The sequence below is a fragment of the Podarcis cretensis genome (assembly GCF_951804945.1).
Source record: "Podarcis cretensis genome assembly, chromosome: 1".
Taxonomy (NCBI): Eukaryota; Metazoa; Chordata; class Lepidosauria; order Squamata; family Lacertidae; genus Podarcis; species Podarcis cretensis.
In genome coordinates this window covers 76848519-76991725 of record NC_137170.1, presented here as the reverse complement: position 1 = coordinate 76991725, position 143207 = coordinate 76848519, and the positions used below count along the sequence as shown (strand labels likewise).

The 143207-nt window shown below is 43.9% G+C and overlaps 5 protein-coding genes and 1 long non-coding RNA gene across 9 annotated transcripts in view; 4 read left to right on the top strand and 2 right to left on the bottom strand.

The window, feature by feature from the left end:
- Positions 1–14622, top strand: part of SYT8 (synaptotagmin 8) — a 20957-nt gene extending 6335 nt beyond the window's left edge. Inside the window, exons 3-9 of the mRNA XM_079987467.1 lie at positions 1352–1512; positions 1902–1997; positions 3102–3269; positions 4039–4206; positions 9855–9972; positions 10908–11041; positions 12573–14622. Of these exons, the coding sequence (XP_079843593.1) occupies positions 1352–1512; positions 1902–1997; positions 3102–3269; positions 4039–4206; positions 9855–9972; positions 10908–11041; positions 12573–12806 (1079 nt within the window). The 3' untranslated portion in view covers positions 12807–14622. The remainder of the gene's footprint in view (positions 1–1351; positions 1513–1901; positions 1998–3101; positions 3270–4038; positions 4207–9854; positions 9973–10907; positions 11042–12572) is intronic.
- A 1827-nt stretch (positions 14623–16449) lies between these two features.
- LOC307222346 (uncharacterized protein) lies at positions 16450–25255 on the top strand. Of its 3 annotated transcripts, none has more exons than XM_079987528.1 (5): positions 16450–16814; positions 18716–18868; positions 20490–20561; positions 22469–22650; positions 22776–25255. In XM_079987528.1, exons 2-5 carry the CDS (start codon positions 18808–18810, stop codon positions 23613–23615), a joined length of 1155 nt encoding a protein of 384 aa, XP_079843654.1. In that variant the 5' UTR covers positions 16450–16814; positions 18716–18807; the 3' UTR covers positions 23616–25255. The 3 variants fall into 3 exon arrangements, with proteins under 3 accessions (XP_079843654.1, XP_079843652.1, XP_079843653.1); XM_079987526.1 differs by having other exon boundaries at positions 16450–18166; positions 18258–18868; XM_079987527.1 differs by having other exon boundaries at positions 16451–16814; positions 18713–18868.
- A 9618-nt stretch (positions 25256–34873) lies between these two features.
- Positions 34874–41989, top strand: TNNI2 (troponin I2, fast skeletal type). Its single transcript, XM_079988020.1, has 5 exons — positions 34874–35032; positions 36538–36666; positions 38826–38915; positions 39681–39857; positions 41540–41989. The coding sequence occupies exons 2-5, from the start codon at positions 36544–36546 to the stop codon at positions 41633–41635; spliced, it is 486 nt and encodes a 161-aa protein (XP_079844146.1). The 5' UTR covers positions 34874–35032; positions 36538–36543; the 3' UTR covers positions 41636–41989.
- A 7191-nt stretch (positions 41990–49180) lies between these two features.
- On the top strand, positions 49181–127353 carry LSP1 (lymphocyte specific protein 1). 2 transcript variants are annotated; one of them, XM_079987422.1, is made up of 11 exons: positions 49181–49404; positions 98249–98401; positions 104148–104330; positions 107615–107936; positions 108614–108727; positions 109242–109285; positions 112525–112606; positions 113703–113840; positions 114560–114640; positions 115234–115357; positions 126312–127353. In XM_079987422.1, exons 1-10 carry the CDS (start codon positions 49328–49330, stop codon positions 115330–115332), a joined length of 1293 nt encoding a protein of 430 aa, XP_079843548.1. In that variant the 5' UTR covers positions 49181–49327; the 3' UTR covers positions 115333–115357; positions 126312–127353. The 2 variants fall into 2 exon arrangements, with proteins under 2 accessions (XP_079843548.1, XP_079843549.1); XM_079987423.1 differs by lacking the exon at positions 49181–49404 and adding an exon at positions 76150–76404.
- Positions 69019–72794, bottom strand: LOC307222692. Its single transcript, XR_013841848.1, has 3 exons — positions 72682–72794; positions 71623–71796; positions 69019–69450 (listed from the first exon to the last, which is right to left on the bottom strand). It is a non-coding gene; the product is annotated as an uncharacterized lncRNA (long non-coding RNA).
- PRR33 (proline rich 33) lies at positions 115372–141673 on the bottom strand. Its single transcript, XM_079987295.1, has 2 exons — positions 141293–141673; positions 115372–121488 (listed from the first exon to the last, which is right to left on the bottom strand). Exon 2 carries the CDS (start codon positions 121477–121479, stop codon positions 119893–119895), a length of 1587 nt encoding a protein of 528 aa, XP_079843421.1. The 5' UTR covers positions 121480–121488; positions 141293–141673; the 3' UTR covers positions 115372–119892.
- Positions 141674–143207: the final 1534 nt, after the last annotated feature.

Here is a 143207-nt window from a genome sequence, read left to right as displayed (position 1 = left end):
GCTTTAAAGTGTGGACCTTGCCTGGAAAGAGCAGAGGAAAGATAAGTGTGAATTAGCACACAGTCAAGTTGAGCATACAAATCACTGATAGTCATTTATAAGCTATGGCCACCACTGTGTTCCCATTGGTTGGTTTCTTTCCATTTCCTTTTCAGTCTATTATAAATTGACTTTGACAACATAAAGTGAGAGAATAAATTATTTGGCTGTTTTCGTGAGGGAGACTGCATTACACATTTTGCACAAATGAATTTCCTCTACTTCTTCCAGAACAGTTTCCTCTAAGGGGAACAAGCATGGGGAGTAACTATGCCATCTGGTGGTAATCATTACAAGAATTAAAAACAAAAGGGATTACCTCAGGAACTGTTTTTTCCCCCTTGAAGAAGAGCAGAAATTAAAAGGATATACAAAAGCACCATAAAAAATAGTTTCTATTTTCCTGATGGCTATATGGATAGGACTGTAAAAGCTTGGATTTCAACATTCCTGTCTGATCAATTTATAATTTGCCATTTTATATTGATTATTCTGATAAATTGTGTTAATTGAGTTGTTTGCTGCTTGCTGCTTTTTGCAGGACCTAAAAGCAGAAGGATATAAGCCAGTAAGTGAAATGAAACAAATGAAATAATTTGCCTGCTGATAGGAGGTGATACTAGAATTCCCAAAGATATTGACTGCATTTGGATGAGCATATCTTGGCTTAATAAACCAAGGTATGAAAAAGCCTGTTGTTTGTGCACAATTAAACCAGGAAGTCTCTTAATCATACTTTCCTATTTTGTCCTGATTTGGAAACCATGGTTATCAGTTTTGGAACAAGCTAACATATTAAGTCAACTTCAAACCATGATTCAACATCCTGATTTGTTCTGAATGAGGAAGCTATGGTTTCCAGCTACAGTAAAGGTAAAGGGACCCCTGACCGTTAGGTCCAGTCACGGATGCCTCTGGGGTTGCGGCGCTCATCTCGCTTTACTGGCCAAGGGAGCCGGCGTTTGTCCGCAGACAGCTTCCAGGTCGGGGATTTGAACCGCTGACCTTCTGATTGGCAAGCCCTAGGCTCTGTGGTTTAGACCACAGCACCATCTGCGTCCCAGATGAAACAGTAAACTATGGTTAATTTAAGACTTCCTGGCTTGTTTGCTCATGATGTGAAGGAAGGGGCAAAGAGGCTGCTTGCTAATCTAAGATGTGAATGCAAACATTGCTTTTGGGCAAGGATGCTTTATTAATGTGCACTACACAGAAAGTAAGAATGAGCACCTTTCTTTCTTTCTTTCTTTCTTTCTTTCTTTCTTTCTTTCTTTCTTTCTTTCTTTCTTTCTCCCTCCTAATGCTGGGACAGTACCCAGATGGGCTCTCATAGCTATTGCTGTCGCAGTGGGCCTGGTCCTCCTCCTCTTACTCATCTGCATCATCAAGTGCTGTTGTTGTAGGAAGAAACGCAAGAAGAAAGAGAAAGTCGCCTTTCCCAGCACCAATGGCTCACCCACCCAAGCCACTCTGGTAGGTCTTATTGCTGCCCCGTTGTGCTCTGGTGGGGTATGCTATGCACAAAGCAGAGGCAAATTGGTGTGGGGCAAATTAAGAAAACGTAAGCGATCTTCTCAGAGCTTGCTATTTGGGGAAAGCCAACTGGAAAGAGCAGTCTACTTGTTTGGTTTGTTTGCGTTTGCTATTGGCACTCTAGTTTTCACTACTTGGTTCCAAAATGGCTGTTCCTTAATGCTCACTCATAGCAACTATATTTTTGATTGCCATTAATGTACCAGCTATGGATTTTAAACTGATATTTTGCCTCCAAGTGAATATAGAGAAATACAATATGCTTAGCAAACTGCCTCTTCTGTCTTAAAATTGTCCATAAAGAGAGGGTGCTGCTGTCTTGACAATAGATCCAACCTGATATTGATGACCTGGAGGGTGGACTGCAGAATGAGAAACGAGGACAGCTGCAATATTCTCTGGAGTATGACTTCCGTAGCCAGGAGGTATGATTCTCAAATCCCAGGGTGAAATATTTGTGACCCTCTTTTATTATAAAGCTATATTATCACAACCTCTTCCTTTCCCCCTCCTTCCAGCGTTCAAAATCTTTCATTTTCACATAACCAGATTTATATCCACACACACCCCTACTCCACAACAGAGCAATCCTAAAATGGTGGTGGGGAGATTTCATGCCAGAGAAAACATCCTAATGGCACTGCTCCTCAGCTGCCTTTCCTGGGAGCTTACAATTGCTCCCTTAATGATCAGTCCCAGCCATTGTCAGTATAGCTGGCTTTTCCTTCATTCTCACCCAGCCCATATGTCTGAAGCTGGAGTCAGGAGGTCAGCAATAAAACAATAAGCACTCGATGTCAGTGAAGTTAACTCTTTAATTAAAGAAACAAAACAGCTCTGTCTTAGTGGTCACAGCAACCTTTCCGCAATGAAGCAGTTGTGAGGATTGAAGGTCCCCACCTGCCCACCGCGCTCTAAGTCTCTTCCTCCCCTGGTTCCTTCCGCAGCAGCCTAAGGCTCCATCATCTTGTCTCTCTTTGTTCCACCCTCTTCATACCTCTTCAGGTTCTGGGAATCCAGAAGGGAGGGGAGCTGGTCACACCGGGAGGGGGAGACTCCATGTCTTCTTTAGCAGCCTGCCTCATCTCTACCTCTTGGCCGCTTCTACTTCTGCCTCTGATTCTGGCCTGCCATCTGCCACAGCCTCTTCCTGCTCACTAAACCCTGTTTTCTTTTCAGCTTCTGACACTTCTTCCTGCTCCCTCTTCTCTCTCTGACCATGCATTGCCATCCCACCACCAATCTCCAGACTCTGAGCCTTCTTCCCCATGGGGTTCCCTTGGGGGTTCACCAGCTGGTGCCTCCCCCCACTGCTCTGCATCGAGCCAGTCATGACACCATAGCTTACATCAGTTATGCCATCCTAATTTTTTTCATCTGATTCCTTCCTATCCTCTGCTACTCTCTTGCTTTTCCATACCATATGTAGCCTTGGTTTCCCCACTTCAGCTGTAGCCTATTTCTGCAGTGTCTAAGGGTATGTAAGCCATTCTATGTTGTTAAATGCTTTGGTGTTGATTCTCTTTAAGATGAAGGTTGGAGTGAAGCAGGCGGCAGATCTTAAGGCTATGGACAGCGGAGGCACTTCTGATCCCTATGTGATTGCCTACTTGACGTCTGATATGAGGAAGAAGTATGAGACAAAGGTTTACCGTAAGACACTGAACCCTGTTTTCAATGAGAGCTTCATTTTTAAGGTAGGAGGTAGTCACCTCTATCAATCAGTTCATTGCTCCACTTATATCCATTTTAGCATTGCAGTGTGTAGATTTGTTTATATTATGCAGAAAATCAATTAAAAGACCTTGGGGAAAAGGAAAAGAAAAAATCAACATTACCAATCTGGTGTAGTTTAATTGATTTGACTGAGATTACACCCCCTTAAATGGCCAGCAAATTGTTTCGTTGAGACTAATATCCTGAGCTCACGTGATAGCAAGCATAGTGTCTTCCACCTGGCAATAGGCAGGGCAGGGTGGCATTGCTTACTTGGCTTCCCAACACTGAGGTCATGGCCACTTCAGGGGTGAAGTGGGAGGCAGGCTGGTGCCACGTTGGCACAGTGGCAAGAGCTGAGTACCAGTTGGTGTGGACAAATGGCATTGATAGTTATTTCCATCATACTCTGCTTATAAGCTTCCTTGGGTTATCTTTCTGTCCATTGTTGGAGACAGTGCTATACACTGTGGACTTTCATCCCAGTCTGTTATGCTGAAGTATGACATTCCTGTATCAAACACAATAATTCTTGCATTAAACCCATAAACTAGCTGTGGGGAACCTTTGGTCCTCAAAATGTTGCTGAACTACAACTTCCCTCAGCCCCAGCAAGCATGGCCAGAGGCTAGGGATTCAGCAGCATCTGTATGGCCACACCCACCATACAACTTTAGGCAGGCCTACAATTTGGGCCTACTGGAAAAAGCTGGAAATCAGTTTGCTTTCTCCCTCTTTCCTCCTTGCTAGATACCCCAGGCAGATATAGCAGAATCCACACTGGTGATGCAGGTGTACGATTTCAACCGCTTCTCCAAGCATGACATCATTGGTGAGATGCGGATCCCTCTTGGTGATGTTGATTTGCAGCACGTCATTGAGCAATGGCAGGAGCTCACTGAAGCCAGCAAGATGGAGGTTGGTATTATCAAGCAGTGTGGCAAATCCTCAGGGCATTGCAAGTGTCTCCCAGAGTGGGTTACAAAAAATTATAAAAACAAAATGTGAATACAAAAAACTAAAATAAGCTAAACGTCACTGTGGTAAAAGCAGCACAAAATGGTGTACGGTGTTAAAGTTGCATCTAAAAAACTTCTGCAAAATAATTTTAAGGAGTCTTTGCCAGGCACTGAAATGACAATAAAGCAAACAGCAGGTGAGTCTTTCTGGGAAGAGTGTTCCACAGGTAGGATGCTACCACTGAGAAGGCCCTTTCAGGTCCTCAGATGATAAGCAGCCACAGGAAGCCTTCTACTGAAGATCTGTATGTATGATTAGGTTCATGAGGAGATAGCACCCTTATCCTATACCATGAAGTGCTTTAAAGGTCAAAAGCAGCATTTTAAGTTGGGAAACAGGCTGGGAGCCTATGTAGTTGGCTTAGCATAGCATAGGTGCAATCCCACTTATTCTGCACTAATTGCTGTCTTCAAAGCACAAACAGTAGTCTAACTTGGTGGTTACCTGGGCATGGAGAACTGAGCAGATATGCTCAGACTGTGATTCTGAACATGGTATGGACAACACAACAGTGCTTTTTGATGTTGTGACTTAGTCCTATGCTGTGCAGCAACACCTGCCTTTGCCAAGGATGCCAACTTAGCTAGTTTAGCACAGGTTTTCACTTCTGCTGTGGCAGATGAAGCAACAACGTAGGGCCAGCGTGCACACTGTTCAGAGGGGAGTTATTTCTCATTCCCCCATGCCCTTGCAAAACCTGCTGGGGCAAGCCCACAGATCAATGTACAGGATAAAGAAACTTCTTCCATCAAAATATCACATCACAAAAAGGGTATGTTGTTAGCTTGAAATTCTGTGAAAAGAAAATGCCAAATGGATCCATTTAATCACAATATCAACTGATTTGACCAATGACGTCCAATCAAAAAATGCTCTAATTATACACGCTTCATTATATAAGTTGATTACATAAGGAGTTTGCCATACTGGAAGTTATATAATTTCTGCCACTTGCAGGGTGGCGTATGTTGCAAATTGTGCTAATTTTTTTGTAGGTTGGAATGCAAATCCTTTGCAGTCTGAGAACAGTGTGCCAAAACATCAATTCTAATTTTGGTTCTGATAAAACCAAAGTCTTTTTTCCATTCTGTTTTGTAGAGGTTTTGAAAAACAAAGTATGACATAGCGTGTTTGCTGCATATTCACCTTTTATGAGGCAGCAAAATAGGATGCAAAGCCAGGGGTGAAGGAGAGGCTATGGTCAGAAACAAAACAGCATAGGCTATAACTGAAACAAAATAAAAAAGAAATTCCTTCCAGTAGTACCTTAAGGTAAAGGTAAAGGTACCCCTGCCCGTACGGGCCAGTCTTGACAGACTCTGGGGTTGTGCGCCCATCTCACTTAAGAGGCCAGGGGCCAGCGCTGTCCGGAGACACTTCCGGGTCATGTGGCCAGCGTGACATCGCTGCTCTGGCGAGCCAGAGCCGCACACGGAAACGCCGTTTACCTTCCCGCTGGTAAGCGGTCCCTATTTATCTACTTGCACCTGGAGGTGCTTTCGAACTGCTAGGTTGGCAGGCGCTGGGACCGAGCAGCGGGAGCGCACCCCGCCGCAGGGATTCGAACCGCCGACCTTTCGATCGGCAAGCCCTAGGCGCTGAGGCTTTAACCCACAGCGCCACCTGCCTTAGAGACCAACTAAGTTTGTCTAAGGTGCTACTGGAAGGATTTTTTTTATTTTGTTTCAACTACGGCAGACCAACACGGCTACCTACCTGTAAATAGGCTATAACTGTTAAACACTTTCTAAAATACCTTGTCTGAGGAATACTATCAATAAGGGGTGTGGTCAGCATGCAATTTCCAAAAAGATAAGTTCCAAGACTGAAATTGTATGGAAACCCCTATACAATGAAGCCTTGTCCATCAGTTTTAAGTATATGAGGACAAACAGAAGTTGCTCAGTGACTGTACATACTTGTATGTATTTTTCTGTATTATATAATATTTCAAATCTGTTTCTTTAAATACAAGGCTTTGCCAAGCATGGAAAGGGATGTAATGAATGGATGTTGTTAAAAGGAATGTCTGCATGGCTGCAGGATTGCCAACAGCAGCAAGAGATTTCTTTTACTTATGCCGCTGGGATAAAGCCAAGCTCTAACTTTATATCCGACTACTTATTGTCATAAGGGTTTGGGAACAGGCACACACTATATAGTTATTATTTAAATCAAGATATTTTTTACAAAACTTGTTTCTGCTTTCATTCTCTTATAGAACTAACTAATCAAGAAGTGCCCAGATTGACAACTGGATCACTTCTAGCTCAGACAAGTAGCTAGAGAGCCATTTTCAGTTGTAACAGCACTGCTAATATTGGTCATATCTCGTATACCTGGATAATAAAGTCTGGAAGGAAGGCCTGTTCATTAATTCTAAGTATGTACAGACAAGCTGAAGTTGTCCAGAATGCACACAGCCTCCTTGACACAAACCTGTGGCTGCCACAGGCTGAGCTGGCCATATAAAGTCAATCTGAGGTCCCTTTGAGTCACAGGAGCAAAGTGCCTCCTAGGAACTGACACTTTCTAGAGGGAACTGTCTCATCAATAGTTCGCTGCCTAGAGGCTATATAGAGGAACAAGGAAGGGCTGGATCAGGGATGGTGCACTGGGGCTCTCCAGAAGTTGTTTGGCTCCTGCTTCTGTCAGTCACAGCCAGCGCATGGCCAATGGTAGGAGATGATGCAACATCTGGAGAGCCACCATCCTTGGGCTAAATAAGGGCATACCAACAACAAGGGAGGGAATGTGTCAGCAAGTAGCCCACTGAATGCAGAGGCAGATGTAAGCAGGATGTGTGAATCAACCTGGAGTAGCTACTTCCCTCTGGGTCCATATGCCTCACCTCTCCCATGATCATGTATCCTGCATTCATACTATTTCGGACTATGAAATGTAGTTTAATTGTATTTAACACATAACTAATCCATAGTAAGTGAACATGAACAGGTGTATCCCAAACAGGGAACATTAGGTACTCTGAAGGGTTGTAAGAAGCAGTGCCCACAGGCGTTTCATTAACATTTACCATTTTGTCCAAAGAGTAGTAGTCATGTCATCTATTGCTCATGACATTCCTTCAGACAACTGAGTTTCAATGATTAATCCCTATTGTTTGGTGATAGCAAATGCCAATGTGCCTCAGGATAAAACTGGCTTTCTCAATCAATCAATCAAACAATTTATTGTGTATAGCCAAAGGCATTTACAATGAACAGCAGAGGGCAAAAGCAAGGCTGAAATCACACTGGCTTTCTGAAGCACATCTTTATTATCCCGAACCGTTGAGGAAAGGCTAAGGAAGCTTTAACTGAAAAAAAATGATCATGCGCTGCTTGTGAATTCCCCATGGTTCCTGGCTGGTAGTTACTGTAGGCAGAGAAATGAGTTTGATAGTATCTTGGCCCTAGCAAGGCAATTCTTATTTTCTGATTACTGCTGTGGAACTTGTATATTTCTCTTGAGCAGAATGTTGGGAATGTTATTCAGCCCAAGGGCTACATTCCCTTCTGAACAACCTTCTGGGATCCAACGGTGGCTGGGGCCAGAGGCAAAAGTGGGCGGTGCAATAAACATGAATGCTATCTTTGCGCAGTAGCCTCATTTCCACGCGCACACACACAGACACACACACACACATAATTCTCCATCATGCAGAGCAAGCAGGGCCATCAGAGTTGAAGGACACTTTCCAGCCAACCCAAAGCACTCAAAGAGCGGTGCTCTGGGGAGAGTCTTGAGGGCTAGATAAAGCAGACAAGAGGGTCACATTTGACCCCAGACCTGGGGTTCCCCATCCCTGGTCTAGAGAGCCCTATGTAGCAATGAATATAGCAGATAGGATACAACAGCTTAGGTTGTGCAAAGACCTAACATAATTAGAAAGCTGAGGCCAATGTACTCTTTTCACAAACCATTGTGTTTTTTTGGGTGGGTGTATTCTGCAACATGACCTTGATGTAATAATAGTGCACTAGGGGCGGGTTTATACTGGGCCATACACATGCCAATCCGGTTTATCAGTTGTTCCATTATACTTCCCCAATGTTATTACAGTACAGTTGTACCTTGGTTTTCGAACAGCTTAGTTCATGAACAACTTGGAACTTGAACGCCGCAAACCCGGAAGTAGGTGTTCTGGTTTGCAAACTTTGCCTCAGAAGCCAAATGTCCAGTGCAGCTTTCGAGGCTTTTGAGGCTTCTGATTGGCTGCAGGACACTCCTACAGCCAATCGGAAGCTGCACCTTGGTTTCCAAATGTTTTGGAAGTCGGACGGACTTTCAGAACACATTCTGTTCAAAAACCAAGGTACGACTGTATTGCCATCTGGAGGGGCACTGTAAACTATATCACAACAATAATGGGACACCCCCATCCTTAAATGGAATTTTTCTGCTGTGAAAAGCTACTTGTATGTCAACAGAAAGCTATGCTACATGCTCAAAAATGAAGCAAAACTTTTGCAGGAGCAAACAGCTTTAAAAGCAGAATCACACATGGCCACACTGATACCGCATCTCATTCATAATACACAATGAAAAGGATGTCTGGAGGGGTCCTTGTTTCCTCTAGAATCAAATTCTGATAACACTGATTCTCTTGGTCTGTAGCAGAAGCTGCTTGTGCACAGTGGTGATTGATTGATTCCCATGACATCGCAAACCCATATTCCCAAGAAAGTGTTTCAACTTAAAAATATATATTGTGGTTTGTTTAAATAAATAAAAATCAAAGCGATGAAAGAACATTCCATCAAATAAACTAGCAGGTGGTACAATATTGATATAATAGGAAGGAAGGCTTCTTGCCTGGGGGTGGGGAATGACAAGACAGATGGTTGAATCAGCATTCAAATTGCTCTGAAGTACAGGAGAAAAATCATTTTCATTTTGTGGAAGAAAACTATATGGCAACCCCTTTCCCCCCTACCCCTTAAAGGTATGCTTGTACATGCCCTTAGAACAGAAGCAGTATTATTCTCTAAATGGCCACATGGAATAATGTTTCCAGCCAATACAGATGTCATGTGGGCGATCCCTCCCAACTTTTAAATAGCCATGGGCTGCTTCAGTTTTGATCAGAGTTACGGGTACTGCCAAAGGGGAATTCATGACATTTTCTAGAACTAAATCACCCCCTTAGCCAAAACTGCTATCAGCCCTGCCTGAGGTAGTGGATAGAGACAAGTACATGGTTAGTTCCTTCCTGTAATTTTCCCCTTAGTGTGGCTAATAACAGCTTCATAGGAGGGTCCATTTAGATTGGAGGGAAATGGCGTGGAATCAGTTTGATTTGAGAGGAGAACATCTCTGTGCATAGTTGGAGAGCCCTTCTTTCATCTCCGTCTCATCGCAACTGTCCTATCTTCTTCTGAGGTCAGGGAAAGGACTTTGAAGAACAGTGATCATGCCTTCCAGGCAGCTTGAGACCTGGACACTCCACAATTGGGCCTTCAGTTTCTGCTCTTAGTTTGTCAGTGGGCTGTAAAATGTTATATTTAACCTTTCTCCTTCCTCCTGCCTTTTTCTTCTTGTAACAGCAAGAGCGCCTTGGGGAGATTTGCTTCTCACTCCGATATGTTCCCAGCACCAGCAAATTAACTGTGGTCATCGTGGAAGCCAAAAAGCTCAAGCGGATGGATGCACATGGCCTGTCAGGTAATGGGAAAGGATAGCTGGAGCTCACTGTTCAAAGTGAAGGGATGTGAAATAGATGTAGGGGCCCCTCACATGAAGTCTGGAAGGCTAGGATCATCTTTGACCTACTGCAACCTGGAGGACACCATGCCAGCTATCTTGCCCTGACTTCCCACTGCCCTTGAAAATAGGAAAGATGCCTTGATCATAAGAGCTGCACACCTATCTCTTGTGCCATGACAGAGAATGTGCTTGTCTTCTGCTGCTGCTGATATTCAGAACACGCTGCTGGAACAATACTTTAGGGCAAAGATTTACATCTTAAGATAAGGGAACTGTGTCAAATCCGAGTGAGTCTTATTTTTTAGAAGCTAGCAAGGAATTATCCCTGCCTTCTCCAAAAGATATCTGAACAGCAGTTTAGTCTCAGGATGACCCTTTAAGGAAGGACAGGCTACATCCAAAGCTCAACAAGACGACTCAACACGTTTCACGAGCAAGAGATTTGAACCTGGGTTCCCACTCCAAACCCAACACCGAGTCCTAGACACTGTACCACTAGCTGCTGGCAAAGCTAAGTGGTGATAAAGGAGCTAGGAGAGGGGTAGGGAACTTGTATCCCCCCAGATGTTGCTGGATTACAACTCCCATCATCTCTTGCTGCGTTGCTGGGGCTGATGGGCATTGGAGTCCAGCAACATCTGGAGAGCCACAGGTTCCCTGCTCCTGAGTTAGGATGTGTGATGAAAGTCCAAAAGCCTGGGATGTGGTGCTAAGAAACCCTTTGTAAGGTTGGGGTCTTGTGGAAAATGGTCCCATTTGGAATTAACTTGATTTATAAAGACCTCAGAAAGAGACCTTATTCAGTACACCCCCCTTATATTGTAGGAATATATAGATTCCTTCTTCAGACTGTCAACAGTTTCTGACTTTCCCCTCTCCCTCCTTCATCCCAGATCCCTATGTCAAAGTGCAGCTTATTCTGAATAAAAAGAGATGGAAGAAGAAGAAGACAAGTGTGAAGAAAAACACATTACATCCCTACTTCAATGAGGCATTTGTTTTTGAAGTGCCCCTCAACTTGATCCAGGTATGTTTCCTCTGTCCAGAGGACACCATTTCATGGCAGACACATGTTTCTAGGGAATTAGCATTAACCAAGATATCTTTGCTTGTTGCCTGTGCAGAGGATCTTCTACAAGCACTTCTCTTGTTACACTGAAATAAGCTTTGATGGCTACAGCTGTTCTTGCTGTTGCATATCTGTTACTGAGCCTCTCCTTCTCTACCAAAGGCTAATAGTTGTTTTGCACATAAGAAAACTTACACAAAACTTACAAATAAAAGAATGTCAACACCATATTCATATCTAGCCCCACAACACCTTCATTAATGGTGCGAAGCTGTAGCTCAGTGGTGGAGCATCTGCTTTGCGTGCAGGCTAGGATAGACCCATCTGAAACTCTGAAGAGCTGCCGCCAATCAGCGTACTGAGCTAGGTGGACCAAGGGCCCGACCAATGGCAAGACAGCTTTCTATGATTTCTGCAGCATCATGGGGGCTGCTTTTCCATGGATTCAACCCATGGCGTTGGTGCAAAGTTTAAAGGCCTACTACCATGGGGACATGGCCAATGGCACAGGTCCTTATGACGCAGTTGTTTCCTGTTTGGGGTTGGCGCTGACAGTTGGATGGTAACTGGTATGTCCAACGTCCTGGAACAGTTGGGTGATAACTGGTACTGATGACGTGATGGTGGCCTTTAAACATTTCCCGCAGTGCAAACAGATAAATTCCATGCCACTACTATAACATCTAAAGCAGGGGCGGGGTGTTAGAATTCCTGCTCCATGATTATAGTCATGGGATTGTTGTCTATTACATGACGGTATATGTTTTGACTCCACAGAGTGGGACGTGACAGAGACAGGATATTTGTGTTGCTGTGTTCCGTGAAGTGGGACTATTGTCCTTTGTTCTCTCTCTTTGCTGTCTGATGCTAGAGAGAGAGGGAGCCATGTTGCAGTGCTCCATGTGTGTTTATGTGTAAATAAAGTAGATTAGCCAAAATGCTGAGTTTCTGAGGTCTGTTACACAAGCTGCAAAGACTCTGCAGATCCCTAAGTATGCCAATGTCTGTTGGCATTGGTCGCTGTGATGTTCGGGCAGAAGAAAGCTTATGGAGCTCCTGAACGATCAACCAGGAGGGAGAGAACATGCCAGTTGGGCATGTGTCTCTGACAGGGTCCTACTCGAGACTAGGACAAGCTCCTGACATGGGGAACCTGTGGCCCTCCAGATGTTGCTGGAGTACAACTCCTACTGTCCCCCTGGCCATACTGGCTGGAATTGTTGGGCATTAGAGGGCTACAGGTTCCTGATCCCTGATCTAGAGAGCATAACAGCACAAAGGCAACCTTATGGGAAGAGGAGGATATGCGGTACATCGTGTCTGCAATGTGATGAAGCTTTCCCCATTCATTGTTAAAACTACTTTAATGTACCTGGAGGTCCACACTGGGCATATGCTTCCTGAAAAGAGTACATATTCCTCAAAGCTTCCATACTGCCCCCTGCTTCTTTCTATCCTCTCATCTCATTGCTTTGTGTCTTCTTTCCAGAATGTAGACCTGGTGATTTCTGTCTGGGATCGTGACAAAGTGTCCAAAGATGACCAGATTGGGAAGCTGTTTCTCAGCTGCCGAGCAACAGGCAACCAGCTACGTCACTGGTCGGATATGCTGGCCAATCCTCGCAGGCCTGTGGCACAGTGGCACAGCTTGCAGCCCGTGGAAGACGTTGACAAAACCCTGGGACTGAAGACTCGCTTCAAGCTGCCACTACCGAACAGCTAAGAACAAAACAGTCCTCTCCACTGGAGAAGATAACCCCAATGCGCTTGGCTAGTAGGAAAAGTTTGCAAAGGAGCAGCTGGTAGCAGAAATCACAGTGTAGCATCATGATCACTTAGTCAAAAGTGTTCTGAAGGAGAATATTGATCGCTCTTTGCTTGAACTCAGACTCTAAAGGATATTTATCTTGGATGAGTGGGAATCCAAATGTGTGTACGTGTCTACAACCCATCACTATGGAATCCAGAAGTCACTGTTTCATCATGATGAAGAGACGCAAACAAAATTCACAAGGCTGTACTAGCTTGAATTTAAAGAGGTGCTACTAACAGGATGTGCGGAAGGCCATGTGCGGACATGTGTGGAGCAGGAATTTCCACTGGGCCTATAAACATATTTGCAATCAATGCTCATTGCCCATGTTAAAAATCTTAAAAATGAGGGAACACACCCACACATGCCCACACATGCGCATATATATATATATATATATATATATACACATACAGTGGTACCTCAGGTTACATACGCTTCAGGTTACATACGCTTCAGGTTACAGACTCCGCCAACCCAGGTTACAGACTCTGCCAACCTCGGGTTAAGAACTTTGCTTCAGGATGAGAACAGAAATCGTGCTCCGGCAGCGTGGCAGCAGCAGGAGGTCCCATTAGCTAAAGTGGTGCTTCAGGTTAAGAACAGACCTCCAGAACGAATTTAGTTCTTAACCCAAGGTACCACTCTGTGTGTGTGTGTGTATATATATATATACTAACAGCTTGCTAAATAAAAAGAGACAGGTTAAATTGAAAGAATCAAATAAATTCTCCTTTCAACATTGCTGCTAGGTATTTTAGACAGGTTTCAGAGGACATAAGAGCCTGCTGGATCAGGCCAATGGCCCATCTAGTCCAGCATCCTGTTCTCACAGTGGCCAACCACATGCTTAAGGGAAACCCACAAGAAAGTCCCAAGCACAAGAGCACTCTTCCTTCCCTGTGGTTTCCAGCAACTGGTATCCAGAGGCATTATTGCCTCTGCCTGTGGAGGCAGAGCATAGCCGTTATGGTTAGTAGCCACTGATAGTCCTCTCCTCCACGATTTGTCTAATCTTTTAAAACCATCCAGGTTGGTGGTCATCACTGCCTCCTGTGGGAGCGAGTTCACAGTTTAATGATGAGCTGCATGGAGTACTTTCTTTTTCTGTAATAACCAGGTGTATGTGTGCCTGCTCTTTAGAGTATACCAAGAAAAAAGCACACCAAGAACTCTGGCCAATATAAGTTTCAATAGTGGGAGTGGTCCCTACTCGCAAATCAAAAGTAAATTGTAACAAAAACTAATTGACTATTGATTTACAATTGACTATTGATTTGCGAGTTATGGGGATCTGAAACAAGATCTGTGTGTGAATTCTCAGCAACAAAAGAAAGCAAGCAGGGAGGGACAAATAAATCTTTATGGTTTCAATTTATTATGTTTGGGGCCAACAAAGAATAAATATGCTCAGTGTGACACAAAGGAGCATGCTATATCATTATTTTGTTCCAGCTGGGTACATTTGCCGCTTACGTTGCCAGAGACATGTATGGATTGCAATTGCCACCTGCCACTACTATCAAGTGTGTCAATAAATGCTGCAATAACTAGGAGAAGATCCTGATTCCTTCTGCTACTAACCTCTTTGGAAGTCAAGTGTAGCTCAGCATTATGCCACTCTGTCTTGTTCCTACCCCTGGTACTTCTTCTTCGCTATCCCTGCAGGGTTTATTGTCCACAAATGGATTTGTGAGATGATATTAAAAACAGGTTCTTCCTCTTATTTGTGGAACAAGCAAGCAAAGACATTCCGTTTCTGGATCTCAGGCAGTGACGTCTGCCATCATATAGAGAGCAGTATCTTGGATACCCAAAATGAGCAGTGGTCCACCAATCGCAATTGGCTCTGTGGAGGAGTAGACCCTTCATAAATGACTGGGGCTGCTCGGCTGTTTGATTTACTCAAGCAGCCCCAGCAGGAGCTGCAAACTGGCAAGTTTTTAGCAACAAGGAAGCAAAAATAAAAACCAGTTCATCAGTCTCGGACACTCCTGCTTTTAAAGCTAGGTAAGTGCCATTATGTATATTTTCTTTTAGCAATTCTCAGCTGGAGTCTTGAAGAAGAATGAGGAAACTGATCTGCATCATTGTAATGCTGCCTCCTACTTGTTTAGCCGACCTTGAAATATGGCCAAGGATCAAACTGAATGTTTTTGCTCGGCCACCAAACTGAACTGCAGGATTCCTGTGTATTTTAGAGCATCATCCTGTACTTAGAAGTATTCCCAGGTCAGTGGGTCTAGGACTGCAGCATAAGGCTAGTAGCTGAATTAAGCCTACAAAACTATAAACACAATTAGAGACCTTGAACTCAACAAGGCTTACTTTTGATGCAAAACAGCGGTAACAGAGACTATTTACCATGAAGGACAGTTATCTATGTAAAATAAATGTGGTACCAAATAAATCATTCTAAAAATACATTTCCCTGCAACTCAGAAAGCATACTTTTACATTTATATGGAATGAATGCACATATTTTATGTAATGAATGCACATATTTTATAACACAATAAGACAGAATAACATTCAGAATTTCCACATGGAGAAAGAAGTAAGATTGAGCTTTCAAATGTGATAGCAATCTTTTGTTGCTCAGATTGATACCATGGCCAAATATACCTTGATAAAAAAATGGCATGCTCTTTATTTGCAATCTGTATATGTAGGAAGAAACAAGATCCTTTATCTAATAAACAGCCCTACTAAATAGCCCATTTGGCTATTTAACCATGCTATATGGATACCCAAGCTTTTCACTCAACTAGTGAAAATCAGTAAAACATTAACGATTTTGTTGCAGTTATATGTACTGTAAGTAAGAGTATCTGGCCCCGATACTTTAATTATCTACAATACACAGAACATCACCAGCAACCTGCTCGTTGTCAGAGTGGCTATAACTCTGTTATCTTTCCACCAAAGAATCCTTAAGGCTAGTACTGTAGCATCTTAAAGACTAACAAATTTGTTATGGAAAAAGTTTTCATGGACCAGCTGCATAAATATTATTCTCAATTGGTGAGAATAGCATCAGATGCATGACATGTTATTCTCAGCTGGCAAATGTGTGCGTGCGCACACACAGCATATATGTGTGAAAAAATGGAGATAGAGTCAAATGGCAATGATATGCAAAAATTACAGGATGAAAATACAATTAAAGTTTAAATACATGTGCAATAAGCACAGTGACTATTCACAGGAGCCATACTTAGTGAGGGGGTGGAAATCCCCATCCCTATCCGCACAAACACATACACCACCTAAAGGCAGTACTGTCAATCTTAGTCGAACAGCCATCTGCTCTCAGGAGATTGATACAGCAGCATTTTTTTTCATCACCTCAGAGTTACAAGAGACAAACCAATAAGATCCACCCACAGGACGCTTTGCAAATGCACAGTGTGTTCTTTGGATTTATTTAAATACGAGCGACCCGACAGATGATTCCGAGATGATCTCTCCCCTCCCCCGCCCCCAACTACAGCCTTGTCTCTGAGCTAGAGAAAAGATCTGCCTGCCAAGCACTTCGTGGCACGCGCTGAAAGCGATACAGACGCGGGACACGACCACGGGGGCGGGCCAAGTTCACCGCCCACCGCGGGCAGGCGAGGGGCGTTCCTGGGAAGGCGGAGGCGTCCCGCTTGCGCCTCGCAGACTACATTTCCCATCCTGCCCTTGCACGGTCCTCGTGGCCCCCCTTCTTTCCCTCGCCAAGAGATGGCTCGGAAGCGCCGAGAGTCCGTCGTGGATTTCGGGGCGCGGAGCTCCTTCCTGGCAGGTGCAGCGCAGGGCGATCCTCGAGAGCTGCGTCTGGAAGCGCAGCCAGAACTTTAGCCCGAAGTTCTGCTGCAGAGCGCGGCGCCACTTCCCGTCGAGGCGGAGAAAGGAAGCTGCGAGCCCCGGCTCCGCGTATGTGGGGCTGCCCGACGGGCGGAGAGGGGCGCGCTGGGGACCCGGCGGGCCAAACTTGTAGCGTGGCCTCTGCCACGGAAGTGGGCTATGGGGTCAGGGAGGGGGAGCTGCCCACCCCAGGAGACCCCGGAGTCTTTTATTGCTAGTTTTGCTTTGTTTGTTTTACGTCTGGTGTCTCAGAATAGTTTATATCTTTCTCTTTCCTTTCCCTTGGTGAGCTTTATTGTGTGCGCTCGTAAACTTCCTCCTTTGTGGTGCTCTGGGAAAGGACCGGGGCACCAACGTTGCCATTTTTCCTGTAAGACCCCAGTGCCTCTGAATACCAGTCGCGGGGGGTGAACTGGGGGCGGGGGACAACCATGATAGCCAGGGTACTATTGCCCTCATATCCTGCTTCCCAGGAGGTATCTGGTTGGCCACTGTGGCCAATAGGAAGCTGGAGGAGATTGGTCCTTTGTCTGATCCATTAGGGCTTTTTTATGCTCTTGTCTTCTGGATGAGACCAAGATGTGGGTAGCCCAGCCCCAAGGGTCAAGTGGGGTGGTCTCAAGCAAGCGGTGACCTTCTGTCCTTCTCTTGCGTATGTGCCAATATCAAGTAATCGGAGATTGCCTCCGAACGTGTTCCGGTTTGTGTGGGAATGTATAAACATCATTTACAACACGGTGCCAGTTTGCACATTTGATGTGGGGTGATTAATCTCAATGTGGAACATTTATAACATCATGCCGGATGGTGGTTAAATATACAAGACAGAGAAGCCGACATTGTGTAATGAAAGCTGGAGCATGGGGGGCAGGGGAGATAACTCGGGAAAAAAGACATTATATTGATTCTGGATCATTGCTTGATATTCTCCTGCCCGCCTACACAACATCCACTTCTGTGCTGTCAGAGTTCCTCTTTCTAATGCTATGGAGCAACATGCTTTCAGGCTGGCTCTTAGAAGGCAGCTACAGCTGCACCATGAACTGATGGGGACTCTCTACAGCCAGATATACACCTTTGTCTACAAGTGGTGTTAGGGATTAAAATTATTGAATAATTATTCAAGAACTCCAAAGGTGCTACATCTCACAAACAACTTTGTCTTTTTCCATGGATGAGACCTTCCTCTTGCAAGCACTTAAAGCTACTTTTAATAATCAGACAGCTCCCCTGAATATTTCAATTAATTATGCCACATTTTCCCTTCATTGTGACTTTCCCCAGGCATAAGGTATATAATGCTTTCTCGTGCCTATATGATCTTACTGCTCATACAGTATATGGATATATACTTTGGCATGTTTTCACAACATGAGAAACTTTAGAACTCTAACAAGCAACTTGCTGCTTTCTTCATTGCAGTTGAGGACCAACCTGTTTACGGTTTCTACTTGAATTCTTATTCTGAATCTGCAACCTGATTTTTTTTTTTTTAAAAAAAAGTTCTACAAGTTCAGTAGTGAGTTTCAAATACAGTGGTACCTCTAGTTATGAACTTAATTCGTTCTGGAGGTCTGTTCTTAACCTGAAACTGTTCTTAACTAGAGGCGTGCTTTTGCTAATGGGGCCTCTTGCTGCCGCTGCGCTGCCGGCACACGATTTCTGTTCTCATCCTGGGGCAAAGTTGTCAACTCGTGGTAACTCTTCCAGGTTAGTGGAGTTTGTAACCTGAAGCGTTTGTAACCTGAGGCGTTTGTAACTTGAGGTGCCACTGTAATAGATTACTTACTCTCTTCTAATTTTGGTAAGAATAACAATTTGATCCAGTTTTCCATTCAGATTTGGTTTGACACCTCTGGAGCATGCAAGCTTGCTTCTGTTCAACATGCACACTTGAATGTTTCATTACCACCCTTCAAAGGATTTTGCATATGAACTTGCCGTTCTACCTTTTTTTCTTCTGCCAGTAGCCTAGATCTTCTATGCCCTGCTGTAAATCTGAGCTGTCCTGCTGCAGGTTTAGAGTCTAGAGCCCATCTGTTCTTCCATATTTCGGATTTGGATGCCAACGGCAGGCATAATGATGAACAAAGGACCAGATTCTAGGAAAAGTGGGATTACAGGTAAGTAAGAGAAGAGTGACAGACCCAGTTCTAAAGGTACCCTCAAAGGGCTTCTATTGCACAAAGGCATGCTGAAACACACCAGCACACCCAATCTGCATCCTATTGTTCAGATAACTTGCCTAGATCTGTGGCAATAGCTTGTTTCCCTGTGTGAGTCCATTTCTTGTTCTCCCTTTCTCTGTCCCTGCCCCATGGAGGGCCATGGACACGTGGGTCTTCAGGATGAAGCCTCCTAATACTAAGTAAGGTCACTGGTCCACAGAGCCAAGAGGAAGGCCATAACGCATTGACATGCAAAGATTCAATCCCTGGCATCTCTAGGTCAGATGGAGAATGACACTCGTCTGGAATCTGAAAGAGGTACTGCCAGTCAGTGCAGACAGTTTCAACCAATGGTCTGACTCAGCTTCATATGTCTCATGTGTAGCTCACTGTTTTCTCCTATGAATGGCAGTGGCTCTCTAGGGTCTCAGGTGGAGGTCTTCCTTGGGCTGAGATCCTACCAAGGACTGAATCTGGAGCCTTCTTCTCTGAGTTCATTGGATGCTTCCCACATCATGCCCCACTTGTAGACTTCCTGGAAGCATCTCATTGACCTCTGTTGTTGTGTGTGCCCTGGATAGGGAACCTGTGGCCCTCCTTGTGTTGTTGGACTCCAGCTTCCATCAACCTCAGCCTTTTGGCCAATAGTCAAGGATGACAGGAGCTGCCATCCAGTTTGTAGAACCAAAGCTTCCACATCTTTGTAGCATCATTATATGCCTGTCCATGGTACTGGGGAGTTGTTTGGACTATGAGCCTTTACTCTTGCTCTAAACGTTTTGAGTTGATCATCTGTGGTTGATACAACACATAAGTGCCATTTTAGGCAATCTTTGTTCACGTCAACGTGGAAAGTCTTGTGCTTATTGTATCAACCCTCTTACAAAGGCTCTGCCTTGTGCAAAGTATTTCATTTCATTTCATTTATTAAATTATTATACCACCCTATACCCGGAGGTCTCAGGGTGGTTCACAAAAAAAGATCACAATATATAAAATAAAAATAAAAACAACAATCCAGTAACACCCCCCCCCAAAAAAAGAGCCACATTTTAAATGGTATAGGATGTTGATTAGGTCAGCCAAAGGTTTGGTTAAAAAGAAACTTTTTTGCCTGGCACCTAAAGGTGTATAATGAAGGCGCCAGGCGAACTTTCCTAGAGAGGGCATTCCACAGATGGGGAGCCACTGCAGAGAAGGCCCATTCTCGTGTTGCCACCATCCGGACCTCTCAAGGAGGAGACACCTGAAGGAGTGTCTCACAGTGCAGTCTCTGGAATACCTTCCCTGGTGCAACATCCCAAGTGTTTTGCTGCATTAATGAAACACAGCACTACGTTGCTGTGGCGAAATGTCCCTTGCACAGCAGACATAGGACTCATTTGCACAGCTCTTAGATTTTTTAGGTGCTTCAATATGTGCTAAATGGTAATAGTATTGTCAACCATAAGCATTGCACTGGTTTGGGGTGGTGGTGGCAGCTCGTATGTTGCATGCATCAACTTTAACATGTGCTTTTTTGATGTTATCTGATAAGCCATTCCTTGCTAACATGCATTTTTCTCTCAATTTCCAGGCTTGCTTACAAAGCACCTTTGGAAGGCCTTGCACCTGTCTTCCCCCGTGGCACTTTCCCAACACTGTACAGGTAGGTGAAGCGTGCAGCGCATTCCAATATACTATCTGCTTTTGTATTCTGCTCCTGTGGACCGAATACTGAAACTGAATCTGGACAGTAAGAAAGAATTTGAACATTTGAACGATGGTGACACCATTTGTTGTGACTGTGAGAACAAATCATGCTCATCAAGGAAATATAGGCACAATTCTATACTTTGCATGAATGAGACAGGTTGGACAGATATACCTTTTCAGGGTACAGAATTTGTTCACAACTCTTAGTGCAGAATCCAATGAATAGGGCAAAAGTAGCTATTGTCTTTGATGGAGAGATGCTGGCCACACAGCAAAACACTGGATTCTTACTGGGAGGAAAGGTGGTAGCCTGTGCATGTTCAGCAGCTAGAATTTGTTGTTATGGGTTGGATCCCCTTGTGGCTTTCTCCTTGGGCTTTTGATTCAGCAGACCAGTGAAAGGTGAAGGAGATTTTTGTGGATTCCTCGTTTCTAACCCCTGCCACCTTCCATGTTCTGGAGGATCCAGATTTTTCAAGGACTGCAGGATGGATTGGTGAGAATTGCTTCTTTCCCACCTTCTCTTAGTGGAAGCGTCTGCTGGATCGAAAGCCTTTCTGCAAGCAGTGGAAGAGCACAATTGGACTCAACCCTATTTACTTCATTTATTTCCTGCTTTTCTGCAACAGATTTCACTCAAAGTAGAAATCTTATAATATAAGTGCTGCTTTACCTGGAATAATCTCTGTTGTATAAGAGCACCTTCCAAATTAACATCAAATTACTTGATTTGAAGCACAGAATACGTAGCCTAACTGTGCATGTTTGGCTGTGGATTTTTGTAACTGGATTGCAATGGATTAGCAGCCTAGCAGGATGGATTTGTGTTACTGGGAAAAGCTTTGGGTGCTGCAGGAGTTGCTTTGGCATAAGCCATTTTGTCCTCTGTCACAGCCACGCTCATTTGTAGGATCAAGGTATTCTTGGGCTTTCAGTATGAACAGATACTGCTATTTACTAATTAATTTTAATGTATGAACAAGTTAAGGCCTAGAGCCTCTAATAACTGTCACCCATGTTAACAACACTCAGTGGTGGTTCTTTTTCCATGTTGCCTCTGGAAGGCAAGGGGCACATCATACAGTTATTAACTGCATGCTCTTTGTGAAGGCACAGGCAATGTGCATTTAAACCAGCCTTGCAAATAAGCCCACGAAAGTTACTAGCCTGCAAGCAAACCTACCAGCTTGCAGAGGATGTCAAAGAGCTCAGTCTCTCCTATGGCAGCTTGCTGCACTTCTATGCTGGGTACAGAGGAGGGGAGCTTCCCTCTTCCAGCAGCCAGCCTGGGTTCTGTTCTGGTTGTAGTGGAGCAATGGAGCGCTCCATCTTTCTGCCAGTTTGCTTACTCACCTAAATGGAATTCCTGATCACCTGTGACTGCCAGGCTAGTGCTTAAATATCAGGCTGATTCAAAACACACAGGGTTGTTAGTCCTACTCAGAATGGGCCCATTGAAATTAATGGACATGGCCCACTAAAATCCACTAAGTTCAGCGGCTGTACTGTAAATAGAACATACAAAGGATACAGCTCACACATTTTAAGGAGTAGATGAATCATTTTAATTTGTTTTCGTTAGTGGTCTATTAGCATATTTTACGTTTATACGCTGAGACAGAGGGAATGCTTATAGAAACGGATGTGACAGCTACCTTCCAGTGAAAGGCTCTGCTTAAAGCTGTGTGTGTGCTCATGGCAAAATATAATCTAAAAGCAATGGCAATGGGAGTTGCGTGAAAGGAATTGCCTCTTCCCAGAGGCACAATTCATTAGCATTCATGGTACGTTGTAGATCTGTGCAAAGGGGAGCTATTTCATGAGCATCTGTTCTTGGGGGGAACCATCCTGTTCTTGCAGGTTCTTGCCCAGACTTGATAATGAGCAGGAATGAAGTGCCGGAACAAAAGATAGTCCACAGAGAAGCTTCATCTAGGCCTCGGTCACCCATGAAGACTCACCAGACACTCTGCTTATCCCTCTCATCAGACAATGCCAGGCAATACAGTGGCTTGGTCTCTCTGGAGAACCTTGATACTCAGGTGAGTGATGATCTAAGAGACCTTTGTTGGGGAATACACAGTTTGTTGTCTGTCACGCGGCTGCATCAGTTTGTGAATCTAGTAGCAGGAACTTAACTGATACCTTTCTCCTTTTTTTCAAATAGATGAAACAAGCCCACAGTGGTGGGGCAGCCAGCAGCACTGGTTCCCTGGAACGGGCATCCTTGTTTTGTGCCTCTGTACCCAGTTCCTCATCCAAATCCATCCCCTCCAAGCCAACGGGATCTCCATCCAAGCCCAAGTCTTCCAACTCGTTGTTTTCTCCGTTGTTGCCAAAAGGCAGCTTTGAATTCAATCCCAATCCGTCATCTGTTTCTAGCTCCAAGAAGCGCCGCAATGGGAGTCTCAAATCCAGGGAGGCCAGTGATCCAAAGCCAAGGGAGCTGCAGGCGGGCTTCGGTTTCTTGGAACCGGTCATCGCCAGGGTAACGGACTTCATCTACGTGGGGAACCTCCGTGCGGCTTACAGTGGGCAGGCGCTGTGCAAGAACCAGATTGACAGCATCATTGATGTGAGCAGCTTGCCTAGCGACTGCAGGCTGAGCTTCATCCCTTGCACCTGCAGCCGAGGGCCCCAGCATAGCTGGTCCCGCCTCAAGGTACACGTCCAGGGGCCTTTGGAGGAGGAGCGCCTTTCTCTGCAGCAGCCGTGCTTCTGGGACATCAACCGGTGCCTTGAGGCCTCGCTGGAGAAAAGGAAGCGGGTTCTGATTCACTGCAGGGATGGCTACTCCCTGGCTCCTACCTGCGTCATTCAGTACCTGATGGTCAAACACCACATGAGGCTGCTGGCTGCTTATGAGTTTGTCAGAGCAAGGTACCCAGTGAACATCCGGGAGTGTCACCAAGACCTGCTGGTGGACCTAGAGAGGTCTCTGTGGCCTGGAGAGGTGGACATGGAGTGCTCTAAACAAGCCATGTCGAGGAAGATGGCATGGACATAGGGTCAAGCTAGATGGCAGCAGTTTCATCTCACACATGTAGAAAGGTGGGGAGGAATGTGGTTCATGGTGACTGAAGCTTCTCTCCTTGCCTGTCCCTCCTCTCCCTGCACCTTCCCAGTATCTAGGAGAGGGAGCAGGTTTTTCATTGTACACACTCTCTTCACCCACCTCCTTTTTCTACAGCAGGGATGGCTCAACTTTTCCCGCTGCATTCACTCTTGGCTAGCCTTTCAGGGGCCATGCCCTGGTGGAGGGCTTGAGGAAAGCAGAAATGGGTGTCTCCAAAGTGAGCACGATCATCCTGGGCCCACTGTTTCCTACCCTTTCTCAGTTCTTTCACACCTTTTCTTCCACGTACACAGCCACACACACACACACACACACACTACACATCCCTGTCACAGTGTTGAACTTCCCCAGGGAGATTTAAATCTCTCCACCACGTCCAGTGCTGCAGTGTTGAGGGCTATTGCTGTCTCTCCTACAAAGGGCCCAACCTCTGAAGACCATAGGCAGTGGTTTTCCTCCCCCTTGCAGCATTGCACTGGGGGAGGAAAGCAACCACTTGAAAGGGCGTGATTTGGCCCATGGGTTTACCACCCTTGTTCTACAGCAAGTTCCTGGTTTCAGCACATGGGACTGCAGCAGCCATGCCTACTTTGGATCTTAGGATACAGTAAATAACCAAATACCATAAGAAAGCATGTGAGTGCTCAAAGCCAGTCAGAAGGCCTAAGGATGCCATTACAACGTTTCTGTTATGAAGAAGCTGCCTTATATTGAGCTGCCTTAAACCATCCTACCCCAGTAGATCCTTTTGCAGCCCATCTAACTCCTTCATTGGAAGATGCCAAGGACTAAGTTTATGTATGCAAGTATCTGCTTTGTCACTGAGCTGTGGACCAGGGCTATGTTTGCTCTAAAAATACTTTGCAGGGTGTGGGTGTGTGTCTTCTTTTAAACTTGATTTGGCCAGTAATGAAAAGAACTGAAAGGGGACTGAAAATATTCAGAGGACTGTCACCACTGGAAATCTTAGTTTGCAATTCTTCTGCTTTCTGAAGTTGACCAGGGCATTGGCCAGACACATTCAAGCAAATACTGGTAATCACCATAAGACTAAAAAAATTGCTTTTTTAAAAAGTGAAAACTGAGTTTCCTAGGAAACGAAATTATGCATCTAGTACCACAATCTGTGGTTTGGGAGGGGGTTTTTTAATGCTCCTTTGAAATTACAGTTTGCATACATCCCTGATCCTTGCTTTTGTGCTGAGATACACCAACAAGCTCTTTAAATTACCCAATTTGATGAGGCAAATGGCTCTCCACAGCAGCTATGCCTATTTCCATAACTCTGTAAATGTGATAATTCAGCCCTTTCTTAGCAGAGCCACCGTAGGCCTCTTTTATTGTCAGGGAAATTATAACACTGGAGCAGAACGTTCGAAGTGGAGATTGTCTTGACAGCACTTTCCAGCTCCTACAAGATGAGAGTTTGTAACATTTGCATAAAAGACTCTTAAATCAGGGATGGATGCGGCATTAGAGAGCAGGTGGGTTGTCAGCAGTGGAATTTAAATCTGGTGCTTAAAATCCTAGATTCTGTGATTGGAATAAAGTAGGTATTTATTCTTTTTTCATATATTCTGGTTGTATTTTTTCCCCTTGTTCTTTCAGATTTTGAACTGTGGTTGTAGATTTTGAACATTTTTATGCAAAAACACTGGCTGGTTTCATCCCTAGCAAACTGAAGCAGATGGGCAGTGGGTGTGTGTGTGTGTGTGTGTGTGTGTGTGTACAGACTGGGGTGGTTGGGATGTGAGCAGGCCCTTGATCCTTATCTGTTGCACCTGTAAAATGCTATGAATGCATTGACTCTACCAGTCAGTAGCCTTGAGGAATTCTAACGCAACAAGCACAACAGGCAGCAAGAAAACATGGGAGTTCCTATGGTTCCTCCAACTCTGTTTCAGCATCCTGAGCAGCAATGAAAAGAGAATCCTTCCTTTGCTCTACCTTCCCCACCCTGAGCATTACCCAGGTCACATGCACCCCCTTTTAAAAATCCAATACAAAATGTGGCTCAGAAAATTATGGTAGTTTTGCACCTCCCCTTCAGGTAGCTTGGCCAATATTCAAGGTGCTGGAGGAGCAAACCAGCCCTGCTGTGCTCTACCTCTCATTTAAATCAGAAGCAGTGAAGGTAGTGAATGTCCTGTGTGAGTGTCTGGAGGCTGTTGGAGGATGGATGGCAGCTAATGGATTGAAGTTCAATCCTGACAAGACAGAAATATTGTTTCTGGCAGATGGGGCAGGCAGGTGTGGGGGACTCCCTGGTCCTGAATGGGTTAACTGTGCCCCTGAAGGACCAGGTGTGCAGCCTGGGACTCATTTTGGACTCAAAGCTGTCCATGGAGGCGCAGGTCAATTCTGTGTTCAGGGCAGCTGTTTACCAGCTCCACCTGTTACGCCAGCTGAGAACCTACCTGCCTGCACACTATCTCACCAGAGTGGTACATGCACTGGTTATCTCGTGCTTGGACAACTGCAGTGTAGTCTGTGTGGAGCTACCTTTGAAGGTTACTCAGAAACTACAATTAATCCAGAATGGGGATGCTAGACTGGTGACTGGGAGCAGCCACCGAGACCATAAAATACTGGTCCTGAAAGACCTACACTGGCTCCCAATACATTTCCGAGCACAATATAAAGTGTTGGTGCTGACCTTTAAATCCCTAAATGGCCTCAGCCCAGTATACCTGAAGGAGCGTCTCCACCCCCATCGTTCAGCCTGGACACTGAAGTCCAGTGCTGAGGGCCTTCTGGCGCTTCCCTCCCTGCGGCAAGTAAAGCTACAGGGAACCAGGCAGAGGGTCTTCTTGGTAGTGGAACCCGCCCTGTGGAATGAGTAATTATATAACATTTATATAATCTGATTGAAGTTTGGCTTCAAATGTGTCATATGTGAGTAGCATTTCTATAATATGAGAAATTATATTAAATAAAGAACATTGTGACCCTATGTAGACCTGGCATTAATAGAGATGTATTTAAGAGGTGTCTGATTGAGACTACCCAACTGAAAAGTATAGCAGAGAAGTATAGGCATATCCTTGATGCACATACAGTCTGACTCAGAAAACACACAGGGGCTGCCAGCATTCAGGAATCAAGAGCCCTATGCATTTTGAGCTCTTCGGTAGGGTCAGGGGATTTATAGCCTTTTTTCCTATTCTAACTGACTCTATATGATAGCTGATCTTTGTGTAAAGTCCTGTTAGCATTCTTTCTCTCTACAAGGACAGCCCTTTGGGTTTTCTGGGTTTTTGTGCTACCCAGAAGTTTCATAAATGATTCTATGAAATTAAAAGTGTCTTACCCTCTAGATATTCCAGCCCCAGCCCTACTGCAATAAGTTAGTTGTTTGGTTCAGCCCTGTCCTGTTACTTTCAGCAAGGCTATGTTGCAATGGACTTGCTGCATTTTACCTTTTGAATGTTGCTTTGGCTGTGCTTCTACCAGCAGGTGGCAGAAGGAAGCTGTATTCCGAAGCAAGAGGGGCAATATGAAAGCTGGACACTTGAGGTTAATAAAATGAAGTCCGATTCCACCTTGATCATGCCCATGTGACACAAGCTTTTCTCACCAGGCTATGCCAGAGCGCATTCATTACTAAGACGAGTTGTTCTCCCTTCTCTGGCACTGCAATGACAGTGCAGGCAGCCCTTTCCTGAGTTGCCCAGGTGCCAGAACAGGAAGTCAGAGCTGTAGTGCTTTCTGACTGTTTGCAGCTAGCAGGGTGGTTACTGATTAACAGAGAGGCTTGAGATGGCATTGCATTTGCTTTTATAATCTAGCTGAATCAGAGCGGACATTTTATGCCAGAATCAAATGTGAAAGTGGACTTAGAGCAGCCTGGATTCAAAACATGAAGTTGGATTTCAGGCTCCTGATTTATTCCAGAGTACTGTGCAGGGCTATCTTGTGGCCCTCAAAATGTTGGACTACAACTCCCATTAGCCCCAGTAGGTAGGGATGATGGGAGTTGTAGTTCAGCAACATCTGAAGGTTCAAAGGTCTGCCCTCCCCCACTCTGTAGCAGGGAGTGCCTTCTATCAGTGGACTACAATCCCCATCATCTCTGACCACTGGTCCTGCTAGCTAAGGATGATGAGAGTTGTAGTACAAAATCACTCTATACTCCAGGTTTGTGTAGGGTTTACTCCTTCGCCTTTTCTTTTCCCCAAGATATCCCACAATGCAGCAGAGGCTTAGAATAAGTGTTTTCCTTCTAGACGGGTTCCCTTCCCAGGTTGATGAGCCCCATCTGCCCCTCACTTCCCTCATGGAGAAACTGCCTTCTGCACTTCAGGTTATTTCTATATAAATTGCCCTGATTAATGTCACATTTATAATTAGCAGCAAACTATCTTCCTGTGTGATGTCTTGATAATGCAACCAACCCAGTTTTTGTACATAATTATCTCTATGATCAATACATGGCAAACCCATTGCTTGCATTTAGAATTAGCATGTATTTGGGGGCTCTTGTACTTATTTCTGCCTGTCCTAGGTAGCCCAAGAGGACCCTGTGGGAAAAGAGGCTATCATATCAAAAAGGCAGGTTTGGGCTTCATCATCATCAACAACATCATATTAGCCATTCAGCACCTTTAAGGATCAGCATTCCAGTGCTATACTAGCCCTGCTTGCTGCTATCAGGGGAATGAGATTTGCTGGAAGCTGTGAGGAGAATTTATACTGCAGTATTGCCTTGGGTGCTGTAATCCTTCTTTAGTATCTCTTTGAACTTAAGATCTGTACCTGCACAGCGTGTCAAACGTGGATGTATTGAGTCTGCGGGAAGCATTGAAAAAGGAGAGGAGGAGCAGGAGGGAAGAGAACATCCGAAATCCACCAAACTACTGAGAAGCCTTAAAATCCATCTTCCTTGGATATAAACTTGAAAAGCCAGTTTTCATGGACCGTGCAGCTTAAAGCTGCAGCTGATAAATGTGATTATTTCCTCAGTATTGACTTCTTAAATGATACCCAATGAGAGTCTGTGGTACAGTGGGAAAGTGGTGGATTTGGGCTGTAGGATGCTGGCCCTTCTCTTAGCCAGTGGTGGCCAAACTTGACCCTCCAGCTGTTTTTGGACTACAACTCCCATCATCCCTAGCTAACAGGACCAGTGGTCAAGGATGATGGGAATTGTAGTCCCAAAACAGTTGGAGGGCCAAGTTTGGCCACCACTGTCTTAGATAGAGTGGGGGGGGCATGGTGGCAACAGATTTGGAGGCAGCAAATAGGGAGTTGTGGTGAGGCTCTGTGTGCTGCCTGCTTCCCTCAGGTGTGGTGGAGGTTGATGGCCCAGTGCAATTTATGAAGTAAAATTCAACTGTAAGTTCAGTCAGCTTCTGTATGTGAAATGGGGCCAGTAGGGAGGACCTTTGCTTCATGCTGCAAAATGTATTGGACTAGCCCTTATGCAAAAAGTTTGCTTCAAATTCCTGCTTGGTTGAGAAATTTGCTGAGTAGCCTCAGGCAATTTGTTCAGTTGCACAGTGGCAACGAAACTGAGCTTTGAATCAGGAAGTCCCACCTTCAAATTCTGCTTCTGCAATGAATTTGCTAGGTGGTGTTAGACAAGCTACTCTTTCTGAACCATGACTCCCCCCCCCCCACTCCCCATCATGAACTGCCGGCATTTACTTTACCTTGCCTTCTGGATTACTACGTATGCAGCACTTTGAACACACTAACATGCTATATAGATTATTATCACTTCACCTAGCCTACCTCATAGGGTTGTTGTAAGGGTATAATAGGAGAATCTGATGTGTCCTTGGAGAAAAGGTGTGGTATAAATACAAAAAGATCAATAAGGTAGTATGTACCTGAATTGGGTGCACATGGAAATTAGGGTGGACCCTGTAAATGTTGTCTATGTTAAAAATTAACTGAAGTTCTGATCATGTGTATATGTATATTTTTATATGTGTCTTACACTGGATTCATTTTACGTGTTTACCATGTAAAATATATGACTGTGCTCCCAACACTCTGCAAAATACACTTTCTCTTCTGTTATTCTCCCTGCTGCCTGACTTCTCCAAGACTTCTTGACTGCTTCCCAAATTGATTGCTTTAGCCGAGGGGGGTGGTTTGTATTTCTGGACCCTTACACACCATTGGTCTAAGGAAGACTCCATGCCCTTAAAGAGAGAATTGGTTTTTTTGCTGAGCTGTTTAAGAAACACATTTATACCTCCTCAGTAAGCCAGCTGCCCGTGGCTTGCCAGTTGATCCAGTCCTCCCACCAGCGCTGTGTGTTTTTCTTCTTGGGACTTAGGTGAGCCCTTTGCATGTCTCTTATTGACCCCCCCCCCACTTGCTGTTCTAAGAGGCTGAAAGAAAAAGTAGAAACTTTGTGGTTCCTAGATTAATGATTCTTGACGGGGGGAAAGGATCTAAACCCCAGTGTTGGAGTCAAAGTCTGCGCTCTGAGCACCCATCTGTCTTTTTTCTCTTTAGCCTGTTACAGCAATCAATTTCATCGGACTTTGTTGCTGGTCCCACTCCATAAAAGTGGCTTTGGCTCTCAGGATTCAAGAGCTGGAAAGCTCAGATTTACTCCGCCCTCATATTTAATTCCCACAATGTTAAGGAATCTGCAGTGTAAATTTGCACTGCGAAACCTGAGCTTGAGAATGCAGTCAAATCTCCCTGCTGAAAACATGGCCCGTTTCTACATTAAAACTTGCTCGGTAGAGAAAGCCTAACCAGAAAAAGAAAAAGAAGGAAGCATACGATTTTGCCTTTCAGGAAAGAAAAGCATAACTAATTTGAGTAAGCTTGCTCTGTGTTCAGTAAGCAATTTTGGGGCGGTAGGGAGCAGATGGAAAAGCCACTTGTTGAAGAAGAAAGGGGAAGATGTAATGCTTGACCGCGTGACCTTTTTCGCACTTGCTGCTAAGAAAATGATTAAAATAGGGTGCTTTGTTTTCAGTGAGTCTGAGTGGCGCTGGTTTCACAAGTAGCATGCTGACATTTCTGCAAAAAAGGCAACTGACAAGTTGGGATATACTGTAGAAAGTACGGAAAGGATACAAAACTGCAAATTACACAAACGTCTATTTTGATGAGTGGCATGATTTCCCTCTGTTGTTCCTTATTTGTATTTTGTTTTATTTCTAGTATATGTCACGCCCACTGTCATTTGCACCTTTGCCACCTGCGGTTACCACAATGACACCCCTCATTGGCCCTCCTGAGTCACTAGGAAAGGCAGGCCACAACCCAAGGAGACAGCTGCAGCTCCTTTGCAAGCCATTTTTAGAAGCACTTTCTTCTCCATTCTGTGATAGGCCCTACACATTTTTCAGGATAAGGTTTCTTTCGGGAGGTCAGCCATGGCCTTCGGGGGTGTCCTTTCTGGCCATCTTTTAACTCTTCCTTGTCTCATTCTGAGTATAATGGCCATCCAAAGATAGCAAAGTAGTTCACACACTGGTGGGGGGTGGGGGGGTGGTCGAGGCACATACCTTTTAAATAATCGATTTGAAACAATACAAAAATACAGGGAAACCTTAAAGTTTAATGCAACTTGTTCCCGAGAAGCTGCTGAAATGGAAGCAAATTCCTAAATGTATAGCTGTGTGCTTCTCTGGTTACCACCATTATGGCAGTCAGTAGAATGCATACATGTACTGATAAGAATCACTTGCAATAAAATGTAAGCTATTGACTAAGTAGCAAAGCATGCTTTGTCTCCTCACACGGGCTGCAATATGAGTTTATTGCAGAGGTTTCAGCACACAGTGTTTCTACAAGGGTTAAAACTTGCAAGTTTTCTGGAAGGCTTGGTATAGATAGGCTTTTCTCATTGCGACTGACCAAAGAATATATTTGTTTGTTATTGTAAGGTTGGATTTGTTGTGTTATAAAAGGAAACAATTAATACAAATTATATGGGGGGGGGAGGAGGAGAGAAAATGTATTTGGCAGCCTTCCATAAATTTGGCAACTACTTCCTCACTCAGCAGATGGGGAGCAGTTGGGCAATAAGTACAAACCAATTTCTATTTTCTAGTAGTGACCAAACAATACACTTGTATTAAATATATATATGCCTTTGGTTTGTTGCAGGTGCTCATCAACAAAACCAAGATGTCTGAGTAAGTTACTGTTGTGTTTATCTTGTGGAAAACATTTTTAAAAACATAATTCTAGAACTTCAATTTTTCTTTCAGTCCCGTCAACAAGAAGTAATACCTTTCTGCACTCCCATCTGTCTAGCGCATGTGCCACATCGGCTTCTCTATGCATTTTGTCAGCTGGATGGAGAGACGCACATGCAAATAGATCGTGTGCACTGGGCCGTCCCCCATGCCACCCAGAGGCTGGAGCTGTGCGCAAAGAGCTCTTTCAAAAAGTTACAATTCTTCTGGTTATCTGGCTTCTCTTTCCCCTTCCTTCTCTGCCAAACAATAGATGGGTGGGATTTTAACATTTCCAAAAATGCTTCGCCCACTATTGCCCTGATTGCTCCATGCTCAGTCTTTTGGATCATAGAATCTGTCTTTTTATTCTCGAAACTAACCATCTGTTTTTCCTTCCCTGCTTTCTGCTTGTGTCTATTTCATTCTCCCAAACCAGTGAAGAAGTAAGTTTCCCTTTCTATTTTGGCTGGGGTGGATGGGGTGAGGTTCATGGGTAGAACTTTGGATCAGAAGAGCATTGGCATGGTCATGCTATCAGTCTGGGATAAACTCTGCCCTCTTGGAGAAGATCTTGTAGGGCAGTGAAGATTACTCATCAACCAAAATGCATTGTCTTTCCTCCTCCTCTATAAGCAAATTTCAAACATTCCATTCCACCCTCCCAACATTCCATCACAAGATGGAATCTAGAATGGTGCTATGGAAATGAAGAGACAGCTGTGTGTGTGTGTGTGTGTGTGTGTGTGTGTGTGTGTGTGCGCGCGCGCCTACGTCTACCTATGTACATGCAAATTTAGGCTCTCCTCAGTGGCACCCTTTAGTGCAACCGTTTCATTTTTCTTGCATAAATGAAAGGTTCTAACTAGAAGAAAGTGAAATACTGTCCCACTTGGGAATGATGCCATAGGAAAGCTTGCACCCCCATCTCTGATACTGGGTTGCCTTGCCCCGCCCCCGTCAAAGAACTTCCAAGGTGTGCAATTATAACAATAGTATAATAATAATTATTACTTATACCCTGCCCATCTGGCCAGGCCTCCCCAACCACTCTGGGCAGCTTCCAACAATGATCCTCCATGCAAAGCTCACAACGATGTTTCACTCAAAGCCACCCCCCTAGTACACTACTTCTACTATAATAATAGGTGGTTCAATAGTGGTATTTTTTAAAATCCAACAAGAGGATGATGTGCTCTTTGGGGGCTCTTTTTTCCTGTTTGCCATTGCTGACACTGCAATAAGGAAATGTGGACACCTATTTGCCAGGCTGACTTAGAAATTGTGTTAGCAGCTTCTGTGGGTATTAATAGATTACTCACAGAACAGCTATTAGAGGGAAGCTCTAGGGACTGGCATTGACCAGAAGGCTGATCCCTGCTTCTTTAAGCTGCCAATATGTTTGTCCACATTTATCATCTAATCTCATCCTGATGGAAGGCAGTGAAAGCAGAGACACTAGAAGTTGAGATTAGTAACAATGGTCTAGGACTCTAGGACATTAAAGAGTACCTTATGTACCTTCAGGAAGTTTTAGCAGGGCAAGGCATGTGTTACTTCTGCTCTGCCCAAACTCTAGAGAAGATTGTGGAGTCTGGAATGCCCTCTGGGCATCTGCAGAGAGGCCTAATGCAGCCTGGTTATGTGTGCAGGTGAAGCTGAGCATTGCTGTGCATTTTCTGAAGTCTATGACATAGCAAGGGGTCAAGGGCACCACTGACCCTTCTTGACTGGATGCTTCTGTGCATGTGAAGTAGCATGTTCAGGCTACAGTAGGCCTTTCCTCACAAGCATAGAGGCCTTTGGCAAGATGCAGTCAGTGATCTCACTGCCCCCTTCCCATGCCAGAGGCCTGCAGGCATACAAGATTATGCCATGTTAGATCTTGGATGCCATACCAGAAGCTGCCGAAATGGAGTAGGTGAGGTTCCTGTTCTGCTCCAAAAATCTTACTGTTGTAACTGGAACATTTGCTAGCCCAAATTTTGGTTGTAGCAGAATATGTCACACTTGGTCTGCCTCTGTGATGGTTTTGGACTGTTCAGTGTTAGGTTGTTGTGGTGGTGGTTGTGGTGGTGGTTGTTGACAGCATGTATGCCTTTATTTATTTATTTATTCATTCATTCGTTTGTTTGTTTCCCATCCCTCCTATTTATCTAAAAGGATCCCTAAAGTAGCTTACACATAACATAGCAAACTGCAGTCAGAACTGTTTAAAACCATTAAAGCCATCCAATTAAGACCACTAATCAAAATTAAGCAACTAATACAAGAGAACAAACAGACATTAGTTTTACAGTCTTAACAATTAGGTAACCCCCCTCAAGGGCTTTATCTTTATTTTACCAGATCCCTAACAGTCAGAAGAGAGGTGTCTTGGTGGACTTCCTTGGATGGATAGTTTCATAGTGCAGGGGAAACCACTAAAAAGGCCCTGAGTTTTGTAATCACCTTCTAGGCCTCAGAAATCTAGAGCAGCTGAAGAAGGGCCCATCGAAACATATATGACTTACCATATGGGTTCCTTTTCTTACAGGTGTATTTGGTTTCTTTTCTTTTCACTTGGGAACAAACTTTCCCTCTCTTTTGCTTAGTCCCCACCACATGTATTAAAACGGATTTTCCCATAGGGATAAATTGCACAAGAAAGAGTTACAAAATGGGCTTCTGGAAGAAGCTTCTCATAGCATACGTAGGCACACTAATGATAGATTTTGACCAAAGCCTACTGCAGTAGAGCCAAGTCTTTCCATTGCCTTTAAAAGTCACATTTTAAAGGCCAAATTCTGGTCTGGCTGCCCCCATACTGTGGTGACCTTATCAGATTTCTTAAACATTCATGACTTGGATGGGATGCCCTCAAATGAAAGTACAGCAAGCAGGTCAGGGAGCTATTCAAAACATGAATGGCTATTCCCTCTGCCCCAAAGCACCAGAGATAGAATGTGCTGTTGTTATGAGGAGCCAGCTTGCAGAAGCAAAGGGTCCAATTAGCATCATTTGAGGGCAAATCTTGACATCTATACCCAATTGCCTCTTGAAGCAATGTCAAAAGACATGCCTGGGGGAGGGGGAGAAATCGGCTGTGACTGTGAGAAGGACAAAACACTTAAGTAATCCACTTCTTTCTCATTTTGCTTCTTGCCATTTCAGAAAAGGAAGAGGGCAATCACTGCCCGCCGGCAGCATCTCAAGGTACCTTTTCTCTCTGGTCATTCCTAACAAAACGACTTCTGTTTCTTTCTTACTTTTCCCCTTGGGTAAGAGATGTGGATGGTAAAAAGCTCTAAGCCTCACAGCACTGAACTCTGCCTGAGTGGCCCCTTTTCCAAAGGGCTTCTTGACATCTACAGAAAATTGGCCTGACTATTCCACACTAAGACCCTTTTCTATTGTTGCTATTCATCTACAAGAGCACTTTTAAAATGTCAGACGCTTGACGGCATGGATAGGGAACTGGTGGCCTTCCAGATATTGCTTAATTACAGCTCCCACCATTCCTGACCACTGGCAATGCTGGAGGGGAGCTGTAGCTCAACAACATCAGTGGGGCACAGGGTCCCCACCCCTGCTTCACAGCGTCTGCCATGTTTAACTTTTCAAGTACAACAGCCCCACGCTTGCCATGGCGGTGGCAGCAATGATGGCAGTTTAGACACAGAGCTGCCACAATCATGTGGCACCCATCAGCCATATGTCAACAGGGAAGGGGGCAGATGGATGGATGGTGTTGAGACTTCTCCACCACACCTCCCCCCCCCAAGTGTTTTTTTGCCAAGCTGAGGCAACTTGTGATACTGGAGCTGATCTGAGGAGAAAGGCACTCAGGGAGAGAAACTGCATGGACATAATCCAGAAGTGTGTGTGTTGAGGGCAGGTATGGTTTTGAACCTCTCACATATGGATCCTTTTCATTGTTAAAATCAGTGCCTACCCTCTCTTTCTACATGACTGGCGCAGCTGCATGTTTAAGCAAACAGAACATCTGCTGTTACAACCAGCTTGACTCTGTATCCAAACATTATAGTATTCGTTTTACACAGGATACTGAAGCTAAGGGGCAGTGGCTTTCCCAAGACCACCCAATGAAGTCATGGCAGAGCCTGGCCATGAGCATAAGCCCTGGCCCTACACCAGAAATGGGGGACCTGTGAACCTCTAGATCAGGGGTAGGCAACCTAAGGCCCAGGGGCCAGATGCAGCCCAATCGCCTTCTCAATGTGGCCCGCGGATGGTCCGGGAATCAGTGTGTTTTTACATGAGTAGAATGTGTCCTTTTATTTAAAATGCATCTCTGGGTTATTTGTGGGGCATAGGAATTCATTTATCCCCCCCCCCAAAAAAAAATAGTCCGGCCCACCACATGGTCTGAGGGATGTTGGACCAGCCCACAGCCAAAAAAGGTTGCTGACCCCTGCTCTAGATATTATTGGCCTACAGCTCTAAGCAACCCTGACAGTTGGCTATTCCGATTGGGGTTAATAGGAGTTGGGAGTTCAATAAAATCTGGAGGGCCACAGCTTCCAAACCCCATCCTACCCTGTTCCCATTAGGCCCATGCTGGCTCTGCCCAGTCCATTTCTCTATGCCCAGCACTTCACCCTGGTGGGTGTTTGTGTATCATTGTGTATGATGACGATTGCCTTGAGAAGTCGTTCTGTTCCTCCAGTCATTGTGCTTGTCCCAACTTTATCCTCCAGAGTGTTATGCTCCAGATTGCTGCTGGTGAACTTGAAAAAGAAGCTGTAGCCAAAGAACAAGAAAAGGCCAACTACCTTGCAGAGCACTGTCCACCTCTGTCACTCCCAGGTTCCATGCAAGAATTGCAGGTAATAATTTAATCTCCTCCATTCACTGCTGCACAAGAACTGCAACATAGGATGTCGGTTCTAAGGTATAGTTCTAAGGTGTAGTGACAATAAAGGTTTATTATTATTATTATTATTATTATTATTATTATTATTATTGCTATTATTTAATTTCATTCACCTCTAGTTTGGTCTCAATCCATTGCCTGCTCCAAACAATCTTCAAACCCAGAGGTCTGGACATGCCTGTGTTAATGATAAATCTCCTTTCACACTAGGTCTTCAAAGAGCATATGAGTGAATGCATATTGGTCCAGACAGTAATTTTTATTTTATTTTTTAGAACACATCTGTGCTTAACAACTTTGCCTGATCATACATGATGCAACAGCATTGGTAGAAACAGCTACATAGAACAAGGGTGGGGAAGTGTAGCCCTCCATATGTTGTTGGACTCCAACTCCCATCAGCCCCAGCCAGTTTAGCCAATGTTTTGGAATAAAGGGAGCTAGAGATCATCAACAGCTGGAGGGCACCAGGTTCCTTTCAAACCTGACATAGGATATTTTATCAAAATCCATGCTGTTGTTTAGTGATCAAGGTTGACATATTGAGTTGCAACATTTGTTATTGCGTTTTTTATGGATTATTTGCTCCTATGTTGCTTTTGAAGCAAAGACATCATTTAAGTAAGGTTGGACTGTATTTCTAGGGCTGCACACACACACACACACACCCCGTCATGTTCAGCTCCCATGTGATTTTTTTCACTCAGAATCACCTATATATCTGACCTGGTTATTGCTTCTGCACATTGAGCGACTGTTGTTGTAAACAACGGTCTACCCCTGTGCGTGCTTATTAAAAAGTAAGGCCTATAGTGTTCAGTAGGGCTTACTACTAGGAATATTGGTTTAGGATTGCTGCTTAAGGGAGCCTCCTATATCAGATACCCATTTCAAAGGCATAGAACCCTTTGCTTTTTTAAAAAAAAGTGTTTATGTGTGTCACTGACCTGTGTTAACATGAGGTATGAAGAAGCAACTACAATGTGTTTTCCAGAAATATGCTGCTTTTCTGCAGTTTATGGTTGGATACACCAAGAGTCTTTAAGTTTTCCTGAAAGTTTTGCACCCACATTTCTTACATCTCTTCCTGTCCCATAGTCCCCTGGTCACTGAGCTATGAAGCAGTGTCCCTGACTGAGGGGAAAGCAGACACAACCATGTCAAGAAAAATGCCTCCACCACCTTTCATGACTTGCTCAATAATCTAGTGATTAAATAATTCACATCCCTCAGCAGGGCCTATTGAAGTAGCCATTATTGCATCTAATGACATAGCAGGTTTCTTGTACTGCAGTGGAATCTAGTCCAGTGAAGGAGGTGGCTGAGAGTGCAATCCTAGGGACACATCTATGAACTAAGGACAGTATTCAGCTAAGTGGTTGTAATAGGGCAAGGATTAGCACTAGTGCAATGGGATGCCCCCCATCCCTGTTCATGCCCACAATATCCCCAAATCTGCTCTGGAGGGTTAGGGGAACCCATAGAACAGATTTAAGGGGCATTTGGGGCAGACAGAGAGGGGGTGAGTATTCCATCATGCAATGGCAAATTTTGTGGTCATGGAACTTTCTCCTCAGCTCTACTTTGACAACAAACCCAAGTCCCACAGAAGTAAGTAAAGAAAAAGAATTAAGCTGTAAAATACATCAGGTGTGAATCAGGATTCCTTGGTATGAAGGACACACTTTAATGCAAAATTAGCAATTCAGTGACACACACACACCATCCTAAAGAAAGGATGAAGTGGCATAAGAGAATCCCACTTATTTATTATATTTATATTCTGCAATCCTATGCATACATTTGCCAGGGAAGTAGGTAAAGGTAAAGGACCCCTGGATGGGTAAGTCCCGCTGAATTCATTGAGACTTACTTCTGAGCAGACAGGCACAGGATTGGATTGTCAAAATGCTCTCCACTTGATGTAGGTTCTCAGATTTTCAAAAAAGCAGCTGGACTGAAGAACTCACTATGACCACTGAAACTGTGTAGCCAGATCTCTGTACTGAAGACACATAAAATATAGATTTCCCCACAGAAAGACTGGGGGGGGGGAAATGCCCTATGGGTTTCAGCAACCCTCTTTAATAATCTCTCCTTGTTTCTCAACAGGAATTTTGCAAAAAACTTCATGCTAAGATAGAGGAGGTTGATGAGGAAAGATATGACACAGAGGTTAAGTTACAGAAAACTACTAAGGAGGTAATCCAGCTCTGTGCTGTATTGAGTGTGTGTTTCAATTTCTGGGCTTCATTGTCCTGCTTTTGTTTCCAAAGAGTGGGTTGGGTCCAGAAGGATACAATAACTTCTTGTATATAGCTCTTGGACAAAGGCAAAATTCCACAAATGGATTCAAAATTACATTTCTAGACTGTCGGAGGTCTCACTTTCTGTGCTAAGGGTGTGCATAAAGGGTATACCTGAAATATATGATGTGTGTTCAGTAGGATAAGAAACCACCAAGAAACTATGGAAGACTGGCATCTGCCACCTAGAAGAAAGTGTTTACTTGTTACTAGGGGTAGTTGCATTGGTACATTGACACCAATTTTCTAAAAAGTGTAAAAAGGAGGAAGAAGTCATGGAACAAATTACATTTTGTAATGTTCAAATTAGCTGTGGGAGGGTTAGTTCCTCTTTTGTGAGAACAGAAGCAGAGCTATAGGAGACAACTCTTGGGATTAAATGCAGTCTTTGCCATATATTTGTAGTACATCTTTGTAGTATATTTGTGGGCTATCACACAGAAAAGAGTAGGTACAGACATACCTTCAGTGTAACTCCTAGAACTACTTTCCCTTTGTATCCTTCCCTCAAGTGCCTGCTTCTGTCCTGTAATTTCTGTATACTTTACTTTGTCAGGCTGTGTCCTATAATTGAGTAGTGATTTGTGCTGTGTCCCCCTAATCTAATTTCAGTCACCTTTCCCACCCTTGCACCTTTTTCTTTCTCTGCCTCTCCCTCTAGCTTGAAGATTTGAGCCAGAAACTGTTTGACCTGAGGGGCAAGTTCAAGAGGCCACCTCTGAAGAGAGTCCGCATGTCTGCAGACGCTATGCTACGTGCCCTTCTGGGCTCCAAACACAAGGTCTGCATGGATCTTAGAGCTAACCTGAAGCAAGTCAAGAAGGAAGACACTGAAAAGGTATCTTAAGGGGTTAAAAGAAGCATCTGCTATGCAGTGGCGTAGCGTGGGAGGTGCAGGGGGGGCCGGCCGCACCAGGCGCAACATCTGGGGGTTAGGGAAATCCACGGGTTAGGGGGCGCAAATCCACGGGTTAGGGGGTGCAAATCCATGGGTTAGGGGGCGCAAATTACTTGCCTTGCCCCGGGTGCTGATAACCCACGCTACGCCACTGCTGCTATGACTTTGCTGTGTAATTTAGCAAAGCTGTCTACTCAAATCCTGATTTGCAATGAAACTGCATGTCAAATACATGGACACATTGTGTTCAGGTCTGGTATCTTTCTCCCCTTAGTGCCCAGTTACTCAGTTTAGCATTTAACAATGTTCCCTTACTTCTTTGTTGCATTCATTTCCTTGTCACTAGCAACTAGCCTCAGGTTCTTTCTTTGTTTCACCTGGTAATTGTCTAAAGTAGCTCAGTTGGGCAAAAGCCTGGGATGCTGTTTATTCCCCCCCCTTTTTTGGTACTACATTCAATGTCAATCATATTTGGTTGTACTTAAGAAAATTATGTCAGGTTTTTTTCATTTTACCTCTTGGAGGTATGTAGCTACTAGTACTGTAATTGCAGATGCACAAATGCAGGCAATGACCTTTCAGTCCAATCTAGACTGCAGTCCTGTGTAAACATATTTGGGAGTAAGTCTGATTGAACATAATGGGGCTTGCTTCTGAGCAGATGTTCATAGGGTTGTGCATTAATTTAAAGCCACAGATCACAAGTAAAATAACATAAATTCATTCTTTTGTTTTACCTTCCCCCCCTCCAAATAGAGTCTCAAGGCAACTTACAGCATTGATTTTTTTTAAAAAAAACCATTAAAGCCAGAATAAAATACGAAGCTTTAAGACAAGCAGTGCACAGTAAAAGGAAAAACTGTCAACTATTCATAGCCCTGCAATTTTTTTCTGCGTACCTCACCACTCCCACCAAAACCTGTCAGAGTGAAAACCTACCAGTTTGCTTCCTATGAATCAGCAAGAAACATGCTGTGTGGGTTTCTTAAAGGAGAACATCTCCAAGAAGCACACTGATAACAATGGTAATAAAGAACCATTACTGAGATAATGGTGAATTTAAAAAGGCCACAATTAGACAACAGTGAGTTTTTAAAAATTGCATTTTAAATCAGCTGGAAGATGACAGGAACCAGGAAGGGCATGCAGCTTAACCAAGCAGTAGGTGACTGCAAAAGCAGTACAGTTAGTTGACTTCCAGGGTTTTCTGATTATTAGGTTGTACCCAACTCTGTTCTACTTAGAGCAGACACATAAAAATTAATGGGCTCAAGTTAGTCATGTCTATTAATTTTGGTGGGTCTGCTCACAGTATGACCAACATTGGGTGTGACCCTTGTGTGTCCAAGACTCTGAATTGTGTCTGGAAGAATAATCATTTTCACTTCTTGCTGTGTTTCATGTTGAGTTTTACGCTGTTTTGGGATTCATAGATACCAACGCTCACCTTTCTGGCTGGGAGCTTGTGAACCAGCCCTATATAACTGACACTCTTTGCTCATACACAAGTGCTTGTAGCATTCTCTCTGTCAAGCAAGGCTGTGTAAGGAAAAGCAAATGGATGTGGCCCTTCATTCAAGGACATTGACCAAGCTTGAATGTTTCTCCCCTTCCTCCCATAGGAGAAAGATCTTCGTGACGTGGGTGACTGGAGGAAGAACATTGAGGAGAAGTCTGGCATGGAGGGCAGGAAGAAGATGTTTGAAGGCGGCGAGTAATAGGAACCATGCAGCTGTTCAGTCCAATCCTCATCCCCCATCCAAGTCCCACTGCTCCTTTTCCACCTATCCTGCCACCTCATTTTCTGCCAATCCTTTACAGCGCTGTTTTTGGGATGACTGTCCTCCGGCCACAGTTGCATTTCATAGAGCAGTCCACCTTACAGACCCTACCCGCAGCCTGACCCCATGTTATTGCTGGAAAGACAATTGTCTTGAGCTGTGAAATGTCTTAAAACCCATTTTGCAACAATGGTAGCAGCATGACCTGAAACAATCCAGTCATTAAATCCTGTAATTTGGTAGGACCTGTTGTTACAACTAAACTGATGTAAATAAAGCTTTGGAAGTGTGGCTGAATTTGTAAGCCTTGGGAGGCTGAGGTACAAAATGACTTTGTGCCGTGACTGCGTCGTATTTTCCTGACATGGAAACTGCAGATAGATCTCTCTCAGATACAAATTGCAGTTGCTGTTTTGCAATGCATACATAGAGGACTTCCTTGTGGTGCTTTTGTATTATGTGTGCCATGGAATTAACTCTTGCCTTTGAGAAGAGTTCCCAGAGTTTGAATGTAAGCAAGTTTGCAGCTGCACTCCAAATTATTTTTTGCCTCATAGCCACCTGTTTCTGGAGCACTAGGGACAGTTTTAGGAGGCACTTGTATGATCACAAAACAGCAATAGCTATTACTGGATGGGTGAACAAGCTACTCAGCTGCAGATCAAATGTCCATAAAAGCCCTTGTCTTCAGGACCTTGCTCTGTCCACAGGCCAAAAGGAAGAGAAGCTTTTTGGGTGCTGCCGCTGAATAGAGCAAAATGCTTCTGGTGCCAGTTGAAGAGAGTAGCTTGTTTTTAAGGTATTAGCAGGCAAAGGATTAAGCAGGATTATCCATCTTCCTCTATCTCAGTGTTCTCACTGCAAGGACATTTTCTTTTAGCATAGTCATCATTATTGACACCAGGGTTACTCGGAAAAACTACTCTGCCTGCCTCACACCTAAAAAATCTGAGCAGCTGCATGTGACTTCTTCTCAGTGTGTCTGCTGGGCAGGCTAATGAGGTGCTCCATCCCAACTATGGCAGTGAGAGACCTTATTAGATGCTGAACATAGTGATTGACTGGCCTTCCAGTCACCTGTGAGACTCAATCTATTATTATTATTTATTAAATTTGTATAGCCCTTCATCTGAAGATCACAGGGCAGTTCACAACAATCTGCTGCTTCAGTTACATGTGGGATCGACAACAAAATGTTGCAGTGTGGAGTGTCATTCATTCCATTCCAGGCCGCCTTAGTTTTTCATTGCACACCACTGCCTCACTCAATACTCAGTCAGCATTCGATGGTCACAGAGCATGCTCAGTCCTCAATGTTCTCTTCTGTGCTCCTCCCTTCCTTAGGCTTTTTACTGTTTTGGCTTCATAAGCAATAGCACTCACAACCTGAACTTTGAAACCAAGAGAATGATACATCCTTAATGTTGAACAGGCCTCACTTCATCCATGGGACTGGGCAGTCAAAGGTTGATAACAGGCATAGTGGATCAGAACCTTTATTGCATTGCCACTATGATGGCCAGTTCTCCATTTCCAAATGGACTGCAAACCCCAATCAGATATTTATTATTAAAATAAAATCCAAATTAAATTACAATCTATAAAAACCAAATAGAATTACAAATTTAGTGAAGGGCTTCATAGTAAAACATGCACAAATGTAAATACCACAAGAGAACAAGAGAGCACAAATAAATACGAAAGATTCACTGTGATTTGCAAGTCATCTCCTAGGAACGAATAAAATACAAAAATATGTATCTTAAAATTATAGCTATGCACTCTGACAAAACAATAAAGCATCTATTAGCAGAACCTCTCATGCTTTATGAACCCATTAATCTAACTCAGCTACCATTAACCTCAATTAGCTAATGTACTACTTTTTGGAATGCAGCTATTATTTGGGCTGTTATCAGCAAATTGACTATAATTTTAGTTTCATTCCAAAGGATTAGAGAATGATGGTTTTGAATGGTATATCTCAATATTTGACTGAGCATGCTGAGAACTCCTGCTGCGGGAGCTAGAAGTACTTGTTCTTCATCATCGCTTTGCAAGTAAGCTGGGGAAACTGCTGACTGTTGAAACAACATGGCAGTAAGCTACATCACTATGTCCAAAGGAAAGAATGAATGTACCTGTATTTCCAGAAGTGAAACATGTGCAAAAAGGAGTGTGGAGGCCAGCTGAGCTAGATCCTGAAGTGAGACGTGAAAGGAAGGAAACCCAAGACTAAGCAGGAGCTTGAATGGAGAGAAAGAGATGTAAGAAAAACGCCCTAGATGTGAGACATAGGGGGCCACTTAGCCTGGAGACTTAGGGAAGGTTCAGGGGTGAGCAGTGACTCTGCAGGGAGAGCATGGCAAGAACTTCAAAGGCAGCATACTGTCAACCATCAACATGGCCTTGAAGCTGGAAACAATAAAAGGAGCTGGAAACAACATTTAGGTATAATCTTGATCTTTACAACAGGCCTATGGAGGATTATGACACCTCTTGTGATGCTGAGTGGCTCACTGTCCATGGTAAACACTGCAGGGGCAATTTATAGAAAACTCAAGTGCCCACCTGCAGGCTCCAACTCTTAAAACGCATGCATGCAGGCAGGCACGTGGAGAGGGGAGTTGGAGGGGAAGGGGAAGTGGGGGCTTGCATGAAACAGATGGCAGAGGCTTTGGAGCAGTGGTGGTAGTCCTTCCCCCGGCTGCAGCTTCTGAGTCCCTTGCTATAACCTTCTACTGGAGGACAGAACAATGTGTGCAACATGGCCTGATCAGAACCTCCCTAACTAGCCAGCTGCATTCAGGTGCTGTGGAGAACATCATTGTCAGGATTGAAAAAAGATTCAGCTGATGGTCCAGTCAGCTTCTGTACACAGAACAAGGTTGGATGGTGGGAGACCATTTTGTCCTTTGGTCTTGGGCTGGCCTATGGGAGAAATAGTGCTTAATGAGCTGTGGAGTCTAGAAATGTGCATAGCTTCAGCATGTATGGGTCTTCTCCATTCTACATGGGTGAGAACTGTGTCAGGTGAAATACGATATACGATATCTTTATTGTCATTGTCCCATGCAGAACAATGAAATTGAAAAACTACATAAAACTACCACAAAACTACATAAAAACTACATAAAACTACATAAAAACTACATAAAACATTCAAAAACCCCTAAAAACTCTAAAACCCCATTTTAAAATACACTATACTATAGAGACCCCTTATGCTGCGTTTAGAACCAGAATTGCATTTGCGTAGAAACTGTTTCTCAGGCGGCTAGTCCTGGCCTTTATAACCCTATACCTTCTTCCAGAAGGCAGAAGCTGAAAGAGATCATTTCCGGGGTGCGTACTATCCTGTGCTGTCTCTGCCGCTTTTAAAATATGTTTCCATGAGCGTTGATGGTGGAACAGCCAGGTGGAAGCATAAAGGAAGTACTGCATTAAAGAGTCACTTCCTGTTCACAGAGGAGTAGAGCAACTGTTGTTCCATTCACCCAATAGTGTCGCTTGCTGGTTCTGACAACCCTTTATCTTTAAATTTTGTTTAAGGTTTAAAATTTGTTTGGAAGGGCCCCAACTTCCTTCTTCTCAGAGCCCAAGGATTTTTCTTTACGTACAAACCATGGCTTACCTATCAAAGCCAATATGGCCTAGCTCTGAGCTGTGTCTGAGGTATGAGCTAGTAGCGCCCAAGAAGTATGACACTCCTTAGATGCAGAAAGGGAGGAAAAGGGAGAGATGGACACCCCTTAAACTGCAATCAACCTGGGCCAATGGGATAAGTTTTCTGGGAGGTTGACATTTCTTGATTAGGGAATGGGGAGGCAGACTGCAGGTTTATGCCTGGTATTATTTTGACAGAGCCAAATGCCCCCACCCTTAATAACAGGCAATTTCCTGCTTGGTGTTACAATATTTTCTGTATCATGAAGTATGTCGCAAATAGGGGTGGAAGAAGCTGTCAGTTTCAGTTTTCTCAGCTTCTCATTTTACCAGTCTTAAATTCAGTTCTCTGCATCTCTGCAGCAAACTGTGATTTTTTAATAAAAGCACACTTTCCCCTATTATATGCATTTTCGTGAACAGTGGTTGAGGAACGGCATCGTGAAATTTGGTTAACTGTGAATTTCGAAGGATGGCTGTGCTTAGGTTCTCATATTGTTTTGGGGGAAGCGTACATTTGATAAATTTGGTTTTAAAGGCAACGTGGATTGACTTTCTTCCCTATCCCTCACTGTGGAAGCTGTTCTGTTCGGCCAGACCTGTGATATACAGTGGTACCTCGGGTTAAGAACTTAATTCATTCCAGACGTCCATTCTTAACCTGAAACTGTTCTTAACCTGAGGTACCACTTTAGCTAATGGGGCCTCCCGCTGCCGCCGTGCGATTTCTGTTCTCATCCTGAAGCAAAGTTCTTAACCCGAGGTACTATTTCTGGGTTAGCAGAGTCTGTAACCTGAAGCGTCTGTAACCTGAAGTGTCTGTAACCTGAGGTACCACTGTACTGCACAATGGGAAGCACAAAGTAAATGAAGGTTAGGAGAAGTGACTTGATTATTAAGTCCTGGAGGAACTTTCTCCACAGAAAGATAATTTACTGCCCTATGAAACAAACATCTTCACAGCTGAGTTCCTCCCAACAGCATCTCTGACAGCATCATCTGGGGGGAAATATCCAAACGCATAACAATGAGGCAAAAGCTCTCTTGTTCAGAGATCTGGCAGATCTGCAAATCGTGAGGCAGAAAAGCAAAGCAGGCCACCTGTGCTAGCCCCCTAAGGCGAAAGAATTCTTTTCAAGCATCTTAGGCTGTGGGGAGGTATAAGTAGATTTGTTGGCATGGAGATGGAAACAGGTGTCCCCAACAGAGGATGGAGCACACATCAGGTGAGGGGTTGCCCAGAATTAGAAATACTATAAATTGACTGGAAACATTTCCCCAAAATTGAAAATAGATTGGGGCAAATGCACAAGCGGTAAATGTCATGCATCTGTTTCACAATGCTTCCATGGAGAGCATATCCCTTTTAGAAATACTTGCCCCAATCAGCATGGGCAATCCACACATGGAAACAAGTGTTGGTGCGTGCTGACTGTTCTCACAGCAATCATTGCCTGTGTGAGGTGTGGGTGATTGACTCCAGAGGCTCACTTCCCCCCCTCCTTTCCTAACAAGGTGAGCAACACTGGCAGGACTTGAGAGTGCTGATCCCCTGTGCAGCGGGGGAACTCCTGGCTCACAGCGGCAGCTGTATAATATCCTGGTGTGCGGGAGGCTCGCTGGATGAAGGCATTGTCTTTGAATTAAAGACTGCCTTTTCTTTAAAAATCAAGAGAATAGCTACAAAGTCTATGTAACGAAAAATATATTTATTTCTCCAGCATAAATATTCTGATTTATTAATTTAGCAGAATATTAACACAGTAAATAATTTAAGTGTGCGAGTGTGTATGTGTGTGTATGTAAACAGGCTTTTAACACGGCACTTAAATATGGTAGAACTGCTAGAGGAAATGCTACGGTTTTGAAATATTTTAATAAATGTGAAAAAATATTGAAAGTCCCATTAAATTCAACAGGACTTGCTTCTTAGGAGACATGCAGAGCTTTGCACTAAGTCTTCAAAGCACTGCACATACATTATCTCAGTCATCAGGGAGCCTAAATGCTCTAAATGTAACTCCTGTCTCTCCTTTCATCACCTTTATTCAGCTCTTGGGCAAGGGATTTGAGAACCTTGTGCTCTCGCCTATCTAAGGGGCCCTCAGAACTGTGTCCTCTTGTCCAAGCCATTTCGGAGGAGTTGCTTCATCCATGAGCACACGGAAAATGTAGCAACACAGAGGAAAAGAAGGCACAGGAAGGAAGTGGTGGACTACTTGGTGAGGTTACCCCACCATCTCTCATTTCATCTGCCACAGTAGAGACCAATCTATGTACAAATCGTTCTAAGGCCTTTCATTAACTCCCCCACCCCACCCAGATGTTTCAGTTTGTTGTCCTCTGAGCTGTCTGGATAGATAACTTGTTAGAAGCCTTGGACCTGCAGATTAAGATATTCACTGATACTCAACAAATGTGTTTTGCTTAAGCTGGGAGAATGATCTGATTCCTCACAACAATTCAAATGCCAATTATGAACCAATTATATATGGTGATTTTGAAGTACAGTTGCCTCTGTGGAGGGTACTAACAACCTCATCTTAAATGCATCTTCTAATCCATGTAATGTGATCAAAGGGACCTTCCAAATTAAAATATATGTGCTATTTAATCAAAATAAATTGTTACTTTTATTAAAGATATTGAAAAATTACCTGCAATTGAAATGCAACATATACATATTTAATTGATTCATTAACTGAAAGACTCAAACCAGTTAATAAAAAGGCAGGATTTAAAAGATAAACCATCAGCTCTTCAAGTTTATTTTGATATATACATGTACATACACTAGAGATTTACTGAAGAGAATAGCTTTAAACTGTTAATACTACTTGAGATCGTTCTTTTTTATCACAAATTCCAGTTGTGGGTTGGCTGATCTACAAGCTAAGCCAAGAGTATTAAGCAGGTTTTATCATATTGCTTTTAAATCAGCTTAAATTGGAGTATGTGCACATCAATCTTGAATACATTTACTTGGAAGTAAATCCATTGTTCATAGTCAAAGAGCTCAGTATAAAACATCCACTTTACTTGCTATGGCACAGCTGCATATTGGGGCCATCAGCAGCCCCCTCTTTTTGTATTAAGGCCATGTTTGGAAGGCAATACAGAACAACACAATTACTAAGGTAGTTAGCAATAGAGTATGTGTGGCATAGTGGTTAGAGTGTTGGACTAGGACCCAGGAGACCAGGGTTCAATCCCCACTTGGCCATCTGACTTGGGCCAGTCATTGCCACTTAGCCTAACCTACCTCACAGGGTTGTTGTGGGAATTAAATATGATGGAGGAGTGACATGGAGAAATGCATGAAACAAGTCAATAACTTTTGGGGTGTCATGGCGGCTGCTAGACTGCTATGAGGCATTTTACAAACAACCCTCCAACTGACTTAGGCGCTCTCTCCGCTCTTCCTTCTGGGGTGTTCCTTTGGCTCCATATTTGCCAGGCGGTGGACTTTGGCCCTCATTCCATCCCTTCAAATATGCTGCTTGTAGATACTTGCTGAAGCAGTGTTGCAACTGCCCAATCTCCCAGCCCTGCTATTTGCTCTAAGGATCCTAACATAGACAAAACATAGATAAGACTAAGAGAGAGAGAGAGAGAGAATACGAGTTATCCATACATGTAGGGACAGAGGCTGCTGATGCAACATTTGTGAGGTTCAGCTTGATTTAAGGACAAAGACTCTTCTTCAAACTGCTATCATTCTTTCTTCCCCTTTGCGGCCTGCATCTTAGGGTGGGTGGGGAAATTTGTTCCTCTTTTTTTTTTGTTGCTGCTCTTTCTGAGTGAAAAACAAACTCGCACCTTCAGCCTTACATGATATCCGGTGCTGCTGGCTTTAGAGTCAATACAGGAAGAGTGGGGAGAGCTCAACTGCTTGCTCGGTGTTCTTACAAAACCATCTACAGAGCCAGTTGACTCAATTGCACTCTTCGCTTTGCAAAGAAAATGGCTGATGCGGAATGTCTGAGGGACGTCGAGTGCGAGATTGAGGTAGAAGAAGGGGCTGAAGGCGAGACACAAAGGTAAGGAAGGGCCTTGATGCATGTCTCGGCTTCAACAGGACACATTTCGGCTTCTCGTTCTCCTCATGTCTTGTGACAGTTTCAAGGTTAGCAAAGTGAAAAAAGGAAGATAGGAAAGGGGAGGTGCTTATCTAAAAAGAGATCAGTCGGTGGGAGATCTGGAGACCAGGTTTGCTGACTACTTTGGGGGAACTTGTTCATGCTTCACACGGATGAGTTTCTGAGTCATTGCTGTTCTTGTAAAAACAATGATTTTAGCATAGAAGTGGTGAGAAGTGTGAGCTGGGATGCTCTTCTTGAACTATGGCTTCGCCATATGAACGTGCTTGGGTGTGGTAGGATGATTAAGTGCTTTGAACGCACTTAAGGTGCTATATAAATGCTGAGTATTAGGGCTAAGATTGATGTGATGAGAGTAGATATTAAATCTTGACCTGCCTCAGCCATGTGAAAAGGTGCGAAGTCTAGCTTAAGGAGCAAAATGGGACAAGTGGGCGAGGAGTGTAGAACCCTCCCCTCATCCATGGCTTACCTCAGCATAATCTATAGTGGCAACTCAAGGGATTTTGTTGCCTTAAGTATAGCCCCAATGGAAATCACCCTCTGCTGCCAAGGCTTTGTTGTGCCATTCAGGTTTTGTTGTTGTGCCATTCAGGCACCAAATGCCTGCCCCCCCAAAAGCAGGCCACTTCACCCCACTGCATGGCAGGACCCACCCCAAAAATCTGTTCCCTCTTGATGCTGCATCCCCCCGCCCCAAGCAGGACTCTTAATACTGGGAAGCATGAAATACTTGTGGAAAAGTAGCTGGGGGGGGGGAGGAGCTGCTGAGACATTAAGTTGTTGGAAGGGGAAGGGTTCTGTACTCCCCCCCCCCAGCACTGATGGAGCTGCTGCCATCAGGTCTAGTTTGGCTCTAATAATAATGGGGATGAGAAGATGGAAATCTGTGCATGTCAGAGCACATCTCAAGTGTCAAAGTGATGTGGCCATGCATCTCCACTCTTCTAAATGCTTCATATCAGCTACGGAGTTCAGACTCCAGGACTTCAGAGATGCCCCTGATATTACCTGCACATTTGGGGAGACTAGGCTGCGTCTTTCTTTCTTTCTTTCTTTCTTTCTTTCTTTCTTTCTTTCTTTCCCTCCCTCCCTCCCTTCCTTCCTTCTACAAAAAAACAGTATTGTTCAGCATTATTAACCTGAATAAAAAAGGTTGTATCTTCTCAGCATCAAAAAAGGGAGCCATGTGGTTGTGGCGGGGTGGTGGAGGAAGTAAAATAACAAACAGGTAGGGGGAGCAGATCAGGATTGAGACTGTGGCATGCAGTGGGGGATTTTTATTTTACAATTTCCCCTTGCACTGTGGTCTTGATGAAAGCTGCTCCTCTCCTTCCACACTGCAAGCCAGAATTTGCCCTGGAAGCAATGCTGCTGTTGGCGCCAACAGCGCTGAGGGATAAAAAGGCTATGCTTGATTCATGTTTTGCAAGGGTTAAGGGGAATTGCTTATTTCCCTTCATCATAAAAGTGAAAATCACTGCATATCAATGGAAGTCTGTTCACATGATCCGTGGGCATGCAGCCAGTTTATTCTTTAACCATGTTGGCACTTCTTCTAAGTTGGCAGTTTTGACTTGGGATTGCTTTTGGTGACATGCTAATGACATAGGCACAGACCTATGGCTCACTGCAAACACATGTAAGGTGACGTTTTTGGACAGACAGTTAGTGGAGACAGCCCTGTGCCCATAGCTGCTGTAACCTTGCTGTAAAACTTTGCATGAAGTTAGACCTCTTAGAAAATTTGGAATAAGGGACAAAAATCAGTACAGAATTGTAAGCACACTCCTATAAGCCTCAGTGCAAATAGTAGAATGTGGTCTTCCCCTTTGATTGATGTTTTAAATTGATGGATTTGAGTGAACAAAATAGTAGTTGAGGCCTGTTAAAGATGAATGGGTCCATGTAAGCTTGAGAACATTTGCCAAAATGAAAAGTGACAACCATAATCTATTTTAGAGGTGGTGAGTAGCTCAAGGAATGAGTTATTTTAACTGCCTTTGACTTCTGCTTCTTATGTTGCATTTCGCCTCTGCATCCACACCCACCCCTTGCATTTTGAAAATGTGATGTAGGGAATTGGTCACAGAGCCTCATTTTTGCAATCCACTTAGGAATTATCGCTGAGGAAGTCTTTGCAGGACTCAGACATGCATCTAGCCACTCCCTTGATTGCAAGACTCAAGGCTCTTTTCTAGTCACTCACTTCCCTTCTGCATAAAATGCCAAGAAAGGATCTGCAAGGATGAAAATGGCTCTTCGTTACAACCTCCTCCTCCTCTTCTTTCTTGAAACTGATTCTGTGAACAGCGTATTTCCTCTTAGGGTAACCACAGGGTTTGCTTAGTGCAGTTCCTCTTTCCCCTTGAATTGTTGCTATAAAGTTTTGTTGAAGCAAGTAACTGCTCTTCAGCATTCTTGTATTTTGTCACAGGCAGCTTTACAGGAATAGGCAAGGATAATTTATGGAAACTCATATGTTATATCCTTAACTCCCCCTCCCCTGGCACTATATGGGGTCATTCCTGCATGTTGATATCTCACCATAAAAAACACCAAGAACCCTTCACATTTCTCTCAGAATTTGCCTTTCCATTAGTTCCTTGAGATCACCAATTAAAAACTTTAGGGTGATGCTGCAGGAGCTTATATGATGCTGGCTACATATGGAGTATTCAATCTGATTTGTTTTCTGGGGGAATATACGATGGTTGCATCACACAATTTTATGCCATGCTTTCCTGTGCATTTCCCCATGCATTTGGCCAACACAAAACACTGCAAGGAAGGTGCCAGCTAGACTTCTCCAGGGACGACATTCTATAAGCAGGGCACCACCACCTAGGGCTTGCCCATCAGAAGGTCGGCGGTTCGACTCTCTGCAACGGGGTGAGCTCCTGTTGCTCGGTCCCTGCTCCTGCCCACCTTTCAGTTCAAAAGCACGTCAAAGTGCAAGTAGATAAATAGGTACCGCTCCGGTGGGAAGGTAAATGGCATTTCCGTGTGCTGCTCTAAGTTTGCCAGAAGCGGCTTAGTCATGCTGGCCACATGACCCGGAAGCTGTCTGCGGTCAAACACCAGCTCCCTCGACCTATAGAGTGAGATGAGCATGCAACCCCAGAGTCATCCACGACTGGACCTAATGGTCAGGGGTACCTTTACTTTTACCACCCTAAAAACCCTCACTGAAGTCACCCAGAAAAGGAGGTCTGACAAGGAACTTAAAGCTCAGACACATTTGTAAGGTAGCCAGTCCTTTGGACAACACACTCCTAAGCAACAAATGACTTCAAAGCTTAAATTCAGCACTCTGGGTTCTTCCTGAAACCAGTGGCAAGATGCATTTCCTGCAGTTGTACCAACCTATAACCAGCCACTTCATCTTGCACCCACTAAAGCTGGTACAATAAAAGAACAAGCACATTGTATTGACGTAAGTACAGGCCAATATCTTACGAGGCAGGCTAGCACCTCTCTTGTTGTGAAGCTGGGAGGTACATCACTAGAAAATAGCTTCTTACAGACACAATCAACTATCCTTGCACAACCTTCAAGGTTGCCTTCCTACTCAGGCTTCTCGTTTCCAATGCGCTACAAAGCTCAGAGGCTGCCCATGTATGGTCATCGATTAAGGCAAGCTTTGCTGTGCCAGCAGGCTCCATCCCTTCCTTTGCCACGTTCATCCTCAGCTGTCCTGAATTCTCTAGATCCCTTAGAGGAGACTTGGAGAGTCCTAAGTAAGATTACAGCAATTGCTAAGAATATCCAGCACTGGAAGGAGATTGTCTGGGAAAGCTGATATCTAGTGAGGTATCTCTGGACCCCTGGAACTGCATTCCAGAGGGTGGGGCAGAGGAGTTGCAGCTCTATGTATAACTCAAGCGTGCGTGGCTGTACTAAAAACCTGGTGAAAATTCGGTGAAAAATATCGTGCACTTGAGTGAACAAAAGGAAAAGCTGAAATACAGCTTGACTGTTGCAGTGAGACACAATGTATGATGACAGCTTACAAGGAAATCGGTTATCAGTCCATTTAAAGTATGCAGTTTCCCACTCTTTATTTGCTTTAGATTCTCGCTTCATTTTTAAAAAAAATCTTTTCTTTGTGCAGTCAAAATTCCAGTCATGTCTCGGTTAACAATTAGCATGATAGTGATTTTCTAAGTGCCCGACAAGGGGATGTGGGCGCTCCTGAGAATCAGTCTAACACTCTCTGTAAAAACTATTTAGTTACAGTCACAAAAACTTTTGATCACTTTGATCAATCTTCTGGAGCTTTCCCCTGAAACCAAAGAGAAAAGAATTCTCATTATCAAGCTTCTGAAAAATGTCTGACTTATGTAGTTCAGGTCTTTTGAGAAACACACTGAGATAAGTGTTGCTTTGTTAAGCCTGAAGTATTTCCTGGAAACTGCAACAGCACTAGACTAACAAAGGCAGGGAGATAGTAGCAACTAATGAGAATGTGAATTTTGATTCATTTCTCTTGATTCGTTCAGACTTTGATGTGAAAGATACCTACCAAATCCAAACCTTTGTTGTTGTTGCTTTAGCAAAGGCCATCATAACTCATACAACAGTACAACGAAGAAGTGGGACACAGCTCAAAGCACCATAAAATATAAAATAATAGCATAACCCACTGTGATATTCAATATATGTCCAATATCTTTTACAATTAAAAAGAAAAAATACTCATTACAAAAAGAAATCTGGAACAGGATTCTACCAACTTAGGATACAATACAACATTTTTAACAATAGACTTGATAGTCCCCTACAATCTGGCATTCTTTGTCCTTCTTAATAAGCAAACCTACCAGAAACGTAAGGTTCAGTGGACTGATTTTTGAGTAAACGTGCATAAGCTGGTGCTGCATGTAATTTTGCATGCCCTGCTGATCTTCAAGAGAGTTTCACATGGAGATATGCAGAACATGCATGTAAATCACACAGATAACCTCTTCAGTGTTAAAATGAACCATGCACGGGTATTTGTCCAAGCAACGCACTGGGTGGATTGCTTCCCAGATGACAGTTATGAAGACAACTGAAGTTCAGGAGGAACAGTATTCTTCCATGGCTTCAGGAAAGGAGTGTGTTTTCATGAGACCTTTGTTGAAATAATCAAACAATTGAAATAGAGGAGATCGAGAGGAGATATGATAGCCATCTTCAGATATCTAAAGGACCATTACATGAAAGATGGAGCAAACTTGTTTTCTCCTGCTCTGGAGGGTAGGACCCAAACCAATGGATTCAAGTTACAAGAAAGGAGATTCTAACTAAACATCAGGAAGAACTTTCTGATGGTAAGAGCTGTTCGACAGTGCAATGGACTCTCTTGAAAGGTTGTGGACTCTCCTTCCTTGGAGGTTTTCAAACCGAGGTTGGATGGCCATCTGCCGTGGATGCTTTAGTTGAGATTTCTGCATTGTAGGGGGTTGAACTAGGCGACCCTTGGTGTCCCATCCAACTCTACAATTCTTTAAAATGAAGTGGTGTTGTGAAAACACATACCTTACCAAGGAAATGACAGACACAAGTATACCAAGGACCATGGCACCTATGTTATACCAACATATCTAGAGGCAAATGGGAGAGATACCACTGGAGAGTGAGAGAGCAAAAAGAAAAGGAAAATTCATTGAGCATAATCACAAGAAAACCTGCAGAAGAACACAGGAACATCAACACTGAACTCATTACTATTATCATTATCATTTATATGGTTTCACTGATGTACAATCTAAATTCAAAAAAGGAGCATCCACCAGGGAGTGGAAGGAAGAAGAGGCAGGGCATGCAGGAAGAGGATATGAGATTGTTTCAAACCACGATCTTGTCTAAAACAACTGCAAGCACTTTCCTGTTTGATGTGATTGCAGAATAGTTTTGTTCAGCATATCGTCTGAGTGATCTAAATTAGGTACCTATTCCCTGTTCTTCAAAGCAAAAACATTTTCACTAAGTAGCTTACAGTATCACACTGCTACAATAAAATTCAAACACAATTTTAAAACTGGGCTACATTAAGACAAAACAGTTAAGTAGGTCTTCTGAGCACACTTGAAAGCCATAGGAAGGGGGCTTGGCTAATGTCCCTGGGCAGTGAGTTGTGCAGTGTCAGGGTCACCACTGAAAAGGTCCTGCTTCTGGACTCTGACAATTGTTGGCATCGTAAGCCTCACCTCTCCCACATACTTGTGGCCATATATGAAACAATCCTATGCTGAATGGCTCAGGTAAAATCCTAGCCACTTTCTAAACAGGAAATGACTGCTTAGTATTGAGTAGTAGAATTCTAACCGCTGGGGAGCCATAGCAGGAAAGTGGTTGCAGTTTTTGCTGTGAGTACTCATACATTTGCATATTCATGCTTACCCATGGTTTGACTGAGCACAAGGGTGGGGAATTTTTGGCGCTCAAAATGTAGCCGGACTCCAACTTCCATCATCCCTAGCCAGCATGGCCAATGGTCAGGGCTGATGGGAGTTGTTCAGCAACATCTGGAGGCCAAATGTTCTCCACTCATGGCTTAGTGTTTTATTGCAGTAGCACAAGGGAGTGCAGATCATGAACATGCACACTGTAGAACAGAACTCTTTTCTGGAACAGATTGTTCCTGCTTTGATTAAACTAGACAGTCATAGCAACTACTTATTTACTTTTTTAAAAATCTAGTGTGTTGGCTTTAGAAAAGTTAATAAACAGCACAGGAGATCAGCCATATGCAGTCATATTATGAATGTGATTTTAAACACTCTTCCCTGAGAGAAAGCTCCATTGCACTCAGTGGAACAAACTTCTCAATTATGCATAGGATTTTGCTAGCTCTTGCACCCCAGTCTGATTTCATGTTTTGCTTCTCAACATACATCAAATGGCCATGTGCACAACTATGGTTATGCCAAAATATGTATATTTAGAGAAATCTGTGCCATGGCTATAAATCTTTGAGACTGTTCTGTTTCACACATGGGGGAAAACCATTTATTCTGCCTGAGGGACATGTACATTTTAAGCAGTCAGAAATCATACGTATTTTCTTGCTTGCCCTCAAGGGGGCAGGCTCTGCTTTGCCATTTTCTACCTCTTCACAAGACTGCTAAAATGTTTTATTTTCTGGAGACAGTTTAGATAGGGTTGCCATATTTCAAACAGTGAAAATCTGGACAGAAAAGTTGTTGAGCTATGCCAGTTTTGAACTATTTTTATGGGAAAGAGGCAAAAATGGCACTGCTGCCGTGGGCTGCCATATGTCCAGATTTTCCTGGACATTTAATCCTGATTTCCACCTGGACACTGCTGCTGACTGCAGTATTCTGGATATGTCCAGGAAAATCTGGACGTATGGCAGCCCTAGAGAGCTGCTCATAGAATGCCAAGAGAACATTAAGTCCATAGAATATGAAGGCTCCTTGTCTAGCTTGATATTAAAACATAGTGGGTTTCATACTGTTTTAACACCCCTATGGGAACCATACCAAGGCCTATTTGCTTGTTACAAAATGTGTGGAATATTGCCATCCTCTGGCATGTATATGGCTGAACCTTTCTGCACACTGCCCATAGTATTTAAGGTACAAATATGGCACATCCAGAGATAGACAAGGGGCAATGTTGGCCACATTCTAAATTCTGAAGAAGATAACTGTTTAGTATTGTGAATTCTGAAATGAACACAGATTCATTTTGCTGGGGGGGGGGGCGGCGGGCTGAGTATCTAGCTTATAGAAAGCTACAGCTGGGCTCTGATTCACATATCCCTCCCCCATCCCAGTGTGGTCAACATTAACTGACAACTTCTGACAATTTTCGGCATGATGAAAGAGCTTTCTAAATGCACCCTTATGTGGCAGGCGACATCCTTCCATGTTGTTATTTGTAATGTTCATGCAGTACTTTCCAATGTACTCGAAGATGTACACTGAGTATATTTGATTGTCAGTGACACTGCATGGTTGTTGCTAGGTAGAGGGTTAATGATTTGCAATGGATTTACACAGACCTGAGAAGGGGCTTTCCATATGCACATCCACACCCAATTCTTAGGACTGCTTTACACATTATGCTGCCGCAAACCTGGGGCTGCTATCTTCTGCTCTCAACAGGGAGCCACAGTCAATCCCAGCTTACTGAGGAGCATCCCGGATGTAGATGCATGTAATTTTTTTTATATACCATTATGTATGACTTTAGATTTTAAGATGTGCACTTTTTAAAAAAAGGCATAATAGGTGAATGATTTTCTCTGTACGTGCTGGTAAATTCCTGGAAAACATTCCAAGGCTGCTTTGAGTGGAACCAGCAGCAATCTCATCACATGCCAGAGAAATTACTAAAATGAATAATGGCATCAAAATTAAAGGGAAAGTCGAGTTATGGTGGCCTTGCGAGCTTCTAAAATAGTAGCACAAATTAGCCTCCTGAAACTACCTTGTTGTATTGGTTAGAGTGTTAGGCCACGAAGATCTAAATTCAAAGCCACACTTATCTGTGAAGCTCACTGCATGACCTTGGGGCCAGGCACCATTTCTTGGCCTAGCCTACCTGACAGGGTTGTTGTAAGGCAGCGATGGGATACCTAATCCTGTCAGCCCCTCCCAGCGCGGCCAGTCACCAGGGGTTATAGGAAGTGCAGTCCAACAGCACTGGGAAAGCCACTGGTTCTCCATCGCTGTTGTAAGGATAAAAACAGGAGAGAACCATATAAATCACACTGAACTCCTTAGAAGAAGGGTAGGATTTAAACGTAATAAAATGAAGAGTTGCCATCTCACCCAGATGGAGGCGGCGGTGGGGGAATCTCTGCAATGCGTGAAGCCACTGACAGCGAGTTCAGATAACTAGAAGTTTTGAGACCGAGGTTTGATACATTCAGCAAAATCAATTCAGTGTTGGGGGGAACAGCTAGAAGCTGAGGGGAGGCTTCCCCATTCCCAGCTCATTGCCTTCACCATAAGGCTAGGATTGTTCCCTCTGACATGCCATTCTCAGCCCCGAACGGAAGGGGTTAACCCCATTCTTGCTTCAGATTGGAGTATATTTTCTTTGTCAATGTATCCATCTTAATGCACACCAGATGTGCAAGGCAGTTCCTTGAGCATCTTAATCCTGGGCTTCAGTAGTTGGAGTTGTCTTTCTTACAACGGGTAGGGCTGGTGGGGGCTCTCTGGAGATTTGAAAGAGGGGGGGGGAGAGTCATAAGGAGCAAAAGTCCCGTCCCCCACCTGGTCCCCTCTTCCCACACAGGAAAAAGCTGCCCCCAGCTACTAAAAGGAAAGTATCAGTAAACAAACTAAAAGTCAAATCTGTTTTGTTGTCTACTGACTGCATTAGGCAGTGACAAGAACCTGCCTTCACCATGCCATCATTTCTCATTTTAAAAGTAGCCACATCAGGGCCAAGAGGCCTTAATTGCACCTAATCAGCACAACGGGCATTTCATCATCGTGTCAGATTGTGAAGACTGAGCATGCAGAGATCTATGGCAAGGCTGTGGTGCTATCACTCCTCATTAATTGCATCACAAATAATATTCAAGAGATGGCCGGTGCAAATTGCACAACCGCACTCCACACAGCTGAACCCATAATAGCGACAATTGCACTATCTGGAGAGAGGGCTGCATTTTCCCAGCGTTGAGATCTTGAAAATATGTTATCTTTGTAATAGAAGTACAACCTTGAGGGGAGACGTGAGGACACAGCAAAATGAGAAACAAAATGTGCATTTCTTGCACAATAAACAGAGAGTGCTGCGGATTTGCAGTTGCTGCTAATCCTTTTTTACTATTCTTTGGATGAATGAAGGCAAAATGCTTTAGGCACTTCAGTAGGGATTCATGAGGAGCAGCTGCCTTATTTCTGAAGTATTTGCACACATTTTACATAAAGTTGTATTTTATTCTGCTGTCACTGTCCCCTACACACACACACACACACACACACACACACACACACACACTTCAGAACCAAGGCAGTTACATGAGGATAGCCCAGCGGTGCACCTTAGTTCTTGCATCTTTAAAACATAAATCTGGTTCATTGTGTATCTGTGTTTATGCCCATTTGTGCAAGCAGACACAGGAACAGGTTGCAAGTTTGCCTTGGATTTGCACCCCTCAGTATCACAGAAGTCATGTGCAATGGTGCATGTATCTCCTGCATGCACAGTCTTTCAAAGGAAGGGTGGGCCAAGGGTAGATATCACATGTGATGTCCTGCATTCAGGGTGTGGGGCTGTTTGCAAGCCTGAAATTCAGTCCCATGCTTCACTGTGTTAGAGCTCGCATGTTGAGGAACTGTGCAGATCTAAACCGCAACAAGCATTAAAGTGCATTAAGGAGCTAAAGGATTGTTGTGGGTTGGGGTGGGTAGGCTATAAGCCAGAGTCCCTTCTAATTCCTGGATCTGTAGCACCCTGCTTGTGGTTAACGCTTAGCTGGAATGAAATATTCAACGCAGCAATAGAGAAATTAAAATAGTAATTTATTTGTCAGACAAATAAATATGAGGCACAGTGGTATATGGTTACCAAGCTCTGGCCTGGCCTCTTGCCATTCTGGCCAGCACTTATATTTCCTTAATCCAGCCCCCTTGCTCCTCCTGTGGCTGCCTCTGTCCAATCAGCCTGGTTGAAATTCCTATTGGCTGTTTGCTAGAACCAATCACAAAAGATACACCCATTTCCTCTTGCCTTTTATGGAAAATAAAAAGCTATATATTCTTCTATCTATAAATGACAAATAAGTAGTAATATATCTTACATGTGTCTCAACAAGGAATCTTAATTACCAGCTCACCTCTTGCCCTCCTTGCCCTATTGCCTTCCAAAACAGATAATTAATCTTGAATTTTTATCTTATGCATATGTCAAAGATTGAGTTCACATCAACATTGAGAGATCTCCTTCATTTGAAGGTTTCTAAACAAAAGGCCTGACAACCATATATCAGGAGCGCTCGATTGGCGTCTTCTGTCTGGCAAGGGGCTTGGCTGGTGCCTGACTTAATTTCAGGATAGTTACAACTCTTACAACTATATGAAATAAGAATCTAGCATTTCTTAAATCCTTTGCATAATTATATTTAAACTAATATATTTAATACATAAACAACATTTTAAAAGGAAAAGAAATCTTAAAAGGATCTTAGTTTAAGAAAGAAACAGCTTTAGAAAAAGTCTTCCCAGAAAATGTTCTCTTTCTACCAGCTAGATGCTTTTTCACTGCTCTTGACCTTCTTAACCTTAGGAAGAAGATATGGCTCATTTTACTATTTATCCACCCTTAATTTGTAGGGTCAGTGTAACCTTGGCTGTCAGCCTGTAATTCCCTTTTTACGACTTTGAGAATTGTTTTCTGCTATAAATCAGGGGGGCCCCTTGTCTAGGAGTAAAAATATCTTGCCAAGGTTTTTAGGCAACTGGTCTTCTGCCTGGCATGAAACAGAACATTTTTAAACTCATTCTTAAAATACAAGCCCTGATTAAACATATAAGCTTTAATAAAAATGCAAGCTTATGATTAGATGCCTCAGATCCAGCAAGGGTTAAAATCTCATGAAGGATTCAGTTACTGGAACAGCTAGGTCAGCTTCTACTTACCCCCTAAGTATGAGCCGTTAAGGTAACAAAGGATGTGGCTCTGTGCTAGGGAGGAAGTGAGTGGGCCCCCATCCTTCAACTTTCTGGTAGTTAGGAGGACAAAGACCAGAGTGGTGTGAGCTAGAAGTTAGAAGCAGGCTGCAGGCTGGACAGCTGAGAGACAAAGCCATGCCTGATTCCTGCTGGAATCCAAGGCTGTGGCTAGGGAAGAAGCAAGACCTTCTTGGGGTGTTAATAATGTGAGCCTGTCCAACTTAGGCTCAGGTTATATATATGTGTGTAAATAAGCCATATATCCTAAAGACACTGCAGTCTCTGCTGCCCCTCATTCCAGGGAAACTAAAACCTGGGTAAGCACCAGTAACTCCTAGAATCTTGCACTGCTCAGAGATTGGGGTGGCATTTAACAGTAAAATAAGGTGGGGGCGGGGAGGAGGGCAGAATCTGTCAGCAGTTGATCACTGCACATCCAGAGAAATGATGGGACAGATTCCAGTTTCCCAATGAAACACTTTGTTATTGTTGTTGGTAGCTTATGGTTTTATTGATCAGAAAGCAAGAAACAAGAGTCCCTCCCTACAAATAACAACAATAATTTCCTTATCCAGCTTCTCACTTTCATTTTGGTTCACTTCATGTAAGAATGAATGGAAGGAAGGAAGGAAGAAAAATTGTTCTGAGAAAATTAGCATACTAACATATACTGTCCACTTTCACAACATATGGTCACTGGCACCAGATTCCATCACTTTGGTCCCGCCACGGGGGAAAACATCTCTTAGGGCAGGGGTCCAAAACTGTTCTCAGCCCAAGGGTCAAATTTCCCCATGGACAACTTTCCATGGGCTGCATGCCAGTGGTGGATGGAACCAGAGTCAAAACTGGGTGCAGCAACAGCTGTGACTCTTACTCTCACTCTTCCCTCAGCCCCCCTGCTCACCTGGGTTAAGCCATTGTTTGGCTTAGCAGTATTTCTGAACCTAGACTCACAGTTCATTTGAAGTGAGACAAACCCTGAGGCCAGGCTCAGACATGATGCTAAGCCAAACCATGGCTTAGCCCCAGTTAGTGTAGTAGCAGGCGGACTGGGGAAAGAGTGAAGCTGCCATGATCTTTGTTCCAACAACCTGCATGTTTGTTCATTTGTGGTTTGTGTCAGTATCTAGATACAACAATCCGTGTGTATAAATGCTAATATCACAGGAATTTTCTGTGATCCACAAGCTTCCAGTATGTTTTTCTGGTCTGTTTCTAAACACCCATATGTGTGATTCATTTTATAACACTCCTGACCAGGCTTCCTCAACCTCGGCTCTCCAGATGTTTTTGGCCTACAACTCCCATGATCCCTAGCTAGCAGGACCAGTAGTCAGGGATGATGGGAACTGTAATCTCAAAACATCTGGAGGGCCGTAGTTGAGGAAGCCTGCTCCAGACTGTGTGGAAAATATGTTCTTTCCCGTTTTCATACATGGGATGATGAGAGGAAGAGAGAAAGGCAGGTCTTGTCCTGCAGACGGGAGTTTTCATTAAAGACAGTGCATGTGGTGGCTGCTCTGGATCTCTGGAGAAAAATTATAGCTTGTTGGCAAACTCTCCATAGGCCTAATTTCTGACTCACTTCCAAAGGGGAATCTTAATTTCAGAAAGCACAGTTTGTGGCTGTGCTGTTATATCTGCCATCAAGTGATTCCTGTTTTCCCAAAGAAAGAAAGAAAACTGTTTCCTATCTCCTGCATTGTACTCTTGAGGTCTTGTTGACAAGATCACTTAATGTGGATTAGATAACCTTTAGCACTTTTCAAGTTCTTTGCTGTTTAGCTACAATGGCTGAAACTTGGTAAAAGGGGGTGGATCTTCCCTCTACTTTTTCAGGGCATATGAATAAAATCATTCTTAAAAACGGATGGATTCCTTACCCCCCCTCCTACTTTTTCAGAGCACATTCATGGAATTATTCAGTAACAAGGTATTCTACTCCTTCCTTGGAATATTTTAGGAAAGACACATGGAAAGAGTAGGCAGTCTGCCCTGTCCCACACCTCAATCACCCACAAGGAATTAACAAGGATGGATTAGGATGGGGTAGGTTGTTTAACCATCCCACGAGCCACCCCCGAACCGAGCCGCCCACTCGGCACGTCCCCGCACGCTGTGCTAAACCAGTGCAGTGCAGGGACTCGCTCCCGCAGTGCCAGAAATTGTGTCTGCGAATGCTGAGATGCCAAAAATCGCGTCTGCGCAGATGCCGACACCGGAAATCGCAACCACAGGTGCGATCCGGCCCATGGAGGGATCTCCGCTGGAGTGAATCGGCCCAGGTGAGGTAAACCTTGCCGACCCCTGGATTAGGTCATTAAGGAGGCTTGCAGCAGCTGCTTAAGAATTTACCTTGTGTTATTTGCTGTGCCAAGGTAGTGGCTGCATCTAGCTGTCAGCAACGTGATTAAGCTGAGTGTTGCAGAAGTTTGGACTAGATGATCCTCAGGATCTCTTCCAACTTTATGATTCTATGCTGCTCCTGTACTTTTGCCCCAATAGCAGTGGTAATGCTTGGGCTGAATGAAAGTTTGGAAGCTCCTGGGGGACACTGTCCTCACTAAAGTTACAGCAACTCCCTGCTAACCTTATGCCACCTTAATCTTACCTAACTTTGAAAAAAAATGGGGTCCAAAGGAGTGTCTCATCTACAGGATGATCTTTCGAAACTAAATCAACAGAATGACTTTTGAGGTTCAAGGACGATGTGGCCCTCCAAGTAAACAGAAGGGTTTCCTCACTCCAGCATGATAAAGATCAAGCTGTGAGCCTAATTTGCTTTGCAAACTCTTCATGAGATCTCTTTCTGAACATGTTCAGTACATCATATACATGATATTGCTACCATTACCATTTATCATATAATTAGTAAAAGCATGCTCTGTGCTGCACAGAACACAGAGCTGAACAGAACCCATGCCTCAAAAGTGTGCACTCTAAAACAGGGTTAGACAAGCATTTTTTCTGCTGGTGGCCACATTTCCTCAGGGGGTCATTGGTCTGGGGGTGCATGTTGGCAGTGGGCGGAGCCTGACCTGATGATGAGCACTGCCAGAGACAGAAATGCTCTGGATTAATTTATCCAGAATAAAGGCCACTGCTTCAATTTTCACTTTGATGACCTCACGTTAAAAATCCCAATTCTGCATAGAAGAAAGTCTATTGGTTTTGATAGGGTTACTCAGAAATGACTATAAAGAGGATTATTATGTTCATTTTTTGAGTGCAAAAGATCTGTACTGTCCCTGTTCTGGAAAGCAAGTGATAGCAATTCTTTTCTGACTTTCATGTATCACATACACATAACATAGATGGCAGAAGCATACCAATTATCTTTCAAACTTCTGAAAAGAAAGCTTCTTCTCTCTAAAAACCATGCAACCAGAAAAAACACTATAAACATCTGTTTATTTTTTTATCAACTAAAATGCTACCCCTTCCAACTGTTCTGAAAATACAAATAAAGAGAGGAAAACACAAAACACTTTCAAACACTTTCAAAAGCATAGTAAAATGAAAAGGGGAAGCAAACAGGAAGGAACTCTGACCATCCCTGACCATTGACCAGTTAAAGTTCACAGCATCTGATGGGTCCATATTGGCCAACTCTGATTTAGGGGATCCAAATATTACAGAACTTTATGCCTGCATAAGATAGAAAATCTTACAAGGGACACTTAACATTTCATTTAAATGAAAACAATATATTTCTAGATAAATTAAGTGTTGTGCAGATGGCAAAGCAAGGAGAGTGAATTCATGCACCACACCAAATGGCCCCAACCCTGACTGATGTTGCTTATTTGAGCTTTTGTACAGACCCTAATAAGTACAGTCTCTTAATTCCCAGCCATTGGTCTCACGCTGGCTGGGGCTGATGGCAATTGTAGTCCAAAAACTCCTGCCACATGTTAGCCGCCCCTGATCTTGATGAAAGATGGTGAGGGAAAGAATGAGGAGAAGCCTACAAAGAGAGAATATTGAGGTGATGATTACTTGACTGTGAAGCAAAGAAATGAAATGTGTTTTTTTATATGTGATATGAAAATTGAATATTTTGGAAATTTGAATACCCTCTCCAAATATTAACAGGACAGGTAGGAAAAACCATCAGCGAGGCAATGAGTACTGTAATAAAAACTTTAAACCATAGTGGATAGAGATTATTTTCAGTTCAACGCTGTTTGTCTTATACAGTGGTACCTCGGGTTAAGTACTTCATTCGTTCTGGAGGTCCGTACTTAACCTGAAACTGTTCTTAACCTGAAGCACCACTTTAGCTAATGGGGCCTCCTGCTTCTGCCGCGCCGCCAGAGCACAATTTCTGTTCTCATCCTGAAGCAAAGTTCTTAACCTGAAGCACTATTTCTGGGTTAGCGGAGTCTGTAACCTGAAGCGTATGTAACCTGAAGCGTATGTAATCTGGGGTACCACTGTATAAGTTGACTATATCACACTCTTTCAAGAGTCCTTCTTTATAGCGTCTTTCCTCCCACCACCTGTTCTTCAAAGTCAACATCTCTCTTGTGAGGATTTTTAACATTTCATAAGGAAGAAAGGGCCTGTCAGAAATTAAACGTAACATGTTGCTTCATCACAAGTTGGACGAGGTACCAGGAGCTTTATTCCAGAATTCCAAAATGGATGTTGGGCTAGGGATGGGCATGGCAGGCAAAGTTTGATGTAGTAGAGGTTGTGGAAAGAGGAAGGAAATGTCTGAGGGGGTGAGAAATATATGCCTTGAAATCCTAATTCTCCACCTCTCATGCCTCTCTCCCAGTTCTATAGGAGAGCTCAAGGACAAACTGATTCTCATCTCGCAGGCCGCACAAAGCTGTTCAGACTTGCTATGAAAATATTTACATTGAGTTTTCCTGACTGCCTGGGCAGTGGCCACAAGTATGCATTTTTTCCCTATACCTCAATTTGTCACAGACCCAAACTAAAGTCACTTGCAGCAATTTAGCGAATGTGAACTCTCAAACGGGGTTCGTTTTTTAAAAAATCTCCACATTAGCAAGCCGCAGTGGCACCAAGGCTCTTTGATAAACCTTTCCTTATCTTTCCTCCTCTCCCTGCTCCTGTTTCTCTTCACATTCTCCGGGCTTTTCCAGAACTAAGGCCTAATGTGGCTGCTGAATGCATAACTTTTTGTAGGAGGCAAGCATCTGAGCTGGGCACAGGAACACCTTGCTCCCAGCAATTGTCCTGCCTACTGCTCCATATCTGTACCCCAACAATGGCTAATTAATCAATTAAGAAATATTTTTATCCCACTATATCATAAAAATATGAAAATTGTTCACCAAGTGAAAATTTCAAATCAGAGACAACCAGCTAGCTTCTATGGGAGATTTTTTTTTTTTAATTGCTTGCGTAAGTTTGGTGCCATAGAAAAATTTTCACCAGGCATTCAGAGATTAAAGCAGAAGTTGCGCACTGGATATCATATTAATAAATACAGAGGCTTTTAAGGGCACATCCATATTTTGTACACATGGGGACTGTTATGGCATACACACGAGGATTACATTCACAACGGCAGTGGCAAAACAAAAGGCGCTGGAATACTAAGTAGCATTTGGAGGAGGTCATACCCAAATCATTCCAGTAGTTTGTGTCTTTTTATCATCTGGGACTAACATAACACACCTGTGTATACCTGGTCATTGCAAGATGACACAGGGACTGCGGTGGGCTTATTTCATTACCACAGTCAAAGGGGAATTCCTGAACCTTCTGGACAGGCTCTTCACACTTTCTTGACAGTTATTGGTTCTTCGCAATTAGAGATCAGCTTCAACCTAATGATCTCTCGGTGGTTTGCAAACACTGCTGTTCTTCCTCCATCTTACACATTGAAACACGTGTGGGCAAGGAGTCTTCCATTGTCCAAAGGAGCTGAGTCACTGAGTCCTCCCGGGACAACACTATGCATCCAAGTGTGAAACAAAAATCAGATTCAGGAGGACCCCACAGCGTCTGCTTGAGCTACAAACCCACATTTCTATGCTGATACAAACATATCATATGCGTACTGCAGTGTTGAGGTAGGATTCAGCTGGTGGTCTAGCCCACTTTTATACGTGGAATGAAGCGGGGAAGGAGGCACCATTTTGCATCAGGCAGAAAACTCTTGTGCCAATCCTGCTTGGAGTCCGAAGTGGTACAATGTGTGATACCTGCACATTCAAATTTACTCCTAGATCATGTGTTTGAGGCATATATCGCTGGCACATCTGTCTTGCTATACCTCACTCATACCTGCTGTCTTCTTCTCCCCTTTGCTATGAACTGACTAGCAGGACTTTATTTTATTTGTTCTTTTTATTTGTTCTTTTATTTGTTCTCTCTGTTTTATTTGTTACTTTATTTGTTCAGGGAAGTTTTTAATATGTAATGCTGTACTGTTTTTAACACTGATTGGGAGCCGCCCAGAGTGGCTGGGGAAACTCAGCCAGATGGGCGGGGTATAAATAATAAATTATTATTATTATTATTATTATATTTATTAAGCTTTTTCCTTGCAAAGCATGATGTCCCTGTGTCTTTTGCGAGGAACACAATAGCTTTGTAGATACAGAGTAATCTGCTGGGATTATTGGGTATCGAGAAACGCATGTCAGTGTAATGAGCTGAGATACTTTCCACTTTTGCAATCCTATGGCTATGTGAATTTGTTCATGTGATTGTTCCCTTGGTTAGTAACAGTTTGTTTGAAACTTGCCCCCAGTACCAAGCTGTTCTGCCTGGGAATTGCAACAGTATTTGCAAACAAGTGCTGTTGAAAGAATGAGGATGGGATACAGCTCTTAAAGCTCTAGTTTCATGGGGATTATCATTTGAAGCGCTCAGCCCTTTAACCTAATGCCCTAGTTAAATGAAAGGGATTGTGTTTAATGGGATCCTACCCCCTGACGATAGACACATGTAATTAGCAAATCTTTACAGCACAGCCAATCTTTAGGAAAAGATATAATTTCCAAACCCCAGTTTCTGCAAAACTTCCATAAGGGGATGTAGATTTCAAAAGCTGAATATTCCAATCTATTCGTGGAGAGAGAAAATAAAAGTTGTCCACCGTGCCAAAGGCTCTGCTGCTCTCAGTGATACAGATATTTTGAGCATCCAAATCTTGTACGGCAGCCTTAGTTGACGTGCAATTGACCTCTTGCAAAGTATGTCTTCATCTTAACTTGCTTGCAGTGGGATTCTGCTCTAGCAAGGTGCCATAGGTTTCTTTAGTTTTAAGAAATCTTAATTTACCAATAACAAGGCAGTCTGGTATACATGTAACAGTATTGGTTTGTTTAAGCCAAGAATGGGGAACCTCAGGTCTGAGAGTGGCAGGGAGTCACATGTGGCCCTTTAGGCCTTTCTCATTTGGCCCTCAGAACTCTCCTCAGGCCACATTCCTCATCAGCCCTTCTTGCACCATTCTTTGATGCTTTTTGCCTGGATGGAGGGTAGGAGCGCTTGTATAGAAACTAGTACAAAGGTAAAATTCATATTCCTTATTATGCCCACTTTTGCCTCTGGCCACACCCAACATAGTCAAGTGGCCCCTGAAAGGTTGCTTAGGATGGAATGTGGCACTTGGGCTTAAAAAGTTTCCCCAGCTGTGGTTCAAGACATGTGTCACACAAGAGCAATCCTACAGGTGATCAGACAAACCTTGGTTTATTTCTCCAGAGTTTGGTTTGCTTTCCAGCTGCTCTTGGCTCAAGCCTAGTTGAATGATCATTTGGTGTCTGTCTGGCAAAGCAAACCATGGTTAAGAAAGTGTGCTAGCTTTACATTTGACACTAAGTCATAGTTAAGACAAACTAAGGTTTGTAAGCCAAAAACAAATCATGGTTTCATGTGATTTTTTGGCAGTAAACAAATCACAGCTAAGGTACTGAGCAGCATTTTTGCACAACACTAATTTGGCTTATTAAGCCATGGTACATCTTTGTGTGGGATGTGGGTGGCGCTGTGGGTTAAACCACAGAGCCTAGGACTTGCCGATCAGAAGGTCGGTGGTTCAAATCCCCATGATGGGGTGAGTTCCCGTTGCTCGGTCCCTGCTCCTCCAACCTAGCAGTTCGAAAGCACGTCCAAGTGCAAGTAGATAAATAGGTACTGCTCCAGCAGGAAGGTAAACGGCGTTTCCGTGTGCTGCTCTGGTTCGCCAGAAGCGGCTTAGTCATGCTGGCCACACGACCCGGAAGCTGTACGCTGGCTCCCTCGGCCAATGAAGCGAGATGTTGTTGTTCTGCAAATCACAGTGTACAGTGGTGGATCCATCTACAGTAGCACCACTTTCACTTTTGCTTCACGAACTGTGCAGAGCCTGCAGATATATTGGTAGAATTATAAACAGAGAACAGATTAGCAAATTAAATAGAAGAGAAAATGTCCTTGAAAAAGAATAGATATCAACTGGTATGGAAAACACAGAAAAGTTAAATATTAGCCAGAAGAATGTGATGGCTCCTATGTGTATCTGAAAAGGACCGCCATACACGTTGAGGAAATACCTAGCACTTTGCTCAGCAAGAGGAAGCTGAAAATCCCCTCTTTTCCCCTGGAGTAATTTGTCAGCTCCGTTCAGAGCAGGTTTGGGCAATGTGTAGTCCTCCTCCCATCATCCCTGGCATGCTGGCAGAGGGTGATGGGAACTGGATTCCAACATCTGGAGGAGCCACACACTCCCCATTACTGCCAAGCTAACCAAATCACCACACGCTCACACATGGCACATATACATCTGTTACATTATTCCAGAACAATTACTCTTTCTAGTCCCACACTCACAACACTTAATATGGATTAGAATTGACACTCCACCTGTAACCACTCACTGAAATGGGGGATGGGGGGGGGACTCGCTATTTTAGCCATTTGTTAGCCACTCAATGTCAAAACTATTTTCCCAGCCCCATGTGGAGGCCATTGCAAATAACATCCTTGCTGTGTTGTTGTCATTTTTATGGCACCATCACTGTGTGTTGCAATTTACTGAGCACAGGAGAAGAGGTCCCTACCCCATGGAGCTTACAATCTAAAAATTAGCACAAGGGAATGAATTGATGTATGGGAAGGGTAAATGTGTGGAAACTAACTTGCACACAGAAAAAATATATATGAACAACCTGTTTGCAATAGAACAAAATTTGCTTCCCCCAGAAGCACCCTAAATGTATTTGTTTCCTTTCCAGGTGACAGATGTACTACTACCAGGCTGCTTTGCTATCCGTTTATACTGGGGTCTTATATACTGTGCATGCATATATGTGTGTGTGTGTGTGTGTGTGTGTGTGTGTGTGTGTGTATATATATATATATATATATATATATATATATATATATATATATGCAGGCCCATCCTGCTCTGTAAGGAGGCCTAGCCAGAACTGATTTTTGCTAGAACTTTTTCCTCTCTTCTTGCCAAACATGTTTTAGCTTTCTGATGATTTTGCAACCAGCCCCACATAGCAAAAGGATTGTGTAATTAATGAAGGCTGGTGTCCTTTTCCCTCTCTGGGGCTCTCTCCCTCCCACCCACCACAAAGACTGATTCACTTCCTCCCTTGAAATTTCTCTTACCTTTAAACCCTTCCTCTTTTGCTGTGAGCTGATAACTGCCCCCCTTCTCAGTTCGGCTGTGTTTGCACTGCATGGTTTACTGTGCAACATACCCCTGCTTTGGAGTTCATTCTTATTGTACCCCTGTTTTGGAGTAAGCTCATGTGGGGTACACTTAAACAGTGTAATTTCAATGGGTCTACTTCAAGTAAACATTAGCTGAATACAAGCCTAAATCTACCACTGCTTCTTGTCCTAATCCTGAAATCTGTAGCATGGTGCCTGTGTGTGTATCATAGCCCCATCACCACTCACATGAAGTTTTTTAGCTTTTTCACAGGGTTGTTTAGTTGTGGGGGTTGCCTGATTATTATAAGGTTTCCCCCTGTCATTTGTTTTGAGGTGTGTTTTGGCTGTTTGAGGGGCTTCTGTGCATTACTAGTTTGGGACATTTTTGTGGTGATCATGACAGTTGTTTAGATTCCTAACTAATACATGACTGGGCCTAGACAGAGGACAATGGGATGTTTCAGCAGGAGATGGTAGCTCAATGTATGAGAAGGATATTATTTTATTTTGTATTATTTGAAGTTATTTCTAAGCAGCTTAATACAGTGGTACCTTGGGTTACGTACGCTTCAGGTTACATACGCTTCAGGTTACAGACTCCACTAACCCAGAAATAATACCTCGGGTTAAGAACTTTGGTTCAGGATGAGAACAGAAATCGTGCTCCGGCGGCGCGGCAGCAGCAAGAGGCCCCATTAGCTAAAGTGGTGCTTCAGGTTAAGAACAGTTTCAGGTTAAGAACGGACCTCCGGAACGAATTAAGTATTTAACCAGAGGTACCACTGTATGTGAAATCTCTAAGCGGTACATAAACATGCGAGCAGTAAAATGTATCGCCTTATGGGTCAGGGAAAGCTAAGGTGAATACCTGGCTAGCCTTGTGGGATGGAGGGTAACAACAGAGAGACATTCATGGCAATGTCAGCAGAGTCCAATCCTTCATCACAACCCTTCTTGGCTACTGGGAGAATGCAGTCTTGATTCCCTTCTGCATGTCACAAGATTGTGATGGTAGTCTTCTCTTAGTGGGCAGCAAGAAGGACTTTTTAAAAATAGCAGCCAGACCCAAAGTAGGTAGTTACAAGGGAAAAAGGGCAATTTAAAAATCCCGATCATGCAAACATTTCATTATGCTAGGCGATGTAAAAAGTGACTGATAACAATGTGAAATGTACTTTAGTCCAGGCTTCCTTAGAGCCCCAGAACATGATCAGATGGACCAGTTTCTCCCTCCCCCCCCCCCCCGACCAAAGACACTCCCTGAAGACTCCTCTGCAGAGTATTCATCAATGTTTCTAACATGAAAGTAACACAACACTCTTCCTCATTAGTGCTGTCAAATTTCCAGCTCTGAAGATTTTCTCCCATTCCTTGGCTTCTAAATGTCATGCATTTTCCTCGTGTGTGTAACACGAGGAAAATGCACGGGTGTGTGGTAGTGGCACATGATGTGAGCACAAATTATAACCCCATATCACTGGGCAGTTCTAAATTTTAAGAAGCCCTGTTGGGAGGGCAGAGAATGAGGATAAAGTAGGGTCTCTTTGTTCCATCTCCTTCTTTTGTATGTAACAATAGTTTCTGCCAGCTGTACCATAGCATAGGACAGGCAAGTCCAAAGTCCGTTTCGGGGGGCCCAACTTCCTGGGGGGGGCCCAAACTTCCTTTGGACGGCCCTCCCACATGTTCATTTCATCAAATCTGGCCCTCTTTGAAAAAAGTTTAGACACTCCTAGCACAGGAAGTCACAGTGGTACTACTGCAAGAGTAACACTCTTCATCTCTTGTGGCAAATCTAGGCATACCCTTGGAACCAGCAAGCCATTGTCTATTGGCTATGACAATGAATTATTTGCTGCTCCGGCCAGGGCATCTTTCACCCAATGTTTGGACTAAAACAACTCCATTTGTTGCAGCATCTACTCACCTAAATGGCTGACTCATTCCTCAAAAATTCCAGAAGAACTTATCTTTTCTCTCCTTCCATCTGCTTTCACCATTGCCCACCCCTCCCTACTGCCATTCAGACTGATCCTTCTCCTTGATCCTAACTGTCCTATTGGCTTTGGAAACTCATCTGCTAGCATACAAGTGTTCACCTATCATATCATTGCGGACTGAGACTTACATGATGCCTGAGGAATGAGGGTGGGGGCAGAGGAAAGAGAAGTTGTGAGGTGTTGGAGGGGGCAGTCACAGAGAAAGGCATGTGCAGTGCTCCTGCAGGGAGCTGATTTTCCTTTATAAACATCCAGTCGCGGCAATCCATGTAAATCAGGGGTTTGAACACGCAGTCTTCCCTTGCATCAGCACATGTCCCCACCATTGTGGACAATGGTGGTACCCAGATGGACTGCCTGTGCAATCATTTTGGTAAAGGCCACTGAGCTGAGTGGCCTTGTCCTGCTCCATGCTTACCCTGTCCCCTATGACAACCATGCTCCCAGCCTCCCTCTTGTCACCAAAGTCAGCTTTTCACATTCCTCTCTGCCCCTCCTCAGTTTGCTATGAATTGTGCTGCATACCAGGCTATAATAAGAGCATGGTGACCAACCACTGGACCATTTTTTTTTTCCATTTAGCTCCAGTCCCGGCTGGTGATGCTATGACTCCTTGCCCTCAGCCTTTAAATTGCTCACTCCAGATTAACTCATTTAAAGCCCTTGGGAATGCTTTCCTTTAGGGACCAGAGGACTTCAGATATATCTACAAACAAACAAACTTTCTGCCCAAATAACTGTCCTGGCTTCTCTAAAGGATTGTTGGAGTTCAGTTCAATGAGGGTGCTGAGAATTTGTTTCAAGATGTCTGGCCTCTCCTCACAGAACTACGGTTCTAATGATTCACATGGGGAGAAGATGGGTAAAGCGTTTTACAATCTAGAACCACTCATCTCACATGATGGATCCTAAAGTATCTGAACACAGAGGACCTACGTAACACTTCTTCACTGATGTCAGTGCATAGTTGGCTTGATTGGCCAGTATAATCTAGCTGAAGACTTCCTTGTAATAGAAATCAGCAAGAGATTATTCTTATTGAAATGCTGTTTTCCTTCTTTGCAACTTCACCATGGCACCTATCAACACAGAGCCACCATTGTCTTAGCCTGGCTAAGTCTTCCTCTTGCTTTTGCCCAATCTTCATCTGAGTCAAGACAAGAGTCCAGACAGGTCTTTTTCTTTATGCAGCAGGTGAAGTACATGGGAAATAATGGATACTCCCAGCTCTTCCGTTCCCAGTAGCACAATTTCTCTGCACTGAGAAAGCGCACTGCTTCTTGCAGTGACCAGTTGGGGGCCTCCAGGAAGCTTATAAGCAGGGTATAAATGTGATGGTCCTCCCCTGTTGGATGCTCCACGGTCTCATCATGGTTGGGCAACAAAAGGGTACCAGATTTGGTGCAGTGCCTCCACTATTGTGGGGACAGGCCCTTGATGTATGTCTGGCTCACTGTAATATAGAAAAGGTGCCCAGTCTAAGTTCACAGTCCCTGAATGAGCTACTGTGACTCTGCTATCTATGCCTGCAAATTTGTTCTTGGAGGTGCTTGCCTTTCCACTCTAAAGTTCTCTGACGACCCTGTCTTATTTTCACCGTCCCTATCAAATTGATTGCACTGGAAAGATTTGGTTTGTGGGGAGAGGGTATTTTATAATTTCCTATAGCTTTTCCATTACGCAATAATGCAAATTGCCCCATCTCACAAGTTAGGGCAACTTCCCTGTAGCTGATGTGCACACTTGGTTTTTTCCACTTTGTGAGCAGACTCTGGGGAACCATGAGTAGCAGTGGCTTCTCATCACACATGCACTAGATGAACATATAGCAGAGCTCTCTCCTATGTTGTCACCTCAAAAAAAGGTATGGAAAAGAGTAAGAAAGGGGTCAAGGGGATAGAGCAAATCCCTTCTGAGGAAAGAAAAATATAACATCTGGGGCTTTTAAGTTCAGAGAAAAAGCAAGTAGGAGGAGACATGATAGAGACTTACAAAATTATGCATGGTGGAGAAAGTTAATCCGTCTCTCATAACACTCAGAACTTGGGGATATCCAAGTAAATTCAGTGTTGGACAAATTAAGGGCATATCAGAGAAAGAACTTCTTAGTACAACTCCTAGTTAATCTATGCAACTTGTTCCCAGTGGTGGCCATCAACTTGGATGGCTTTAAAAAGATGATGAGACAAATTCCAGAAGGATAAGGGTATCAACAGCTACTTTGCCACAAGGGCTGTGTTTCACCTCAACTGCTGGAGGCAAGATGCCTCTGAATAGCCATTGGGAGAGTACTGTGTGATTTGGCTGCTATGGATTGTTCAACAAGATGGGCCACTGGCTTAATCCAGAAGAAGAAGAGGAGTTTGGATTTGATATCCCGCTTTATCACTACCCGAAGGAGTCTCAAAGCGGCTAACATTCTCCTTTCCCTTCCTCCCCCACAACAAACACTCTGTGAGGTGAGTGAGGCTGAGAGACTTCAAATAAGTGTGACTAGCCCAAGGTCACCCAGCAGCTGCATGTGGAGGAGCGGAGACGTGAACCCAGTTCACCAGATTATGAGTGCACCACTCTTAACCACTACACCACACTGGCTCTTATCATCAGCAACAATTTACACACCAGTTGCACACTAAATCCTACATGTTTGTGCCTTCTGTGGGGTATTTGATAACCCTGATTCCATGGGGGTTTACTGGACTACAGTGGACCAGCAGACTTGGCCCATAGCTTCACTGTTTTTTTCAACAGAGCTCAATTGGATTGCCTCTTAAGTGTTTTAGCAGCCACATAAATTTATCTTCAGCCACTTGCTCAGCTCTTATTAAGAAATGCCTTCAGCCTGCCTTCATACTATTGATTTGCAAACATTTGCTTTGTGATTACATAATAGGGAAACAGCTAGGGGTCGTTGAATGGACCAGAAAGGGAAGGGAAGACAAATGGGAAGTGGAAGCGAAAGAGAAAGACCAAAAGATGAATGAGAGCCAGTGTGGTGTAGTGGTTAGAGTGTTGGACTAGGAGCTGGGAGGCCAGGGTTCCAATCCCTACTTGGCCATGAAGCTGATTGGGTGACCTTGGTCCAGGGAATGCATCTCAGCCTAACCTACCTCACAGGGTTGTTGTGGGGATTAAATACGGAGTGGAGAGGACCATACACCTTGAGCTCCTTGGAGGAAACGGTGGGCTAGAAATGCAGTGAATTATTAACGAAGCAGGGAAGTGTCCCAGGCAGTTTAAACTCCCCCCTGAGTTTATTCTGCAATCAGATGGGAGAAAGGGAGGGGATTCACCTCTGCTAGCTAGCTGAAAGCTTTCCTTCTCCCTGACATTTCCAGTAGTCTGAGAAGGAGAACGTGGAGGTGGAAGAGACCAGGGCTGGGGGGGGGGGGGAGACGCGGATAGGGGGGCTTAGAGAAACAAAAGGAAACCAGCTGCAGAACTTCCTGGACAGGGAAAGAGAGAGGGAGAGCGCGCACACTATCTAACGAGATTATTAAAAAGCAGGGAGAGAAGGGAGGAGGAGGAGGAGGAGGCGGCTTTCCGCGCAGGCAGGAGTTCAGCGCCTGCCCCGGGTTCATTTCCCCAACCATGACCAGCGCGATCCTGAGGCGGAATTCCAGCAAGCAAGGCTTGCAGAACCTCATAAGGTAAGCCTCTCTTTACCTGCCCACGGGCGAGATGGGGATACCGAGATGGAGCTCTTCCTTTGTTTACACGGTGCTAGCGCCACGGACGGGGCTGATTCCTCACTTCGAGGGCTCTTCCCCCTAACCTCGCCCGCCCCCCAAGTGGCCGAGATTTTTGTGGGAAGACGCCAGTTCTTGATCCTACGTGAGTCCGCACGGCGTTGGCTTTTTCTGTTGCGAAGGCAGCGACACCCGTTTGGTGGCTGGGGATTTCAGACAGCGAAAAAGCCTTTTCCGTTCAGGGAGTGATGGAATTTGGAGCGGGGGGAGCCCCGGATCTATGGATCGCTTTCCCAGATAATCGCACCCTACCGAAGGTTGCACCTTAGGGCTTTACCTGAGCCTACTGGGCTCTGGCATTTTGGGGGCGGGGGCGGGGAGAGCGACTTGGCACTGAAGGCAGTTGCCTCTGGGGATCTGCTTTTTGGGGGTGTGAGAGAGAGATGGGATTGGCAGCTAATGTAATTTGCAGGGTAATTAACTTGAATAAGGAGAAATTTAAACGGTGAGGTCCTTTAAAGAGACAGGGTATTAATTAACTAGTAAAAATGACCGAACTTCTGACCAAGATGCTAGAATCTTTCTTTACTGTGAGCAGTGTGGTGGGAAAGCGATTGTTTTCTTTTTGTCAGTGAAAAGGAAAATGTGCACTGAAATCTCGTTTGGAGAGCTAAGGCGGCGATCCCACGCACACTTATGACAAAGTACATCCTATTGACTGTTATGGGGGTTACTTCTGAGTAAGCATGCACAGGATCGCATTGTTAAGGCTGCAGTGTTAGACAGTGGGAGTAAGTCTCAATGAACGCAGTAGGACTTACTCCTGAGTAGACATGTATAGGCTCACACTGTAAACATCTTTGGAAAAGAGAGCAATGGAGCTCTGAGAAAGGCATTGACTAATTCCCTTTAAAAATAAAAATAATACCATCTCCAGGCTGTAGAATAATGAGGTTAATGAAATTGTTACCAACCGAGAGGCAAGTTGGGCATTAAACTTGACCCTTCAAAGAAGACAGATGTCACTGGCAAGTTATTCCTGGATAGTTTGCCAATGTTAGTTTGTGGGTGTCTATGCAATTTTTGAAACATTCCATTGTCTAAAACTGAGAATGGGTAAAGGTGGCAGGCTGATTGGGCAGATGGAGATGTCTTTTGACAGAGTTCATAGGGGAGTTTCCATGGGATCTCTGCCTACTCTGCCTGTTCAGGCATTGCTCTATGCCCTTGATCTTCAACTGGTGGGTCAGGACCCACTGCTGGGTCATAGCCTGGTCTAAGGTGGGTTGCAGCAGCAGCAGCACTACAACCATACCGATATATAGTTATGAAATAAATTAGAAATGGGTCCCCAAATGCATGTTAAAGGTGGGTCCTGGGTCTAAAAAAGTTGGAAGACTGCTGCTCTGTGCTATGGCTGGCCAATGCTATTAATTAATGCTGATCCAGCAGCAACTAAATACCACAGGGGAAAATTAAATCTATGTATTGGTTAGAATAGTTCCAGTTCAGAGAACATCTTCTATCACAAAGCAAGAAACATGGTTAGGGAGGATGTAAGTCAAATATGGGGAAAACAGATGATCATATATTCTGTGGTCACTGCTTAAAAATGTTCCATGTGGCAGCTGTAATCCCAGGTGGGACAGAGCCCATTGTCTGCAAACTTTGGCCGTATACTGTAGTAAAACTTGTTACACGCCCCAATTCCACATGTTTCTAGGGGAGTGGTATAACTCCTAATTCTGACAGGTGATCAGTTCCTCTTTGCATTAGAACTGTTAGGTGCCAGGCAAAAACATTGCTCCTCTCCCAGGCTTTTGATTAATCTACGGCCTTTGAAACTGTGTGATGTGTGTCTGCGCACGTGCACAATTGCTTGCTTTGTTACTACATTATGTATTTTTGCGCTTTTATATTGTAAAATGTCCCGTGTTCCTCGGATGAAGGGTGGTTCAGAAATTTAATAAATAATAAATCATCACCCTCAAGTTGGATTCTCCCCCCCACCCCCCAAAAATGTAGTGACCATAAAGTAAATGGCTATATGCTTTAACATATAGACCCTCACACATGTGAGCCTATACTGTTAATAAACCGCCGCAGAATATTGATTTTTATTAGTTACCAGTGTGAAGGTTAGAGAGATAACATTGCATTGCAAAGGTTATTGAGCAAGTAGCATCACATCTGTGCAAATCAGAAGAAATAGCTCTGAAATTATGTGGTAACCCCCACAAAAGTTACTACAGGAGAAATGTTATTCCTGGTATTGTGGTTCCTTGTATTTCTTACAAGTGGTTCTTGTACTTTCAAATATACAGTCTCTTGAAACCCTTACTCTATAGAGTCACAATGAAATCAATGGAGCCACTTTCAGAGAATAGGACTGGAGGGTTTCAGCCCTTTGGGCTATAGATTTCTAGGATGTTGATAACATTCATTCACTATGTTCAGTTTAGATTTCCCTTCCTACCTTAAGGGGTGCCTCTCTTCTATAGATAACTTCTCTCTTAAGTGCAAATAAAGGTTGTCTCCCTTGTCCAGTCTATGCAAGGTCTGCCTTGTACAACTCTTGACTTGAAGATCAGGGAGGGACCAATTGCAGTGGTAATTCTCAAGCTGACTTCAGCCATATATTCAATGGATACTTGGCTTGGTGACTTGTCCCCACCCCCACCCCGCTAAAATGGATTCTTAATCTTGTTTGAGTTAATGAGTTTTAACAAAGTAGAGTGGGTATGTAAAAAAAAGTTGAGAATCCCACAGAAATCAATGAGCCTGACAGCACTTCTTACTCAGAAGTAAACCCCAGTGAGTTCAATGAGACTTAACTCATATAAAGCCCAAATTTGCAATCCTATTCTCACCCAGGAGTAAGTCCGTTGAACTCAGTGGGGCTTACTGCTGAAAAGACATGCACAGAATTGTATTGTTTAAGCACCTACCTATATGTTAACAGCACAATAAAAGCATTTTCCATTGTGTTTATTCTGATAGACATGTGTATTGGATTGCAGACTACATTTCAGTGATTTCACTGGAATACTGGCACACCCTTTTCTTTGGATTGCTCCCAAATGTTATGTTTTTTAAAGAGCTTTTCTTTTAATCTGCCTTATGGGGTTAAAAGAATCTAAACTGAGAAAGAGAAGCCTCCTCCTCAGCATGGGGCACAATAAGTTGTTATATTGCATGGAATCTCATTTTGGAATAATTCCACTTGCAGTTGGCTTGGGATATGTAAATAATTTCACGTGTAATGGAGCTGTCAAATACAATTCCAACAATCTTAAAAATCTGGGGTTCCACACTTGGGAAACTAAACAAGATTGGGTGGTGGCAATATAAGACCAGTGAAGATAATGACACACTGTCCCATTTTTACCATAATACAAAGCTGAAGATAAATGTCTTGCTACGTGGGGAGAGCAGCAAAGTCTTCCAAAATAAATGATGAATTGTGGGGGTGGAGAGGGTAAACCAGCTACAAACACTGAATCCTCCAAGCACCCATAACAGGTTTGCAAATACTACCTAGTTCATAGTAGGAGAAATAAAGTTGTAGCATATTTGATGGTCATTCATTGTCAGATGTGGCAAACCCTGATAGCTCAGGCAACACCTTCAGAAACATCACATCTGGGTTTTATTAACTGTTGGGAAAGAGAACTTCAAGCAGAACCACCATAATAATAATAATAATAATAATAATAATAATAATAATAAATCCTTCCCCAAACAAGAGTGCCCTTGCTTGCACCTGTGATGCTTCCTTTATCCCTTCCTCTGGATCTTCTGAATACCTGAGATGGTGGAGCAGGCATCACACCAGAGCTAGGATTCCACATGGTGAAACATTCAGAACCCACCAGTTCAGTATTTTTTTAGTTTAAGCAGTAGCCATGCTTCTCAGGTTTCACCTGGGTAAAAATTCTTCTTGAATGTTCCTCATTACCAGTTCATACACATTCCAGAGCCAGTGTGATCTGGAGGTTAAGAGTGTTGGACTAGTATCTGTGAGGACAACAAAAATGAAACCTGCCTGTCCCAGAGTCATAAAGCTACCATAGACAAAGAAGACTTAAAAGGTTCAGTAGTTAACTGAGCAGCTAAAGTTAATGGGATCAAAACCATTATTTCCCCCAGTAGAGTTCTGACTACATATCAAATTTTCACCTACCCAGCTTCCAGTAAAACAGATAGAGGGACTGAATAACATACAGTTTATCTTGAGGTGTTCGTTTTACAACTAATACTTAAATCTTCTTTTGACTTTTCCAACATCTAAATTGTTTCTTGTATAGTTTACATTGGTCAGAATTTACATTTGGTTTTAAAAACTGCCCCCTTTCCATTTTGATCCCACGTTAGTGTGAGCCTTCAAAAGTGGCATATTTCAACTACTAGGCTCTCCTTGCCTGTGAAGTCAATGAGGCCAACTCAAGAGTCCTTACATGTCAATGAAGGTTAGGAAGCCAATGAATGTGTCCCCGAAGTCAGGGGAAGCCGCAAGTCTGGTAAACAAAACTGAAAGAAAGGGTGGGGGGGATAATGTTGGGGAGAAAGTGATGGGATGGGGAGAAAAGGATAAACAGAATAATTTTGTTTTGTGAAACCTTACGTGCATAAAACTTGAGTGAGCTAATGTCAGTGTACAAGCCTGAGATCTGAGTAAATGTAAAGGCAGGCTTGGACGGTACTGTAGTGGCAGACATCCTCTCAGAAGTGCAGGCATTGTTGTCATTGTTTACTTATTATAATCTGGGATAAAGCAACTTGAAGCAATGCTGCATCTAACAAAGGCTCTGTTTAACAACCCTGGCAGGCACTGGAAGGGAAGGCGAGAGTTAGATAAGATGGTAATTGTCCATTCTTTCCCAATGTCATTCCTAGTTAATTACACAGTCCCTGGCAATAAGGTCTCCCAGCAATCACCCTGGGCTCCCTCAGCTTGATGGGCACTTCCCAAATGCCAGGCTTTTCAGATGCAAATGGGGTACTCCTGGCAAGTGTTTTCATGCAAAGCTCTGCTTGTTATCTCTTTTCATAGGTCAGGGAAGAGGCAAAGGAGACAAAGCTCACCTTTTTAAGGCTATGTTTGGGACACTTTTATGGGTTCTCCACAGCTACACAGGATTTTGTTACGAGGGGGGAGGGACCTTTTCCAGGCCAGGGGCCGTGTTCCCATCTGAAATATTCTCCTGGGGCCAAATACCTGTGGTGGGTGGGGCAGGAGGCAACAGTAGGTGGAGCAATGAGTGTCATTTTTTTACATTTGTACTATAAGCTAGTTTCTAGAAAGACTCGGAATAGTGTGGCCTGGCAAGAATTCTGAGGCTAAATAGAGATGAGCAGAGGGCCGCTTTTGCCCCCCAGGCCTGAGATTCCCCACCACTGAGCCACAGTAAAATGTGTCGGGGAGACACGTCTCCAAACACCTGCTGGTGTGCACCAAACAACAGTGGGCAATGATGACTCCGTCAGGCATCTCCACCATGGGCTTGGAAGCGAGTGCCTCTCTTCCACACCTCATATGTTTCCTGCAGAAAACATCAAACCGACCACAGCGAACAAAACTGCTGGCTGTCATTCTTGATGCTAAACAGAATGCAGCTAAAAGTTCACTCCTAACCATGACTACTCAGAAGGATGATCTATTGAATTCAATGGGGCAGGCATTCAGTTATGTAGGGTCAGAACTGCAGCCTCAGTTCTAGAAGCATGGGACAGGAGTGCATTATACTGTAAGAACTAGCTCCTGTCAAGTTGTGGGAGGAGGCTAGGCAAAACAGGTATAGGCAAAAGTTAAGTCATAGCCAGTGTGGGAATAGCACGGGTGGAGGCCAGTTCATTAGGGTAAATGGGGAACTGCCCACCAACCTCAGCCCGTCCCCACCAATCTTTCTTCTTACTGACAACCATGTATGGGGTGGAACTGGCTGTCAGTTTCCTCCTCCTCCTTCGTCCCAAAGTTGACTTTGTAGAACTCGACAGGGAAGAGCGTGGCAGTGAAACTAGAACTAGTTGGCACCACCAGTCATTGGTTCTGACTCCCAGCTACTTTTGACCTCCCTCCTTTCTGTCCCAATGAGCACCAGCCACCATTGGTGGAGTATCTGAGTTGTTCCAGGGAATATGAATACGTGAAAATAGGAAGCTGCTTGGCACTGAGCTTGACCAATTGTACCTCCAGCTCAGTATTGTCTACACTGACTGGCAGCAGCTCTCCAGGGTTTCAAGGAGGGTCTTTCTCAGCCCTACCAAGAGATGCTGGGGACCTTCTGCACACAGAATTCATCTGGTCCAATTCTTTTGTTAGTTGTGAACATCCTTTCAGACCGCAGATGGGAAAATGGTCTCTAGCCTCCTGCATAAAAGGGTGCTTGTTAAATATATGAATGACAGTAATCACAGATAGTTATCAATTAGCAACATTTGGTCAAGTAATGGGTTAGATGTATAAATTAAAACATTTTGATTAAAAATATTTGTGCCCCAGTTAATTGGACAACACATTTTTTGGCAGGGGGGCGGAGATTACTATATTGCCTCGAATATAAGCCGCACCCGAATATAAGCCGCTCCCTTAAAATTCTGCAGGCACTCACACCTGCTCTGTTTTACTGTATGTCTGTTTCAGCAGCGATATCGTAAAAGCCCATTTTTGTAAGGTTGTGAATTTAAGCCGCATGTTAACTTTTCACAGTCAGAATTTGGGGCAAACGTGAGCCTTATATTCAGGCCAATATGGTATTATTTTTACTATAATAACATTGACAAGGACAGGGGCCCATTGTATTTCCCGTTCTGTCTCAAATTGAAGGCTGCTTGGTGATCATGCCTGCTGTGACACAGACTAGTATCATCAAAAAGCAAATAACTTGTGCTTTTGCACTTAAAGCATAACTATTGCTTTGTTCATGTGCAAAGTTATGCAGATGCAATCCATTACCTAGTGAAAGAATAATATGATTTATCAACTAAGATGCTGAAATGAGGCGGTGGGGAATCCTAATAGTTATCCATACAGTAGCATCCTTTTGGCTACAATCCTCTTCACACTTACCTGGGATTAATGAGACTTCTGGTACTTCTGGAATGTAGATATGCACTAGACTGCACTGTGTATTAGTGATCATAGCAAGCTCAGTGGCTTTCACCTTCTTCCATTTACAGAGGGCAATACTGAGGCACAGTGGAAGCTTTGTAGTTTGGGGAAGATGCTGAACATTCTCTGCTTGAGAACCCTGACCCTCTCCCAGAACTGCAGTTCCCAGGTTTTCCTGGGGAGAGGGAATAGCCATTTAAACCAGTTAAAATCTTTGACCTGTAACTTCCAATACCATGCACCAAATCATAAGCAAAGCCAGGAACAGAACAAGGAGCCCTGACACTCATGCACAAAGCACTCTTTTACATCTGAACAAGTTAGCAAATGACAGGGAAAAAAACAGTTTGGTGCTGATACAAAAATTGAGTGGTGAGTACGCAGTGCTGGAGACATCTAAGGCTGGTGTGCTGCCTGCCTCTGGGGTTGCAAGATGGAAAGTACCCTGAGCCGAGCTTAGCTCAAGCTGCTATTTAAATGGCTGGATTCCTCTTTAGCTGGGCATTCATGAGATACCCCCATTCCACTCCTGATGCCCACCTGTCCCTTGGAAGCCTGATAGCTAAGTCCCCTCTTGTCAGTGTAAGAATATGAGCTGTCCCCCTCTCTGAATACTGTATGCATTCATTCCCAGAATTTCCAAACACTGTGGGTTGCTGTATCCCTAGTGCTGCAGCTGCCTTCTACCCAGCCCTTAGCTGTGTGTCACACCTCTAACTATGTGCAAGGACTCCTCGTGGCATGTCTGGTGTCAATGGACTGCAGTATCACTATGTCAGTAACCTCCTGAATCAGAGGGATCTCCAATGGACACAAGCTATCTTGGACTCAAGTGGGACTTCTTGACAGAGAACTCAATGAAATCCAGCCTGGGTACTGGAAAGATGCTTGAGTGATGGCTCTGGAAGAGTGAGGCTGGTCTACACATGTAGTTCAGAGAGTGGGCAGAATGGACTGTACCATTTCATATTGCAGGGGGGGGGATGCCAATTTTTGAATGTTTCACTTTTAAAGGATCTCATGGGGTGGGGGTGAGGAATCCAGCACATCAAGGGGAAAGGGTTTATCCTGCTTGGTGGGGGATAACCTTGAGCTCCTTGAAGGAAAGGCAGGATATAAATGCAATAAAAAAGAAGAAGTGTGGCAAGAGATGCAATGGGGGCATCTCCCTTCATTGCATCTGTATGATTGAGGGTATGTGGGTAGATTATCCAGGCTGGCAACACTACCCCTCTGAAAACCCTGATAAATTTTCAATCTCTGAGTCAGCATACAAATCTAGACTTGTAAAGCTGTGTCCGAGGCATTAATGCACACATTCTTAAGCGTTGCCTTCAGCCATTCTAGACTCTTTGTGTGGCAGAAGAAGTTGATTCACTGCAGTCCACTCTGAACTGCATGGTGCCACAGTGGCTATAATCAGTGACCTACTAAGTTGTTCAGTGTCTGCAGCCCCCTTGCTCACCGAAGAACTATGGAATCTGGGCATGCTGCCAGCTGGACAAGTTTAACATCTGATCCCCAAGTGATAGGGATTTTTCCAACCTTGTGGTCTTTGCATGAGGGCTACCAATATCTTTAGAAATGCATCCAATGCTAGACAGCTTCAGAGTGCAAGTACCAAATGAAGCACAACTTCATTTTAAATATCCTTTGAACTGGCTCTTGGTTTCCCTGTAGTACGTACACTAACCAGGGACTTAGCTTTAATCCTCAGTGTCCCACTAAGCAGCTTGTGCCCTATTATATCAGGAAGCCTGCTAGTCTGGGAAGGCTCTCCAGGGGTCTTTCCTCTGAGCCTCCTTTCATCATTCATATTTTGCATTCTGTAATATGTCTCATCTTGCCTTGCAGGCTTGTGGAACGTGTAAATCAACTGTTTCAGGCTGTCACTGCCCATCACTTTGCCAATTGACAGCTTCTCTTGTTAGAAGAATCTAACGTCGTGGCTGGCAGGATGTCTTTAATTGTTGAGGGTTTTGTTCTTTCTTTTTAAAAAAAGCAAATCAAATATTTAGCATGGCATATGTTATTCCTTGCATTTCAATTTTCTAGCTAGCTTGTACTGCGATTTCACATTGCTCCTCTTACGCAGACCCTGCATTCCTTGCGCGAGACTTATGCTCAGTTATCTTCCACTCACTAGCCAGTGGGGAAAATGAATAAATCTGGATGCCACAATTCCCAAGTTGGGAGCCTACAATGTATGCAGGCACGAGCTGAATCATGTATGAGAAGGATTCTGATATCTGTGGAGAACAAACACTGTTTGGCAAACGCAACTGCGGGACAGGCAAATGATTGATGAGAGACCATTATAGCGGCTAAGGAGAGAATGGAGATAAACACTGGGAAAAAAATGGAGTAAAAAATACTGTCTTCACAACTGGCTTGTTAAAATGGCTGTCAACCACCTTCTACCTGACAAATATGTTAACTGTCCCATTAAGGGAGTCATCGGGCAAAAAACTGCCACCTTTTTCTTTGTGCCCTTGATATCAAAGAAGCCATCCCAGATATTGTATTCCATTTGGAAATTGAGCTAGTGCTGCAACCCACATAGGGATGCCAACACCTTGTTGCCTTTTACACTATGAAGCAGGGGTGGGATGGGGCTTTTCCATTCTAAGAGCTACTTTCCCTTCTGAGGGCCACATGCCAGTTCAGGGCTGGGCAAAAGTAGGTAGCAAAAGAGGTAACCAATCTTTGTCCTCAGAAGAGTTTCAGGGACCAAGCTGGAGAGGCCAGGGCTGTCCCTTGTGCCCTCGGTTTCAAAACTCTTGTAGGGCTCTGGCTACTCTGGGAAGTAGCAATTATAGTGGTACCTCGGGTTACATACGCTTCAGGTTACAGACTCCGCTAACCCAGAAATAATGCTTCAGGTTAAGAACTTTGCTTCAGGATAAGAACAGAAATTGTGCTCCGGCGGTGCGGCGGCAGCAGGAGGCCCCATTAGCTAAAGTGGTGCTTCAGGTTAAGAACAGTTTCAGGTTAAGTACGGACCTCCGGAACGAATTAAGTACTTAACGCGAGGTACCACTGTATCTGAAAAGCTGGTCTCCCTACCTCTGAACCAATCAGACACTCAGTGGTGGACCTTGGGATCTCAAATTTCAGCAGCACCCTGTGTGATGCTGAAATTCCCCCTGCCCCTCACCTTCCATTCTACAACATAGCTGTGGTGCTCCCAAGGCTCTGTGCCCAGTGCCACTGAACCAGTCACACTCCCCCAAATCTGCCTCTGAGGTGAGGCTCTGGCCACGATGTATCACATTTCACTTACAATTGGTCAGTTTCAGCTAGGTAGGCTAACACTTATGTGGTGAGCTTCCCCTTCCTGGCTCAATCCTTGTGTTGACAATATGTTAGTTAGAAACAGTATGACTTAGAACGTTTTCAGGCAATTCCATTTGGGGGTCTCCTTTCCATCTTCCCTCCAGTCACTCTTAATCCTGCAGTTCTTGAACTCAGGTCCACAGAAGACATGCTCCAATTCATTCTTGAGTCATCCAGCAAGATATGCTATGTAAGAGAAGCGGGCAAGGACAGACCCCTATTTTCAGCTCATTCCCAAGGCCTGAAAGAAGGCTCACATTTGTCTCTCGTCCTTTTGTGTGAAAGGTGTGGGCAGACAAGCCAGTAAAAGTGGGTGGGCGTGGAATGGGGTCAGAGGAAATGGGTGCTGGCTCTATTTTTAGCAGGACAGACAGAGCTAGGCTAGAGGAAGATGCTCCCTGTGGAGGTTTTTGGGGGTGTGGGGTGGGGTGCGGGGGAATGCTCTGTTTTGTTCCACATAACAATGCGACTGTCATCTTGTGTACTACAGAACTAGAAATGCAAAAGGGTCATACAGTTAAGCCACCCACTTGTACCATAAATATCTGAGCACATTCCGACAGTTAATGATGCTTTGTAATAAATTCATGCCTTCGGAGACCCAGTGTTTGGTCTGAGTCCCTAAAAACATAACCTATCATTGTTTCCCTTTTCCATACAGGAAATCACTGCCAGGAGCTTGCAGCGCATGAACAGTGTGACATTTTAATTTGACATTAGGACATTGGGGAAAGTTGGCAGAGCCAGGGGCTGGAGTCAGACTATGAAAGGTGGACACAAATTGTGGTGAAAGAGCTTCAGGTGGAAGATGAGCCAGAGGACATCAAGGTTAAATTATTCCCAGTGTCTGCACAGCACCACTGGATTGTTGCGCATTTGCTGGGAAACATTTGGTGGAGAAAATACATTTAGCCATCCATTTAAAAAGGAAATGATATACTAGAGGGGGTTATTTATTTCAGGAATTTAATATATGGAACTAATTCTACTATGCTGGTTAGCTAATGAGTGTAAAATGCCCCAGTAACTGTTGTAATCTATTCATTCTGTTTCCTCACCAAGGAAGCCACTCTACAAAGCATTTACTTGAGGAAATCATTTATAGCATTGCAATAGCAATGAGTGTGGAGATTACAGAACACCCTAAAGGTAAACTAGTGGAATTGTCTGTAAGGAGCTATTGAAGTGCTTGCTTGGGTGAAACCTGCATATAATTGCATTTTTCTCATTTACATAGACACTAAAATTAAAAAAAAAAAAGTATTAAAATACAGTGAAAATACACATGCAAGGAAAGCAAGTGCCTGATGAATTCTGAAACATGTTTACACAAAGAATCTAGAAGGCTTCAAACATAATTATCTCAGGATTATTTGATCCTGCACCAACCTCTGTCTACATAAACAAGGAATTCCAGGGTGTTTCAAGCAGGAACCCTTGCTGACTATATGTAAATTTAGAGTTGATCCAAGCCAGCATGGTACAGTGGTTAGAGCAGGCATAGGCAAACTCCGGCCCTCCAGATGTTTGGGACTACAAATCCCATCATCCCTCGCTAACAGGACCAGTGGTCAGGGGTGATGGGAATTGTAGTCCCAAATATCTGGAGGGCCAGAGTTTGCCTATATCTGGGTTAGAGTGTCAGACTAGGACCTGGGAGACCAGGTTCAAATCCCCACTTGGGCCAGTCACTCTCCCTCTCAGCCTAAGCTACCTCACAGAGCTGTTGAGGGGATTAAATGAGAAGGGGTGAACCATCTTGAGCTCCTTGGAGAAAAAGGTGTAATATAAATACAATAAAGGGATAAATAAATTTTGCTGCCTTATTATTGAGCACTCCTGCATCCCCACTCCTGCATCAAGGTGCATAGTAACCAAGCATAGTAACCCTTGCAATAAAAATGCATTGATAATAAAGTAAATGAGTAGCGATTTGCTCTCTTTTTGTGACATCCACACTTTGTCCAATGGCAGGGCTAGGCTGATATTCTGGTTTGACAGTTCTATACAAAATGTGTACACCACATGGATTGCATTTGAGCTTTGTATTTGTGTATTCGTAAGCACTTCGTCTCTTTAAACTGAATAAAATATCTTTCCTTAATCATCTCTCTAGTGTGTTTTGAAGAGAGACGTGAATGAAAGGCCCATGCCCAGAGTTCAGATATGACACACAGTGAATGTGTATTGTGTTTGGTAGCATATTTGTCTTCTGCCACAAATCAACCAACCAACCAAAATACAGGCCATGTTACATGACACACGATGGGGAGGCACATTGCATCCTGGAGTTCTACATTTTACAACAAAAAGATGGGTCAGGGTGAGGGGAGCTGAACCTAGCCTCTCCCATCTTACCTCCATGGGCACTTTTGCTCCCAGATTGGATGCCAAAAGTGTGCTGAGCTGGAGAAGAGCAGGCATTAACTGATAAGAGTGCAGACAGGCAAAGTGAAATGAAGAAGGGAGCAGGGTTCGATTCCCCGCATCCATGGGTGCAGTGTGTGTGTGTGTGTGTGTGAGAGAGAGAGAGAGAGAAAGAGAGAGAGAGAGAATTAGACCCCTATTTGCTCCTACCTCTTTATCAGAATAAACAGAGGAGGCTGCCCTGTTATGTCTAGGTAAGCCCCAGGTCTCTAGATTACTCTGTATTCCATGCCCATTTGCGCATCAGAGATTGCAATCCTGCAATGTTTCTACCATCACTTATCACTGAAAAGAGAAGTGAATCAAGACTCAAGAAGCTGTTTCTTTGTGCATGTGGGCTGAGACATTGATTGCTTTATTTTAGCTCTTTCTTCTGTCTGATTCACCAGAAAGTGCAAACAACTGAGAAACTCAAGTGGATCAAGAAGGATAACTACCGTATTTTTTGCTCTATAAGACTCACTTTTTCCCTCCTAAAAAGTAAGGGGAAATGTGTGTGTGTCTTATGGAGTGAATGCAGGCTGCGCAGCTATCCCAGAAGCCAGAACAGCAAGAGGGATTGCTGCTTTTGCTGCACAGTGATCCCTCTTGTAGTTCTGGCTTCTGAGATTCAGAATATTTTTTTTTCTTGTTTTCCTCCTCCAAAAACTAGGTGCGTCTTATGGTCTGGTGCGTCTTATAGAGAGAAATACGGTAATTGTGCAAAGGGGGCCAAATAAAAAGAAAACATGTTTTCGATGTAATTCTTTTTCTTGGCTTTTCACTTTTATCATCCCTTACGATGCAGACATAATACATATATGGCATAGTCCACAGGTGATTTTTTTATTTTTGCCTACAGAATGCCAAACTATATATTATGCTTAATGAATAGTATGCTTTTGTTTATATGATTACAGGCTTGGGGGATTGTTACTGGGTCTGCAGCACATATTTCTTCCCTCTCCAGCAGCCATGACACCCCCACATCCCTTCTGCACAGAACATTGGAAAGTTTAGGGCCCACACCCAGAATATCTCTGGCTGAAACTGTGCATTATGGGAAAAATATGTTTAGATTCCTGGAAATGAAGAAGAAAGCTATGGTGTGATGTCATTATGTTAGCATTTTCCCACTTGGCCTCTTCTGTGGGTGCTGGGGAAACACTAATGTGGTGAGATCATGCCACAACTGCTTAATACTGGGGTAACTTAGAGGAGAGGTCTTTCCATAATGTGTAGTGTGTGCCTGATAACAGCAGTCAGATGTGTTTATGTGCCCAGCCAATGCCACATGATTTTCAGAACCACAGACAATTGCACTCGCAAGCCAATCGACAAATCCTATGCAAAAATATATATTCCAGGAGGTGCACAGCTGTGGAGAAAAACAAATTTCCTTTGAATAAAGTCCTAGTGAGGTGTTCCTATATCAGCGTGGTGCAGGTAGTAGGGACGAGTGCCCTCACCCTGCACTCTCTGCCATCTTTGTTGCCCTCCACAAGTTGGATGGTGACTGCAGTGTGAGCCAGCTCTACTCATGTTGTAGACTCCCCACTCATCATCGAACCCTGATTTTCAAGGGTTCTAAAATCACAGGGAGCCTGTAAGAGGAGAACAGGCTCCTTTTTGCAGCCAAAACACCTCCAAAAGAGGAAGGAAGAGCATTGCATGCAGGAATATATCTGTTATGTACTGAAGTTCTCACCCTGGGCCAGCAGGGGGATACTGTAGATAGTTTTCACTCAGGTCCACATATGCAAATAAAGAATTGAAAGTGACGTTCAGTGCTTGGATAGCTACAGAAAGTTGTTACTGTTGCATTGTAGTGGAGCTCTATATAAGCAGGCTGGCTGTTCAGTTCAGTTCTGTTCTGGCTTGTGAATAAACAAGAGCTGTTTGAAGAATCGCTGTGTCGTCTGATATGTTTCCCCACAACATAACAATATCAGACCTGTTTTATCCCTGTTACAAGCAGTCACCTTCCAGCTGGTGGAGGGGGATGGGGGTGAGAGAGCTTGTCCCCACTTCCTTTTCCGTGGGGTGTTAATCACATGGAGTAGGAACACCTGAAGTGGGCTTAAAATGGCTTCATCGCAGAGGAAGCATAATTTCCTGTCCAGCTGTAGCTGCAATGCTTCTCTCTGACTCATCTCACTCATGATGGAAACAGAGGACCATTTCTATCAAGATAACTATGCCACTTTAAGGATCTTGAGCAAGTTTTAAAACCCATACATCTCCACATAAAATGATCTCCACAAAAATTGTGGTTTTTGAGGAGAAGGTACTGCTGCCGTCTTGAATTGATGTAGTGAGTTGAGTCAGCTGATGTGGACAAGGTTGCAACTTCTCCAAACTGGCAACAATTGGCGGTTCGTTCATATAAATAATGCAAACATGAATACATCTACTTTCTGCTACTGAAGTTGAACTAAAAGGAAGAACTTGATAATGGAGAGACAGGTGGAATCCGTAGGAGTGAGCTTGTTGCCAGGAGGATGCCATTTGGCAGAGTGCTGGTGCAGCCTATCTTTCAAGCATGTAGCTGTATCTTTTTTTTTTTCCTTTTTGTATGCGATGTCACTGGGCTACTGTTGTTCTGGAAGTAATTGTCCTTCAATTAAATTCCGTGCAGCCAGAGCAAAAGAAAGAGCAACAAATCATGAGCTTCTGAGGTCATGGAGGGAAAATTAGTCACATCCAACTGAGAAACAAAGGGAGCGGCGAAAGGAGGCTACAATGGCAATATAAATGCCTGTTACAACGTTCCTAATGGACTCCCAGTGGTCTAATCCAGGCCAAGGATGCATGCTAGATCTGGGAGGGGTGTTGCAATTCCCATTTTAAACCCTTGGTTTGACATTGTGGAAAAAGCGCAGTTTAAACAAAACGAGGATCCCAAATACATCTACCAAAATTGTGACTTTCTCTTCCTACTGGAACGGGGCAAGCTGGAAAATTTTGGATTAAGAGTGTTTCTGAATCAGGCCTTTTGTCAAGTATTGTCACATACATATGGGACAGAGGTCATGATGGAAAGTCCATGAATGACTTCATTTAGATTACTGTATTAGAGAAAAAAAAGCACACCACTTTGGCTTTCTGCCAGGGCCTAGACAACTATTTCCATGGAAACTGTGGAGAAAACAGTAAATATGAGCGCAGAATGAATTAAGATAGAGGTTTCTCAGGTCTTTACATTTGACAGTTTTGGTGTCTTTGTTCTTGGGTCTGTACGCCCAAGCTCAAAGTTATGGGGTGAAGCTTGAAAGCAGAAAGGGGAAAAGAAAGTGTCTGTTTACGCTGAAATACTTGTGTGTGTGTTTGTGTAGAGCACTCTCTATGTAGAGTTGCATCCAATTGTGTCACTTCTCTGATAGCATTCATTTATTTAAATATTTTCATTCAGAAAAAGATCACAATGTGGTTTCCAAAAACCCAATAACAAAATTAAGCAACACAATATAAATGATAAAATGTGAAAAATTGAAATAGAAACAAAAACATATCCTAGAATATACCAGTACTTCCATGAACAAAAATGTGCTTAGGTGGTGACAGAAGCTCAAGGATGTAGTTGGCCATACTAGGAGAAGGGAGTTCCCCCACTGCCCCCCATACTTGGCACCCCTGTTTTCTTATATGAATGACTTGATGTGGTTTTTTTGTGCTTGTCGTGTATGCAAACTGCTTTGAGATCTTGTAGACAGTACAGCAGTTTATAAATGGTAAAAAGGTAAAGGTACCCCTAACAGTTAAGTCCAGTTGCGAACAACTATGAGGTTACGTGCTCAACTCGCTCTATAGGCTGAAGGAGCTGGCATTTGTCCACAGACAGCTTCCGGGTCATGGGGCCAGCATGACTAAGCCGCTTCTGGTGAACCAGAGCAGCGCATGGAAACGTTGTTTACCTTCCTGCCAGAGTGGTACCTATTTATCTGCTTGCACTTTGACATGCTTTCGAACTGCTAGGTGGGCAGGAGCAGGGACCAAGCAACGGAAGCTCATCCCGTCGTGGATTTGAACCGCCGACCTTCTGATCGGCAAGTCCTAGGCTCTGTGGTTTAGACCACAGTGCCACCTGCGTCCCCTATAAATGGTAGTGATAATTAAATAACAAACACATACATTTGACAGCATTTGACCTGTAGAAGCTGGTATTTGGCAGCTGTCATGATGTCAACAGAGCATATGCCATGATGCGGCATGCATCAATCAACATTTGACAGTCTCTAGCAGCGGACTTACAATAGCAGCCATCATTTGGCCACAGCTGACAGCTGACATGTAGTAGCAGACGTTATCTGACAATATTGGATAGATGGTTTGCAATAGGATTTAATAAATTAACTTTGCTTTGCATTTACATTTGGATTTCAAATTTCAGTTTCGAAAATGACATTGGTATTTGGCCCACTGATGTTGATGCCGAAATCCAGATTTCAAAATGTCAGCATGTCCATTTCACACGTTCCTTCTGAGGGGATGCCTTCGCTGTGCAGTGGTACCTCGGGTTAGGTTCAGGTTACATACGCTTCAGGTTACAGACTCCGCTAACCCAGAATTAGTACCTCGGGTTAAGAACTTTGCTTCAGGATGAGAACAGAAATCGTGCAGTAGTGGCGCAGCGGCAGCAGGAGGCCCCATTAGCTAAAGTGGTGCTTCAGGTTAAGAACAGTTTCAGGTTAAGAACAGACCCCCAGAACGAATTAAGTTCTTAAACCGAGGTACCACTGTATTCTTTTCGGCACCTGCTTAAAATATTTTTGTTTAGGCAGGCCTATCCAGACATGTGTTATAACTTCTTTTACTGTTCATTTTAATTATCTTTAGTGGCGCAGCGGCAGCAGGAGGCCCCATTAGCTAAAGTGGTGCTTCAGGTTAAGAACAGTTTCAGGTTAAGAACAGACCCCCAGAACGAATTAAGTTCTTAAACCGAGGTACCACTGTATTCTTTTCGGCACCTGCTTAAAATATTTTTGTTTAGGCAGGCCTATCCAGACATGTGTTATAACTTCTTTTACTGTTCATTTTAATTATCTTTAAATGTTTTTAAACTGTTTTAATAGGGGGGGGAAACACTGGTAGTTTTAGTATCTCTTGTAAACCGCTTAGAGGCTTTGCTACAATCAAGCCGTGTATCAACTTTGTTAAATAAATGAAATGTGCTGCACCGACCTCGCCGCTGCCTTGCCCCTCTATCTCCTGGTAAGCAGCACCACTGCAAGACCCTTCTCTGCTGGCCCTCATCTTAAAAATTAAAATATGTGAACCTGCACTTTTATTGCTTTTTTGGACTGAGAAATGCTGGTTGGTTCGTGGGTTTTGCATGCAGGCATTCATCCTGCTGGTATGTTTTGCAGAAACCAGCGTGGTCTGCTGCTAAAAGAGGGGAAGAACGGGCTGGCACCAGAACCCATGTTATCACCCATGTTGGAATGTTACGGAAACCTTATCGTTTCCTCTGGGATCTGAGGGGTAGTTCTGCTGACAGAGAATTTTATTATCTGGTGACTGGGACGTTCTGAGAGGAGTTTTATGTCAAAATTTTAATCTTCTGTTGGGGAGGAAGGAAAAACAGCATGTAGCAGAGTTGGTTCGGGAGGCCTGCGGGACGATAGCACTGGGTGTCCTCCTCCAACTTTCTCACACACACACCTCCCCACTCCATTTGTAGCAATGGTACAGCTTGGCTCAGGAATTCTGACTAAATTACTATGTTTCTAAGAAAACATGTCAAAGTCCCTCACCATTCACAATTCTCCCTCCCTTGTGGAGACTGAATGGCGGCCCAGGCTTTTCAGCTCTTTTCTTGGCCTCTCTCCCTGTCAGAATCAGCATTTTCTGGGTGTAGTTTATTTCACTTAGTTTCAATTTACTTTGTTCTCGTTTAAATCTCAGTTTAAATCTGCCTCTAATAGCCCAAGTGGCTGAATTCACTTGTGCAGTGATGCAACAGGGATGTGAAACCCAGTCTCACCCGCCCCTTCTGTGAAATCTAGATGACATCATCTGCCAGAGCAAAAGGATAACTGATGGAATTTCCTTGCTCTGGCAAGTGAATGAGGTGATGAGAAGGCTTTCAAGTTTGTGACAGATGCGCCATGGCTGCACACGAATGCCCAGGCTCCTAGGGAGGAGATTGTGGTTGCGTTGTGCTTTACCACTCATTTTGCTGCTGTGCTACACTGAGCTAAGCCATGTTTTGACTTAGATTGTTGTCTGAACCCAGGCTTGTGATTTGTTGTTGTCAGTGGCGTAGCGTGGGTTGTCAGCACCCGGGGCAAGGCAAGTAATTTGCGCCCCCTAACCCGTGGATTTTAGCAGGGGGCAGAGAGCTGCGAGTGCGAGCGCGCCCCCCACCTAGATGTTGCGCCTGGTGCGGCCGGCCCCCCTGCACCCCCCACGCTACGCCACTGGTTGTTGTTGTTGTTTAGTCGTTTAGTCGTGTCTGTCTCTTCGTGACCCCATGGAGCAGAGCACGCCAGGCACTCCTGTCTTCCACTGCCTCCCTCAGTTTGGTCAGACTCATGTTGGTAGCTTCGAGAACACTGTCCAACCATCTCGCCCTCTGTCGTCCCCTTCTCCTTGTGCCCTCCATCTTTCCCAACATCAGCATCTTTTCCAGGGAGTCTTCTCTTCTCATGAGGTGGCCAAAGTATTGGAGCCTCAGCTTCAGGATCTGTCCTTCCAGTGAGCACTCAGGGCTGATTTCCTTCAGAATTGATAGGTTTGATCTTCTTGCAGTCCATGGAACTCTCAGGAGTCTCCTCCAGCACCATAATTCAAAAGCATCAATTCTTTGGCGACCAGCCTTCTTTATGGTCCAGCTCTCACTTCCATACATCACTACTGGGAAAACCATAGCTTTAACTAGATGGACCTTTGTTGGCAAGGTGATGTCTCTGCTTTTTATGATGCTGCCTAGGTTTGTCAATGCTTTTCTCCTAAGAAGCAGGCGTCTTTTAATTTCGTGACTGCTGTCACCATCTGCAGTGATCATGGAGCCCACAGGCTTGTGATTTAGCTTTCTCTAACTATAAACTGTAACCAATGTTTGTTCTTGGTTTACAGTTCTTGGTTTGCCCAGGAGAGCTAAAATATCAGCCCAGGTTTGTGCAACACACTAAGCCAAAACGTGGCTTATCTCAATGAGACACAGCAGCAAAATGACCAGGCAGAAGCAACATGGCTGCAGTCTCTTCCCCAGTAGCCTGCGCACTCGTGCATGTGCTCTGTGCCATGTTTGGCTTAGTGTGATGTGTGAACCAGACCATATGCTAGAATAAATTGGAGAATGAGGAAGAGTATCAAGCAGAGACTGGATACTTCTTTCCTTTTATTTGATAGGGTTCCTGCTTCCACACTAGCACTTTAAATGGTAACAGTGCTTTGTGAGATGGTTTGCATTTCTAATGAAATGCCAAAGGCTGCAGTTCATTTGGCTAAATATGTTTTACATGTTGAATGTATGCAGTCACAAGTAAGCTGCAGTGAGTTCCATGACGTGTACTCCTATCATAGGCTGCTTCCTTTATATTTAATTAAATGAATTATGCATTTACTTTAATTGTGTAGTTGATAAAGCTTTATGGTTTTGCTGTGATTCTCTTTTATGCAAGCTGCTTTGGGAGGATCTATGCTCTTGAAAAGGGGCACAAACATATCACTTAGAACAAACCAAGTAATTCGTCAAGCCGAACTACACGAAGCATACTTTAGCAGAGCACGCTATTGGTTTGGGCATGCCGTATATTTCAAAGGGATGGTGGTGAGGCCCAGCAAACTTGGCTTGTGTCCCAGGTAAAGGGAGTGCTGGTGCAAGAGTTCCATTGAAAATATTATTGGAAAGGTAACAAGGTTGACCTCCACTACGCTAGAGGTAGGAATACTTCAGCTAGCTGTGCATAGAGTTGCTAGAGTAGAAGCTACGTTAGTGGTGGGCTTCCACTACAGGTAATTTTATGATCAACACAATTTCCGTGTAGCACAGCGCCTCAGAAGCAATATAGCACACAAAGTGGCTTGTAGGGGGGTGGGGCTACTGTGCTAGGTTCATGTCAGGTATCTGCTGTTATTTACCAAGAAGGGGAGGGAAAGTTTATGCTGGGCAGATGCTCCACCAGCAGGGCTGGATTGGCTCTGCTGGTGCATTTGCACCTTACCTCACAGCTGAGACCATATAACACTGGTCTGAAAGACCTACATTGGCTCCCGGTACGTTTCTGAGCACAATTCAAAGTGTTGGTGCTGAACAGTAAAGCCCTAAACGGCCTCAGCCCAGTATACCTGAAGGAGCGTCTCCACCCCCATTGTTCAGCCTGGACACTGAGGTCCAGCTCCAAGGGCCTTCTGGCGGTTCCCTCATTGTGAAAAGTGAGGTTACAGGGAACCAGGCAGAGGGCCTTCTCGGTGGTGGAACACCCTCCCATCAGATGTCAAGGAAATAAACAACTATCTGACTTTTAGAAAACATCTGAAGGCAGCCCTGTTTAGGGAAGTTTTTAATGTTTGATGTTTTATCGTGTTTTTAATATTCTGTTGGGAGCCACCCAGAGTGGCTGGGGAAACCCAACCAGATGGGCAGGGTAGGTATGAATGAATGAATGAATGAATGAATGAATGAATAAATACCAAACTCCTTACCCCTCCCCATCCCATCCGTTTGCATTTTCTAGAAAGCTTCTTTATACTGCCTTGGACTACCTAGCTCAGTATTGTCTGCCTTGTTTGGCACTGGAGGCTCTCCAGGGCTTCAGGTGGGGTCTCTTTCTCTTTCCTGGAGATGCTGGGGACTGAAGCTTTGGCCAGCAGAGCAGATGCTCTTCCACTGAGCTATGACAGTTGAGGATCTGTGCCGCTCATGGTGGTTTGGGCTTTGTATTTTCTCCATGCCACATAGCAACATACCTCTGCTTCACCTGACTTCACTTTCTCTGTGATCGATAGGCTGACGGTGCAATGGAGTGTGGAGGACGAGGAGGAAGCAGCCAGAGAGCGGCGCCGAAGGGAGCGTGAGAGACAGCTGAGGTCCCAGGCAGAAGAAGGCCTGGCCACCACCAGCACTTCTTCCGAGAGTGGGGTGGCAGCGCAAGAAAGCCGGTGAGAAGCGACTGAGCATAAAATGACACACACACACACACACACACACCTTATTCCAGTCCACTGTTAAAACACAAAATAAAATCTCACAGTTGTCAGCTGCTTGATGAAGAATTCTCCAGAACTAAACAGTATGTCCTCAAATAGAAGTTAATTCAATAAAAGTGACAAGGAATTGCTTTATTTGTGATGCATTTATGTATGTATATATAGTTTTGCTTTGTTTTTATTTCATTTTAAGGAAATATTATTTATAGTTGTATTATTTTGTGCAATAAAACAATACAGTGGTACCTCAGGTTACATACGCTTCAGGTTACAGACTCCGCTAACCCAGAAATAGTACCTCGGGTTAAGAACTTTGCTTCAGGACGAGAACAGAAATTGCGTAGTGGCAGCGCGGCGGCAACGGGAGGCCCCATTAGCTAAAGTGGTACCTCAGGTTAAGAACAGACCTCCGGAATGAATTAAGTACTTAACCCGAGGTACCACTGTATAACATTTTTCAACCAACCAATATGGTTACAATAATACTGAGGAAAACATGATTATTATCCGGCTTGGTACGCCAGCACTGTGTGCAAGCCAAATGAATCAGCTCCCATGTGGTTGGCTGCAATCTCATTATTTCACAGAGAACAATAATTTCCTCTAGTGTTTGAGGTGTCAGTAATTGGGCTCTCCTCCTTTAATCCCCACAAGAACCCTGCGAGGTAGGTAGGTTAGGTTGAGAGGTGGCAACTGGCCTGAGGTCACCCAGTGAGGATTATGAGAAGAAGCCCCATGTTTTCCTCCCTTGTAAGGCAGGGGGAATTCAGCTGGTAGGAGAGGGAAGGTGAATCATTCTCTTGCTTGCCAGTTTTCCCCTGCAAATGTTTTCCCAAGCCATCTATAATATTTTCTCTCTCTCCCGGTCAGGCTCCAAAACTGAAAGTGTAAATGGGATGAAAATGGGATTTTTTTTGTGGGGGAGTGGGAGCAATTGCTGGAGAAAATGGGGTGGCTCAGTAATGGCTAAGCATCTATCCCTGCAACTTCCCTCCTCTCTCTCTCTCTCTCTCTCTCTCTCTCTCTCACACACACACACACACACACACACACACTGTTCTCTCAGCAGATGCAGGGTTGGGACCATGTGTTTGCTAGGGAAATGCCCCATTAGAAAGTGACCCCTTTGTAGTGTTGCATCTGAAGACTGGATATTGGAGGAGAAGTTATTACAAAGAGAAACTATGCTTCTAGTTATTTTTCTATAAAAGAAAGGTTTTCATTTTCACTTAAAAAATAGTTGACTTGATGGCTTCATGCCGCTCCCCACCCATTTCTCAGCCTTTTCTGCAGCTGTTGATCTGGCTGCAAAGGTCAACATATGAATACTGTCTTTCTCTTAAGTAAATTCAGCTCACACTTATGGTGACTCATCCTCTTCTTGTACCTTGTTGCACCAATCCCTCATTTCCAGGAAGGAAGGGGGCTTCTTGCAGCCACTTTCAACAAACAGCTGTGATAACTTCCCTGTAGGTCCAGATTATGCTTGTTGGACATCCTTTATTGTGTCCCTTACTCCAGAGCATCAGAACCTCACAGAATGTATTGGGCACCTCTCCACCTTCAGTTGAGTATGATGAGTATACAGGACTGAGGGTGGGGGAATGGCAATGGCCAATGCCATCAACACCATGCCATGCTTGGCTTTCAGAGGCATCCAGCTGGTGACTGTAAGGAGAAACAGACTAGGGTGGAATCTTAGATTCTTACTTCAGTACACTAGAATTATCCATGCAGCCTCAACCAAAAGACCAAGTCCAGGAAATACAGTATTTTGTGAGCTCATTTGGAAATTGGACCAATGATAGTCTCTCTTCAACACAGTATTTTACCAACTCAAGCTCCCATTTTACTTTTCCTAGCTTTTTACAGTGATCTGAGTTGTGCAATATTTCACACAGTGGATTCAAGTTGTCATCATTCCTGTAACGCTCGCAGACTTGCTACTATAACAGTATTGTCTCTTTCCTCAAATCTGTTTTCCAATTCATTGAGTGCAATGGTCAAGAACAATGTCATCAAGCCTTCTGAGCTCTAGTTCTCTTTCATTCCTTCCTTCAAAACTGACACCCTCACTGTCAATAAAACTGTCAGAAAACTTTTATGTGAGCTTACAAAGAGGTTTTGATGATGCTTTGTGGTCAGCAGTTTCCATGCTTTCCTCGGCTGCTTCCATAGTGTTACTGAAAACAATATCCTTTTGCATTTCTTGCAACTGCTTTGTAGCACAATAAGTTTCAATGTTGCCTCAATATCCAGAGTCTTCTGCTATAACAGGGATGTTATAAGTTTAAGATATCCCAGTTATTTTAGCATAATTTCAGTAAGAAGGGAGGGCAGATAGACGACTAATCTAATTGAGCAATTCAATAGCTCCAGTTTTTAGATGACCAATTCTTTCACAAGGGAAAGATGCACTGATGCATTTGTGTGTGGAAAAAAATAATTATTTATCTGAATGTATAATCATAAATGAATCCGAATGTCCAGTCCATTGTTGAACCAACAGGCATTTAAAAAAGCTACTTTTACAAATCTGAGCAACACACCCATTCTTAAGAAAAATACATACAACTGTTTACATAAGTCAAAATATTCCTTTATCTAAGGTAGAACCTCAGTTACGTGCACTATTGCCAAATGGAGTTGGTGATTTAAAGCAATGAAGAAACAAAATGTTTCAGTCAAGTTCTTTTGAGATCAAAGCTTGAACACCACCAGATGTGCATTTCGAGACAGATGCTTCGTCATGCGACTGAGAATTAGTTTGTCAAAATCTGACTGTAAGCCAGCTAATGTGGACAAAATTTCAGATGTTATACTTCAGTATTTTGTGAATGAAGTTCTAAAAAAACAACACAACTGTCTTTCTATCGGCTTCATGATATAGCAGAGCAATTGCCACATCTACAATGCCTTGTTTCGGCAGGTCCAAATAACAGCAGGGTCACTCTTATATGTCAAGCGGTATATAAATAGTCTTCATAAATAAAAGTAAAATGTACGTAGAAGGAAATGTACAGTGGTACCTCGGTTTATGAACTTAATCTGTTCTGGAAGTCTGTTCTTAAACCAAAGCCATTCTTATTTATATTTTTTAATTTTTTTTTAGTAATTATTTTTAAATTTTATTTTTTTATTATTCCCTAATGAGGCCTCCCACTGCCGGTGCCCTTCCACCATTTGGCTTCCATTTGTAGACCGAGGTAAAGTTCGCTAACCAGAACACTACTTCCGGTTTTGCAGAGCTCTTATACCGAATAGTTCGTAAACAGGGCTGTTCTTAAACTGAGGTACCACGGTACATAGAAAAATAGCATGTCTGAAATGGTTATCAGGTAGGGCTAACTGATCTCCAGAAACATTTACTGATTCTCTGCTGATTCTCCTTTCCCTTTTCTCTGTCATGTCAAATGTACAATATACGATATATATTTTGTGATCAATGTTGCAACTTGCGAGTGTGTGCTGCTTAAACATTCTACGATATCCAGTTCGGGAACCTCAGGAGGACTTGGCATCGTGGGACAGGAAGAGCAGCATCTCAACTACGGAATCATTTTGCATTTCCATAACTGTTTCGAATCAAACCGGCACTGTGAATGCTTTAAATTGCGCCTGTCTGCTGTTGGTAGATCTTTCATTCTAAAAGCAGTCAGGCTCAGGCAGTGAAGGAAGCCTGTGAAAAACAAAAACAGTGTAAGAGGTTCTAAGCAACTCTCTCACATCCCTGTTTACTTATTTTCCTTTTGGTTAACTCTGGCCTAGGAGTTTGTGCATCTTTGTATTAAATTGCAGCCGCTGTATTCGATCATAGCTTTGGAATGCAGTCTGTATACTCCGAAGGCCAAATGACGGACTCTTGCCAGTTGGGTATAAGTGCTCCTTTCCCTCTCTTCCTTTATTAATGGATGGAAGAGATTATTTTCTCTTCCTTAACAATCCTTAACATTAAAAGCATAAGAGACACCTAAAGTTCAGTTCCCCACCCTCAAGTCTCTCCCCCCAAAAAAAGAATGTAGGATGCTTTATATTGTTTCAGACTGTATTCTTAGTGTGAATTACCTCAATACTTATTGCTGGTGGTGCAGTAGGACGTTTGTCTGCCAGCTAATTAGGAATCACTTGGATAAAATGTTGGAATATATTTTAAGGACAACTTTCTGCACTTTGAAGCCAACAAGAAACTCTCACTGATTTTTAAAAATAATCCTTGAGTCAGATGATCTAGACTCAGTTTGCTGATAAACTATATTGTATTTGTGGAACTTCTGCCATCACATGAGTTCTCAAAAGAACAGAGCAAGATCAATTTTCTCCTGCACCAGCAAATAACTGTTGTGACCAATAAACACATAGCAACAGCCCAAGTTATATATTTCAAACTCCTACTGGTATCAATTGGAGACTTAAGCTGCAATTCTCTCTGCAGTTTCCTGAGAATAAACCCCAGTGAAGACAGTGGGGCATGCATCTAAGTAAACATGCATAGAATTGTGCTGCTTATCCCTCCCACTGAAACCAACAGGATTGATCAGAGCCTAGTTTTGACTGCACACAAACCTTATAGCCAGCAGCAAATTACAAAGCACCAAGCATAGGCAGAGTCCTATAAATTAATCTCCGTTGTGAGTTTCTATACCAAATCACATTGATGCTTTATAAGGGCTTTTGTAAACAATCAGTGAAAACATCCCCCAATTACCTTTAAACTAGGGGTTAAGCTTTTTTTAGGAGGACCCCAAAATTGTTGAGCTTTTTTTTCAAAGGAAAACCCAGAAGTTTGTGCATCTTAGACAAACCCCAAATTTGTTCTCAGTGGCAGGCGTGTGAGTCCCACCATAATTCATGGGAAGAAAGGACAGTAGCTTGGCTGCAGCAGATACTAGACCGCTATTTCATGACTTAAACAAAACCCACTGACTAAATCTGTACTGCAATATTCAGAAATAGTGCAGCATTGCTACAGATGCTTTTGTATAGATGGTTAACCCCCTCTCGTGTGTGTGTGTGTGTGTTGACATCCTGAAAAGGAGAGCGCATAGTCTTCAAAGAGCTAAAACCCAAAATTTCACAGAGTGGCATGAGCTTGAGAGTGGAATGGTTGTGTTTCTTGTCACTAATCAGGACTCCATCTGCACTATAGATTTAAAGCAGTCTCATACCACTTTAAGCAGTCGTAGCTTATCAGGGGAACTGTAATTTGTAAAGGGTGCTGAGAAAAGAGACTCCTACTCCCCTTGCAGAAAAAAAAATATTATTTATTGAATTTATATACCCTTTAAACAATCCCTCTGGAAATTGTACCTCTGTGAGGGGAATGATGGTATGAAGGCTCAGTGGCACTGCAGTTGGGGCTGAGCGGGTGTACCAGCCGAGCCAATCCAGCTCTCTTGCCTGTGCGTCCACCCAATCACAGTGTCCCCACAGCTCTGTCCAGGTAAGCGGCAGTAATTCCAGAGTCAGGAGGGTGGAGTTGCCCTAACTCAAAAGCCGCTTCTGGTTTCACTCCAGCTCCCATCAGCCTGACCATTGGCCACAGGGGCTGGGACAAAGGGGAGTTTGCAACATCTGAAGGCCCCACAGGTACAGTAGCTAAAATGAGAACAGTCAACAAAGTCAGTGACCAGAACAATGTGTGTGTTATTCTGAACTTGCCTTGTGTTAAACATCTTTCTTTCTTTCTCCCGTGTTTCAGGATTGATGGTAAGCCTTCTGGGACTATAGAATTGGAAGAGGATGAAGGCTTTAGCGATTGGTCCCAGAAACTTGAGCAGCGCAAGCAGAGATGGGCAGGGGAAGGAGTGCCGGAAGCAGAGCAAACATGCCAGGGCGACTGGAGAGAAGCCCAGCCGGTGGCACCTGTATGCTGTGAAGAAAGGTAGAGATGCTTTTTAGTTGCTCCAAAAGAAGTGACAAACTCTTACGCACAAACCAGAAGAACTGGTGTCAAACCAGAGACACCAGAAGAATTGTAACAATTCTGTGCAGGTGAACTTAAGAAGTAAGGCCCACCAATTGAATGGGGCTTACTTCTAGGTAAGGGGGTGTAGCCTGGCCACTCTCAGGACAAAACAATCTGATTTACTGCAAGCCATTTCCGTTATCAAGAAATTTTCCAGCCCAGGCAGATTTTTATTTGACATTCCTGCATTAGTTCCACTGAGTAAACACATGTATGGTGGGTTTATTGTTTGCTTTAAAAAATATATATGACTGGGGTTTGTAGGCTGTTTCAGCTGGAAGAGAGAAAATATGGAACACCTGCAGCAGGACAGTGCAAAGGAAAGGAAAGGGAGGGTGTGTCCTGAAAACCTTAATTAGGAAAACACATTTAGGTGAGATGACTCTGCTTTGCTTCCTGTTTTCCTGGAGGTTGAGGGAGAGCCATAGCTCCAGTGTAAGTAGACTCTTGATAGTGGGCCTTTTACCAGACTCTGGGTGGAATTTAGAGTGAAATCTTTCTCTTGTGTCCTTTAAAAGAGTTGCTCCAGACTCTGAAGTGTATTGTGAGGTTTCATTATATCTGTTGTAGGTCATATGTACTCTGAGAAGCTATTACTGCCTTAACATGGGAAGACTATAAATTCTTTATAAATTTCCTGGGAATTTGTTCTTTCCAACTGTTGGTTAGCTTTCCCCAGTGGATTTTAGGATAGTTAAGATTATTGGGCCTTGGGGGAGTCCACAGAAGGATATACATAGAGATCTCCTACTTGTGAGTTGAGAGTAGGCTTCATATCACAGGGAGCTTCCCAAGAGGAGAATGTCTAATGGACTTGGGTGCTATTTGGTCACAACTATGAGGTTGCTAACTCTGTAACTGACTTTTGGCATGTGCCTCTTAACACCAGCTTAATGTGCTGACCTTAAGCTGGTCGCCTCAACTCAAAAAGGATATTGTGGAGCTCGAAAAGTCCATCAATGGCTACCAGCCACAGTGACTGTTTTGCCTCCACACGCAGAGGCAGTAATACTTCTGAATGCCAGCTGCTGAAAACAAAAGGAGGGGTGAGTGCTGTTTTGCTCAGATCTTGGTTGCAGGATCTCATAGGCATCTGGATGCCTTCTGTGAGAATAGGATGCTGGACTAGATGGGTCATTGGCCTGATCCAGCAGCCTGCTATTATGTTCTTATGATGAGGCTTTTCTGTCCTTTCCAAAGCTTCACCTGATCCTTGTGTGTGAAGCTGCTGCCAGCTCTTATCTTACTTTGTTGGCAACCCTATACAAACACAATGTTGTTGGTTCTTCATTGGTTTGGGGTGGTGTTTAGGAACATGGCCCCACATTTTAACTGAATTATAAACCAGTGTGCACATTTTTATTTTCACTGCTATGGGGGTACCTTATAAGTAATGAATGCAATGCTCATCTTTATACAGCATTAATTGTCGTCCCCCACCCTGCGTGGAGATTCCCGGTACATCACAGATGCACCTGGGGCCTTCTGAATGCAAAGCAGGTGCTCTGCCACAGAGCTGTGGTCTCCCCACCCCTCAGTTAATTAAAGTAGTGACTTTGGAATTAAAGTTATCATGATTGGTGAGGAAAAGCATGGAGCAGAATGGATGCTGCCTATACGACTGCTGTGTATAAGAAACATAGTGAGAGGTGCATGCCAAGAAAAGTGTGGAAATTCAGTTGCAATTTTGCTTAGCAATTTTGCATAGCAGAAAAGCAATGAGTAGTATGCTGAGAGGCACCTGGGGTGAGCAACGCTTTATAATTGATTATTCATAAGCATAGGGCCTATAGGTAAGCCTTGGGTACTTTTTACTGCCAACAGGACTCTTTGCCTAAGGAAGAAACGATGTTTTAATGGTTTACATTTCTAGCATTTGGTTTCTGGTTAATACCTGGTTCCAAATTCACATAAATGAAGATATGGATTTACTTTGTGTTCCATGTGAAATCAAGGGAGGGGTTGCCAGAGCTACAACCAGCATTTATTGGGTTAATTTGGAATGCCTGTCCACCTTCCATGCTCATATTTTGCACTGCTTTAGTAGGAACATCTGCTCTGCCTCAGAGCCCAGCAATGGAACTGTGTAAACACAACTTCTCGTGGTGCCTACACACATTCCCATATGTTTTTGGTATGGACATTGTGGGTCAGTGGAAGGTTAAATCAACTTCAGCTTGGCATTTACATCCAGGAGAGTCATAATATAGACAAGCGCCGCCATGCAATAGTGCTTCAGTTTAGGAGATGAAGAGGAAAGAGGATTGAAGGGAAAAGATACATGATGCTGAGGTTCTGTGGGGTTTTTTCTTGAGGGATTTTGAGTGCAACTGTGACCCAGAGGTCAAGCATCCTCTCTCCCAGTACTGCTGCTGCCATCAAACTTGCAGCCTGACATTTCTCCCCTGCCACCACCGCAAAAGGCAGGATATGGATAGCAAAGCGTCACATGTCATTTCCCCCTTGTTTTTCATTGAAGGATCACAAAGCAGGGGGTATCTTTGCTCTGAGATGTATTGCACAAGTATCCTACCAGTAACTGAATAACTTCTGCTTCACCAGATTCTGGTTATTCTGAATGCCCTCATCTATTTTGCCCTGGGTTTTTCAGATATAGTAGTTCCTTGTTTTGAACAATATATCAGGAGCACCACTGGACTCGCTATCTTTACTTTTGATACAGGGCAGTTTAGAACCTGGTAGAGTTAGCCTACTCAGTCTAACCATTAGGCAGAGGGAGACAATTGCACCAGGCAGCAATTTTTGGAGACTCTCAGTGACATTGTGTTCCACTTGCATTTGGGTGTCAAGGTGGCTTGGCTAAATCTGGAATGTAGACTTCGTTAACAGAATACAAGGCTCCCATATATGTGTTGTGCTGGATGCTTCACAAAGCCTTTTCCCAGATATACTCTCCCATTCTGGCCCCTGCTTCTGGGGAGTACTAAGGAAATGCAAACAAGTGTCTCACCATATTAATGGTTATGTGGCAGCTCATTGGCACAATGTCGTATTTTGTTTTTCACATAGAAGTCAAATTGGTGGCATCATTTGAACTAGTAACTTCCTTTCCTGTGCATATTGCAGTTCTGCTCATCTTAAAGATATTAAAAGCTGGTGCTTTGCTTTTAAAAGAAAAGGAAGTTAACTGATACCTTTGTCCTTTTCTCTTATCCTTTCCTCCCATTGCCAATTTTCAGTCCTAGGTCACCAAGGCGTTCCTATGAGGAAGAAGAAGGCACTCTGATGGAAGCAGAAGCCAAGCTAGGGCAGATTCACCTGGATCAGGAGTCTCCCATCTTCATCCGGTTTGCACCTGGGCCTTCAAACTTCCTCAAGTTTTCCTCTGGTTCCATCTCACAAGATCAGCTTGAAGAAGAAGCAGAGCTGGATCAGCAGCAAAAGCTTACTGAAGATGTGGGTATAAGAGAAGAGAATCAGGATGTCAGAGAGGATGTCGAAGAGGAACCACAGCATGCTGCAGAAGAGAATCGGCATGAAGAAGAGAGAAAAATGCAAGAGGTCAGCTGTGTTCTGTCATCATATGCCTACAAATTAGTAGGCTAAAACCAAAATGGAGGCAACAGGACCACAAGGGAAATGGGCAAAATAAGGACATAAAGAAAGACAAAAATCTGCTTGGAAACTTTTGTTGGCCCTCAGTGTCTTGTAGCTGTACACACTACTGTTGTCACTGCAAGCCATGGGGATGGGATGACGTCAAATATGAAGTTCAAAATTACCTTGAGAGAATGGGAAACTCATCTGAATCTGGCAAAAATAATTTCAACAGACACAAATGCAAAGTTACGCAGTGAGGCAAACAATAAAATAAAAATGAAATTCACAGATATAGGATGGGGGAATATCTGGTTAGGTAGCAGGCCATATGCAAAGGGTCTGAGTAACGCAGTTGACTACAACTGTTGTTGAATCAGCAGCACGATGTGCCTGCAAAAAAAGTGGGGAGATAATGTAATTTTAGGCTGCAATAATAGAACTGTAATATTGATATCCTGGGAAATTCTTCACTAGTCAGAGGTCATCTGTCTGGACCACTGTGTCCAGTTCTGCACTTGGAGAAGGGAGTAGGGCAACTGGAAGAGCAGAGAAGGTAGTCAGAGGTGTGGAAAACAACTCCTAGAAGAAATGTTGCACAAGCTCTCTTTGCTAAATTGCCACCAATTCTTTCTCTTCAGGAGAAGAAAAGGAGAAGGAATGAGGAGGAAGAGGCACCAGAAAAATGGCAAAGAACTCCAAGCACTTCCAGCCAAGAGGAAGAGTCTCAGCCTCCTTCAAGCCCTACGGTAAAGGTATGCATCATAATCCTTAGGTAGGAGGACACTGGAAAACCCAGTAAACAAAGGTTGGGTCTCTTCCCCCCCAGCTCCCCCCCCCCATTTGGAGGACTATACAGTGGTACCTCGGGTTACATATGCTTCAGGTTACATACGCTTCAGGTTACAGACTCCGCTAACCCAGAAATAGTACCTTGGGTTAAGAACTTTGCTTCAGGATGAGAACAGAAATCGTGCTCCAGTGGCGCAGTGGCAGCGGGAGGCCCCATTAGCTAAAGTGGTGCTTCAGGTTAAGAACAGTTTGAGGTTAAGAACGGACCTCCGGAATGAATGAAGTACATAACCAGAGGTACCACCTAGAAGAGCAGAAGGGTACAGAACTGTGCAAATCAGGTGGGAGAAAGGCAGTCGTTACACTTTTTTCTTCTCTTTTCCCAGCCTTAGCTTGGCATTTTGGGGTGGAAGCAGGAAGGTTGTATCTATCTTCTAGACCACTGACTAAGCTGATGTGTTGTCGTTTTTTATTTAGATCGTTGAAAGAACTGAATCCCTGAACCGCTCCATACAGAAAAGGTAACTTCCATCTGAGGACTGAATATTCTTAAGTTATGCAATGTTGATGCTGCGCTTCACTGGGTTAAAGGCAACTATGCTGAAAGTAATAATAATAGTAATTTATTATTTATACCCCGCCCATCTGGCTGGGTTTCCCCAGCCACTCTGGGCAGCTCCCAACAGAATATTAAAAACACAATAAAACATCAAACATTAAATACTTCCCCAAACAGGGTTGCCTGTTTTACTTACTTCCCATGTTACATGCTGCCTTTAAGAGCCAAGTCATCCCCACGTAGCTTCTATAAATAGTAAAATAAAAATATGAAAACAGCCTAATTATATTTGCAAAATTAAACAGCAGTTTAAAATGATATAAAACCCAAGCCATTAAAAGTAGATTGAAATAAGTACAACAAATTGAGGTCCCTTTAAAAGCTAATAAATATGGGGATGGTGGGGCAATAGTCTATATTATTAATATCTGTAGATCAAACTTCCCAGGCATATTGGGCCACCACTGAAAAAGCCTCATCAGAAGTGCCCACAAATCTAATTAATCTAATTAATCTTGGCCTGCATGCAGGATCTCTTAGGGTGATCTTAAGGCCTAGGCAGGTTCAAGTGGGTGCTGTGGGGTCCTTCACAACGCCTGGCCCCAAACCATCTATTCTTCTTGATACTGAGGGCAAAGAATTGGGCTGTGTATCTCTTTCTTGGGCATAACACTTAAAACTTGCTCAGACTTGTGCTTCTTTATTCAGACAAAGAAGTGAAACTTGGTTAGATATTTAGCCAAAAACACTGGCCACAAACCAGGATGTGCAACTAAAGTTTGTGCTAGACAAGGTTAAATACTGGGATAGTTCACATATCACATTAAGCTAAATCATGTGCAGGTTCCTAGGGCAGAGATTGTGGCCACTTTGCTCTTGCTTGGTAGTTCTGCTCCTGTACTGAGCAGGTTAGTCTGGGTCATTCTGACCCAGAATAACCACAGGCTGTAACCAAGATTTGTCCTATCGCTTATGGCTTGTCTGTGAGATCTATACTACAAGGAGAATCAAAACCATTCAGGAGGAGCAGAACAGCCTTGATCTCCTCTCTAGGAACCCACACATTCTTACTAAAGCAGAGTTTGGCTTGGTATGACGTGTGAGCCAGGCCACTATTTACCATGAACAAACCATGGTTAAACTTTGGTTCAGGCAATCTCCCCAGTCTTTCTGCTTGCACAATGACAAGCAGGCATTGCTGGTGTCTCCTTTATACAAGTCCTCTGCAGGGGCAGAGCTTATTAAGCAAGCTAAACCATGGTTTCCTTGAATTCTCAGGATCTTAACCCAGGGTTACTGCAACATATCATGGTTAAGTATTTTCTTCAATTAGTTCTTATTGTATTCCAAAAATCACTGGCAAGTAGGAAGATGGCGCTATGAACATGTTGGGCTGGATTAGCTTTGAAATGCCCAGGTTTGCAAGAAATCCTCTTTCCATTGGTCTTTTTTTTTTTAATAATATTTATTAAAAATTTTCCAGAATAAAAAGGAAAGATAGCAAGAAAGAAAGAAAAAACAAATATGATTTACACTTGGTTTCAGTGGCATCTTTCCTGGACTCCCCCCCCCCTCTTGTATTCCATTTCCCTTAAATTGATTCCACAGATTCTTACCCCAAATTTTAAAACCTTATTTGTAATTTTAAATAACCCATTTATTCCAAATTAATTTATCTTATTTATCTTAATGAACCATTTCTCCTTATATTTTATATAATTCCCTAAGATCGATCCCATTTCCCTTCCACGAATTCCCCTATTTTCAAACAACAAACATGAAAAAAGAAAAGAAAGAAATAATATATAATTTTACAGCCTTTGGATTCCAAATCTCCCCCCCCCCATTCCCCGGTTCCAATCCCCAAAGTTCATCCATTGTCTACTGCCAGCCTGGTGTATCCACGTCTATATCTCAACTCCACTTTGCCATCTTTTGATAGCTTTTAATTTCAGAAAGTCCAATCTCGAAAAAACTCTCAGAAAAAGTCATTCTTCCATCCAGACCTCTATGTTTAAGAGTCTAACTTAAATTCTCTTTCTTGGTCCTTTTAAAGTCTGGATGTTCCAAATACTCCGGCTTCAAATTTGGTCCAGCTCTTATTCCTCAGGTTGCTTTTTCCTGTTCTGCTGCAGAAACCTTCTAATTCAGAAACTTCTTGTTCTCCACAGAGGCTTTTGTTATTCAGGAACATAACTTGCGTCAAGTCCCTTCCTTTCTTCAATAGATAAATCCATTGTCTCCTTTAGTATAGAAACCTCTGTAGACAAAATAATGCTTCGTTTTTGCAGCTTTCCCAAGAGATAACAGATCCTGCTCAAATTCATAGTATTTTTCCACTTGCTGCTACTGTTGCAATGTCCCAGCCTCCCTCTAGAGGGAATATGGTAACTTAATTTCTTTCAAAATCAGACCCAAAAGTCAAATAACTTGTTGCCTTTATTTCCAATAATTTATGTCCAAATTGTAACAAATCTAACCAGCAAAGCCATCGTAACAAAGTTCTCTTTTATTTTCCTGCTTTGACAGCTACTTTAACAGCTGTCAAAGTTTCTGTGTCTCTTCACCAGTCTCTCATAGCGGATCGTTCCCGGTTCCCGGGGGGGTTGCATTTTAGTTCCCACAAATCAGTCTTCTCCTCCAGCACAATTATTATAATTTCCCTTCGTGAAGCTAAAATTTTTTTTCAGGTAAACAAGTTCATCTCTCGATCTTAGTTGTCAAATCCTTGTGTTGAGCCATCTACAACAGGGGGGGGGGGCGGACTTCTTTTTTGCACTCCCCCCGCTCGCTCCAAATTGAAAGATCAAATTTCCCTTTTAAGTCCAATCAATTTACTCACGGGTTGTTCCTTTTAGTCCAAATCCGAAATTTTCAAAGAAGTCATTGCTCTCCGCCGAATGGCATGCGGCTTCGCTGGGCAGGGGAAGCATTGGACTCACAGCACCACCCCCCCCGTCACCCGCTCCGCAGCCTTTAAAAAGGCTCCTTCGCGGGTTGGGGGGGCGCAAACGGTGTCCGCCGAGTCACCAAGTCCATGGGCATCTCCGCCCATGGTTTTTGAGGGTCCCCGCGTTGCCGGCACGGCAGGACCCGACCCCTACCCAGCCGACTCCCTCCGGAGCTCGGAGGGAGTCCGCCATTCGGCGATGGCGCCGACCCGGAAGTCTTTCCCATTGGTCTTTTTTGTTCTCCTTCCAGTAACAGTGTGAAGAAGACACAGCCACCTCTTCCAGTTTCAAAGATTGATGACAAACTTGAGCAGTACACTCATGCCATTGAGGTAAGGTGAAACTCCTTGACTCTGTGAATGAAGTTGTCCAAAACTTTGCTGAGGGTGCAGGCTGGTTTCCTTCCACTCCTGATTTAGGGAATGTGTTAATTGCTTTGAAGAACCTGCCTTGATTGGCTCTAAATGGATGGCAAGCTGGTTAGGTACTTCTGCTGTTGCACATAATAGGATTCAGATTCTGGCATGTCTCTGCAGATGTCATGTTTTCTGTGGCAAGCAAAGTCCTATGTGTGATGCTGTGCATGTCCTACCAGCTTGGTGTAGGTTAGGAATCAGCATGTGAAGGTGCCTCCTCTGACCTCCTATCCAGTTATCACATGTGTGGGTTGCGGCTGACTTCTGTTGGGCCTAATGAGATGCTTTCTTGTTACAATGTTCTGTTGCACCTCTACTGTAGGATGGGAAACCTGTAGTGCATGAGATGATGTAGAATTACATCAACCCTCCTGCAGCCAAGCTGGTGCCAGATGTATTGCTCTGCTTTCCATTGGACCCCAAAATCTGAGCAGCCCAGGACCTCCATACATACTGCTCAGCCTTGCACCCTGGGGAGGTTAATTTGGTACTACTAATGTAGCAGTTTGACTTCACCCCTGGTGGTGCACTCCAATGTCCTTTGTGACAGACATCATCAACCCCTAACCATTGGCCGTGGAGAGTGAGTCTGCCTATTCCTGTCCTGCTGGCTACAGATTTTCCACCCTTGTTTTACCAGCTATGGCATAGTTTGGCTGGCTGGTTTGGGTGTGTGTTTTCATTATGGGAGTCTCTGAAATGAAGGCAGTGTCTGCACTAGAGGTGTTTAGGAGCTGCCCTGCACCCTGCCTGCCTGTCCTACCATCAGCAGGAGCACTGTTGGCACAAAGTGGTTGTGCATTGCAATTCCTGTCTTTGAGAGGAACACATCCACCTTCCATTAGAGCTTACTTAAGCAGGAGCATCACTGTGATGCAGATTCTGCCTCATGTAGGTACCTGGAGATGAGAGTCAATTGGATGTGTTTAGAAAGAGCCTGATACACGATTGTAAAAGAGGTGAATTGGTTCAGAGTAAGAAGCTCTTTCAAATTTACGTATGTCCCTTCCAGACGTCCATCAAGTCTCCGAAGCCAGTGCGTCAGCTTTCCATTGACCTGCCTTCCACTAGTGCTGCAGTGGCCAGCACGAAAAGCCTCTGGGAGACAGGGGAAGTGGCTCAAACCTCTGTGAAGACAACCCCCTGTAAGGTAGGGCTTCCATTGTGCTTTGTGTTTAAAGAGCCTACTGTTGAAAAAGGTTGATGCTGTTATAGAAAAAATGAAAATGCACCTTGTTGCAGGAAGCATTTACATGGACATGATTTAATGTGCAAAAATGCACTCAATCAAATGGGGTCAGAATACAGGGCTCCCATACTGATACATTGCATAAAAGTTCTGTCGTTCTAGTGAAGCCTCTTGCATGGAGGTGCCTGTGGTAAATGTTGACATACAGGCTCCCAGTATGCTTCTGAGCACAATTCAAAGTGCTGGTGCTGACCTTCAAAGCCCTAAATGGCTTTGGCCCAGTGTACCTGAAGAAGCGTCTCCACCCCCATTGTTCAGCATGGACAGAAGTCCAGCTCTGAGGGCCTTCTAGCTGTTCCCTCACTGCAAGAAGTGAATTTATGGGGAACCAGGCAGAGGTCCTTCTCGGTAGTGGTGTCCGCCCTGTGGAATGCCCTCCTGTCAGATGTGAAACCAGTAAGCAACTACACAACTTTAAGAAGACATCTGAAGGCATCCCTGTATCAGGAAATGTTTAATGTTTGACATTTGCTGTGTTTTTATTATGCTGGAAGCTGCCCAGAATGTCTGGGGCAACCCAGTCAGATGGGTGGGGTATAAATAAAAGCACCATCATCGTCATCAAATGAGCTGGAAGAAAAGCAGCTCAAAATCCTACCCTGTGTCCATGCTTTTTCTAGGACATTGTGGCTGGAGACATTGTGAATAAGAGAAGCCTGTGGGAGCAAAAAGAGAGCCCAAGGACAGATGAAAATGTCAAGGTGAGAGATCCACTTGTTTTTGGAGATACTCAGGGTTTAAACTGGTGAAGAGAATCTTGGGGGCAACCTGGAGCCTGTGTGGCTGCTCCTTTGGAAAGGCATTGCTTATTCATATGGTGCTATACTAACTGTTGTGTGGAATTTGCTTTTAACATTGCTTCTTGCAAATTGTGGGAAAGCAGTGCCTCAGCAGCATGAAAGGGCTCTAGTGGGGAAGCATTCTGGAATAATCACCTATAAATGGAAACGTGTATGGCGTCTTTAACGCCTTTGGGTCACTAACAGTTCAAGTGCTCTTTCAGGGCTCTTACTTAACACTCTTTTTTGACATGAGCTCATCTGTGGCAGGATGACCATCTGTGTACAGTTTCACTTCTCCTATACCTTGCTTTGTTACAATAAAAATCCCCATACTCCCTCCTCGGGTGTAAAAGGAGAAGTGCAATAACTGGATCAGAGTCAGACCACTTTGAAAATACTGAAAGTTGGATAAGCACGCAAAACACTTGGAAAGCAGGAAAGCAGGTGGTGTGGGAAGAGGAGTAAGTACTTTAGCCTCTGAAGCTTCTTCCATTTCCTCCCCTCACGTTTAGCTTCCTCAGAAGCTTCCTGGCAAGAAGTACAAGTATGTGGCAACAGGGCACGGCCAATACAAAAAGGTCTTGATAGAAGATGGGGCAACCGAAAAATAGCCTGCTTTGGCACCAAAACACACAGGTAGGTACAATGGGCCATGCAACAGATTAACTACTAGTGATTTTTTCCTCAGTGCTCGAAAGACCACGTTGCATGCAATACTTTAGTAATCTTCACATAATTTACCGTTGCCATATTACAGGTGGCAAGTGAAGCAGAGCAATATGGGGGGGGGTGATGTAAGTGACCCCTTTGTACTTCAAACTCACTCTCATCACATTCTCATCCAATCTGAAACTGACTTGTGTACACACAGCTGCTTGTGTACCATTCCTAAGTGACTCTGTTTTGAGCCACAGTGACATTATCTCTTCTGCATGTAGGGAGAAGGATTTCTCTGGTAGCCGTGGAAAGCCTTATGTCTCTCTGGCAGCAATGCCATGGCATTTATTTTGTCAGGAAAGACAGCACTTACTTTTTTCTCCATAGAAACACTTTATTCAATCTATATATACAAAGGTAATTAAAAAATAAAGCTTTGATTCAGGTAGCTGGGTTTTGCAGGAACTGCATCGAGAAGGTACAGACAATGCAAAGCTGTGGAAGGAAATCTTAAAAAGGTTTCCATCGGAGTCTTATTGAAGGATTGTAGTGTAAACTATAGGCTCAGAAAAAGCCCCACAGAGGCACCATCTTGCCAAATTACTTTCCCCCTTCTTACTACATCCTACCTGACACTTCTGTTTCCAAATATGCCTGCTTCCTTTTTACTTAACACTTTTCTGTGTTCCATATTAACACTTTACTTTTCTGTGTTCCTGATATGCCTACGTACTCTCTTGGTTCAAAATCCCCTTGCATCTAAACTATCATTGGAGAAAGAGCATTTATGAAGACTGACTCAAACTGAACTTTGACTTTCACATCCACTTTTGAAGGGCAGCTGATACCCAAGACAGCTCACAACCTATTTATTGGTTTGTGCATTACCCTTTGTCTTCGGGTGCATTACCCTTTACGTCTGAAAGACCTCATAATTCTCCAAAGCTTGGCTTATTTCCTGGTTCTTTAATGAAGCACACAATGCCTTCTGATCCTTCTCTTTACTCATGCATTAAAGCTCCTTCCCTTAAAGGTGGCTGTAGGGATTTTGGGTCCCACAGCTCAAAATTAAAATGCAGGAAGTTTCCACCTATGAGCCATATTGTGTTTTAAGAGCAGGATGACTCAATATGAACACTGCTCGTGTTAGTGGAGCACACTATCTGGGAAGGAAAACATACCTGTCAGCCAGATGTTGGCTTTGCAGCCGGGTGAGGAGGAAAGGGCCCTTCATGCTTGTTGCAGAATCCTTACTCTTAAAGGTTGCTGAAAATAGGAGGGAGGTGACCAGAACATAGCCGGAATCTCCAACTTTTGGCAACTGAGGCTCTTCCAAGGATCATTCTCCCTGTGCAAAGCATTGAACTTTACAGCTGTTTTTGCATATGGCAGGGGAGAATTAAGCTAGCTAACCCTTTGTTCTTTAAAAAAAGAAAAAGGCAAGTGCCCTTGTTCCATCACTAGTGCCATATCTTATTCACCATCCTTTTTACTCTTGGCAACATTCCCTATTGGCAACTCTTGGGCAGGCAAAGTAGAAGTGCATTTCAATCCCACTAAGAAAGACCTATTGAATCTTCCCTAAGAAGAGATTCCAGAACTTTTGCTTGTCACCAGAGCTATCTTTCAAAGCCTTAACTGCATATGGTGCTCAGCAATATATAAACTGTATATATAAACTTTTTATTTTTCAAAATGCAGTCGTGGAGGGGCCCGTGCTATTTTGGGGTTGAAAATTCTCCTGTCTCCTAATCTACTTTTTGATTTACAGGGGAAAAGATATGGGTGCCTATATCTATCGTGGGGCAAAGGTGGTATAAGCGGAAATAATTAAGAAGCTGCCTCCTTCCTCCTCCTCGTCTTCTGGCTTTAGATTGCAGCTTTTGTAGTGGCATTAAAAACTTGTTGGGGACAAGTTACACATGACTGGACTTAAATGTTTTGGTTTTGTTTGCTGCCACTGAAAAGCAGAACATTAGATGACTGCACTCTATGATAAAGCACAAGAAACTGTAGAGGAGCTGCAGAATATTAGAAATCACTATTCACTTCACACTTTTCAGAACCATTAGTGCAAAAATAAAAGCTTAGGGTGCAACTGTGTGGCTATAAAATGGCAATAAAACTCAACACCTCATCTTTTGGGCAACCATCCTAGCAAACCTGAGCTTGGAGCACCCCTGGAAGGAGCTGGGCCTTATAGTTCCCTTTACACTTAGGAGAATTCAGGCAGCTGACTCCTTTGAGCTCTCTTGCAAATTCCATCTAAAATGCTTAAATGGTTACACTTGCACTGGGAAGAACACTCTCCTTAGAGCCATAGTGTCTGCATTGGTGATGCTGCTGTAGTAAGTTTGTGATTTTCTGTGGCAGCAATGCCTCAACTGAATGGCAGTATTAAGCAGTGTGATGGAAACTATGGGGAATTTGTTTTGCATGGTACAAGTGGGGTGTGGGGTGGGTAGAATATGACCCCCCCCAAAAAAGCTCTTAGGCTGCAGCACAAGGTCATCCCAAAACAGATTGCCCCAAGTATTCTGCTAGAACTGCTTTAAAATTGCGGACAAAAGCTCTAAAGCTAGAATAGGAACTGCAAAAAAGAAGCATGAGTGAGGGCAAGGAACAGCAATCTCTGCTCCTGATGATGCTCCCAGTCCAAAGGGCCACATTAGCATCCTAGTGTCCAGAACTGACTCTGGATCATTCCCTGCTAAAATGCTGGGGTTAAGCAAACAAAACTCCAAACCAATACCTATGTATACTCTTTTGAGCAGATACTGCATTAAGCAACTCACTTGATTCTCAGTGCAAACAATCCACTCCCAATCCATGATTGTGTGCTCATGTGAGGAAATCAGAGTGTGAATTGGGTGCTACATGGATCCTAAAGTAGTTGGAACAAAGTGTCATGCACCCCAGTGGTAGAATTGCTGTATACCTTTTCCACGTGTGTAGACATGTGGCGAATGACAGTTTGGCTGTACTTTGGGGTAGAGGAACATGGCTGCGAATTGGCCTTAAGTGCGAATCAGCAGCAGTACACTTGGATTGTGGAGGACTTCAGCCCACCACCTTCTCAAGGTTGCTTTCAGTACTTGCATCCTGCAAATACTGTATCTGTAGCAAAAGTGACCAGAAGTGCCTTTAATGCCAGGGTGGGCATGCTTGGTTGTAGTCATGTATGAGTTGCATGACTCCCTGGCTGATTTTTGTGCTGCATCTATAGCCATATTCTCTTGGTAAATAAGTAAATGCAAAAGTGGAAGCAGCCCTAGAGTGAGCTGGTTAAGATCTATTGGAGGAAGATGTACAAAGCTAAAGTCCTTCTGTGCCCTTGCACAGTGGGCTTACTGCTAGCTTAGTAGTGCTGTCCTGGAAATAAATCATGGAAGTTGGCAGCCAATGCACTTTTACTTGCCTGGCTGCCCAGGTATAAGAACAATACCTTTTGTCACAAATCTCCCTAACCTGGTTATCTCAAGGCAATGAGAAAACTGTGAGTGACCTTTTGCAAGCTAGGCTCAGTATGACAAATGATGGCAGAGTATTTTTTATTATTTATTCCTGTAGTATATAACATATTTTGTCTCATACTGTGCCACTTCCTAGTGGACAAGGATCTTGACATGGTCATCTTATGTCTCAGCTAACAGCACAAATGGATCTATTGCAATGTATTTTGCATGGCCTCACCCTTGAAGAGTGTGTAGAACCTGCAGCTGCTGTGGAATGCCTCTGCCCACTTCTGGGGCTCAGGGAAGATATTACAGACCAGTTCTGGTGGGATCTACACCGCCTGCCTGTGTGAATGCAATTCATTGTGCTGGTTCTGACCTGGGAACCTCTGAATATCTTGGATCCTTGGGTGCCTTAAGGAGACCCTGTTTATATGAACTTGCCAGTGCCATTAGGAGGCTGTTGAGATCAGTGTTTGAGAGACTGAATCTATGAATGGGCAGAGCAAAGCAGAGCACAATTCCAGGTGATGGAATTATGAAATGCAGTCTCTGAGGAGGGCTGCCAGGCAACATCATTTTGTGTATCAGTCCTTTGTAATCTCCAGGACTTTGGGCTCTGAATCTAGTTTGAACTCCTTGTGATGGTTTGAAGTTGTGGTTTGAGTGTATTTTGCCTAAAGACTATATGGCAGCCTTAAGCACACATTGCTGAGTGCTGCCTTGTTACTAAGAAATGTTATACAGTTGATTCAACTGTATAAAACTGCCTTTGAGAGCCTTTAAAACTATTGGTCTTTGCTTTTAATTTGCTGTTCAACTTGAAACTGAATGCCTTATGAAAATAAGACTTGAGGGGAAAGAGGTGTTCACCTCATGTCCCTTTCTCACTTACTTAGGGTCACTACATGCAGGTACACAAACAGCAACCCTGTGACGGATTTTATTAATTTTCCTTTTGTGTGATTCCTCCTTTGGCAAACTCGTGTATTTATTTCAGCTCCTCTCAGCTCAGGATGCATCCTCCAAAAGAAGCCTTTAAGGGGAATGCAGATTCATTCATTGCTTCCCTTCAAGTTGCCACCCCGATGCAGCCCTGTTGAAACTCATCAGTGCTTCGGGTGGCTGGCCTTGGATTCGGCGCACCTCAAACAGGGTGGTGATCTTTGTCATGGGTTTGGAAGCCAGCTCTTTCAGCTTCCGGGCGTCAAAGCGTGGCCTGTGGAGGAGAAGGGGCAGACGCCGCCGGAACGAGAACGTTCCTTCTCTCCTGACTTCCTTTTCCTCTGCTGCCTGCTTTTTCTCTTTGCTGACGGTCATCTGATACAAGATGGCATCCCACATCTTGACAGCTCTGGACTTGGTTACTCTCTGACCAGGGCCCTCTTGAGAGGTTTCTGTTGCCTTCTTTTCTCCCACCTGCTCAGGCTTGCCTGGCTCGGCCTCTGAAACCGGAAACTGGGGCTCTTCCGACTCCACGACCAGGTGCTTTTTGAGGCGAGACCAGCCACTAAGTTTGCTTCTGGGAGGGACTGGTGGCCTAGGCTTTGGTAGGGGGCCTGCAGTGCTTGGAGAAACCGCAGGTGCCTGTGGCAATACAGTCTGCTTGTCAGCCCTGTTTTCTGGTGAGAGAGCAGGGGTGCCAACAGCTGGTGGAGCAGATGTAACTACCTCTGGCATGGTGGGCTTCTGAGGGGCGTTGGGACTTGGCTGCCTCTGGGCCTCGCCTTGTGGTTCAAGGCCTCTGTTGCTTCCTGGAGTCACAGGCCTTGTGAACTGAGGAGTTGGGGATGTGACCACTATGTGCTGTCTGGGAACATGCAGTATTGCAGTTTTCACTGTCCTGATGGGAGGCTCAGGGACTGGAGTCATCTCTAGTCTAGGACTAATTGGCCTGGTTTGGCTTGCAAAGGGCATGGCTGGCGCCTGGCTTGGTGGCGGGTGTGAGTGATTTGTCTGCAAATGGGTAGGTGTGGTTGGCCTCTTGGGAGACCCTGCTGACTGTTCCAACATGGGGGTCTTCGCCTGCGGTGCCTGCATGCTGTGAATGTAGGCGTGTGCTTCGGTAACATGGGTGACTGCTGCTGGGGTCTCCACCACCACAGGTGTGGGGGAAACGGGGTGCTCGGGGAAAATGAACACAGAATGTGTGGCACTCGAAGAGGGCAAGTGTATGTGTGTGTCTCCTCTGGGTTGCCACAAAGGCTCAGGGGTGCTCTGTCTGTGAAATGGCGACGGGGAGGGCGAGATGGCGAGTTTGAGATGCTCCGAAATGCTCCTCTGCTCTGCAGTGGTGAACGTGAAAGGTTTTCCTTTAGGGAAGGGAGATGAGACGTGGTGGGTCACAGGCTTGATGGAAAAGCGGGGAGGGAGGTTGATGGTGATGTGCGCTGTGGTTTCTGTAGGCTTCCGCGGGGAAGAGCGGTCATTGTGCTCCAAGTCTGGGCTGGCTTCACTCACAGGGGAGAGGCTGGTCCGGAATGATGCGGCTTGCTGTGCTGATAACGTTGCTTTCTTCTTGGCTGCTTTTTTCAAGAGTCTCTGTAATTTAAGATTGTCCATTCCAGGCTTTGGTAGAATAGGAGGGGGTGGAGCCTGTGAGTGTAGGGAGGCCGGCTCGTGGGGTGGTGTCACAGTTATCAGCATCTTGACCCCCTGAAATAAAAATTGGGTATTTTTCAGTTGATGATATAAACTTCCTGACTGTTCATTATGATTTTACTCCATAAATGAGTCTTTACTAATGTATGTAGGGAAGACCAAAACATATTCATTAGCCAAGTACTTAAGACTACCAACGGTTTAAAAATCCTGAAGAAACTGGGTGAAAACAATTCTGCTCCACCTATTCCTGCTTTGGATAATTAAGCTGGAACAATGTGGAGACTGGGTCATGTTTTATCACACCAGTGAGCCGTCTGAGATCAAACACCCCGGCTAGAACTTCCAAACTGGTTCATGGCACCTGAGAGAACTTGGTTCACACCATCCGTCAACTGAGGTGATGCATGTACAAGGCAGGTCTTAAGATCTTGTCCATTAAGTATCTGTATGGATTTCAACAATCTCCTTGATCCCTTTTACTCGTTAGCTTGTGTGAAGGAGGTCTGCATGCAGAAAGGGGTCATGCTGCTGACCCCATTCCTGAGGTCCTGCACCTTCCTTGCCCTGATCTTTTTAATTCTTTTTAAGCCATCCTCCCACTTTATATTTGAATGGGGCAGATTTGGGTCAAAAGATGCTGGCTTGCTACTGTCTTATATAGCCTTTATTCGATCTATGATAACAACATTGATTCCTGACGTGATCCTTTGCATGCTGGCTCCCCCAATTTTGCTATGCTATGAACAGAGAGTCAGCTAAAGGTGAGCTGTGCAACATGAGAGCTTAAGAAAGCTGATGTACAAGCTGCAGGTTCCAGCAATAGATGGTGTTGAGTATCACTCGTAAAAGTTCACTGGGGCTATCGGGTCCTCCGTGCTTCTCCTTGGTGATTCGTGTGCTTATTTCAGCTGCTGTGGTGTGCTAGCCAAAACACATTGCGCAGCTGATAGCAGGACCTCCGGGAGCTGGAAAGCATCTACCGAGATGGAAAAGCCCTCTTTGCTCATCCTGAGCCTTTGATATGGAGAACAGATGTTTCCACTTCAGGGTACACAAGTGGCTCAAGCAGCATTTTGCCTAGGTTGCAGTTTGTCTTTCAGCACAAGCTAATTTCTCCTCTGGAAGGCTGACTTTTTTTCTCTCTTACCAAAGGGGCCTAGAAAACGCTGTCTGCAGAACCGTGTCTCCAAGTGTCATTTTAAGGGTGATTTGCACTTGGAATCTAGGGACTGGGAGCTGACTGAAAACATAGCTCTGGTGAATACTTGTACAGCAAACTACCAGTTGGTGGAGCTCACCTTTAACCCAAATGGCAGCACAATATATTTATATTGCACAAATTGCCACATACGTGCGTAGGTCTGAAACTCCCAAATGCGGATTTTGGGTTTTCTCGTGGGTTAACATGTCTACCCATAGTTTTTTCTTTTTAAAAAGTAGTTCTTGCATGTTTGAGGAGTGTGAATTGCTGCTTCTGTAACACTCAAAGAGGTATGTGCCTGCATCAATCACCCTGTAACACTCAAAGAAGGCCTGCATCAATCACCCTGAAGGAGAGGCATGAGCTCCCTTTTTCAAATACTCCCTGGTGAAAACAGAAACCATGGTTGATTTGTGCTTCCTCTTTCTCAGGATGCTTAAAATCTTAATCCAAATCCACAAGAAGCAATAAAATGTTAATCTCTTCTGACCATGATATGGTACAGGAGGAAGCATAGCGTATTATGCTAGAGCAGACATGGGCAGACTTCAGGCCTGTGGGATCTGCTTGTGGGTTGTTTTTTCCCTAGGACCTCCCCTCTTTCCCAGTGTGCCCCCCCCCCCCCGCAAAATTGTAGTTTGGGAGCAATGACAATTGCCTACTGCAATTCAAATACACACTCTGGAACCAAGCAGACTGCCAGAGAGGGCCAATGGTCAGAATGGCGCAATCATGATAGACCTGTTCCAACTCTGCCTTCTCACCACTCAGATATTGCCTGCTGCTATACAGAGACTCTCAGTGGGCAAAGCAGAGAGAGAATAAGCCTCTCAGATTCATCCAACTAGGTCTCTGTAACACAAATCAGGTCGCCATCCTCATCCAGGATCAAGTCCTGGATAACTTGTTTTGTCACGCACCTACCTGGATTTTTAAAGATGGAGAAGGGACAAACGTTGGACTGTAGGCCCATTTTGGTATATTAATAGGTAGCTGCATATACACCAAATGCTATCTCCAAAAATAATTTGAAAGGATGTGAGGTCACCTTTAAATGCTTTTCTTGCTTCTTACAAGTCAGTAATAACATAGGAAGTTGGCTCCTCTTCACCTTTATTCCAAATAATAATCCTTACCAGTGCTTTTTTCCCTAGAAAAATGTTTATGGGTATTCTCATTTTCCTACTCATATGTTTAGGGGTATGCGTACCCCCCAGAAAAAAATCACTGATCCTTACACTTGCCAACAGGAAGCAAAAACTGGTGGAATATATCTGCAGGAGAGTTTTTTCAAGGGCACCAGTATTTAAAACCTTGGCTGTTCTTCCCCACTCCCCAAGCATGGTGGTTTTATTTGTATCCTGATATCTTCCAATCTATAAAATCCTTATTGTGATTGCTCCGAGAATGTGTTTACATTTTCCACTTCTAACCATGCCAAAACCTTTTCCAGCTCCGAATTTTTGCTTAATATCATTTTTCATGTTTGGAGCCAGGGATGGTAGAAGCTCTCGTTAACCTTTCTTTGGGATCATGTGATGTACTTAGAAATCTGGTGTGGCCCACCGCTCTCTCCTCCCCTGCCTCCACCTCAGTTCCTGCTTTGAATTCTTCGCACATGGCTGAACAATAAGTGCAGGGACCCAGTGGCATTTTGTGTGGTCTTACTGAACAGTCATTTTTATAACTGATCGTGACTGTGCAGCTGAGTAACTTTTCAAGGACCTCTGATAGTTTGGGACACTTGCAAGTCGAAACTTAACTAAAGCAAGAGAAGCGTGAAAAGGCCAGGGATTAACAAGCATTTCCTTTAAGATGGTGCCAAATCACTTTGCTTCTTGCTGGGACCTCTACTGTTCTCTGGTGTGTCACTTTATATTTAAGCCTTCAATCAACTGTATACCTCTAGCTTCAGCAGAACAGAATAGCTTCCAAGATGGAAAAGTAATTTGCAATCCCCGAGTCGAATATAGAACCAGCTGTTCAGCTTGGAGAGATGACTGAGATGTGAGGAAACTTGAAACTTGTGCCACAGTTGCTGAACTGCTAAGGTAAAACTGTAGTCCCTCTACTTTTGCAAGGGCTAGTATTATTCTTGACCAAGTCTTCTACATTTTCTCTTGGCTCAAAGAAGAATGGCAGAGCCTGACTGACCGGCATGCACTGGTACCAGTATGGCTTGCTGAAAAATGCACATGATCTCTGTCCCAGGCACACTAGGTTTTAGACCTCGGTTCAAAGTGCTTCATTTTGCATTGCTATTATAGCTACAAAAGAAGGAGGGGAGTGTGCTGGTGTTAATCATCCTATAGTCTATTAGACCAGAGAACTTGTAATAGTGAGCTTCCAGATGGATGCTGTTTTGGGGTGGCATTCAGTCACACACAGGCAAATTCAGGTTGTGCAATTAAAATTTTGCAAAGCCATTTCCCCCTAAAACTGGACTTCCTGCAATCAGGAAAGAGTTGGGAAAATGCACTCGAAAGTCTGGAATAACATTAGCTTGACACAGCATAGCTTGACACAGCATAGCTAACGTCTCTGCAAACAAACTGTAACGAATGCTCAATAAACAGGTATTCTGGAAGTAACCTCAGTGCCGTAGTTCCTTTTTATTTTTTTGTTTTATGCCAGAAGATGTGCGCTTCCTTTCTTAGATGAACCAGTCCCACCTGGTCACTGACGGATGTCTCAACACACACGAAGGCTCTATGCCTACTTGATTACAGAAAACCAATCTCACCAATACTGTTTTGGGCAATGGAAAAGAAGTTAAAATGGGAGCCTGTAAAATTGCCTAAACTGGCTGTGAGACTGGACTCCAGCCGTGACTTTGGGACTCTCCAGCAGGGAGACCTTGCTTCAGGCAAGGACCAGACACTGCTGGCATCTGTGTGGGCAGAAAATAGCTGTTGCGAGGCTCCACCTGTGTGTTGCTTGTGGGTGGTAAGAGGCAAGAATAGACATTGGTAGTAAAGAGCAGGGAGCACCCAGCATGGATTCTCAGCCGTGCAAGGGATGACTTGGCTGCACACCATATCCTATCCACAAGCCGCTTCCAGTCCCCCAGGCCAACAAAGTGACAGTGAATTTGCTTTATGCTGTAAAAGCTGGTTTGCTTTCAATGCATCTTGCTTCAGGCTTAACTACGGAAGGTAAAAATAGCTGTGTTGGCACCACACCTTTGCCTCTTTGCTCCCCCTCCCTTGACAATGCATTCCCCAACCATCTATAGGCAATGTGATGGCTCTTTCCTAGTGTGAAGGTTTCTTGGACGCAAACACCTGATGTTCATTGTCTGCTGTGGCCACATTCTTGGAGCGAGGGCTGCAGGGGCACTGCCCTCTGGGGTCAGGAGGGTGCACATGTGTGTTGCTGCAACAAGTGCTTACCTGCGGCATAAACTTCCTTTACTACAGGAGTGAGGGCAGGGAACTGTGGCCCTCTAGATGCTGTCCGACTACAACTCCCATCATCCTTGACCACTGACCATGATGGCTGGGGCTAGGGTTGCCATATTTCAGAGAGAAAAATTTCTGACACCTGCAAGCCTAGCTGGGGAAGATGGTACTTGGGAATCCAACAGAGTCACCGGACAGCGATTCTGGGGACATTTTTCTACCTATGGCTGCATGATGCCATTTTGTGGTTTTTCTTTATTTCTTTTTTACAGGTTGGCTTGCTCCGTGATTGATGGACACCTGAGGCAATACTTCTATGCAGTGCTGATGTTCCCTCTGCTAAAAAGGAACTGTGTTCAAAGGATGACTTCACTTCCCAGCTCAAATCCAGCAGCCTGCTTCAAAACCCAGCTACTGATTTTCTTCACAAATGGGAGCATCTCTCCAAGTTTGACTTCATTTACACTTGGACACAGCATCAACTCAAGTGGCAATAATCTAGTTGTTTTTTAAAAGCTATCTCCAGATCAGCTTTTCATTCTTTTTTTTTTGAAAAATTAGCTCGCGTGCTGTTCTGTACCCTAATTTCTTAATTTAGTAAAAAGAGAGGTTTGCCTACTTCTCCTGGCCAAGCCTAGGGCCTATCTTAATAACCAAGGAGGAATGTTTAATTTTCCTTAACTACTTTTGAGTTGTGAGCAAGAAAGTGAAAGCAGTAGGAAAACTTAGGAGTTTATGGCTGAGTCTAAGGATCTTTCTACCACCTAAGCCTTCAAAATGACAAGGCATACCAGTGTCTCACCTCTTGACTAACATGGATGCTTTTGATGATACAGGATGCAATCTTGAGCATGAATTGGTGCCCAGTGCACCTAGGAGGCCTCTTCCCCCTCACACCTCAACCATTCCTGCCTTGAAGGGAGCATGGTGGTGGTTCTGGCAAAGTTACCAGATTGGTGTATCGGTTGGGATGAAAGCCAGCTCCCAGACGACAGCCAAATGGGTTCTCAGAGGACCCATGGCTGCTAATACTTTGCAAGGAGTGCCTGACTTGGTGCAAAGAGTGCCACACCTTGCAGTATAAATGCATCTCTTAGCTTGCCAACTTCAAACACTTTTTGCCTCTCCCTCATTATACAAAAAAAGGGGGAGGGCACAATATCCTGCTTCTAGCCTCCCAAGACTAGCAACTCAAGGGCTTAGACAATGTTATACATATCCCCACCCCACCTCCTCTGTTGCTTCTACTTGGTACCATTCTATGTGACCTGGACTTGTTTTTGTAAGCCTTTAATAAAAATTCTGAGAAACAAAGGTTTGGCTCTTGTAGTGTCACTTAGCCACAAAGCCTTGGCTCTGTTTGCCTAAACTGGAAGTGACACTAAGCAAGAACATTTAACAACAGTATTCTCCAAATTGCTAGAGAGCAGAGTGGGAGCAAGAAAAGACGGTGCACTATGAGGATAATGAATTTTTGCAGCCCTTTCAACTATCGAAGGGTTCATGAGGTGATGCAGCCTCATGTCTAGCAGGTGTGCCCCCATCTATGTGCGTGGCATGCATGAGAAGGGCTTGACTTGCAGTGAAGGCTGGTGCCCATTGGGGCCAGAAGGTTAAAATATGGGGAGGTCAACAGTAGATAGAACTAGAACCAATGATGGACCCTGTGGTGGACCCAATGGTGAAGAACAACAGTAGGTGAACCCAGATGGATTGGCATAGCTAACTGATTATGCTTTGGTCTCATTCCCCTCCCTGCTGAATTCTACAAAGGCAACACTGAGATTAAGGTGGAGGAGGCTGATAGCCAGTGTCACCAACTGGACTGGTGTAAGTAAGTAAGGAGGCAGGCAATGAAGACAGCCTGAGCTTGGTGGGACAGTGGCCCATTTGCTCTAATGCACCAATCTCCACTATATCTTTGTGCACCATCATGTGTGGAGCTCCTTGTGCTGCATGGAACAACTCTATGTGCATGGAGCCCTTCTGATGTCCACCAATGTGCAGATGGTTAGGTTAACCCATTAGTGAAATGGAGGAGGGCAGCTTGACCGCCAGACGCCTTTGAGTTCTGGATTCCTGTATTTCACAGCTGGTTGTGGGCACCAGGCTGGCACCTTCTCTACATTTCTTGCTGCTGTGCATGACTCGGAGCTAGTTTTAAATCAATATAGCTTTGTTAATGTTGCCACATTAAACCTTAACACGTTTATTTGAAGATAAATCCCATTGTTTTATAAATAAAGGATGTCTTACACATTACACAGCAACAAACCCAAGCTTGCCATGGGTGTGGAGTGCGCACATAACTAGAGGCTGCAGCCAACCCTAGCACTGAGTGTATCTGTGTAAAAATCTCCCACCTGTATTCTGTTCCATTTCATATTTTAGGCGAATGCAAGCTTAAGCATACAACTAAAAAATGGAATGTGTGAAGAAATTGTTTGGTATTTCTAGGACTGCAACAGTGCTAAATATTTAGATTACTGGAGAATGTGACTTGTAGAACTGAAGGCCAAAAGAATATATAAAATGGCAACAGGAAGACTTGATTTAGGGCCAGTATTCTTTGTCCTGTAATGATGTACAATGCTAGTCATGCTTGGAATAGACCTGCTGAAATCAATGTGACATGCCAGAGGTTTAACAGGTTTCAGTGGGTCTACTTTGTATATGAAAAACATTGGCTACCACCCACAGTATATTTTAGGTGATTATTTCATGGGCAGTATTCAACTGGGATGTGGGTGGCGCTGTGGTCTAAACCACAGAGGCCTAGGGCTTGCCGATCAGGAGGTCAGCAGTTTGAATCCCTGCAACGGGGTGAGCTCCCATTGCTTGGTCCCAGCTCCTGCCCACCTAGCAGTTCGAAAGCACGTCCAAGTGCAAGTAGATAAATAGGTACCACTCTGGCGGGAAGGTAAATGGCATTTCCGTGCGCTGCTCTGATTTGCCAGAAGCGGCTTAGTCATGCTGGCCACATGACCCAGAAGCTGTACACTGGCTCCCTTGGCCAATAAAGCGAGATGAGCGCCGCAACCCCAGAGTCGGTCACGACTGGACGTAATGGTCAGGGTTCCCTTTACCTTTACCTTTATTCAACTGACTTCTACTTAGAGTAGGCACCTTGAAATTAATAAAGTTAGAGTTATTAATTTCAGTGGGCCTGCTCTGAATGAAACTTAGTTGACTGCTGACCAATGTATGTGATATATTGCTTAGGGATGGATTCAGCTAATGAGTCCTGCTGGTGGAAGCTTGTGTGAGGACTTCCACTAGCACAGTGGGGCTTCCACCTCACCTCCCTCTGGGCTCTGGCAGGACTGGGAGAGCCCCCAGACCAGCTTGCAGGGGGAGGAGAGGGTGGATTGTTCTGTCTGGCAAGCAGAAATGCTTGCGCTGAGGGAATGATCGCTATAGTGCTACGTTAAATTCCTTCCTTGGTGTGGATTTTCAGCACTCCATTAACATCAGTGTCTTAAACCTGAAACCTCTCTTCCAATTCCAGAATTTTACTGACTTAATTTCTCAGCTATGCAACAAACAGTGTCTAACTGTAAAACTATTCCCCTCATTAAAATTCTGCCTGCTGAAGTAAACGGATGAGATTTTCCTCTCTCCCTCCATAATTCATAGGCAATAAACATTTTGTGGGTTTCTCCAATCCTAGAAAATATTCAAACATATCAGTGATGATCCCAGGAGAAAAACTGGCCAGTTAACAGGACAGCAATATCTCTGTTATCCCACTGATGATCTGTCCCTCTGTAAGTGCCTCAGTTGGGAGCTCCAGATGATCAAAGACTCCATATTTTAAGAAACTGAATGAGATAAGTCATTAAATCTGTTTCACATTTGGATATCCTGAGTGGTTTTCTAATGCATCTGGACAAAATAGCCTGATTTGCATATCCTGGCAAGCTGCCTTATGGCTGACTTGGGACTGTGTGAATGTGTGGGCTCCTGGATGCTTTGCTCTTCTCTGGTCTTTTAAAATTCCACACAAAGCAAAGTCAAGGTATTGTCTGAACCTTGGCTCATAGTTGAACACACTTCTTCCTACCTGTGAATTGTAACCAAGGTCTGTTCTTGGCTATAGCTCATGGGCCGTGAGAAAGAGTGTTTAATCGACTTCGGGGTTGGCGCCATCGCCGAATGGCGGACTCCATCCGAGCTCCGGAGGGAGCCTGCTCGGCAGGGGCTGGGTTCTATCACGCCGGCGACGCGGGGAACCTCAAAAACCATGGGCGCTGAAACCCATGGGCATGGTGACTCGGCGGGCACAGTTTGCGTCCCCCCCGACCCGCGAAGGAGCCTTTTTAAAGGCTGCGGAGCGGGTGACGGGGGGGGGTGGTGCTGTGAGTCCTCCGCTTCCCCTGCTGAGCGAAGCCGCATGCCATTCGACGGAGAGCGCTGACTTCTTCCATTGAAAATTTGGACTTTAAAAGAATAACCCATGAGTAATTGGAACTTGGATTAAAAAAGGGGAAAAATTCTTTTTAAATTCAGAGCGAGCGGGGGAGGTGCAAAAAGGAAGTCAGCCTCCCCCCTGTTGTAGAGGAGCTAAAGCAAAGGATTTGATAACTAAGATCGAGTGCAACCTTGTTTTGATAAAATTATTAACTTCGCGATGGAAAATTATAAGACTGGGCTGGAGGAGAAAAGTGGAATATGAATTAAAAGGCAACCCCCCCCCCTGGAAACCCCGGGAGCGATCCGTAAGAGCGCCGGGAGAGGAGAAATAGAGGTTTTGACAGCTGTCAAAGGAGCTGTCAAAGCGGAAGAACAAAAAGAGAACTTTGTTACGAGGACTTTGCTGGTCACATTTGTTACAAATTGGATATAAATTGTTTAAAACAAGGAATAATAAGTTACTTTGACTGTTGGGTGTGATCGGGAAGGAAACTGAGTTACTATAATCCCTCTAGAGGAGCTGTGGGACACTACAAGTATTGTTGGCATCGAATTTGAATAGGACTTTTTATCTCCTGGGAAACTGCAGAAATGGAACACTATTTTGTCTACAGAGGTCTACACACTAAAGGAGCCAATAGATTTATCTATTGAAGAATGGAAGGGACTTGACGTAATGTTTTGTTCCTGAATAACAAAGCCTCTGCAGAGGAATTAGAAGCTTTTTGGAATTAGAACATTTGTGCAGGAGAGCAGGAAAAAAAAAAAAAGAGGAGGAGAGAGAACAACAAGAACAACAAGAATAACAAGAACTGGACAAAGTTGGAAGATAGACTCCTTCCAAGATTGGACATGTGAAATCAAAGATGACCAAAAGACGGCAAAGACTAATAAAAAGACGGCAAAGCGGACTGGTGAAGGACTGTGGTTTAGATGTGGGAGCTCCAGGATGACAGTAGATATTGACGGACATTGGGAACGCAACCGGGAAAGGGGGGAGGGAAATTTGGAATCCAAAGGGTGTTAAATTACATTGTATTCTTTTTTCTATTTTTCTGTTTATTTTAATCTGTATTGCATATTAAAGAGGGGAACTCGTGGAAGGGAACAGGTCGATTTTAGGGGATGGGAAAATATTTTTTAAATTGGGTCAATGATAAATAATTTTAAAATTTGGGGTAAGAATTTGTTGAATCTATTTGAAAGAATTGGAATACAAGAGGGGGAGAGGAGGGGAAGTCCTGGAAGGATGCCAATGAAAATTAGGTTTTAAATTTGGATGTTTTTCTTTTTCTGTTATATTTGAAAATCTTTAATAAATATTATTTAAAAAAAAAGAGAGAAAGAGTGTTTAATCATGAGTCTATGAGTTCAGAAAATGTGCTAAACTAAACATTGGGTTTATCCACACTTATGGCAACAAATGGCAATTTGGGGTTTGCATGCATTGCTGTTAGCTCTGATTAAAGAATGGGCTTTCATGGGGAAAGTCCTGGAGCAAAAAAGAGAATGCTTCGACACAGAGGTTTAAAGCTCAGACTATGCCTGAAAAGCGTGAAGGAAAGGTAAGAGTCCTTACTGGGTGGAATACTGGCCCAGGCTACAATGACAGTTTAAAACTCAATAATACTTCATGGGTGAAGCGGGTGACGCTGTGGGTTAAACCACAGAGCCTAGGACTTGCTGATCAGAAGGTCAGTGGTTCAAATCCCCGTGACGGGGTGAGCTCCTGTTGCTCGGTCCCTGCTTCTGCCAACCTAGCAGTTCAAAAGCACATCATAGTGCAAGTAGATAAAGAGGTACCGCTCCAGCAGGAAGGTAAATGGCGTTTCCGTGAGCTGCTCTGGTTCGCCAGAAGCAGCTTAGTCATGCTGGCCACATGACCTGGAAGCTGTCTGTGGAAAATGCCAGCTCCCTCGGCCAGTAAAGCGAGATGAGCACTGCAACCCAAGAGTCGGCCACAACTGGACCTAATGGTTAGGGGTCCCTTTACCTTTTTAATACTTCACTTCTATTCACATGGCTGCTTAACAGCGGGTTGCATTACTGATATGGCATTTGCTTTCTCCCATGCTAGGAAGAAAACTGGCAGCTGCCCTCCATGCCAGAGGTTCTTAAACGCTGGTTTTCAGAAAGCTGGTGGAACAGGAGACAATATCTATACTTGGCTCAGTGCTTCATTTCTCTCTTCCAGACCCCACCCCTTCTCCCTGCAAAAAGGATTGCTTTTCCCAGGGCTGGATTTATAAAAACAGGCCAACAGATCAGGTCTAGGGCTCATGATTTTCACAATATGGTGCTTGTGTAGTCTATTATGTTTTCCTAGAAATTGATCAACTAAAGGGACACACACACACACAGAGAGAGAGAGAGAGAGAGATTCATGTGTGTCCCATTAGGCTGAGCCCAGGTATACACATCAATTAACATACAAGAATAATACAATAAAGCAGCTGCAATACATTTTTAACTGCCTATGAATTGCTCTTAGGTACACTGATAGGAATATGCAGGCAATTTATTTTTTAAAAAAGTTTTTTTAAAAAAAAAAATTCCACGTTCATACTTCTAAACAAAAGGATTTAGCAGAAGACAAAAAGTACAGAGGAATCATGCTCCACTGTGCAAACATGAAAGGCTCTAATCCTGGGGAGGGGAACCTCTGGCCTTCCACATGCTAATGAACTATGACACTCATCAGCCCCAGCAAGCAGAGTTCAGTAACATTGGGGGGGGGGCAAAGGTTCCTCGCCCCTGCTCTGTTCTGGTGTTGGACCACAACACCACAAGAAGGGCACCCACAGATTACCTCAGTGATCAGGCAGGTATATAGGGAATAAGATGATCCCTTTGATATCCTGGTCCCAAGTTGTTTAGGACCGGCCACCCCTCAGCTACTACAACAACCCAAGATTAAGCCAACAAATGAAAGGAACTTCAAACCACCACCTCAGTCTTCCAACAATTCATGGACAGCCCTCTGCCTCTCCTCCAACTTCCTTTGCCCCTCACCCTGGCAGTTTTCCTCCCCGCCACCTGCAACATGGGAGACAAACCACCTGGGACTCAGCTATACAGCTGCAAATAAAACATTTTAAGTGTCTTTTAAGCGCAATATACAATGTGACACTAGATGGCAATGGTGAGCCTTATGGAAAATTCAATGTATTTTTTAAAACACCCTTTAAAAAGCATTTTTGGAACCTTTTTTTAACGTGTGTGTAGATTCCACCCTGATTGCACACTGTCTCTCCATGCAAATCTCTCTCTCTCTCTCTCTCTCTCTGTGTGTGTGTGTGTGTGTGTGTGTCGGTGTGTGTGTGTCAGGATGCTGTTTCCCTGCTTCTGCTTCTCCATCCCTCCCCTCTCCTTCCAAGGTCTTCAGAGATTCGGAGTAGTGAAATAAAGACTTCCTTAGTTAAGCTTCTTAACCTCAAAAGGCTGTGTCAATGGCAAGACTTTTGTGGCCTACAGAAAGTGACAGCAGATTGATAAAAATAAGTCATACTGAAGTTCAGCCCAGTAACATTAGGTGTGAAACAGAGCCCCCATCTTCCTTACGCTTTAAAGGCCAGGCAGGTGACAGTGGAAAACAAAGGAACAGAACAGCTGCAAATTTCCTTAGTGGTAGCTGGGGAAACTGAATGCCATAATCCTGTTGGCCAAAAGGGGCACATTCAGTTTCTCTATAGGACCAATATTTGAAGTACATTTTCATGAAAACTATGGAATAGTGCAAGCTAATATGCTTTGTTTTTCGGTATTTACTGAGTAACTGTTTGCAACACTGAATTCTGATATTGAGGAGATTACTTGCTATTTCTAGGAGGGAAAAAGATCCAGGTGACTGGCACTTCTATAAAAACCCATCTCCATTAACACATGGAAAGTTCCATGACCTAATTATAGCATGGGGATACTATTTGGGAATTCAGGTTGCTTTGACAGTACAGCTCTTTAGTGCTGCTGAAGTAGTGTTTTTTGAAAATGAGCTAGAAGTGGAATTAAAATGGTGTTTTTGTACCATTAATGGTATTCAGCAACACCACCCTCATGGCCAAGATATTTCCATAATGCTTATGCAGCTGTAAGTCCCAGGCAGCGAAAACCCCCTGCAATGTTAATTAGCAGCTTCCTCCTTGCAGCTTCTATCCCTTTTTGCTGCCTGTTGAGGGCTCAGCAGCTCTACTGAGGGATAGCCTCTTAATTGCACCACAGACGGGAGGAAGCCCTGAGTGTGCCCCCTCCAGTTGCTCAAAGTTTCACCTTACTAATTTCAGCCTTGCTTGGTTGGTAACAGGGAAAGGAAGGAAATGGGAGAGAGGCTCGTATCCCCACTGTTTTGCTAGTTCCTTGTCACCAAGGTCTGCTGATAGGGATGAGCCTGGCTGGTCCATTCCAGTTTTCAGGCAGAAAAGGAAGTTCAGTCATGTTTCTGCAAGACACATAAAGTTGCATTCTTGTTCTAAGTTCTTATGGTGGCAACGTCTACCATATAATGAATGAGATAGGAAAAACAGGAAGCTGCTGAAATGGGTGTATGCACACACTGACCCAGTTTATGAGTAGGTGGCACCTGTGGTCCAGATCCTATCACCTATGGTGAAAGGGGGGATTTCATTTCCCATAAGACTGCATCCTTTGCATCTCCTATTGAGCATTATGAGAACAAAAAAAAAAAAAGAGAGGGCAGCAGTTTGGAGAGCTGCATTGATGCTTGCCAGGAACAGTGCAGATAAATTTCCAATGTGTTCCATGTGAAGATTCACATGGCAAGAAGTTTTGGCCTCTTCTGACCTAGTCTGAGTGCCATCAACCTCCGTATCTTATTACTAGTCCCTTAGCTCTCCTGTCTATCTAGTTATTCTAGGGCATGTGAAATATGGATCTAAAAATAAGCTACAGTTGAGGAATATGATGGCCAGTGGTAAGGGAGGATGGTTCCCAGTCTCAGTGATAGGAAGTGACAACAAACATAGAGTTAATGACAATACAGGGCTTGGCAACTGGTGAAGATAAGGCTCAAAAGATGGAAGAAATCATTGAGTTCTTTCCCACAAAATTTAATTTAGTAGAACAGGTTCTGCTGGAATTCCAAAATGAGTTTGGGATTCCAGTTGTCCACTTCTAATGATGAACTTATCAGAATTCAGTAAGGTCCAGAAGATGGATCCAGATGCTGAAATTGCATCCCCTCTATGACAGTACAATCTAAGATTTTTACATATCAGCAAAGCCTCCCTGCCATTGACAGAACCCAGCCGTGTTCCAGCAAACCCCAGCAAACAAAAACACATTTGTTATGGGCAGCCCTTCAAACCTGAAGGTTATAGTTAGTTCTAGAATTCACCAGCATCTCTATTAAGGCTCTGAATAATTGGGCTGAGGGTTTGGGTAGAATCATCAGAACACACCTTGAATGATTTTGCATCAGTAAAAGAAATGTCATTAAGTAACAATGCTATCCTAGCCATATCTACGCAGAAGTTCAAGGGGGTTTACTCCCATATAACTGTGTAGGACTTCCACGCAAATGGAAGCCTGTTAATTACACCTATTGCAATCTTGCATCACAGTGAACTCAGACAGAGTTGCTCTTCTGTTTTCCCAAATTACAGTCCTAACTGGTGAAAGTTATATTTCTAGCAGGTTCTACTTTGGGGTATGTCTGAACCTACACTCATGTTTCTTCTCACTTCCTTATTTCCTTGCTGCCTTGGAATAAATCCTCACATGATTCTTGTGCTTATGTGCTTCCTCCCATTCGCATTGCAGGTCTCAGATACACACACACACACACACACACACACACACACACCTATTAGACTATTAGATTATGGATTTGCACAACTGCATGTTGATGCTTAAACATCTGATGCAGTGTGTACCAAAAAAGCAGGGAATTTAAAGATGGCTTTGTGAAAATGCCAGATATTCAGATTCTTCTAGCATTTGAAATCACCAAGGTGCATTGATGAAGACAGAGGTGCATTCAGTGAAATAACATTGGAGATTCTGCAGGGTCAAACTAGATGTGACATGGGAGATACGTAAGAAGAATATTCTGGGGCTGTTATTTTGCTAGAGTTAGAGAAGGGCTGCTCTGGGAGATGGTGTTTAACCTTTTTTCCCTCTTCCCTTTCCCCTGACCTAATTCTTTCCTAGTTGCTTTCAGGAGATGGCAATTTAGATTGCAAGGGAGATAAGGGTTAAAAGGCCACTCTCAGAGCGCTCTTTCCCTGATCTTGTGAGGCTGCTAATGTGTGTGAGTGTGAGAGGACTAGCATAGCTCAGCCTATCAAGAGCCTAATCATGGATAGTTCATATCACATAAAGGGCTCATCCACACTTATCTTCTGCCCCAGCTTTCTAGGCACAGGTCTGGCTTTTAAAACCACACGTACAAACACTTTTCTTCTTCTTTTTGCCCTGGTGCTTTCTCTGTGGAGACCCACTCTTTAACACTGAATCAACCCATGCTTTCCAGGGATTGCTGTTTGCTCCAATTCAGCGGTAAAGAACAGGTTTTCACAGGGTGAAAGTGCTGCTTTAAAGCACAGACCTGTGCCTAGAACCACAGCACAAAAGGAAGCCTGGAGGAGCCCCTAGTTGAGTCAGAAAACAAGAGACAGTACAACTGGCAGCATGCAGAAAAAGCATGTACCTATTCTCAACAGAAAACTTGGAAACAATATGCAACCACAAATCACATGATCCAGCATGGACCCCTTTTCAACAGCACATTTTGGTAAGACAAGTGAAAACAATTCATGTGGACATACATTTGATTAAAATAGTATAAGAGTTTAGATGTGCTTATTAAAAAACCAAAACAAGAAAAGTAGCATCCTTCTACCTGTTGCATTGTGGGGAAGCACTGAAATAGCTTTCCTCTAGTTGGGCCATCATTACATCACTGTCAGGTAAATGCTGTGTCCTTGAAAGTTTCACAATGCATTGGCACCTAGAGACAAAAAGGCCTTTTTTCCTCCCATTATGTTCATGACACAACCTTAGCTTATCAAGGATGACTGGTGTGCTCACTTTCAGGTGACCTTGGGGGTAACCTCTTGATGTTGCTGCCAAAACAATGGCTGGCCCTTGTTGAGGCCAGCAGGGAGAAATAGGAATTGCTCTGGATAAGGGAGTAAGTGGAGAAAGAAGCACTTGATCACACAAGTCCATTCCTCATCCCTCAGCTATACTTCAAAGTGTCCCATCGTTACAGCTGCATTGACGCAAAGTTTCATACTAAAAGGGTTTAGTGTGTAGAACTCGCATTTCCCCTTTTATATGCATTTTTGCAAGCACTATTCACAAAAATAGCATTTTAATCCACACGTGCCCCAAAATATGGTCCTAAGTACACATTTTTGGATAGCGAATTGCATGCAAAATTCGAGGAAGTGTGAATTTTCAAGGATAGCTGCTTTGGGCTGTGTATATTTTGAAGAAGTGCAAATTAGGTAGGATTGCATTCAAATGCAAACTAAGCAAATTTCTTCCCCATCTCTAGGTGGGAGTTTCCAGTCATAGCAAGGTTTGTAGGTCAGTTGTTGATCTTAACTGAAAATTAAATTGCAAAAAGACAACAACAACAAAACCGCAAATATTATGTTGCTACTTTGTAACATGCAAGAAGAATTATAGCTATGTTTTGTCATCAGGGGTCAGACATATGCACAGCTCACGGAAAACATAATTTGTGCACGCAGAACATTATTATTATTAATTAATATTATTGCTGTGGATGAAATTATTCCCTGCCCTTCACCAGCAAATCCCAGGGTGGGTTACAACAATTTAAAATTCAGCATGAAAAACAGTTAATTCAGTTTACGGACACAAGAATAGGGTAGGCCCTGACAGCACTAATTTCAGGTGTCAAAGTCCAAGGTAAAGAGATGGTGCTTAGGACATGAGTATAAAGGGAAAAGAACTCGTTCAAGGTAAAAGGTACGGAGCAGAGAGATGAGCTAGACAAAGCAAAGTGATGCTGAAGCAGAGAGAATATCTACATCTGCTCCTCGAGAGTGAACAGCTATTAAGATGAAGGAGAAGGACTGTAGTAGCTGTCATGCAGGCTGCTAAAACAAACCCAGAAGGTGTACCTGACCCAGTGATATTTATGAATTAGGACAGTGATGCATGCATACAATTCACACGGGTCATGGATCAGGCATCCAGCAGGTGAGCCAGGTACTACAGCTGGTTTTATGAGGGATCTGAAATGTGCACACCATGAAACATGATAGGAATCTGGCTTGCACTGTTGGTCTTTCTAGCCCAGAGCTGCCTTCTCCAAGTGACAGCAGCTTTTTAGGCAGAGGTCTTTCCTAGCTCTGCTGCCTGAGGTCAGTTACCTGGAAGAGATGGTAGGGACTGAAACAGGACCCCTCTCCATGCAAGCATGGGCTGTGCTGGTAGCTACTGGCTCTTTGCTATGCAGGCGATCCTCCTCCCGGATGAACCTGCTTGGGAATTCAAGTCTGCTGTGCAGTCTCAGGTTCTGTTCAGCCTTCGCCAGTCCGGTGCCCTCCAGATGTTTTAGACCAAAATGGGACGAGAATTATGGTACAAACATCTGGAAGGTATCAGGATGATGAAGGCTTTCATATGTTTATGCAAACTGCTTAGAGGTCAAGCAGGTTGGCAGGAGAGCTGCACAGTTGTGCTTCCCAGATTGTGGAACATCTTGCCTAGAAGGGCTTGCCTGTCCCTGTTCACCTTTCAGGGAGCAGGGAAGACAATTCCATTGTGGCAAACATTTTTCCAAACTGCTGCTTTGTATTGTTTTACTTTTGGTTTTATTCACCTGGGAGTAAGTCCCATTGCACTCAACAGAGCTTACTTCCAAGTAGACTTGCCTAGGATTGCTCCACAGGGGTCCACGTAAACTAGAGATGGGGAACCAGGTGGCTTCCAGATGTTGTGGGACAACTTCTCACATCACTCCCAACCACTGGACTTGCTGACTGGGGCTGATGAGAACAGGAATCCAATAAAATCTGGAAGGTCACAGGTTCCCCATCTTGGAGCTAAATGGAGGTGCAGCATTTTATACAAAACATTTTATATGAGTCTTTTTGTACAGAGTCACCCCTTTTCTTGCCACAAATGTTCACAGGGCAGGCTTAAGCAGTGCTTGGGGTCTAGAGACCCCAATTAAAAATAAATGATTTGGAATTAGGCAGAGGTTGGAAGACAAGAATACAAAACATCAAGCCAACTCTTTGTAAAGATTTGTTATAGAGACCTCAGTGCTGCCTGTGGTTGTTTTGCCATAAACAGAAAATCTGAGCCGAATCAAGATGAACACATGGGAATGGATGGCACAAAACAAGAGAAGAATAGAATGCAATGAAGGAGCACAATGCCCACAAATGGTGTGAGAAGCAGAATTTGTACTAAGAAACTAGGCATCAAATAAGAGCTTGTTATGGCAGACAATAAATGTGACAGTCTGCATGGTGCCATAGGACTCTCAGGCTGTGTGTGTATTACTAGTTTAAAACACAGTTAGGTTGTGTTCCCCCCCTCCATTTGGACCTAAGCTTGTTTGGGGGGAAAGTATCAAAATCAAAAGAAATTACAGAATAGATACAGGATAGCTTATGGGTAGATACTCTGTTATTTGTACATTGCTTCCCAAACCACCACCACCAGCAATGGATACAGAGCAAAAGAGAGTGTGTACACAGCCTTAGGTGTTAATGCTACAAAAGACTCACTGTGCAATCCTATACATGCCAACTTTTGAGCCCCGCTGAGTCCATTGGGGCTTCCTCCCAGGTAAGTGGGTATGGGGCTGCAAATCAACATGTCCAGCAACACCGCAATCCCTCTGGTAATCATCAAAAGATCCTGAATACCCCAATGAACGGTTTCAGTCGTAACCTTCAGCAGCAAAAATAAACGCTACTGCAGCAGTAGTACTGCTCGTGATGCAGATCTTTCTGGAGTGAGCTTGCTGGGGTGTGTGTGTGGCGCGGGGGGGGGGGGGGGATGACAAGAAAAACGAGAAAGGTTGCATCTGAAGCCAAACTAACAAATTCATCAAATTTCTCAAGACGCTAATTCATGTGCGCTTGGGAAGGAGGTGACATGATACTTGCAACCTAAGTTTAAATATTTTGTCCTTTCTCCATATGCTTCTTTACTTTTCTTTCTTTCTTTTATTCCAGACTACTGTCCAAATAAGAAACCAGCTGATCTATCTGGAAAGGGGCCTCTCACAGCCAGCTAGCTGGGTGTAAATTTCTCCTGTACGCATAACTGCCAATGCACAGACCTCATCTCTCCAGCAAATCCCTTGTACTGTACGGTGTTATATCAGCTCCAAAGGCTGCCTAGAGTAGGCAGCGAGTTCGGCGTTGTTGGGGATGCCATCTCTTTTCCTTTCAAACGCTGCAGGGCGCCTTGTGCAGCTTGTGTTTTTAAAAGCAGTCAACAACAACAACAGCCTTATTCACGTCCTGATTCCTGCCTGACTTTCCATTGCTTTGGAAAGTGATCGTGGTAAACAAAGCAGTTTCTCAAACAAGGGGGTTGGGGGAAAGCGTGGCAAATGCGTTCCTGCATGCAGAGAAATAGACATAACAGCAAAGTGCGTATCTGCACTCGACAGAGCCGTGTTTCAACCCAAATCGAAGCACTAAATCGGTTCTTCAATGCATGCGCCTCCCACCTCCTTTCAAACCCAGAATGTGAAGAAAGATGAAATCTCTAGTATAAGTGAGCAGAATTTGCTCCCTTGGGCGTTCATTCATTCCAAAGGGGAGGGATTCTGCAATAAAGACGAGCAAATCGGGGGAGGGACGGGGTGGCGGATGGCTTTTACCTGTTGAATGTTGCTGAATGGTTAAAGGCTGCAGCTTGTTGCTCTCAGCTCCGCGTGTTTAAAAACCGGTCTCTGCATCCTTGCCTGGACTCTTCCCTTCCAAGGGAGGGGGAGAGACTGATGCTCCCTGCCCAAAATAAAACATGCCCCGCTACAGCTCCAGACCTAAAGGTCTCGTCTGTGTCTCAGAGGCTGCTAAAGCACAGGAGCTCTGCTGAGGGGTCTCTGTGTTTGTGTGTGTGTCGACCCCTCTGGATGGCATAGGGTTACACAGCAAAGGAGCCGTGCCAAAGTGGTCTATCTTAGAGAAGAGGCGGGGGTGGTCTGGTGATGGAACAGACAAGGCAACGGAAAAGGCGTTATATACCTTTGCGCGGTGGGAACAGGGTTTGCAACTGAATGGTTGCGCTCTGCCCCCTACTGGCAGAACGGAGCGCTGCGTTCCCGTCCAAAAAACGTCCAAGTGCGCCTGCAAAATATTTGGTATGTACTTCTCTTGCTGATCTAAATCAAGGGGCTTCTTCCCTCGCCTCCCCGCCCCTCTTCCCTGAGTCTCGAATTCGTGCTCCAGGCAGAACCCAGATTCTCATATTTAGAGAAATAAATGCATTATTTGTTTGAGACCCTCCCAGGCCTGTCCTTTAAAATTCTACTTCTTGCAACCAAGGAAGCGTGAAATGCTTGTCAAGAAGTCATTTCCCATCCTGCATTTACAGCACTTCGTGCTAACCACGGTTACTGTACACCTCTTAATATCAGAGGGTTTGCATATTTTAAAGTAGTGTCCCTTCTTCCAAGCAATCCAAGGGCAACACGAGGATATTCATGCTTTCCACTGTGATTCCAGTGCGATGGGACTAGCATATGGGAAACCAGGGTTCAAATCTCCATTCTGTGAGATCAGGATGCTGGGCCTGATTCAGCATGCTCTTCTTACGTTCTCAGTCTTGAAGCTCCCTGGGTGAACATGAGCTAGTCACTGTCTCTCAGCCTAACCTACCCCACAGGGTTGTTGTGTGAGTAAAATGAGGAGCGGGGGGGGGGGAGAGAGAGAGAGAAGCAGCATATATGCTACCTTGTGTTCCTTGATGGAATATGGGATACAGATGTAATTTATTTTTTTTAGGATTTTATTTTATATAATATTTTGAAAGAAAGCTGGCGAGTAAATTTGACAGTACGTCCAGAGTGTCAGTTAGATGTAGTAGTGACCATTTTAGGTCAGAAGTCAAGCTTCAGAATGTCTCTGTTGTTGATATTTTGATCTGAAAAGCTGAACTGTGTCTCTCTGACAGGGCTGGCGCTACTACTATGAGGCAAAGTGAAATAGTCATCATGGGCAGCATATTTTGGGGGCAGTGGGGGCAAACTGTGGTGCTGAAGAACAGAGCTAGGGGGTCTGCCCTGCACTCCCCAAGCTTATTGGCTGCCTTCCGGTGCAGTTTAGGATACTGTCCTCTTGTCAGTGCTATACAGTACATACATGTAAAGTGCCCCCAACAATCATGGGAACTGTAGTTTACCCCCTGAGAGAGCTGCAATTCCCAGCACCCTTAGCAAATTAGAGTTCCCAGGTTTCTTTGGGTGGGAATAACTTTTAAATGTATGGTGTGTACAATCAATTGTCAGTCTAATCAGCTTCTGTAAGTAGAACAGTAGAGGCAGTGGGAAAGGGTAGGTGCCAGCATATCCTTTGCCTCAGTCAGGCTGCAAAATTATATTGGGCTGGCTCTGATGCTACCCCACCTCTGGTTCCACTGAGCTTGTGATATGGCTTGCAAAGCTGGTTTGCCCTAGCTTGCTAGACCAGTGTTGTTTCTGACGGAATTCAAGCACTGGGACTCCTCTAATTTGTCACGGAAACTACGTATCCCAGCAACATCCCTTCCTGAGTGTGCACACTACACCTTTAACA

Bases quoted from the DNA above. Each gene is read 5' to 3' on its own strand.
- LOC307222346 (XM_079987528.1), top strand. From the start codon at position 18,808: ATGCCAACGGCAGGCATAATGATGAACAAAGGACCAGATTCTAGGAAA. The intron at 18,869-20,489 runs GTAAGTAAGAGA...CTCAATTTCCAG, and splicing joins TAGGAAAAGTGGGATTACAG to GCTTGCTTACAAAGCACCTT. The intron at 22,651-22,775 runs GTGAGTGATGAT...TTTTTCAAATAG, and splicing joins TGGAGAACCTTGATACTCAG to ATGAAACAAGCCCACAGTGG.
- TNNI2 (XM_079988020.1), top strand. From the start codon at position 36,544: ATGCTCCAGATTGCTGCTGGTGAACTTGAAAAAGAAGCTGTAGCCAAA. The intron at 36,667-38,825 runs GTAATAATTTAA...GTTTCTCAACAG, and splicing joins GTTCCATGCAAGAATTGCAG to GAATTTTGCAAAAAACTTCA. The intron at 38,916-39,680 runs GTAATCCAGCTC...CTCTCCCTCTAG, and splicing joins TACAGAAAACTACTAAGGAG to CTTGAAGATTTGAGCCAGAA.
- LSP1 (XM_079987422.1), top strand. From the start codon at position 49,328: ATGGCTGATGCGGAATGTCTGAGGGACGTCGAGTGCGAGATTGAGGTA. The intron at 108,728-109,241 runs GTATGCATCATA...TTTTTTATTTAG, and splicing joins CTTCAAGCCCTACGGTAAAG to ATCGTTGAAAGAACTGAATC. The intron at 112,607-113,702 runs GTAAGGTGAAAC...TGTCCCTTCCAG, and splicing joins AGTACACTCATGCCATTGAG to ACGTCCATCAAGTCTCCGAA.
- PRR33 (XM_079987295.1), bottom strand. From the start codon at position 121,479: ATGCTGATAACTGTGACACCACCCCACGAGCCGGCCTCCCTACACTCA.